At 39.2% G+C, this 144,179-nt stretch overlaps 3 protein-coding genes and 1 long non-coding RNA gene across 8 annotated transcripts; 1 reads left to right on the forward strand and 3 right to left on the reverse strand.

Annotated features, from left to right (window-relative positions):
- Positions 1-10,668: 10,668 nt before the first annotated feature.
- Positions 10,669-73,261, reverse strand: igdcc4 (immunoglobulin superfamily, DCC subclass, member 4). 3 transcript variants are annotated; one of them, XR_010928904.1, is made up of 21 exons: positions 72,929-73,261; positions 51,650-51,964; positions 45,509-45,650; positions 41,857-41,990; positions 37,606-37,740; positions 36,463-36,615; positions 32,931-33,341; positions 32,581-32,745; positions 32,013-32,150; positions 31,392-31,574; positions 30,296-30,508; positions 29,980-30,081; positions 29,645-29,831; positions 21,837-21,964; positions 20,448-20,618; positions 20,134-20,268; positions 17,976-18,078; positions 17,548-17,779; positions 17,294-17,422; positions 13,920-16,979; positions 10,669-13,093 (listed from the first exon to the last, which is right to left on the reverse strand). XR_010928904.1 is itself a non-coding variant. In XM_067594081.1 (20 exons), exons 1-20 carry the CDS (start codon positions 72,993-72,995, stop codon positions 16,452-16,454), a joined length of 3,771 nt encoding a protein of 1,256 aa, XP_067450182.1. In that variant the 5' UTR covers positions 72,996-73,261; the 3' UTR covers positions 10,669-16,451. The 3 variants fall into 3 exon arrangements, 2 of the variants coding, with proteins under 2 accessions (XP_067450182.1, XP_067450196.1); XM_067594081.1 differs by having other exon boundaries at positions 10,669-16,979; XM_067594095.1 differs by lacking the exon at positions 17,294-17,422 and having other exon boundaries at positions 10,669-16,979.
- On the reverse strand, positions 26,605-29,638 carry LOC137185758 (uncharacterized). Its single transcript, XR_010928906.1, has 2 exons — positions 27,179-29,638; positions 26,605-27,026 (listed from the first exon to the last, which is right to left on the reverse strand). It is a non-coding gene; the product is annotated as an uncharacterized lncRNA (long non-coding RNA).
- A 9,582-nt stretch (positions 73,262-82,843) lies between the features above and the next one.
- On the forward strand, positions 82,844-90,507 carry LOC137185762 (secretory carrier-associated membrane protein 5-like). Of its 2 annotated transcripts, none has more exons than XM_067594113.1 (7): positions 82,844-83,023; positions 83,522-83,584; positions 83,671-83,790; positions 85,854-86,010; positions 88,106-88,207; positions 89,200-89,317; positions 89,668-90,507. In XM_067594113.1, exons 2-7 carry the CDS (start codon positions 83,578-83,580, stop codon positions 89,845-89,847), a joined length of 684 nt encoding a protein of 227 aa, XP_067450214.1. In that variant the 5' UTR covers positions 82,844-83,023; positions 83,522-83,577; the 3' UTR covers positions 89,848-90,507. The 2 variants fall into 2 exon arrangements, with proteins under 2 accessions (XP_067450214.1, XP_067450223.1); XM_067594122.1 differs by lacking the exon at positions 82,844-83,023 and adding an exon at positions 83,285-83,371.
- Positions 90,508-101,113: 10,606 nt separating this feature from the next.
- loxl1 (lysyl oxidase-like 1) lies at positions 101,114-119,082 on the reverse strand. Of its 2 annotated transcripts, XR_010928911.1 has the most exons (8): positions 117,482-119,082; positions 113,281-113,389; positions 112,106-112,243; positions 105,079-105,235; positions 104,705-104,800; positions 104,266-104,381; positions 102,879-103,054; positions 101,114-102,141 (listed from the first exon to the last, which is right to left on the reverse strand). XR_010928911.1 is itself a non-coding variant. In XM_067594154.1 (7 exons), the coding sequence occupies exons 1-7, from the start codon at positions 118,590-118,592 to the stop codon at positions 103,048-103,050; spliced, it is 1,734 nt and encodes a 577-aa protein (XP_067450255.1). In that variant the 5' UTR covers positions 118,593-119,082; the 3' UTR covers positions 101,114-103,047. The 2 variants fall into 2 exon arrangements, 1 of the variants encoding a protein (XP_067450255.1); XM_067594154.1 differs by having other exon boundaries at positions 101,114-103,054.
- Positions 119,083-144,179: the final 25,097 nt, after the last annotated feature.

The raw sequence follows: 144,179 nt of genomic DNA on the forward strand, positions 1-144,179 counted from the left end.
CAGACTGGCCAAAATGGTAAGTACAGTAGTGTATTAATTGCCTCCTTATTTAATTGTATGGATCATGACTATATTTTAATACTTGTCTTTTCTACTTTGCTTTCATCTTAACATAAGCTACATTGGGGTCTTAGAGACCACACCAATGTTAATGTGGACCAACAAATTCTCGCATAGCTCTCTGTAATGGCACCTCGAGTCCTTCAAGTTTTGCGGAGTCCCCTGAAAGAGAAGTTCAGACGCATGATTGATGACTGTGAGGATGGCAGACTGAAAAAAGGCAGTTGCATCAATTAAATCTGCACTGCATAGATTTTCCATGGTGACTGACTGACAAACACCATAACTGTCTGACCGAGATCCTACCTGTCTTCCTTCTGCATGTCTCACACACACTAATGAATGTTAAAGGTCGTGTAAAGCAATAATAAATGTGTTTTGAGTTTGTCACATCACAGAAAAATGTGAAATAAACCACCCAGCCAAATTTGAATGATTAAAAAAATTATGTTTAAAAATCATTGATGAATAAGGAGTATTCTCTGCCCTGAACCGCTAGGGGCATGTCCGCTGAAGGCGCTGAAGGTGCTGAAAGCGCAGTCCAACTGAACAGCCTCTGAGTTAACAATGCTCATACCAAACTCTTGTATAAAAATACAGAATTTAAAATAGGCCTTAGGTAAGGTGTAAGGCAAGCATCATGGATGATATCATTGCTGCCGGCACAAAACTTCTATGTCCAAAAATGTTTCAGGAAATGAAAAAAACCCTGTGTTTTTTAAATAATTGAACACTGCATCCTCACAGTTGGTATTGTGTCTTTATATATGGTAAGATACTTAAATGTGTAATTATATTATTAATGTTTTACCAAAAGCAAGCTCAAATGGAGTTACCAGGACCAGTGAATGTGGAGATGCATGTTTTGTCCGTCATTGAATAGAACAGCTGCATCTCAGGCAGTAAGTGCATCACATTACGTTATCATCAACTTACTTGTTATAAAGTTTATTGTAGCTATGTGTGCGCTCAGTTTTTCCTGTTGTGGAATACAATTGGCCAAAATCTCTAGTTATAAAAGATTAAGTGCTATGAACAGGCTTTTGAAGACAGTATTGGCTATGACTAGACGGCAAATGCTAGACTAAACTGCATTCCAACCTACCGTGGTTTGCCTGCGTTCTTCTCTGCTCCCATGTCTTAAGCCTCAAATACATAAAACATTAGCCTTTACAGACTTGGTGTTTCTTGCATAAAGAAAACACTGTACTTCCTCAACCAGTTCTTTATTTAGCCGTGCATTGCCAGAGACTTTCTACTAATGCTGTGTACTCTTCTACAGTTGAATGAAGTTATTGGAGGGTGTACAAAACAGCAATAGGGCTAACTGAATGCAAGACTATTATGAATAATACTAGTTAGAGTATTCTCTAACACAACAGTTGATTACATGCATTAGACAGGCACAATCTTTTTTTTTTTTTGAAAATGTGCATTTAATATAACAATGGCACACCAACAATAAATAAATAAATAAATACATTAATTCATGTTCATTAGATATAAAAAACAGGTAGTCCATCATAAAATTAAGTGACGCTGCACTAACAATAACAAACACACAATGAACATTAACAGTGTATCTACAACTTCCTACAACAATTTATCTATCCACAACAGTGTATCAAAAATGTATCAACAATCATCAACAATTGATTAACAATGTTTCACTTTGTATGTTTGTGTGTATAGATAACTGCATGTGAGTGACTGAGTGTGTGTGTATTGTGTTTCCTAGTGTTTCAGGTTGTCATAAAAGCTGTGGAAGTCTTTCGGTATGACCTCCTTCAGGTCTTTGAGATGTTTGTATTTCATCTCCCTGATCTTCTGGCTCTCTGTGTAGAGTGGTGTGACTGCAAGTGTGTCTAAGGTGCTGTGTCGGAGCTGGTGCTTTGGAAATGGAGTCCAGTTGTTGGATCTTGAAGTCCATCGTCCCATTGAGGTTGTACCTAATAACATACAAAAAGAAAAAGTGACAGAGTTTGAACACCTCCGTTTACACAGCATCATCAGTTTATATACAGTACAATGTATAATATCACATAACAGATTGAACAGCAAGTAAATGTGCAACATCATGACTTTTGACCTGGACTGGTGAGAGAGACAGTGGTTTTAGTTTGACAGTTACCTGATGGCTCAGACATCACGGACAGTGGGGTCACCAGGTTTGATCCCTGGGCAGATAGACTTGCAGGGCCTCAGTTTGGTGAAGTCTTGGAAGTGGTTATGGTCTACATATCTGACTTGATATGGGCTGGGCTTGGACCACGCGCTCTCTATTAGGGCGACCTATTCAGCCGGGACACAGATTTACTGGTTTCTCAGACACCTCTCAATGACACTGTGCACTGAGTCCACTCCATCTGTGTGTGCCCCTACTCCAGGAACTTCTGGGTGACTACCTTCTTCATCTCTGTGGAAAACCTCTACAGAGCATTGCTGAGCACAGAATTGTGGTTTTGGTACCCATAACCATCACTCCACAAAATGTACTCCTCATGCTCCTTATGCTCAGAGAGACAGAGAGACAGAGCTCCCTCACCTTCATGCCAGACATAGCAAGTGGAATTGTGTGTAGACATGTCATAAATTGTGAAATTGTGGACAGCGAGTTTTGTCTTGTAGTACAGAGCTGACGCTTTCAATCTCGGGCAGACAAGAAGGGCTTTCAGATCCATGCAGACAACACGTTATATTAGCATCATGTTGAAGCAAAAAGTTTGTTATCTAGCAAACTAGACAACACATCTATAATCTGTATTATACAACACTGATGTTACATAATGTTACATCTACTGATGACAATCTTAAGTAGCAATTGATCAGTGAACAATAGGCTGTAACAGTAATCATAAAATATTAGCTTGCTATGTAGACTCAGCAAGCTAGTGGCTAACTTACTTCATTTATCATTGCCATTTCAACAGTGGACAGAGTTTACACTGAGTGTTCTAATAAGTGTTAAGAGCTAAATTTGATAAACAGGTACACTGCATAGTTTTAAATGAGTTTACAACAACCTAGGGCTAATTTGAGAACATTTTATTGAGCTATTTACCTCAGATGAAGAAAGACGAAATCGCCTCGTCACTCTGCCGCTCTTCTGTGTGCACCACTTCTTTCAAGATAGAGGCGGGGTGGAGCTATGAGGTTTTGCCAACAGTTGAAGATCCAATGGAGTAATGCGATTTAGTCACAAGCTCTTTTTAATACTATTCATTGGGCAAGTATTTGTAAAACCCATAGACAGATGTAAAGGTTGACCAATAGCAGTGATTTATGAAAAAAAAAAAAAAATATGGAGCTACAAGGTTTCCGCCCGATATCACGTTTTAGCAGTTATTTTCTTAACATGTATAATGTGTTTAGAAAGAAATCTCAGATTTTCCTTTACATAGACTTTTAAAAAGTATGTACTGTAATGCACTTTGGGTAAAAGCATCCACTATGTTATGTTAAATTAATTAAGTTATTTTGTATTAAGGCCTACAGTTGGAAGCGGCCATTCTGCTCTTGCCTGCACCGTTCAAAGAGGACCCAGGGTTGTTGTTTGAAGTTGAGGTGAGCCATGAACAGTTGACTATGGTGTGTGAAGCACAATGTAATCAAAGCACTACACTTCTTGCGCATTTTGTTATGCTATAAAATTATTTCACATGCAAGCATTAGTTTTTTTTTTGTTGGTCTACACAAACTACTCTATCAAAGTGGAAAGAAAATTACATTAATTTACATTTAATGGCAAAAGTATTTGAGCAGTTGTATGAAAGTAGTAAAATTTTAATGTTAACTCATAAGATTTGCCTTTCAAATAAATGTGAGAGAAGATGGTTAATGCTATTATTCCCTCTCCCCCAGGGCAATGCTCAGACTAGCACTCCTGGCATCTCAACACCGAAGATGGTGATTAAAGGCTGTAGGGAGGGTCACCCTATGCAGTATGACCACATTGTGCTCATATTAGATGGTCAGTTGATCACAGAAGAGAGTGACGACATCTCGATGGCACTGGGCGTCCTCCTGTGCGTATATTTCATGTTTGGAATCCAGTATCCTAAAGGACTGAAAAAGACTGACCTTTTTGGAGCGTGTTATTTTGAAATTGAAGGATGCAGCTGGACTTCCTGTCACAGTAAAAAGAGTGTACAACTCAATCTGTGAGTAGACTGTAGGAGAGTATACAACTCAGTTTGCGAGTGTATGTATTACTCACTTTCACTTACTCACTCACTCACCCTCATTCTAATATAAAAAGCTCTTGACTAGTTCTTTATTTTGCTCAGAAAATCTAATGTAGGACTAAGCCTGTAGGCCAAAAGGAGACCTGCTTACAGGGCTGCAGTAAATGGCTATTGGCCAGAATGTTTGTAAACCAGGACTCTCTCTTCCACAAAATTTAACATATTTTAAGCTTGTTGCAATATTTTGTATTTCTATATTTGTTACAATATTTTGTATTTCTATATTTGTTTCAATATTTTGTATTTCTATATTTGTTGCAATATTTTGTATTTCTATATTTGTTGCAATATTTTGTATTTCTATATTTGTTGCAATATTTTGTATTTCTATATTGTATTTTTTTAAGGGCAATATATTGTGGTGTGTGTGTGTGTGTGTGTGTGTGTGTGTGTGTGTGTGTGTGTGTGCGTGTGTGTGTGCGTGTTGTATGTGTGTTTTATATATTTATTTTTTCCCTGACTTGTTAGTATTGAATGTATTTGCTGAAAGAAAGAAATATAAAAGATTTGAAAGGATAATATATTGTTTCTTAGTAAGCATTTAGTAAAGGATTCTTAATCTTTTAAGTCACCATTTGGCAAGAAATGATTAATTATCATTCATGTTTTAAGTAAAAGTGTCATTTAGAAGCATACTGACTCATCTATGGTAGTATGATTTAATTAAAAAAATATGGTAAATGTAATTTAAGGGCCCTGCTGGCTTAAAAATGTAAAAACAACACAGTGCTATATGGCACCTCTAATAAACATAGCACAAAAAGTAAGGGAATTTGTGTTTGGTAGATTATTTCTTTGTTGTAACAATGCTTCTTGGCAATAAAACTTATACTGTTGGAACGCCTGTTTATTTCCCTTTTAAATGGTACCACATTTGTAAGGAACATGCATTTGTGGGATGAGCAGCAGAGCTGAGTATATGGCTTGTACCCATGAAAAATATGCCAAATCTTCTCTGCCAATGCCAAACAGCTTATTCTGCCATTGACATTGTTTGGTGTTTGGTGGATTGGATGATTGAAGTTTGAAGAAACAAGACATATTGGCAATTTAACAATTTATTCATTTAACAAACAGGAGCCTCAGTAGCGTGTGGAAGAACCATACACAGCCACAACAGCCTGGTACCTCCTCCTCTTGCTGGTCATCAGCGTGGTTACACACTGCTGTGGGATGGCATCCCATTCTTCAATCAGCATTTGTCGCAAGTCAGCCAACGTGGTTGTGTTGGTCTCTCTGGCATGAACAGCACTTCCAAGCTGATCCCACAAGTGTTCAATGGGGTTGAGATCAGGACTGCTGGCAGGCCATTCCATCCTCTCCACTCCCAAATTCTGGAGGTAGTCTCTGATAAACCCCGCTCTGTGGGGGCGAGCATTGTCAACTTGGAGGATAGAGTTTGGTCCCAGACTGTGGAGATATGGGATTGCCACTAGTTGCAGAATCTCATCTTGATATCTCTCTGCATTGAGATTGCCTCCGATGATGACAAGCCTCGTTTTTCCAGTGAGGGAGATGCCGCCCCACACCATCACACTGCCTCCACCAAAAGATGTTACTCTATCGGTGCAGCAATCAGCATACCATTCTCCGCATCTTCTCCACACTTTGACCCTATGATCCAACTGCCGTAGGCAGAATCTGGACTCATTGCTGAACATAACGTTCCTCCACATGTTCAGGTTCCAGTGAAGGTGTTGCCGACACCATCGCAAACAGGCCCGACGGTGAAGGGCAGTCATGGCACCCCCAGGAGGCGACCCCCCACCTGGGGGTACTAGAAGCTCAAAACAAGAGTCAATAGCAACAGCAAAATAAGCTGTTTGGCATTGGCAGAGAAGATTTGGCATATTTTTCATGGGCGCAAGACACATACTCAGCTCTGCTGCTCATCCCACAGATGCATGTTCCTTACAAATGTGGCACCATTTCAAGGGGAAATAAACAGACTTTCCAACAGTATAAGATTTATTGCCAAGAAGCATTGTTATAACAAAAAATTATCTACCAAACACAAATTTCCTTACTTTTTGTGCTATATTTAGTTCTACATAGCACCATTTGACAAATGTCCTATATAGCACCCTTAAAGATAGATGCTGTATACCACCAAAGGAGGTTCCCCTATGATTACGAGCCAAAGAACCAATGTTGGGTACTGTTTAGCACCATTTTTGGAGCAATAAAGTGCTATATAGCACCTCTAATGGATCTACATAGCACCATTTGACAAGGTGCTGTATGGCACCAAAAAGTGTTCCCCTATGATAACGAGACATGGAACCACTTTTGGGTACTATTTAGCACCATTTCTGTTAAAGCAATATGATGCTATTCATTATATCAAGTTTTCAGGAAAATCAGACAACCTTTTCATTTTACCCATTTTTGGAGTAACACTCCCCCATACTCACTTTACCCATTTTTCAATTAACATCCAATCTTACTAATTTTACCCATTTCTCGATTGACACCCACCCCATGTTCATTTTATCAAGTTTTCAGGAGAGTTGAATACCCTTTTCATTTTACCCATTTTTTGACTAACACGCCCCCCCCCCCCCCCCCCCCCCCACTCATTTTACCCATTTTTCGACTAACACTCAATTTTACTAATTTTACCCATTCATCGATTAACACCCACCCCATATTCATTTTATCGAGTTTTCGCGAAAATCGGAAGCCCTTTTCGTTTTACCTGTTTTTCAAGTAACACCCCCCCCCCTTACTCATTTTACCCATTTTATAACTGACACCCAATCTCACTAATTTTACCCATTTCTTGATTAACACCCACCCCCCCATATTCACTTTATCAAGTTTTTGGGAAAATCGGAAGCTCTTACCCATTTTTCGACTAACACCCATTCTTACTAATTTTACCAATTTCTCGATTAACCCCCACCCCATATTCACTTAATCAAATTCTGAACAAAATCAGATGCTCTTTACCTGTTGCCCGTTTTTCAAGTAATACTGCTCACCTTACTCACTTTTCCAATTTTTCGGGTAACACCCCCACCCCTTACTCATTTTACTCAATGTTAGACTGACACCAAATCTTACTAATTCAACCAATTTCTTTGAATAAAACTCACCCCATATTCACTTAGTCAAGTTTTGAACAAAATCGGATGCTCTTTCCATTTTACCTATTTTTCGAGTAACATACCTCCCCTTGCTCATTTTACTCATTTTTCAACTAACACCCAGTCTAACTAATTTTACACATTTCTCGATTAACACCCACCCCATATTCAATTTATCAAGTTTTGAACAAAATTGGACTCTCTTAAATTTTAACCATTTTTCAAGTAATAACCCCCCTTACTCATTTTACCCATTTTTCGACTAATACCGACCTCATATTCATTTTAACAGGTTTTCAGGAGAATTGGATGCTCGTTACATTTTACCCATTTTTTGAGTAATACCCCCCCTTACTCATTTTTCCCATATTTCGAGTAACAACCGCCCATTCGTCATTTTACCCATTTTTTTTACCCAACTAACACCCAATCTTACTAATTTTACCGATTTCTCGATTAACACCCACGCCATATTCACTTTATAAAGTTTTCATGAAAATCGGACGATCTTTGCATTTTAACCATTTACGAGTAGCAACCCCCCTTGCTCATTTTACCCATTTTTCAACTAACACCCAATCTTACTAATTTTACCCATGACTCGATTAACACCAACCCCATATAGTACCTCTAATGGTTCTTTGTAGCATCATTTGACAAAGCTGCTATATAGGTTAGATTACGAGGCATAGAACCAGTTTTGGGTGCTATTTAGCACCATTTTTGTTGAAGCAATATAGGGCTATATGGCACCACTAATGATTCTATGTAGCACCATTTGGCAAAAGTGCTTTATAGCACCTTTAAAGATAGGAGCTATATAGCACCAAAAACTGTTCCCCTATGATTACCAGCGAAAGAACCACTTTAAGTGCTATTCAGCACCATTTTTTTTTTGGTGTGTGCCAGAACCCCCAGTTTCCACAAGCACAAAGAACCATCTGTAAATACCTATCAACCCAGGAGATCTTCTACTGTATGCTTTGAAGAGAGAACACACAGTTCAGGGGGTTGTGCAGGGCTGATACTGAAGGTGGAGACTGTAGTAATGTAGTAGCAGAAGCAGGAAGAGGCAGAATGAATGGGCTGATTCAAGAGTTCCTCACAGTTATTTCCCCACAGGCAGTAAGCTATACCTCATTAATACAGCCCTCACCTGACTCTCTGTGCTCCACTCGCCTGCCTCTCAGATGAAATATGAGGCATGCTGAACTAGCCTAGAGACCACTCCGTTGTTGGATGGAAACACAATATACACACTAACAATTACACATTCAGACAGGTGCATTGGTGAGTACATTGAAGTGTATGAATGCATGCATGAGTGTTTGCATTTGACTCTATGCTTGTGTACAGGTGTGTAATATTGTGTGTTCATGTGTGGTCTTGTGCATATGTGTCCCCTCAAAGACCTCTGCACAGGAGCCTCGCCCTCTGATTAATGGTGATGAGTTGCTGAAGATAGTGAATCCAACCCCTCTGTAGCTCAGCACAAGCTTTTATCTAACTCTTCAGGGGATTCTGCCATGTGATGTCGCCTCAGTGCTCCTGTCTTAACTCTCTGCCCTCATCTCACCCTCTTATCTCCATCACCTCCCTCTCTTGTTTTTTTTTTCAGGCTGTCTGTGTCTCCCATCATGTACACGTACCCATACACACAAAGACACAAACAGACACACACACACAGTTCTCACACCATTTTGAAATGTGTATCTTTTTTAATGTGCTGCAATATTATATATTTTTGACCACCTGTGCATGTAAAAGCAATATAAATTTGCAAGCACAAACAGTTTTCTATAAATTTGCACAATTCAGTAGCCAAGCAGGTATGAGGTGAGCTCCGACACTCAAGCAGCACTCTCTCTTAATGGGAGTGGCACTGGGTTATGATGCCTCTTTTTTATAATTGTTAGGAAAGACCACACTGCCCCCCTGTGTTTCATATAAGAATGACATCTTTAAGTGTGAGTGATTACCCTCCTCAGGCTCTGCTGAAATGAAAAGGGTGGGGCACAAAGGAACTGAGGGCATGTTACCTGGCTAATATGTGCACCCAAAGGGATGATGGGAGGCCAGTTATTACAATGCAGGATTTATTTGACTGTATTCTAGGCTCTAGAGACATCATGGCTTATTATTTTTATAACCAATTATGCCTCTGTGGGGCTGGGCTGATGACTTTTAGAAAACAACCTCATTCAGTTTCTCCACTTTCTGTATTAATAGATCTAGCATGCAATTTAAACTGCAAACTATATTATTCTTGATTATTTGAAGTAATAAATGGCAATAATCAAATAGGACTAGATGCTGTAAATAATTGCTCTAAGCATGTATTTGTTGTACATTTTCCAACTTTTAGATGTGGAATAATGAGTTTTAGCATTTCAAAGAATAGTAATAGGATAGGAAATAGGAACATTTTACGTACCTTCTTACGCACCTTCTTGCTGAGAGTTAGCTTATTGTATCTGACCATAAAATATGAGGCTACAGCCAGGGGATAATTATCTTAGCGAAGCATAAAGACAGATAGCAATGGAAAACAGCTATCCTGGTCCTGGTCAGAGTTTTAGAGATACCAGCAGGTGGATTTTGTTACCTTTAGACAGAAATGTTTCCCCCTGTTTCACTCTTTATGCAAAGCTAAGTTAACCAGCTGCTATCTGAATCTATATATTTACCACAAATAAGTGAGAGAGGTGTTTCATCTAATCCAACAACAGCTGCAGAAAATGAAAGCAAAATACACTTAGCAAAAAGACTTGTTTAATTTTGTTACCGATCATGAAAATGGTTCCTACATATAACAAACCTGTTGACTGTTAACTGACTCAGAGTTTCATTATACACTGTATACAGTGTACATTATGTTTAAATACTGTGATATTTTGTAAATTACATTATTTTTTGCATAATTATACACTAACTCATCTGCAGGGCTCTTTTTTCTCCCTCCCTCCCCACAGTTAACAAGGTGAGATTAATTTTAATCTATGAATGCAAAACTGTACAGCACAATATATCATACACTAAGATATAACATCAAGGTCATAATGATTGCAATGTGACAAGAAATAACCCAAGTACGCAAGTTGCCAGGTATCTTAAATGTCATTTTTGGGAATGTAAATGCCAGGAAAAGTATTCAAACAGGGAGTTAAATTGACTGATAAATCTTTGGAGACCAAGGTGATAAAAAAGAAAATAACAGAGATTCTTGAGATTTAAGTTGGGCTGAAGAATGCACAGTTTGGTAGAGATCCAAAGAATTACACTGAGATTAACTTTCAAATTTCTTTGATGTTTATTTACAGAAGAGTAGTTTCCACAGACATCTTGAGAGTTGTTGTGAGTTTTGACATGTTCACATATGGTAACACAGTGGAAATATTTCTACAAACCACAAATACTACCTCTCCTGTGACTGATTCCTCTGAACAAGCAATGTTTCTATCACACATCATGGCTATGGTCGCCATGACTAACACTGAGTAATCCATCTGTCGTTTTACAGACTAACAAAATTGCACTTCTAGAAATGTAAAGATGACAGTCAAAAGTTTCTCATGGCCCAGGAAGAAGTGCTCATCTATTAAGTGCTCCTACAATTGCTCCTACAGTTGCTCCTACAGTAGCATCTTTGACATGAATGAGGTCTTGTTCGGCACACAATGATTACAGAGGTGTCTGAATAGCTGTAGAGCGTTGCTGGCGGTTCATGACCACAGAGTCTGTGCTTACACATTCTGAGAAGCACAACTGAGCGGGTACACACAAAACTAGAGAGGACGACGTACAAAAAAAAAAAAAAATCCACAACAATGTGACATCACTGGACAAAGCAGCTCACCACAAAGCACCAGAATGTACAGAGAGAAGACAGAATACACTGAGTGATTTGTACAAAACAAAATATCATCTGTGCATAAGAGTTTCCTTGATTTACTTTCCAAAAAGGACAAAATGAGGCTTTGTTTGACAACAAATGACATGTATCTGAGTTGGATATGCTGGCATGATCCTCTACAATTTTATGCAAAGATGGGGCACCTGAGTAGAGAAGAGACAATTATTTCTAAATGGCTGTCTGCATTGAGAGGTATGACCTGCCTGGGGAGGATGTCCCTTTAGCCCTTCTTCCTGCTTAGTACTTCAGTTGCCTGGGTTGTGTTAAAGTGGTATTTTACCAAAAACAGACTCTTACGCTGTTATTCAGCAGAAGCACAAATTTGGTAATAACTAGTATCGCAGAATAACAATGTAAAAGTCAGTTTAGATTATGTCCACTGACCCCTTACCCCTGTTATTTGTTTACCCCTTCACCACTAGACTAGACCATCCAGGCCACTGTAATGAGTAATAACTCACACTGAGGTAAAACTTAACAGTCGATCCTGTCCTCCATGAAAAACTTGGCTCACAAAACAACAGGATGCTTATGTTCTACTTGTTATAAAATGTGCAGTATCAAGAAACTGATCAGAATCAAATCAACAAGTTACCAACATGAGGTATACTGTTTAATACAACCCTTACAGAAAGAGGATGAAATGAAAATTAGCAAAGTAATTATCATCTCTACGAAATGAGAGCACCCACTCCCCCACCAAAAAAAAAAAAAATCTGATTGTTCCAGCCAACAAAAAGACAAACAAAAAGGAAAAAATTACATGTATTTCAAAGATAGTGGTTAAAAGAGTTAAATAGAGCTCATATAAGGAGAGCATACATCCTTTTTGCTGGAGGCAGGTTTTAGGCTAATCCCCATTACAGATCCTCTGTGTTGGCTCCACACACCACTACTGCATCAAGACTTAAAATACGAGCAAAACAGCCTGATTTAGCCGAAATATTTGTGGTAAAACATGAAAACATAAAACATGAAACTTCTAAACTTAAATACTGTATGTTACTATAGTCTATATTGAACCATTGCAATGTCCAACTAAGATTTTTATTATAGATTTTGGCAGCTACATTATGATAAAATCTGACTCCTGCATCACAGATGTGAAATCACTTAACTGAATAACTCTCAAATACTGCAACTCACTGACACAAACCATCTCATTTCAAAACATGTTAAATGTCCATCAGAACAAATTGCAGTGGTGTCGAGAGCATTCTCTGGGCAGAAGAGCATCAGCAAATAATTTGTATTTTACATAGCCTACACAAGTGCCAAATGGCTGTGGTTGGTCTGCAATGACAACAGAGGTTTTTCACAGAAGGCTCTTGAATATCTCCCATGTTGGAAGACACAACAGCTGCAATGGGCAAAGCGATGGTTTCTTTGTATTCAATTATGAGAAATATACATAAAATACAAAATCAAAACTTGGTATAATATTTGTTTGTACTATTTGAAAATGGGTAATGTTGGGTAAAAGACACAAACTTGATGTTCAGTGAAAGGACTCTACAGGCTGAGCGTCAAAAGGTTTAGACAATCATAAGTCATCTTTGTTACTGTTACTACTTACTCAAAACACTCTTATACTACTCTGATTCAGTCATCCCCATTCACTGGGTAGTCCAGACACTACAGATTTGGCTCAAGTATTTGCAAATACTGAAGTGAATGGATGAACTGAAGCCAGCTCGGGATGAAGCCAATCACAGCAGCAGGAACATAGTCTGGGGTTTTAGCACTCCTCTTCTTAAGGTAGCATGGCTAATCATGGCTGACCTGGACTGAGAGAGGTATGTCGAAGATATCAGACTGGAATGCTTTTAAGAATATGCTTCTTTATGGATTCAGGACATAGAAAAACAGTATCAGTAGAGAACCTGGGTCAAAAATACACACAAATAATTTTGGTGGTTCATTTTAGCATACATAAAGAGTATATGATCACTAGAACACAAAACTGGCTGCACTGCTCACTATGTATTAAAATAGTCACCCAAATTAATGATGTAACAGCAGATGTTTTATTTTAAAAGCAAGTGGAAACCTGCTCTGACATCACTGATTGGAGTGGCCACAAGTAAAAACATGCTTGACACTTTAGATCGATGAGTTGAGTGGTGCAGCAGCAGTTTCCTGCCACAGGTGAACTTGCTGTTGAATTACTCTTCATGTACCATTTAAGCGTGGTTTGCCAAATAGCACAATACAGTGAGTTTCGTACATTTTTAAGTCTTGAATTCTCCTGATATAGCAAACTCTGCACTAACCCCCAAAACATCCTCCAGCTAATATTTGACCCAGGTCTGCTGACAAACACATTCAATTCTTTCCCTACATGACTGCTACAGCAGTAAGAAACATGTTAATTATATTGCAAGGTTAAGTACATACATGGCAAGGCTAAAAAATAAAATTATAATAAAATAAGCCTCTTTGAGGTACCAACCATGCATTTTGATCAGAAAAGTTTTAGAGCAAACACAATTATGTTGAGAAAGAAACATGTTGAGTATGTTTCCTACATGTCATGAGAAACACTTTACATTTCAGTTGTTGGGGTGATTGAGTTGAGCTGGTTAGATTTAGACACTTGCATGGCATACATACAAAAAGAAGTGGTCTCCGGCTTGCACACTCCCTTTTCACTGCTGGATGACTAAAGACAGCCACCTGAGAGAAGAAGAGACATCATGTACAACAGAGCTTGACTCAATGGTCTGCTCATTCTGTCAGTTTTTGAAGTGTACTATTATTATTATTATTATTATTATTATTATTATTATTATTATTATTATTATTATCAGCATTATTATTATTATTATTGTTATTATTATTATGTTTCATATCACACTCACACAGAGAAACCCTTGCCCTTTGTTTCCACAAGTGAAACATGAGTTAAAGTATTGGGTTCACATCCTTACAGGTCTTAGTTTGGATGGGAAGCACCTATAAAACCATCTTACACACACTGAATATAGACATGTCAGTCATCACCTCCTGCATGAAAGAAAGTTACAGCTTCTGCAACTGTAACATTTCTGAAATAATAATTATAATAAAAATAATTTGACCTTCGTGCCACCTACAGGCAATGCAGGTTACAGCTTAGCTTTTTTCTTTTTTATAGCTACTGTTTTCTTTGTGTTTGTGTGTGTATGTGTGTGTGCGTGTTTTGTTTTTGTTTTAGGTTTCACATTTTGCATCACATGTAAGATACATAATTAAAAATGTGTACCTTTTAAAACGTCCACCACAGACAGACACTCAAACAGAACCCGTGAAATTTGAAAACTGCTGTAGTAACACTCATTGCCTGCAGGTGGCACAAAGGTCAAATTACTTTGCCTATAGATGATACTGGTTTGACTTGAACTTCACGTCCAGAACTGCAGGTCTGAAATTGCTGTGACTCTGCAATTAGATGAAACTGGCTGGACCTGGTTTCAGGTGCTTCCATCAAAGACACTGTGTGTTCTTGTTCTCTGTGGGCGTTTTACAATACTGAGTGACACAATCTAGCTGAGATCTGAGAGGAAGCCTGCAATGCACTAAAGCGACATAATTTGCTATTTGACTTATCACAAGAACATACAGTCAGTGTCGGACGATTATTTCTGCAAATACCAAAGGCTTTAAAATCAGACGAGTTAAGAAAAAGATCTTAAAAAGGTGCTAGTTACATAAAACTAATAAAACCACACTGGAAACCGTCCTGAAAAGAAATTGAGGTAGTGTTGTTGATAAGGAATAGGGATGCACCAGTTCTCCTTTTACACTGCAGAAACCAATAAGTATTGGTTAATTATGAAAACCAATCTAATCCAATACTTGAGTATCACAGATTTTATTGAACAGTTTGGGTCAATATAAAAATTGGAGTATATTTCTTTCTTTCTTCTCATCAAACTCCATTCCTACCTAATAAATGTAGAAATATCAATGGCATTGTGGAAAAAACATTTCCTTGAAAAATCATGGCAAGGATTTCACTTCGAACTATTTTTTTATTATATCAAATTAAAAATGACAAATTGCTCAAACTGATGGCACAAAATCTTGAGACCAGTGTGGACATTGGTGCATCCCTAATTGGGAGCCAAACCAGGAGAGCCATCTTCAGATGGGTGTTTGTTACATTTAACATGTAAATACTTTGATTCCAAAATGAGATATCCACCATCTGAAAAACAGCAAGACCACTTTTTTACTTCTCAACTGAGTGTCCCTGGTTCACAAGATCATTCCACCTGGATATATGGCATTTTGGAAAATAATACTTCACGTGTACCAAATCTGTATATCTGTATGTGTTTTTTTTCATCATATTGACATGTGTTTTGTACTTGTACTGAATATAATCATCTATAGAAATATACAGAGGTTATAAATGCACCTAGAATAATTAGGCACCTGAGACCCCCACACTCCAGTCAGGAAATGTGTGTGTAAATGTTTACGTGTGAACATGTGAGTTTATATGAGATACCATGGAATCAACACAGCTATGCTTTAGCTTTCTATGTGTGTGTGTGTGTGTGTGTGTGTGTGTCTGTGTGTGTGTGTGGACCCTGAGATAGCAGGAGGTTGGAGAGAGACACAGGTGTTCTGCACTCTAAGAGTGTGCAGGAACTCTTCAAGGCTAATTCCTCAGTGCCACAGTAAAGTAGCATCCACACAAAGAAGCCCATGGAGACCCATTGAGCCTGCGCTTCCACTCCTCCCGACCACAATGATGAGCCTTTCCAAGTGCTCACTCACTCAGGGAACGTTCCAGCCTCTCTCCTTCCTGAGTGGAACAGAGCCATGTGTGACACAGTGGGAATAGCCTCCTTCAATCCACTTTTATCTGCTTGGTTAAGTTAAATCTTTCTTTTCTTTCCTACGGACAGGACAATGCTAGAGAATGCATACCCATATACAGTACTCTACTACTAAAAATATACTGTATACTGTATATACACAAGTATGAAACAATGGATGCAAAGTATTTATAAAAACTTTGCAAGGAAGAGAAAGAAATCCAACAATGAGGTGCATAAAAATAATCCTTGGGGATCCTTCCTGGGTACATAGAGGAAACAAAATCAGTCTGATGTCTGTATGTGTGTGTAAGGGTCGATGCCCTACATGCAAAGGCTACGGGCACAGGTAACTGTGTGCTGCTGAGGTAGAGTGGACAAGGCCGGAGCTGACAAAGGGGGCGGGGGACAGCCCAGCAGAAATGGCCTTCCCTGGTGCCAAAGGGCACTGTCTGGAGTCCCCGTTCTCCAGATGCTCTGACCTCAGCACAGACCGCATTGTCTTAGGGGAGTGGAAGCCATTGGTTAGCCCCATGTCCTGCTGTGGTTCTATGTCTGCATTCGGATGGTCTGTCATGCCTTCTAGCTCCCTGTTGTGATTAGCCACCAACTTTATCGAGGGAAGACTCGAGGGGCTTTGGGCCAGTGACAGTTTTTCAAGAGGTTCCTCCTCTCGTGGCAGGCTTGGCTGGCTCAAAGGGGAATATCTGTCCTCTGATAATGAAGGTCCCCTGGTGGTGTTAGAATCCTTCGCCTTCTTGCTGCCCTCCTCCGCTTTCTCCCTTCCTGGATCTGACAGCTCTGAGTGAACGATAACCTCTGCCTCGACCTGGTTACTGCACAGAGATATACACAGACGATCTTCCTGCAACAAAATAATGTCACTGTTACTTCAGGTCATTCTATCAATTGATCTACCAAGGTAACACTCAATGTTTTCTTGTGTAAGTACACATACAGTCTGTAATAGCTGATCTTTAGTACACATCTAAGATAATGTAACCCATAATCCTGGAGCATGATGGGTAACATTTCACATAGATATCAGCAGGAATCACAGTTAGAAATGCCATTTGACTCGCTGATCCCAAAGCTGAGATAGCCTCTCGAATTTACCTGCTTGTTAGATGCAGATTGATAGCTGGATTGTAAGTAATTATATTTAGTTCATGCATTTACCGTGCCGTTATCATTAGTTAGCATGTTGAGAGCTCCATTAATGAGTTTCGGAGAGTCTTCTGTTATGGTGTCTCTGTATCTAGTGATTCTGTTGACCCAATTATGACTCACAGAACCGTTCCAAGCAGCCTGCAAGATTAACAACACAGTGGATGCACAAAAATTAGAGCTATTATCCCTCTATCAACATGTGAAAAAACATCAAAGTATCCCAAGGCCATCTGTAAAAGAACTCCCCGTTTGCAGGTTTTGACCTTGGTTTCAGGTGTAGGGGCATCCTCCCCTTCCTCTGGATTTGCACTTGCCATCAGGCTCTGCTCCTCTGGGGCCGCTGTTAGCAGCAGACCAGACTCTTGGCTGCCTGGGGGCATCAGTGTCTCCAACTCGTGGCCATCGCTGCACTCTGGCACATCAGGGGGAATGGGGCAGCCTCCTCTCCTGTACTGAGGGGTCACAGCTGTGGAGTCCAGGCCCCCAGATACCTCCCTATTTGGAGCAGAGATAGGGGGGGAGGCAGGGATAGAGTTGGACATTATAGAAGACTGTTACAGTAATACAGTTGTCTGAGTAAATATCTGACTTTATGTTTGTAACACAACATTTGTTCTGGGTAAGTGTAACAAGTAAGAGGTAAAGAGAGCAGGTAGATGAGTGCACAGGTACTGTATACAAGTTACCATACCTGGCCTTGCCGTTACGAAAGCTTAAACACATGCAGAGAAGGATGCATATCAGCCCCAGACACACACCAACTATGATGCCTGTCACTGCATGGATGTCCAGCTCTGTTAAAACAACAGACATGGAAAAGGAGGAAGAAGTGTATAGTAAGAATCAAGGTAAACCACAATCAGCAGCATTAGCTTTTATTTGCATTGAGCATCAGATTAGTAGGGTTACCACATCCAAATAACCTCAGGCAATTTATTCAATTGCATTTAAAAATGATGTATTTTGACATATTATATGGCTCAGATCTGTCGTGAAGAGACGCTGTTAGAATGTATTGATTCCTTCATTTAGGACAAAGTTACAGCACGGTACCAAAGAGGTACTAGGCAACATTAAACTAGGGAGAGCAGACCTTCATTGATATTCATTTATGCTCGTCATCTTTGGCAGTCTGGACATGGAGAGGAGAGGAAACAGATGGCGGGAGCTCTCACCCACCCACCAACCATCACAGTTCCATTCACACTACATACTGGCAACACTATAACAGCCCATATTCACAAAATAAATCTATTACTCTCTCGTATACAAAGGGTTTGGGTAAAAAGACACTTCATTCTCACAGCTTATTGTGCCGGGAAAGTTCAGTATTTAGAAACTTACAACACAAAATTACACTTGAATTATATTATCTTTTGACAATAAACTCCCACCCATGAAACACAACAGATAAAACATATTGAACATTTATGCACTGCTGTACATAGCAATATTCCTCTCACATGCACATGTGAAGAGAAATTCAATATTTAAATGTTTAAATGAAAGTTCATTGATTATTTTCCTAAACCCAGGAGCTTGCATGTCCCTGAATGAGTTGAAGGGGCTCGTGTTGAATAATTGTTTGGTGGGGAGTTAATGGTTCCATATTCATGACTCCCTCTGTTTAAAGACAAAAGGGGCATTTAATAACTACAGGTATTGCTAAAATGCTGACTAATGGGAAATTATAAAGTGCATAATGAAATTGCAAACTTAAACACAAAGTGACATGAGAGTAAAGAAAGTGCTTTTCATAGCAGTCCTGCATTGTACAGAGAGCAGTAATCTCCCCCAGGGGGTCACTGATGAGGCTGCCCCTTTGATATCCACACTTATTATCCTCAGAATGCACCAGAACAGGAAAAGTGAAATAAAAGTGTCCTGCAGGGCTACACTTTCTCTCCTGGCAGGGACAAATTACCCACTTTAATAGGAAAGTCTGTGCATGTATGTGTGTGTGCCTTAGTATGGATGTGAAAGTGAGTGTGTGTGTGTGTGTATGAGAAAATCCTATGCAATGAAAAAGCATTACAATAAGAAAAATACACAAAAAATACCTGGCAAGTTAATATTGTTTTCTCGCTCCCTCTGTTGTCAGTTCTCATTAAAAAATGCCCATCATTTCTTTCTTCCCACACTGTTAAAGCTCCTCTCATTAACAAATGGAAGTATCATTGTTAGTGTTTCAGCCTCTGTCTTTAAGACCACATAAATCCTAACACCTCTCTTTTTTTAAGTCTAAGTTCATTAAATTTTTTTGTTTTGTCTTTGAAATTGACCTCTTTAGAATCCAGTGCTCTGAAAGCACTGTTTGGAGTGGCTTCCCCACCACTGAATCCGACTGTCTTAGAGGTTGACTTATAGCATTTGTTGGTCTGCTGGCCAGATGCCTGATCTTACTTAGATGGAAGTCCGCCCTGTCATGGTCAATTGATAAAGGAAGTGTTGCATAATGCGAAGCTTGAGAAAATAGTATACACTGAAAGGCTCCACAAGGACATTTGTGGAAATACCTTTTATGCATATGTCAAAAAGCTTAACCTCCCATTTGGCCCAAAATGAAATCATATTTTTTTTTAATTTATTCATTTTTTTAAGCAATTTATTTTTTTAAATTTTCTCTGTATTTATGATTTGGGTTGGGGTGAGCTGGGTGGTGGGAAGGGTTTGTGTGTAGTGTTGTTTTATTTTTGGAGGCTCTTGTAATATAATATATGTAATAAAGAAATTGACCTCTCTGTACTGAACTAATGCTACTTCCACAACCATGATTACTGCTGCCAGCGCTCCTATTACTTACTTTCTTATTATTACTGTCACCTATAGGTATGCCACATGACACGTACCATATTGTTGAGGTGGGGTGTGAACATCCTTTACAGGTGAATAAGGCCCCGGTCCCACCTCTGTAGATGCGCCCAACTTAAAAAAGTAATGGTTGCCACTGGACAAACCCTGGACCTCCACACTGGTAATGCTCCCTGAGAAGGAGAGAAACAGACAGTGCCAATTTTCTTAAACATGTTGAAAAAACATATTACTGTGCCAACATTATGAAGATACATATGTAAGTTGCACTACTAAATAAAATTATGAGTCAGAAGTTCAATCTTAATTGTTTTGCGTGCAGAATAGTCATGTCATGTTAGCCAACACTCACCATCCTGAGAAAGGTTTTTCCACAAGTGGTCAGGCTGGCTGACGTTCCCACTGTACAAGATCCTGTAGCTGACGATGATACCATTAGGCTCCAGAGGAGGGCGCCAGCTCACCAGAACAGAGCTGGAGTCTAGCGCACTCAGCTGCAGCTCCTCCGGAGGTGTGGAGGGCCCTGGAGGAGAAAGGAGGACTGGGTCAGTAATTAGAGCCCAGAAATGAGGCCTCACAGTTGGGGAATGTATATTGTCTTGGTGGGGGATTTGACATGCTGTGTGACAACCATCTGCGTTCTCGTGTCCCTGCCACCTGGGTACAGGAGCGAGGGGATGAGCAGGGCAATGGGGGCATGGGCCACGGCTCAGGTGATGATACATGGTAGTGGAGAGTGTGACAGGGTGACTGGTGGTGATAATGTCATTAAAAGCAGCACACTCTCCACTCACCCATCCTTACTTGGCTGACAGACAGAGCTGCTGGCCAACATGAGTGCCACTGCTACTCCTGGGTTTTTTACAGCCAGTTATCAGCCATTGATGGCAACCGCTAATTCCCATGTCCACTGGCCACTGGCCAGCAAGCAGGCTGATCTGCACACGAGCACACACTCACTTGCATGCACAGGCATACTCAAGCACACCTTAACACACACATAAAGTATCTGCCGGCTTCAGAAAGCAAAATTATAAGACCTTTACTTAGGTTCTGAAAGAAAAAAACGAACTTCAAGAACAATGTTAAATTAACGATGTGACATGATGAAAAATGTTTTAATACAGCAGACACAATGAAAAAAAAGTGTGACATGCGGTCAGATCAACAATTCATGTGAATCTAAGAGCAGACATGGTGAAACTCTTCTCTAAGTCTCTAATAACTGTATTTTGAATTATATGGATTTTTAGGGGCAATACCCTGAAATTGAAGCTCTTGTTTTTTCGTTAATTTTCAAACAGACAAGGTTCACTGACCCTGTATCCACCTCTTCTAGACACTTATTATCACACATTAACACACATCCACACCCGGGAACTGCCCAGTATAAAATACTATAGTCTTCTACTGTTTCACAGTCTGTAATTCCCCTTGAGCAGTTTGAGGTTAAGTGACTTGCTCCAGCACACTGCCAATTTTGCAAGGGAAAGGAGCGTTTTCATTAATTAATATCAAGCGAATTGAAGTGTACACTTGAGAGAATTTTCTGATCGACTTAATGCAAAAAAAAGTGTTTTCCCCCTTTGCCACAGTTCTACATGAGTAAGAACACTACACCACCTACTGTAGGTAAACTGCTGATTAATCATTATTGAAAAAAATAAGGAAAATCTTAAGGGTATTTGATGGGTCTTTAAAAGCTAATTGAATAAATTGATAGAGCACAGCAGAGACTTACGGTCAGACAGAGTGGACTCCTCCACTGTGCCACTGAAGGGTCCCACAACGTCCACTCCATTAGATTGCACTGCCAGCTCATAGCGGGTGAAGGGCTTCAGTGCCCCGAGCAGTATCTCTTGAGCAGAGCTGCAACACACAAGGGTAGAGTCTGCAGTGTATGTTTTATATTCTGAACTGAAAGAAAAAAAACACTTAATTACATTTAGTCTTGTTAGTTTGAGCTGTTGGACCACTCTAGGCTACAATATGTATTACCTTTATATTGTTACCCCTTACTACCTGCTGGTTGCTTGACAACCATTATTTATTATGCCTAAAATTACTTGCAGTATACACCTACTTAGCCCATGAACTCCATATCCAATATCTATCTATCCTCATTATACCTGAATAAATATGTAAAGAATGATGAAAAGAGGAAGTAGTTGCAAAATAAGTGTTGAAGGTAAAATCAATGCAAACCACATTATGTGCTGTACTTTGTGTTATGAGACTTGATGTCTTGCTATTTGAAGATTCAAAATACAATAGAACTCTCACAAGAAAAAAATGCATTTGTTTGTTTGGTGCTGGACACAAAACTATTCTTATATGTAAAGAAATGGAGAATGCAAGATGTTCTCAAAAGTGATAAAGACTGGCCACTGAAAAGAAAATTCTCCTGTCACTCTTAGGCAGAACAAGCATGTAGGAGATCCAGTTGATCTCTGTTCTCCCTGCAATCTCCAAAAGAGCCCAAATAAGGTCTGGGCTCAATCAACAATAACCTCTAACCTCAAAAGGCATGGATGTATATTCAACTTCGTCTGGAAATGCCCTCAGGTAAACTGAGAACCCTTTCTTCACATTAAAGTGTCAATATAAGTTTTGACTCCTCACAGAACCATCTCTCTCCCCAAACTGTGTGGGACAACCCCAAGTGAAATTTATGACATCAAAGAACTGCTACATTCTTCATCAACCCAAGTTTCAGAAAATACTGGACCGTTTCCTTGGACAAATGCAGAGAGACTGTTTATCATAGTGAAACCTCATCAAGTTGTTTGATGAGTTTGGACAACTCTATCTACATTTTATGTTCTCTTTTCACCTTCTAATCTCATACATACACACACACCCACATTCCAAAGCACATCCTCTCCTGTTGCTTTCACCCTGGTGTGACTCCAGATAAAGATAGTCCAGACCTGTCGTAAATTCAGTTAAGCCTAGTTGAATTTCTGTGTTCCTTATAGCCAGAAGTTTAAGTATATAACCATCTATATATTATTGTTCACAAAGTAATTCTTGTCAAACCAGTCCAACTGTGATCTTTCTACGATCAAGTATAGCCGAGATAGAAATACCTAGTCTTAATTGTTACATAGTAATAGAACCACAGTGCCATCCAGTGGACAACTTTCAGTAAGGTTGAATGTTGAAGTAAGACCTCTGCCAGATATATTATGTAGAATGTTTTCTTATCGTGATCTATTAAATTATCATTAAACTCTATATAACTCAATAGGAATGTGATATGTATGAAGGATTACTTTGATAAGCAAAGAATTAACACTAGTAGTTATAATGTATGTTAGCTAGTAGGAAGAGTGAGTGCTAAATAACTATAGTATTTTTTAAGTAAGCTGCACTGATGATTGTTAACTTTGTGTGTTAATGGATGCATAGCCAACAAAGACTACATTTTTATGTTTAACCTAATCAAACGATTTAATTCAGGTATTGTGATGGTGATTATATTATAAATGTGTGTCTCCGAACATTTGAGTAAATGGTGAAATGTTCATGTTGAAATTTAATCAACTCAGAGAGGATCACGTGTTTTCTCTTAGACAAAAGATTTTCCGTTTTGCATGGGAGAACATCTATCTCCACCCACACATGCCTATCTTAGCACCAGCCTAATAAAAACAGCGTACTTTCTACGCTCATCCTGCTTTTTCCTTTAAAAGGAGACGCATGTTGCGTCCTGAAGACTTCTGCCATTTTACCTTTTGTATTACGTGATCTTCTAAGTTAACTCTCCTTTTTCTTTAAGCTACGTGCAGTCTTGTTACTTCAGTAAAACAAATTTTATTTTGAAATCCTTTCACGCTTAGTATCTTGAAGTATAGTTTTGTTCGGCCTGCAAGATTATTTTTGAGTAATATAGTAAGAAAGTCAGTCAGTCAGAGACTTCAATTAAAACAACCCGCTCTCTACAGATCAAGACCTCATCAAGGTTGTATTTCAGAAACAACCACAAAGATCAGCCTTTGTCCTTCTTTGTAACAGTGAACCCTGTGGTGATTCGGAGAATTGCCTGAAGAATCTGTAACACCAACACTGCTCCTTAAAGGCTCCCACAATGCTCACGAGCGGAAACTCCTCTGGGAAACCCTGCTGCAGAACAGCTGGTTTTCCGACCTGACGCTACAGACAACAGCTGATCTCCCTCAAGTCATCTAAAGATAATGCCACGCAAAGTAGGCTAAACAACGCTACTCCTGCTCTCCATCTACCTCATGATCAAGAGTTGGTGTCGTTTAAAGGTCCAGTGTGTAATATGTGTGGTATTTAGCGGCCTCTAACGGTGAGGTTCTAGATTGAAGCACTCCGCCGCTCACCCCTCCCCTCACTTTGAAGAGGTTCCAGAAGCTACGGTGGCCTTCAAGGAAAAGAAGCTATTTGCTGAAGCTGTCAGGGTCCACGACAACTTCGAGCATTTTTAACAAGTCAAGCGATGAGGTGAATATGTATTTAGTTATTTAGTCTATAGTACTATAGGTTATAGCTCACAAGTAAGATAGCAATTATGAGTGTTTTATTGTTTTGGTAATATAAGCTAACATTAGCAACGTCATGCTAAACAAAACTTACGTTATTTTATTCTAAAGTTACGCATTATTGATAGCGAGATAGCGTTGGCAGGATAACGTTACATATTTTATTATCCGTTTGCAGAGTCAAGTACTAGAGGTTAGAGGGAGAGGAAGGGGGCGAGCTAGCGGTGCTGCTGCAGGCAGGGCCAGGCGAGGGAGGAGAGCAATCACCGGCACCGCGGAAGCAGGGGAAGAAGCTGGAAACCCTCCAAAGGGACCAAAGCGACTGAGGACGTTATTTATACAATTATTTTATCATATTCCTACTCGTTCTGCACAATTTAAAAAATACAACATAAAGTTGTATTTACATAGCAGCTCTGTGCTTTACATTACTGTAGTCTGTATAGTTTGATGTATTATCAGTGTAATGTGAATCAGTAGCCCCTTTTACATAGCCCGTTCAAGGCGGGAATACTGCACCTGTAATCCGCCTCGCTGTTCTGTTTAGCCCGTATTCCGACCAAATCAGGCGGGGCAGTGTACAGCTGCAGGGTTGAAGAGGTGTGTGGGTGTGTTTGTGCTTTAGAAGCTAACCACTGTGAAACAATCAGAAAATAACCATTTATTGATCTGATTCACCGGCTTCCTCACTATCAGCGATCATCCTCTAGCTCACTCGACCACAGCTGCTCTCTTTCTCTCTTTCTCTCGTCTTTTTAAAATGAGTCGGGAAGCCGACAGAAAAGTCTAACTTTACTTTTAACGTTATCAAACGAAGAGACATGTCCTCCCCTTGGATCCTCTTTACGGCTATAATGCCAGTTCTCTGTATAAAAGAGGCTACTGAAAACATCTGCAACACTACTGAATGATTATACAAATACTATATAGGAACAGTATCGAGCAGCAATATTTTGACTTTTTTTAAAAATCATGTTATTGTTGTAGACATGTTTGGGAACACTGGACAGCCTACAATCCATATTCTACACTACCATTACCATATTTCCAACATATCATGAAACTTATAACCTATAAAGCCTTATCTGTGTTTTTCCTGTGTTTTATTTTTACAGAAACTTCTTGAAGAGATAACCTTGGAGGAGCATAGGCAGCTCACCAGTGAACTGCTTCAGAGGCAGCCAGGGTTCATTTTTGATGCTTTGATGATGCATCAGTGCAGGCATGGTGTCCCACCGTTTGCTGGAGTGCCAGGGGTACCATGGTGTACTTGTAGTAACTGTACAGACATGCCTATGGACCGGGAGAGGAAATGCTGTGGCCAGTACCCTGCAGATTGTGTGAGCCTAATACCGCAATTCCCCCAGTACTGTCTTGAAAATGCTTTTTATGCATTCACAGGCGGTACTGGGAAGACATTATTGTATTTGGCCAAACCAGGAAGCCTGGAGATGACAACCGGGAGTACCGTTATGCTGCCTATAGACATTTCATCTATTGACAGCATGGCTCTCTAGGCCAGGGAAACCAACTTGTCATCCTCTCATATTTATTTGTTACATTTCTGATATTTTATTTATTTTATACTTGTTCTATACATTTTCTATATTTATATATTTTCTGAATAATTATTAAACTTTTTGTTTATATATTCACATTTGTTCAACTTAAATGTGCAAGTTTACCAAATAAAAGATATTCATCAGATGTGCTGTGATAACTGCAATGACAAACATATTAATATATACTTATGCAATGACAGTATTTCCCTGCAGTCAGTATATTGTCATTACCACTTCCACCATTAATTTATATTGTCATTATTTATATTTAGAAAGCAACATAAAACAGTAGTGAAGGTGGAATACCACTGATCCTCAGAACAGGGCACTGTAGTACATGTTATGGATTAATTTTCAGTGCCACTTCAGGTTATGTTAACTGTAATTCACTAGTTTGAACCACAAAATAAAAAAATAAAAAACAACACTAAGAATAATGACATTTGTAATAAAAAATATATTTTATTTAACAGAAACATTTTTGGACATCCTTTTCAATCTGGACAATAAAAGGATAACATAAACATGCAGCTTTTACTCTACAAACACAAACATATTGACAGCTTATTCTGTGTTCTTCAGAGTTGACTGATAAAGACAGAATAATCTATCAAATCATTAGTCTGTTTGAACACTAAAAGCAGTGTGATTAAACTCATCTGATCACCTTCCAGCAGTCAAATTGCTGCACATATAATAGCTGACAAGGGTCAGACCAATACCACACCAAAGGTATTCAATTTACTGCTCTGGATGAAGATGCTCTCATGGCAGGAACAACACCCATGATTCACTGGCACTGCTGTTCCTCATCTGCTCCAGGAGCTGTGTGTAAAGCAGCAGCTGCATGGAAAACTGCTTCTGTGGAAGACATTACCATTACACATGAAGATAATTTACTATTTCATACATTTTATGCAGTTGTACATGTGAAAATAGTGCTATTTAACCAAGAGTAGGACTTACAGGGTAAGTTAATATGCTACATAGGCAAACAAATGTGTATCACTTACCTAGACCTCTCCTGACTTGGTCTGCAATACTTCTGATATGGTGGGTGTGAATGTCACAGACATGGTGAATAATGCCAACCCATAGTGCCTGAGAAAAATAAAACAGCACAAATGAATGAACTTATTATAAATCATCTATCTATCTATCTATCTATCTATCTATCTATCTATCTATCTATCTATCTATCTATCTATCTATCTAATGTGCTCACCAGAAACTGTTCAACCTTATTCCATGCAGATTTTCATCCCAACAACAGACTAGATCAGATTATTTAATTGATTAGCACACTTTCAGTCAGAGACGAGTAGCTATTCAGTGAAATCAACTTTTGTTGTCTTTGGTTGTAATGAAAACCAACGTACTCCCAGCCATCAATGGCACATGGTGAAATACCCCTGACCTATTACACAGTCACTTTAGGATGAAGATAAAGGCAATACCATGCATCGATGCTACAGGACCTCTCTCATAGCTGGAGAAACAACAGCAACATCAAGAAAATAAGTGCTGTATGACACAGTCACAAACCCTTGTAATACATTATGTTGCGTCCTAAGATACTGGGAGCCTTGGCTGGCCTGGATAAACACACCAAAATAAATAACAGAAAAATTCTACTTCTGACTGATGAATGTAAAATTAAAATTCTAGTCACAATTACATGTTTTTCAACATTGAAACGGGGAAAACGTTACTTGTGTTAGACTATAAGCTAACTTTGCCCCCCATATGTGTACATATGTTCCTAAATGACAAATTAGGAGCAAACAATGAAATCATGGAGCACTGTGAAAAATATAAATATAAATTCACAGGATGTATTAACTCGGTGATGAGCAGACTTCTTCTCAGTTTATCTTTCACACTAACTCATTACTCTGACTTAACGTCTTTACCACATTACCAGCACTAAATATCTTAGTTATCAGTCAATGTGTTGTCTTACTGCCACAGAAAATGAATAAATCGTTGGGTTATTAGCACGACGTTGCCTCCCTGTTGTCTCTTATCAGACCACCAGCTCTGTGAGAGGCACAAACTGAGGCTAAAGTGTGCTAATATTTAACGTTACGTGGCAGCGTTTCTTTTCAGGGAAACTAATGTACTGCTAATAAACATTGTACATCATCTAGGTTTTGAACCATTACCAGCGGGGCAAAATAAATATATAAATACATTACACTCTTACCTGTCCAGCAGTAAACAGGAAACTTCGGCGTCAGTCTGCAAACATTTCTCTCATCAGGGATTTCGATCTGGGTTTATCCTCGTTTTATGCCGTTGCTTGTCCTGATTTCGTTTAGCTTCTTCATGTTTTTTTTTTCTTTGACGACGACAATTCACGCTCCTGTGATTTTCTAAATAAGTATAATCCTCCATTTATTAGATTTTGGTTTCAAAAACGTCTCACAATACAAAATGTTTGGTCCACTCTTCTTCTTCGTTTTAAAACCGGTGCATTTCCAGTAGTCGCCCACTGAATCTAAAACGCGTAAGGCCCTCACTGGAGCCAGTGTTAGGTTTGTCCGTTCTGCGCTACTGTAGAAACATGGCGATGCAACATGGCGGTCACTGTGGAGGGGGACCCGCTCCCATGTAGATATAAAGGGCTTGTTTCTAAGGTAACGAAAACACAACAATTATTATTTTCAGCTGATTAGACACTAATTAAGGTATACTTATTAATAATCTATTCAATTTTTACCAAGTCTGTTCTTTTAGATGTTACTAAATACTACACACTGGACCTTTAAATTGAACTCTCTAGTTAATTTCTTACAGGAGTTGGTCAGTTAAATTACCTCAACCTTAATTAATTCTCCATAATTATGCTATCATTAACATTACACCATCACTCATTCATAACTGTTAATATGCCATTTAGAACATTTATTTTGGTTGATTATTAATTTTTCTGTTTGCATTGAAATCTCATTCATTTACTGTTCATCATTTAGTTCAATAAATATATCTTTACTAGCATGTCGTCCGTGGCTTCAATTTAGGCGGAGAATTAGATCACTGCATCGTAACACACTACATCAGACTTGAGATTTATAAAAGTTCTTTCTGTGTTTTTTCCTGACACAGTTAAATTAGACTAATAATGGGAAGTGATGCTCCTGATCAAACGAGGATTTTGTATTAACAAAGGTGATGTTCCTACAAGCAGAAAAGCTATACTAAAAGCATTTATATAGTGGAGCAACTGAATGGCCTCCAAATGGTTTTAACCATTCATCCTTTTCAAAAAAAGCTAAATAAAGGCTTTTGATATACAATTTCTCCTTTCTCTGCCTTAGAGTGGCTTAAGAATATGTCTTTTTGGTGACCACTTTTAATAAGTAATATGATGTTATACAGGAAACTTGACCGTGAATAGGTTTTTAGACCCCCAGGGCTAGTATACCTCACACATTATATACAGGATAAAGTTTCAGTCGTTCATCCTGGGTTCTGACCTGGTGTGGTAGGAGACCAGAGAGGCATTGGTGGTTCCTGCTGGGCTGCAGCGCACTGTGTAGTCGATGATGCGTACGTTGCTGAATCGCGGTTTCTCCCAGCGCAACCAGATGGAGGTGGAGCTGTTGGCCATGGCTTGGATGCTGCTTGGAGGTAATGGAGGGGGGCGCATGGGCAGTGTTGATGCTTTAACACAAACATGCACATTATTTGCCTTGAATCTTGGAAAATGTAATCATCAGTTGTTTTATTACCTCATTAAAGCGAGAACACATCCATATGTTTCATTCATTCATTTATTGTATACATGCACACATGCAAAAGGGATGCTTACTTCTATCATGAGCCTTGTCTGTCCTTCCCTTCCACACAGCAGCAGATCCATCTATCTGCTTGTTAAATGCCCAAACTCTCACCTCGTACTGACGGTCAGGGACTAACACACACAAAGACACAGGGAGACAGAGGCAGAGGGAGAGAGATAAGGGAAGGACAAAAATAACATTATGAGATAGAAACAATGATAGTCCTAGCCATCCTAGCTGTCAACCCATCTAACTGGATTTGGTGTTAGTGTGTATTTGGAAAAATGAAAGGAAAATAGGGTTGAAAGCAGGTTGACTTTGAAGTTGCTTCTGTCAATAACTTACCCAGCCCAGTGAGGAGATGATACCTGGCCTTCTTACGGAGCCTGATGGTGTGGGTCTGTGCTGTCTTTCCTCCATTCGCTGATTCGTCAGCCTCCACCTCTCGACAGGACAGCTTATACCCAGAGATTAGTGTGTGATTGGGTGAGGGATGCCATGTTACGTTGAGTGTGCTCACTCTAGCTCTAACTTTCATCTCAGTAGGGGCAAAGATCACTGAAAAAGATTGGAAAAGAAAAAAAAAGTGTGACCAACAAGTCTAGGTGATGGAACATTACAACTTAACAGGGCAGTTTCACTTTCACTCTCACTACTGCTACTAGATAGCGCATGTGTACATGCGCTATCTAGTAGCTACATGAATTCTAGTAGCTACATGAATTCAAATGAATTCAAATGAATTGTAAATGAATTTTGTTATAGTTGTTATTATTGCCCATTTTCAAGAAGCGGATGTTAGTCTGGTCTTTAATTTGCTGGTTGTTTGGTCATCATGTGTTGGGCAGGCATCTCTTTGAAAAGCATCTCTTACAGACCACAATTTTTAATGTATGTTATGAGCTGTTTAATAAATCTTAACATACATAATCCTCACACACTTTAGGAACAACCTGTATATTTCTATAGTAGCCATCAAGGTAAGACTAGTACCTGTGCACCAAATAATTTAATAACTTTGTTCCGCACAGCACCACTGTTCAAACAAGATGGTTACCTATTTTGAGAGCACTACACACTTTTAAAAAGTATTCTTTACATGGTCGCAATTTAAACCATGAGGTCCAGAATGTATTTAAAAGCCACCAGGAGTCAAATGAAGATACTTTCACATCAATTGTGTGTGCAGGCAGTTGGCCAGGCTCAGAAAGACATGAGGGTAAGTTCGGTCCCAGGCTAGTGAAACTCAACACTGATGTATGGCTTTCCTCCATAAAACCACACACATGATACAGACATATCTGACTTTCCTGTCAAAAACCTCAAAATTCCATGACAGTCCAAAAAATAATACTTTACAACCAGTGTGAACCCTGGGTGAGAAATAGGAATTTAAGGAATTCACAAATGCTAAGTGAGCCAGGTCTGGTGTCTTTCTTACCCATGCTGTGGTCACTGTGGTTATAGTGGGCAAGGGTTTGGTGCTGGGCCCACTCAGATGGAACCCCAAAGCCAACGCCTGTTCCAGCTGCTATCCTCAGTCTGTAGGACTGGTTGGGCTGCAGCTCTCTCAATGTGAACTGGGTCTCATTACCTGCCACTTCCACTGAGAACACAGTGTCCACTGTGGGAACACAAATACATATCTGATGTTCTGAATGTCTTATTTTGTGAAAATGCACAGCAATATTTCTTGAAATTAATGATTCAACAGATAACTTGTATCTCACAGTAAAAAATACAGGTTCTTTCCTGTGTTGTTTCAGCAATAATTCAAGTATGTTGCTGTCTCTCAAGGACAACATAGAATGAAAACTGCTCTATTCAGAATGAACTTTTGTCTTTTCTAAATACTATTAATCCTATAATACAAATTTCTGAGATTATGCACTCAAGCCATCATGAACTATTTTCAGAAACAGAATAAAAGAATAAATAATTTCATAAACTACAGTTATTTCTGTGAAGAAACTAAAAAGGGAATATCTTCTCCTGATAAGCGCTTTCACTGCCTACAGGCAGTTATGGTGAACTTGTTGTGAGTATTGGCCAGGTTACTCACCCTGATCCAGAGTGCTGTACTCAATGCGGTAACGGGTAACAGCTCCTCGACTGTGCTGCGAGGACAATGGATGCCACATCAACCTGATGTCTGTGGGGGAGGTGCTGGCTATTGACAGCTGAGGAGGTGCACTCGGCACTACAGGAAGGAATAATGATGTACATTCAAGGCACATCCTATATATCAGCACAATTCCTGGACCGTTGTAAAATACACTATCTATAACAAATCTCTACTTAGTAAACCTTTAAAAGTGTGCACCAAATCAAAATATGGAAAGGGGACTTTCAGTGGGGCATAAATGTAGTGAATCTATAATAAAATAAAACATAAAATGTCAGTAAGATTTAAAAACAGCTGTAAGAAAATGCTCTGTAGTGTCCACTACTGCTTTTGCAATGACTACATAAACTGACGCTTTATGAACTGATGATACTGATGATTCATGCACCTCTTAAAAATGCTGAGGACCTACAAGGTTGGCAAGCTAATATTATTTGCTCTGTGACTCAGTGAAGCATCCCAGGCCCGCCTTATTTTACCAGCATACACAGAGTTTGATACTCACCATCCTCCAGCATCTCAACAGTAACAGGCATGGACGGGCGACTGGCACCCATGGGAGAGTAAGCCACTACAAAGAATGTATAGGCAGTGTGAGGGTGAAGCTCTTTGACGTGATACTCTGTGGTGTCATTGTTCATTGCAAACTGGTACTCCACATTATCTGAGCCTGAAAGAAAGGAAAATGTAAATTAATATGTATATATATATATATATATATATATATATATATATATATATATATATATATATATATATATATATATATATATATATATTTTAATCTATTTATTTTTTTAGAAAAGGTGCACAAGCTTACTGTATGGCTACACACACTTGTAAATATACACACACCTGCGGCTCGCTGGCAGTGCAAAGAGTAGCCAATGATTTGGTCCGAGTTGTACTCAGGTTTCTCCCAGGTGAGCAGGGCAGTTGTGCTAGAGTAGGGCATGGCAGACAGGTGGCGAGGAGGGCTGGGCAGGCCCTCCCTCACAATGACCGTCAGCTTGGCAGTGGCACAGGCTGTGCCCAGACCGTTGTCTGCTATGCACTGGTAGTAGCCCGCATCCTCCAGTGCCAGCTGGTTGATGAGCAGGACTCCAGGGCTTTGGTACTTCACCCGTCTGAATGACTTGATTAACTGGCCGTTCTTCAGCCAGTGCAACACTGGAGGAGGTTCCCCAGAGCTGTTGCACACAAACCTGGCTGTGTTTCCTCGGGAGAGGGACACTGTCTCTGGGGGCTGGAGAATCACTGGAGGGGCTGGTGGAAGTAGGAAACAGAAAGCTCTGACTTAACAATTATCACTGATTATGCATTACAAAATTGAAAGAGGAGACATCTTGTATTTTGGATTGATCTCTTTAAAGGCACTGAAAACATACAATATTTTCTCCTTTGGTCCTACATGAACACACAATTTTCTGGTAAACTGTTTTTTTTGTGTGTCACACTGAGATTTCTGTATTTGTGTTTTTGTCTGTGCTCTTGTCGCTGATTTTGAGTAGGCAATGTTTGTGTGGAAAAAAGTGATGTTACGTCCACCAATCAGATTTTTCCAAAATTGAAAAAGACTGTGTGGTGTTTGCTTATGTTGTCAAGCTAATGTCAATCAAAACTGATTAAACAAATTAAACCAAAATTATTAATATTACACAATTTTGATGATGAATTATGATTATCATGATGTTGATCAGTATTATTATCATTACATAGATTATTCTTGATAGGCTGAGATGAGTGATGATGATAATATGATGATTACTATTATGCTTAAAAATTATAACACTGATTATCTCCAATAGTATGATGATGTTGATTTTTATACAGATGATTATTACTGTTATTGTTATTACATATGTTAATAGGATGATGACGATGATATTGATTTTTTTTGTTTGTTTTGTTTTGCTGTTTTGCTTTTTTGCTTTGCTTGTTTGTTTTCAATCATTATTATTGTTATTTGCTTATTATTATTATTATTATTGTTGTTGTTATTATTATTAGGAACATTATTATGATTGACATTAATCTGATATTAATTATTTTTATTTACTACCAGGCAACACACACAACAACACACCTTCACTTTCTGGCCACTAACTGCACCGAGCCTGCTGACTCAACAAACCATTTTTTAAGTATTTGTTTCCTCAATAATTTATTAGTTTTTTCCCCCCTCTCTCTCTACTTCTTTCTTTCTTTCTTTACTAACCGGTTTGCCATTTTTATCTATCTCCTATCATGTTTTCTAAAACTAAAAGACAGCTCTGCATGACGGGACCATCTGATACCAGGCCCAGGTGGCTGACAGGGCACAGGGGTCCTGATGGGTTTGGACAGCTTGATGTCTGAGGGCCGAATCCCCATTTCACCCCCTTCAAATAGAAAGAGATGCACCCCACCATCACTGTAGTCATCTTCTTCTTCTGTACTCTCTCCCTTCTTCTTCTTCTGCACTCTCTCCCTTCTTCTTCTGCCAAGTAGGTCTATCTGCCGACCCGCAGTATCTACATGACACACTCACCTTACTACATGACACATCCACTTGGTTAGATTTAGGCATGAGGAGGGGGAGTTAGGGGTGTGTAGTGTAGTAAAGTGGGTGTGTCATGTAGGTTTTTGCAAGACCTTCTTCTTCTACTTCTGCACACTCTCCCCTCTATATCCTTATACACACACACACACATCTACACACATGCATCTAGTATTAAGTCAAAATTTTATTTATTTATTTACTTATTCTTTTTGTTCATGTTGTTTTGTTTAGTTTACTCTCCCGTGTTATATATGTTTGTTTGTTTTTTGTTTATTTTTGTTTGTTTGTTTTTTTGTTAATCATTGATCTTGCAAAAAAAAGAAACAAGGAAAAAACTGATTAATCTCACAGTCCTGAGTTTAACTCTATTTTTCAATTTTTTCAAAACTGTAACTTAGATTGTTACTTTTTAGTCATGAATTTTTCATATTATTGAGACCAAAACTTAGTTTTAAAACTTTAAATCTCTACTTTTTCTAAAAAAAACATTAAAAGCCAGTGTCAGTTTTGAATGAAAAGCATTTAAAAAGAGAAAGAACTTACACTAACCTGTCCCTTGTCTGCTGAAATTGTATATATTATCACTGTCTGATTTTAATAATTGACAGCTTTCCCTTGTGACTTCTGTAATCTAAAAAGGTTACTTTATTTGCACTTCACTGAAAGATAGCTAGATCTAACAGCAGCTGAGTTGGACTTTGTGGATTCATGGAAAATGATGAATGAATAACAAAATATAAGATTTCTATTTTCATAGACTGTGAAAAAATGATGGATGTAGCCACTGTGATGTCACCCATTGGTTTGTGGACTCCAGTTTTAAACATGGATGTATAAAGAGAACTGGTTACAGCATTGGAGGCAGGGCCCTGTTCATTCCTATGAAGATTGCTCAGTGGTGCATGAAGCCAAAAAAGTTTGACTTCTGGTAAAATTACCCGGATTTTCTGCATCTGTGAGGCCCATAAAGCAGCGTATTAGCATTTCCTTTAACTCCACCTCACATGTTCACCAGAGTCTTCCGCTGGCTGAACCGGCTAACTTCCGGTTTAGCTCTCCATTAACTTGAATGGGGATGAAATGATTAAATTGTGCGGCTCTTCTAGACTTTCCAAATGTTATCAGACGGCATGGATCAAATTCTGATAGTGAATGAAGTCATTTTGCAGGGTTGTTATGCTCAAAAATATTTATCCACCGTTTACAGCCACTCCTTTTCCCATGGCCTCGGGAAGCCTCGAGTTTGGCATTTTGACTGTCGCCATCTTGGATTTTTGGCACCAGAATTGACCATATTCGGACAAGAGGGTGGAGCTAACCCTAACGCTAGGTGCTAGCTTGGTTAGCATGGCGCATTTACAGTCTATGGTTAAATGTAAAAATGCTAATTTGAATTTTTTTCTGGGGTTACACCATGGTTATATTATATAACCAATGTTGCCACACCCTAAAGCATACCCTACTTTATTTGTCTATTTTACTTTAAATGGGATCAAAATTTACAAAATGAACATCATGCTGTAATGAAGAAGACTTGAAGCGAGCAATTGAGACCATAAACTCATTAGGAAAGTGTTTACAGAGGTAATAAATGAAGTGAGAAGTAGGATCATTTTCTCATAGACCTCCATACAATTGGATTTTGTTTTTGGAGCCAGTGGAGTCGCACCCTGCTGGTCATTAGAGAGAATGCAGGTTTAAGTTACTTTCACATTGGCTTCACTTTTTGAATTATGAAGCTCTACTTTTTTCCACCACCACAGGAACTTCAATTACTTGGTGACTTAAGAGTAACTTGGCATCAGAGACTCTGTTGCCACATACAGTAAATAATATGACTCTTACCAGGCACATGCAGCTCAGCTGCAGCAATGACAAACTCTCTGGTTCTGGGCTTGTTGGCCCTGCAGACATATACACCAGCATGGTGACGCCTAGTGTCCCTAATCACCAGGTTTGTTGCGAGGACGACCACTTCAGTGGAAATGGGCTTTCCATCTGATCAAAGAAAAAAGCAACAAAGAACAACAGAGAATAGTCTCAGATGATACTGAAAAAAACGAGGAGGTGAGAGAAGAGACTGGCCTTAAGAAAATTTGAGATAATTTTTCTGGCTTTCAGTTGCCTGAGAAACAAGACAAAAGAGAGAGAGAAAAAGAGAGAGAAACAGCAGTTTGAGGAGCAAAGGTGATTTGACCTGTAATCCCACACTGTGACCAACAGGTGGCTCTGTGACTTTCTAGTCAGGGTTCACAGAGGCGTCTGCATTGGCACACTCCTAGGCTGCATGTAAAATTATTCACTATTCACTACTATTTGACCACTATTTAGTTTGACTGCCATTTTGTAGTATTGTCACGTTGTCTGCAGACAATGATAACCCCAAAAATTGTCAATTACTGTATCTCACTATAGTACTTTCTAAAATGCAGTGAACAAGATATGGTAACTAACCAAGCACCTTACACATGACTTGAATAGTGTTGTGCAGTTTATGAAAACTGACATAATGCATAGTCTTCTACAGAATTCCCTGTACAGAGAATTAGAGGTTAATTGTGAATGAAGGAAGAATTTCAGATGCAGCACTACACTCCATGAAAACTACAGTGATGTTGCCAAATCACAGCATGAAGATGACATTCCGAAGGTTTCACAACATAATTCCCCTCAAGACCTTACACACACGCATGTGTGTGTGTGTGCACGTGTGTCTGTGGAGGTGTGAATGAATTGCTGTGACATCATCTTATGTAAATCATGGCAAAATGCACAATAGAACAATAAAGGACTAGTTGAGAGGAGACAGCTATTATCAGTAAAACAACAACTTTACAGCCACAGGTATGTAAATCTGACGTGATGATGTTTGTTCTTTGTGCATGAGAGACAGATAGCTAGAAAGGGAGACAGATAATGAAAGATGCAGAAAAAAAGGATGAGAATTGGAGAGAGAGAAGATCAAGTGAGAACATTTGGGAGTATTACCTTGTCTGCTCCAGGACACCAGTGGTTTCGGCTGGCCTTGTGCCATGCACTCCATCACAGCGGGACGGCCGAGCACTACTGTTGCATTCTGAGGCGGTGCCACAATCACAACTTTGTTCAGAGCTTCAGTAGAGCCTATAACAAGAAAGAAGTATATACTTATTCATTGAATCCAGTGATTCAATGCTATTAGATCAGTCCTGGACTTGCAGTAAAATGTCAGTTCAGCTTCTCCAGAAATTTCCGGTTTAACTCCCAGCATGTGAACAAGGAGCTTGTCTTCTCTACAAAACACAGTCAATAATTCAAGGTTAATTTTAAGTTTTAAGATAAATGGAAGAAGGTGGTAGCCTTGCTATACCAGCCCAGAATTTTATTTTTCCTCACTGACTTGTTGGAAGGTATTGCACACAAGGTTAATATAATTGCCCTCTTCACACCTTTTCTGTGCATACACTTAAATCTTAAGTTACAACATGGGGTAGACCATTTTAAGACAGGGGATCAGATCATGCTCCTTAACCAGTGGATGGTGGTATACACAAATGGTATACCAAATGTTAAGACAGAGGAAGCTGGTGATGTTTCAAAGTGGCAAAACACACAAGATAGCACAAAGGAGTTTGGAGCAAAGAATGAGAGGGAGAAAACAGAATGCAAAAGAAAGAAGCCTTTTGTGAGAGAAAGGAATGCCACTGTCTTAGTCACCTCTCTTCTATTCACTGAATAATGATGCTATTCAAAGCATATTGCTCATACGTTGAAGGGACAGAACACTCATTTCTTGAGTATCAGTCCTAAAGGTACCACTGGTGTGAGAGGACCTTACTTTCCTGCTATTCTGCTCAACCCAGGCAGCCTCAGCAGCTCATAATGCTAATCACCACTGGAAAGAGACCTGGCATTCTGTAGACACATTATAAATTAATCATTGAGATTATATAGAGAATCCCTTGATTATGCATAAGGCTTTAAGTGGGTCAGTCTGCCTTTTCAAGGACTGCACAGCAGGGTGCGCCTTCAAAGGGGTCTGGTGTAGATATGATGGGTGTAGGTGCAGAGTAAAGTAGCCTACATAAAAAAGGGAGATAGTAAAGTAAGTAGAAGAAACACAGAAAGCAAGCAACCAGGGGTTGGAAGCAGCTGAATGTTTCATATTTTCTACATCTTCATGAGTTAAGGACGTTAACTTGAAGACTTCAACATCAAGCTCAAAGCTAGGCTATGGGTGTTGAGGTATTCTATTCATAGAACTCTGAAGCGCAAGCGAGTGAAATGATGGCATTTGATCTGACATCGGCGCATAAATGCGTTCTTTCCATTCAATCCACACCCACTCCAACCTGCATTCAGCGTCTCTGTGTTCATTTATAAATCAATACATTTCTGAGTAGAACATCTTGTTTTATATATTTTAAAGGCTTTTATTCTGAAATTCCACAGTGAATTGCTCCGGAAATTCAGAGCCAGTGAAATTGATTTGGTGTTTAGAAGGATAAATTGCATATTTTTTGAAAGCGATGGCAAACAGCATTTTGACAATGCATTTTTCAGTTGAGGTACAAGGAGTAGATGCCATGTTAAGAATTTCTGAATGTGAATGTGATTAATTGAACTTTTTTAATGGAAAAACCATACCAGACACAAATTATTATTCAAAGCAGAGTACTTTTATATGTCTTAAAACATGTCTGGAAGGGATCTTTAAAATATATATATTTCTGCAGTATATTTCCAAAATGCTGCTTGACTGTCCAAAGAGTAGAGCACCTGTTGTGCCAAAAAGACTTTGCCATCTATAGTGTATTTTGTATTCAAATGACTGCAGAAGCATGAGAACAGACACATCATTAAACTTGCTGATGGCAATGCCATATGGAGCTTATTGTTCAGTAATAAAAAATTACCAAGACAGAGCTGTTAATGATTTTCTAAGACGGATGTTAATCCCTGTTTCAAATTTGCCATTACATTTAATTGTAATTATTTAATCAAATGTGAAAAAGTGATACCCCACCCAAAATCTGTCTCTTCAGTAAGAAACACTCAGCCCCTGTGGATTTGAGGGTTTGAAAGTGTGTAAAATCATTAAAAGTCTAAATGCTGTATCTAACTCGTTTGCTTTAGCCTCATCTGTGTCCTCCCCCTCTCCTTTTTTCTTTTAAAGGGCACAAAAGCTGTGACTCAAAAAGCACACAATGGTTTCCACAGAGCAGCCAATTTAGGACTTTAGGACAATTTTAGACTGATCTGTAGTAAGCTAGTGACAGGGGCCATGACTTTAATGTGGGCTGCTTAATGGTGAAATCACACTTCACAGCAATATTTGCTGATTCACTGCACCATGTAATCCACTAATGCAAGTTCTTATAGTTTGCAGTCAAACTGGGATTTTAGTTAAAAGAAGGGTGTATGCTGATGTTAGAATAGTCAAATAATGCACATACTTGAAAGATATTCTGAAATTGTACTAGTTTAACTTAATTGCTAGCCTAGAGCTTAATTGATTGGAGCATAATCTACAGCGTAATGTATGTATCCTTGTTTATTGCTATGTTTTGTTGAGTAGACATACTTTGGAAAATAGTTTAGAAAAGAATTTGTATCAGAATTGTATAACTTGGTATTTATCATGCTCAAATTTAGTCACTGAAATGAAATATTGAACAATTTGCAAATCTTCTATCAGAGAGAATGAGCCTTGATAAGTGGCTGAACAGATGAACAAAGCACAGTACCACCCACTTATAAAAGGCTAAATTAAATGTGTAGGCTCAATGCCAGTAACCATATAAAAGGTGACTTTTCATTAACACACAATAAAAGTTTCTTTATGCATTGAAATCAGAAGGACAGTCCTTGAATTTAACACATGACAAAAGCTGAAAGTGTTTTACATAAAGAAGAAAATGCATTCTAATAAAAAGATGGAGAGGGTATAAGAAGAGAGAGAAATGGTATAGAAATAACATTACATAAAGGACATATGGCAAAGGTCACAGAATTTTTAGTAGGCTGAATTTTCATTAAAAAGGCAATTGAGTATATGCAAGTTTTCAACCACAACTAGTCAGAGTTGAGAAAAGTTTCAAAAGAAAAAAAAAAGTTTCAATTTTGTGTAGCAGAGAACTGAAATTTGCAGGTTTTGTTTTAATCATGGGAAGAATTAGCAGTGTGGCCCCAGATGACCTGAATGTCAGACATCAGACAGAATTCAGATATGCCCTTTGACTTGAAACCACTGAGCATTTTCCTAATTGTTTTTAATGAGTCGAGTTAAAAAAAAGTTTAATTAACTCTGAAAGATCACACTGTGTCAAAACATGTTTTTATCTGCTTAATGGAAACAATGAAATATTCAAATATCCAGTCCATTTTGCACCCCTCCAACAGTTCAATAGAAGAACAGTGGCTCTGTATTCATATTCCCAGGTCCTTAAGCCACATCATGCTACATAGTAACAGCGCTGACTGAGCTGTTCAATTAATTCCATGTGATTCTGCAGTATTTTGATCACATTATACCCATTGTTTTCCCCACGGTCTGTTTATATTATAAGGGAACAAATACAGAGATACAGTGTGTCTGGATATTGTGACATCCCCATTCACTGACAGTAGCTGCCCAGCACCAACTATTTCTGCAAATGAACTTACTACAGTCCTAAAATTATCAGAGTAACCACAATATTCACATATGAATTCTAAACAATAACTGATCCACTGTATTATGTTGTATTCCTTTATAATGTGTCATTTTTGAGCTCCAATCAAAAATGTGGATTTAAAATTGTAACTTCACTTGGATGTTTGATTTTCACCTTGCAGATTGATGTATATGCAGAGTTTGAAACCAGAAGGCTGTTTTCACATTCATCTGAGGGAAGGTTTCTGTGCACTCACATTAAATCTCAGTTTAAGACATGCATGTGAAGTAGGAGATATCTTGTGTCCAGAAGTTAATCATTTAAAACAAAAGATAAATACATTTACATATTTATAGATTCTAGATTTTTTAGTGGCAGAGAAGATTGCTAGTTATTCGCCATAAACAATATGTTTTTAGATTTAGATTACACTAGTCACAATAGTTTCAAACACACAATACAAACAGCGGGTTTCACACAATACAAGATGAGAGAGAGTGCTGGACATATTTCATAGTTCAAGATTTTTTGAGATTGGCATGGCAGCTCCCAGCAGGGCCTGGCTGCCTATTCAAACACTATAAAGCACTGCGACAGACCTCACCTGTGGTGACAGTGAGCCTGGCTTCATGACTGATGTCCTTCCTGGCAGAGTTGGATGCAACACAGCGGTAGGCACCCTCATTCTCCTTGGTAACCTCCAGAATCTGTAGCACCCCGTTAGGGAGGGAAATGAACCTGTTGCAAACAGAGGAGAGGTTACAGAGGGAGAGAGGGTAAGAGGACGAATGAGAGAGGGACAAACAACTGAATAAATGGTTTAGTGCTGTGTGGAATGAAACATCCAGCTGATCAACTCTGCAGGGGTCCTGCTGGGTCCTCACAGGGCTCCATCCTTTATTCAGGAGTGAGACTATTTTGTGCAACCACTTCAAGGAAGAAGGAAGAATAGGAAGGAAGAATTCAAGGAAGAACATAATTATAAGTCAATTCAAAAAGTGACTACAAGACAGGAACATCAAGGTGAAAGTTTTCTGGACAAATACAAGAGCTTCACAGCATCACAGATACAAGCAGTGATTAAGCTTGCATATTTAATGTTTTTGGGGTACATTGTCTACTTGTACTGTTGATATTTACTAAGACTGTTTATGTCCCACAGCTCTCTACTTCTCCCTCCCTTATGGAGGTCATGTTCCAGATGTATTACTCCAGGCCCCCAGGGCCCTGGCAGTGTAATACCATCCCACAACCTCTTATTGCTGTTATCATAGCCTATTAATCCTGCCAAAATGTGATCAGTTTGAGGGAGGGAGGAAGGGAAAGGGTGGGTTGATGGACAGTGGAGAGGAGGTGAGAAAAAAAAGAGAAACAGAGAGAGGGAGAATAAAGAGGGAGTGGATGGGAAAACAAAGAATAAAGAAAGAAAGAGACAATGGAAGACAGAAAGCCATGAATGTAAAGAAAATGGCAATAGTTGAGTGACAGGAAATAGAAATGGAAAGGGGATAATAGCAATGAGAAAGAGCAAGAGTGAGGCAGAGGGACCAACAGAGAGGAAAAGACACATTAGAGCAAGAGAAAACAGAGAAAAAGCCAGTGATGTATCAATCATCCTTTGGCTCATCTTTGTGAGAGGTCATTAACAGCACCTGAGGTGGGAAAACCACATCCCACCAATAAGACCTTATGAGCAGGGAGCTGTTTGCGGGTCATGCAGGGCTACAGCAGCCATTAGCACTTAGTTCTGTGCAATGAGGCTGGAAACAAATTCCAAGGTGCCAGAGCCAGCAGAGCCACAATGAAATGTCAATATCGTTAAATGGCTCAGCAAATGAGAATATTTGTGAAAGATAACTGAGAGAGAGACCTGTCATACACCAGTCGAGGATGTGGCAGAAGGTATTTTTTCTTAATCTTTAAGAGCACAGGGTTCATAGTCTGTAAAGTTTGTTTTAAACTCAAGGTAATTCTTCAAGGCCTGTAGTTGCTGAATACTGACTTCTATAATGGTTTTTTACTTCTAATCCACTTCCAAAGCCACATTATTACTGTAGAATGGAAATATAAAAAAGTGAACACAATTGTTATGACTGCAAGTTCTGTTCATTTAAACTATTTAGTTAGTACATTTTCCTTGCATTCAATTGTCAAGGTCAAATTAGAGTGCTTAACTAACTCTGCACTCTGACTCCTTCACTGAGGCTTGTAATTGCGTACACTATGTGCTCCAGAAGAATATACAAAGAGGATGAGGTAATGGTAAGGCTACAATTAAGTGGCACTACACAATTTGCATGTAAATGTATGTTTCATATATTTAATGAGCAAAATTTAAATGTCAAACTAGACAATTAAGAGATTTTATCATTTTCCAGGTTCTGTTTGTGTTGCGCTGACATTCACAGCTGGTTTCAGACAAAACCCACTATGGGTAATAAGCATGGGGGGCATGTAAAATTTCTTGGTCCAATTTCAATTGAAACTAAAAAAATCTGCAAAACTTTAATGTAATCAAGAGGTACAACCCTGAACCCCTGTTCCTCTACCTTTTTTCTTAGTACAAATGGGTGATTCTGAAATAATTTACAATGTTAGATGGATAAAGCTTTTGTAATGAACTGCAAACAGACAGTGACACAATATTTGTTATTGCTAAATTAAATGGATGATGGAAACAGTACTATCTTTTATCTGAACTAGGATTTAATCTTGATGGAACTTAACCCAGAAAACCAAGTTATAGTTCCTAATACTTAAACTTAATGAATACAGCTGCAGATCAGAGACCCAAATATGCAGATGGAGCCAGAAAATCTTTCATATCTCATTGTGTTTTTCTAACTGAACTACAATTTAGTTTATTTTCTATGAAAAGTTAAATTATAAAGTCATGATATGACTTATTTATATGACTTTTCTTTTGTTGCAAGACAAAGTGAGATTAGTGGGTTAGTGAGGTATGTTGAGCATAAAGCCAGGGTTTTCAATGTCACAAAGGTGGCTCTCTTTTAACCTGGCTAGATCACCATGGTAACTTATACTGCAAACTTAACCTGGTCCGAACAGCTTATGTTCCGAGTTTCGGCTTAAATCGGCAATAAAAAGCGCTGTCCTTTCAATAACCACCTGATTTGCTGCCAAATCTGTTTAACACTGCTGGTACTGCAGCTATTAGAACACCGATTAGAAAATTGATTAGTCTTTTATCATACTTACCATTGATTTGATATATCATATTATAATTTGTAATGGTGCAAGAGGTTAGGGTTACTTCCGGGATGGGATTTTGTTACAATATATCAAATTGTATTTCAAATTAAAAAATAAATAAATAAATAAACTAATGAAGAAATACTTTGAACAAAAAAAAAAGATTAATCTATAGGTATTTGTCACAGATAATATTCCATCTATAATATCAATTTCACTTTGATTTGGCCAGAATCTAAAGTGATTTCCACTTATCCTTCATTATGGGACAGAGTCAGACCTAAATGCACCCCTTGAGTATAATGTTTCAAACTGCTGCATCAAGTTTAAAGTTTAAGAGCTCTGGATGTGGGAGGCACGGAGAGTGCAATGAGTGGTAAAATAAGTATATAAACTAATTACTCAATTAATAAATAAATTATTTTTTTAATTAACAAATTTACACGATTAGCAATTTTCTGCCAGCATTCCTCTCTCACCTTATTTGCAGCAACAGTTTTGCTTTTTGCTGTGATAATGTATTTATATTCTCCATAGCTCTCCATTATGATGACCTGTTCCTCCTGACTGAGGCAGGCAGCACGCGATCGGTCCATTTTGTGCAGAAAAAGAGTCAAATGACACACCAAATGCCCCCTTTCATGGGGATGTGCACAGAGCCTGAAGCAGAAAGCCTGAGTTAACAAAGAAAGTTCATAACCACTGTCGTGATACCACTTATCACTGAGTGCGAGTTTAGGGTTTGTTGAGCCAGCTCACACAAAGAAAGCCTGAGTATGTTGAACTTGCTTCATAGTACACCCCTCAGGGCAGGGCTAACAAGGCTAGATGCAGGGCAAGTGTAGAGGGAAAAGCAGGCTGGAGAAGGAGCACAGAAGTGAAACACAGAGCAAACAGAAAACCAAAACCCGGAAAACACATTAAAGACAGGAGTAGGACCATGGCACTCACCACTACAAATAAAATACTTTTTTTTTTAAAAACCAGAAGAGAGGAGAAGATCTTAATAAGATGAAGGATAATAATAACACAAGCAGAGTCACCTTGCATTCTCAGGGACAGCCACTTTGTCCTTTTCCCAGGTAATAACAGGTGTGGGTACTCCCTCAATCTGGCACTCAAAGCGAGCAGCTCCCCCAGTGGGCACTGTTTGGGGTGATGGCTCCTGATGGAACTGAGACAGACCTGAGGGTATAGAGACCATAGAGATCAGGGGATAGCAAAGCAGAATTAGCAAGATACAGTAGCCACAAAACTTTGTAAAAACGTAGTTTACTTGTGTTAATATTAGGAGCAATTAGAACCTGAACTAATGCTTTAGCAATTTACCTTTTTTATTGAGTGAAAATCTGTAGAGGTCATGTCATCTACAGGTACCTTGGATATGATGCATACAGGCCTAATTTGTTTGATGTAGCTCACACATGATTTGACAGACGTATGCAATTATCTTGAATGTCTGTACCATTATTGGTCTCCAGCTCCCTTTTCCACCAGTGCCAACATGGACAACGTTTGAGTGCAATACAAGTAACATTGACTACATGGGCCGCAAAACCAATCTGGTTGAGGTGAAAAGGTTTCTGTACACTAATTGTGTACACCATTCAAGAATTGTGGTTTCACGCCTAAATATAACATTAGAAAATAAAACTGGCCATCCAATCCCATTCACAGCTTTTGTTTAAATATCCAATTTGTGAGATTTTTTTTTTCTTTTTTATTTCACTTGCTTTATTTTGAAAACTTAGTTTGAGTATCTGTGCATAACACTGCTACAGTCTATATTTCACAAGATCTGCTTATTGTATTCAAGCCATTTTAGGGCTTTTAAAGGTACCATTTCGAAATGTGTAATTTAATTAAAGACTTGTTCAGACTCTTTAAATACAATTGAATGTCCTGATTAGGGGAAATTTGGGGATTTAATCAGGCTTGGCTAGATTATTTCTCCTTTCCAGGTCTAATCTTGGCAGGGCTCCAGTTTTCACAGTCTCAACACATTCACACACAGGGGAATGCCTCCTACTGTAGATAATACTGAGCACCAGGGGGCAGCAGTGAACACTATCTGAGGGCCTCTAACCTCTGACCCTAACAGGCTGTCGGAGGAGAGAACAAAACTGGTTGGCTGTCCCAGCCACTTCGCCTGTAGCCCTGACTGAGGAGTAGAGAGTGGGGGGTGGATCAAAGGAGAGAGCAGAGAAAGAAGACATAGAAGGCAAACTAAGGCGGGGAGAAAGCTGGGAGGTAACATAAGAGAAGAATCCAAATCCCAACTGATATAACTGTGCAGAGAAAATGCAGTATATATGTAGTAATGGCATAAAACTAACATTAGCCACATACAATAACACATAGTGAATCATTATATCACATACATATTGTGTGCAGCAAAATGTAACATGACAATAAATTGATCAATTAATCAATTTTAACATGAAAATATTTGGTAATCAGTATTTTTTCTCTGGTTTCTGTATCCTGTCCTGTAACATGTTTACTCCATGTAGAGCTAATTGCAGAATTGATGCAGACCAGATTTGTAGAGTTGGTCATGTAAAAACATGTAAAGATTAACCAGCAGTAGCATGTACATAAATCTGCTTTGCAGGAAGGACAAAGCAGATTCACACATTTCAAAAAGCTGACAGTAGAAGAGATACTGTTTAATCAAAGAAGTGATTATGAGTGAACAACTGACGCAGCTATCACTTTTACAATAGATTAGATCTTATGGGTAATACAGTATGTAATTTGCTTTCAAAGACCACATTTTCACTTACTGTATTTACATTTCACATCAGTGTGATACTATTCTCCACATGTTATATTAACTGTCAGTTTCCTCCAATCATGTTCTGGTGGTACAGCAGAAACAACATGGTATAGTAACAGTTCCTAATTGTCACTAAACACAAAATACAGCTGAGGTTGTGGGAATGTCAACATAGTTTTTCAGGTATTTGGTCATTAAGTATTGAACAAAAAAAAATTGGACCTGATGATGGCGCTAGAAAGTTACCAAAGTTATCACAATTCATCCTGGGGGGGGGGGGGGGCAGTGTCTATACCAAATGTCATGGCAATACATCCAATAGTTGTCACAACATTTCACTCAGAACCAAAAATGTAAAAAACAAACAAAAAAAGAACCTACTGGTGTCCCTAGTAATTAAAGTAAAGTCAGTAAAGTCAAGGAATCAGAGTCAGTAGGCTTCATTCTCTGGGGATCATGGATGTCTGTACAAAACGTCATGGCAATCCATCCAGCCATAGTCAAGATATTTCAGTCAGGAACAAAACAGTGCACCGACCAACAGACAGACATTGTCATCCACAGAGCTAAAAAGCTGTACATGTGGAGACACAGTGGGATGTCATACGACTTTAAACAAACAAGAGCCTGGCACAACCGTAGCTCTCTGACTTGTTTCAGAGGTGGGTGTTATAAAACCTTCAGCTAATAACATGACTGTCTCAAGATTTCTAAAGTCTAGCTATCACAATTTTTGAACAAGCCAACAAACTGGCCATCTGTGTTTTTCGACTGAGCTGGATGATTTTCCCCCCCTGTGCTAAATGTGACATTGACATTGAAAACTGCATAAAAGGAACAAGAAAAAGAACAAAATTAAATAATTAATGTTGGACAACTGGGCTGAAGTAACAATGTTTCTCAATGAGTGTGTAGATGCTGCATGCTGACACACATGTTTGGCCATAGTAGCAGAAAGGATTTCAATCATTTCAGAAAAAACTTGTAATGGCTGTTGCTTAGCAAGGTTTGCAGGAGGAGTTGATGATTAACCCCTGCCACTTCCAGCCATTACAGCATGATGCCCTCATGTAAACACACCACCTGTAACACTACCAGAGTGCCAGATTCACTGTGTGTGAGTGTATGCATGTGTGTAAATTTGAGTGCATGTGTGCCAGGCTACTTGTACCTTAGTGTTAACTCTACTGTGTGCCTTAATGTTTGTGCACAGTCTACCTGTGATTACATTTCTGGATCACTGTGTGCATGTGTGTGCTTGTGTGTGCATGTGAGCAGTGAAAAACAGCTGATCAGCGAGAGTGCACATTAACGGACATTAATTCAAAGGGGGGTGGTGGGTGTTCGGAGAAGACATTTTACCCATGCTGTGATGGAACAATGGTGACTGGCTGGGCTTCCACCTCCACTCTGTCAAAGCATAATCATATTAGTCTTTTCCCAGGACTCCATGATTTCATTGCAGTCCTTAGGCCAGCAATGAAATTCCATGGCAGATCCGTTCGGCACCATGCAGAGCACACACTCAGATGTTGCAAAGTTGACACTCTTCTACTCAGGCATGTGGTGGTGATACACTGGGCAAATTTTCAGAGTAACACTCCCAGTAAAAGGTGGCATATCAAGCCACAGGGTCAAAATATGTCTAATTGCTTCCTAGCAACAAGGTCTTTCTATGTTTTAAAAGAACATTTTAAGGCAGCCCCTTGGGCACTGCTCTATGTAAAGTGTGTAACCTTTTGTTGCGCTACATAAAAATTCCCCGTCTTGTCTCTTTGCTCCCTCTCTTTTTCTTTTTTCATTGCTTATCTCTCTCTCTCTCTCTCTCTCTCTCTCTCTCTCTCTCTCTCTCTCTCTCTCTCTCTCTCTCTCTCTGTCCTGCCCTTGACTTTACCCCGACTTTTTCTCTGTCTTTGTCCATCCCTCTATCTATGCCCCACTCTTTGGCCCCACAGCTATCAGATTGCAGCTCTTTTCCCCTCCCCTTGTGCAAGCAGATAGTTCCACCCATGACCTCTTTGCTACCCAGCTTTCAGGCTGAGTAACACTGTGAAAACCCATTAAACATTCCCCCAGTCTCAACACATATTTGTAATAGCTACTGGAAAATGTGTGCAGTATAAATTTTTCATATTTACAGTACACTGCCCTTGTTAATAGCGGACAACAGGAATCCGCTTACATTTGTAAATTTGTCTTTTTTTTTTTTTTTAAGTAAAAGCCAGCCAATACGACAATAAATGTACTTGAGCTACCATTTCTAATCTCAAAAAGTGATTCTCCACATCCTCTTTTCATTGGGAATGGAATGAACATTTTAAGATAAAGAGACGTTTTGTATGCATTAATATACAGCTTCCTAAAGATAACTTACTAAAATCATGCAAGAAGCATAACAAGGCAAAGGAGGTTCACTGCAATGAAAGAAACAAATTAATTTAAAAAATGTGTGCACCCACAAACTACTAGTGCAAAAATAAAGTTCTTAACCTTAAATGAAGAGAACATGAATGTTTCTGTTTTAGTTCCATTTGAATATGATGCTGTTAACAATGCAAAGCACTACAATGAAGACAAAACTAAAACATTTAAACTAAGGCGACATGTTGCATGGAGGAGAGAGCATACTTTTCATGGTTATGACAGCAGCTCTGTGATTGAAATGCTGGCATGAATTAGGAAACATTGACATTCACCTCAGCAGTCTCATAATGAGAAAGGTTAATTGCTCTAATTAATGTCAAAAGCTGTTTTTTCCAGTATCATAATTTACCCACGGATGTATTTGGGAAAGGTAATGTGCATACTCTGTATGCTGCCTCTAGCATTTTGCTGAGAAAAAAGTGAGTGAGAGACTGAACAACTCTAAACCTAAATATATTTTTTATCTTTATTTAAAGAGCAAGCAGGTCTCTTTCATTGTCTCTCTCCCTCCCCGACTCATTCACATGCTTTTAGACAAGGCACATGCATCATACACTGTGACAGGGAAACTGGAGCAGGTGGCTTTCATAATGTGTTTTCACAGATGTGATCTCTGCTACATTCTCTCTTCAGTCTCATTTCTGGTAGTGAAGACACAGTAGGAAATGAGAATGTCCGCTCAATGTCAGTGTTGAAGCACTTCGGCTCCGACCTCTTGCACACTGGTCACATCTATCTCATAGCCTCTCACCACTGATTTAATTCAAAAAACACACACACAGGCATGCACTTATACACACACACATACAAACTGAAGGTCATTCCTAATGGTCTCTGAAGCCTTTTCTTTCACCATCACTAAAAACTCTCTTCAGCCTTTTCCACTTCCCACCATTCATCCAACATCCCCCTCCCTCCCTTTATTGTCCCTCAAACAAGAGGTTCTCATAAATAGGCATGTGACAGCTGACAAAAGAGGGGGCATCCGCAGAATATACTGTCTCATTTTACACAAAGCTAATGACTAAATAAAGACTACCACTTAAGAGTGTGAGAGAAAGAGGCCTCCTTGGAGGGGTGAATGAAAAGCTACAGTCTGGCCTTTCATCCCTCACACTCACATCCTCCTGATCATTCTCTCATTTTCACCAGCTCTTCCTCTGTCTTTCTGTGCCTTTTAACAGACTGTTGTTTAAGAGTGTACCTGTTCCCAGGACACTTGTTAGCGCTCCACCAGAGGATAAGTTTCCTATTTGAGGCAGGGGAGAACCGAGTTCATCTCCATCCATGCAAGGAAATTCCCTTGACAAATCTGACAAATCACATTGCTGTGTGTGTGAGTGTGTGTGTGTGTGTGCTTACCCAACTGAACGCTTTAAATGAATGAACGAATCAAACCAATATTCTGTCATTTATAATAGAAACTACATTTTTCTGCCTATTTCATGCTTTTTGACCACCCAAGTACATACCCACACATGAAGTAGCTTTGGTGAACTTATATACAGTATTGTCAGGTAAGAGTGCCTTAATTACATCTATTATATATATCCTTATGAACATAACAAACAGCAAATATCCACACCTGAGTAGCTCAAACCACACATTTCTTTGGAATTTTTACTTTAAAAATTGAGTTAAACAATTATACAATTATATAATTACAATTATATTTCTCCAAACAATTGATTGACTGACTAATAGTCAGCTCTACTAATGATGCGCTAATGACATAAATATCCATTCATCTGTCATGAACTTTCTACACTCTTCCTTTTCAGGAGATAGGAGCCTATTCAGCATGTACTGCTTGAAAGGCAGGGTACACTGAACAGATCACCAGTCTATCACAGGGCTTTCACCCACTCACATTGCACCATTTTTTAGCTTCCAGCTCACCCAACTAGCATGTGTTTTAACTGGTAGGAAACAGAAGCATCCAAAATAAACCAAGGTACTCCGGGTGTTACTGGGCACTTACTTGCCAGGAGCACGTTTACAGTCCGGCTAGTCAAGGCTCCTAGGGCGCTGGCACTCACGCAGCTGTAGCCGCCCTCCACTCCCCGGGGAGGCTGACCATCCTTAGCGGTGGGCAGCAAGAGGAGGGATCCATTGGCTAAATACTGCAGGAAGTCACCCCCCTCTAGAGGCAGGGGCTGTCCATCCTGAAGCCAGGTGACATTGAAAGGTGTGTCGCTGGACCCCAGGTGGCAGTTCAGCACGAGGGGCGATCCCGGCTCCAACACTACATGGCTGGGCCCAGCCCCGCAGCTCAGCTCCACCGAAACAGGCTTTTCTGTGAGGGGCAAAGAAATAAAAGATTGTTTAACAGTCTACGTTAAACTCATTTTACGTTCATCTTTATTTATATATATAATAATAATTTAATTCCTAAATTTTCTATTTCTGATTTATTTGTCAGTATTTGTGCACGATATGCTGTATGTGCAGCCTCTTTTATTGCTCTTTGAACACTATCACAGCTACTACAACACAACTTTATAAATTAAATATTGTACTTTTTCTTCATTTATTCAATTCATTCAATTATTGTTAAGTTCCTACATCTGCATCATTTTTCAATTTTGGCTATTTTTGTTTACTTCATCAGTCTCAGCATTTGGCAATTTGTCATTTTATAGCACAACTTCGATAGAGTCAATAGTGTTGGCAGGACAGATGGATAGGGGTAGTGCATTCCAGAGGCAGGGTGTTTTGGGGACAGAGAGGAAGCCAGAGTCAGAGGAGGAGGAGGAGCTCTGAAAATGAAATGGGTGCAGCGGCATGGAAGGATTTGTATGTCAGCAGCAGGACATTAAAGTCAGTGAGAGAGCGGGAAGTCAGAGGTTGATGAGTCCAGGAGTCAGAGGCTGATGAGCTGGTGTGAGAAGAGTGGCTGCTTTATATGCTGCAGTCACATGAGATTTTGTTGTTGATTGACCTTGATCATGTTGATTATTTATTCATTCTTTTAAACACAAGAACATCATCATGAGTAATTTTCATTAATTTCATTAGTCTTGTAAAATGATCAGTATTTCATTAAAGGTTCTATATGTAGGAATCAGAAATTCCTTCTCATTAGTGACATCTGTGGCCATTAAATGAGCTGCAGTCAACACGCTTGTACTCGCATGCTCACGAGCACGCTCACGGCACAAGACTGTTGCAGGTGATGTCTTTTCCTCGCTTACACTTCTCATAATTACATAAAAGATCTCTAACGTTGTGTTTTGCACCATGTTTCAGCAAAGCATCTCTCACTCCAGTAGCAGGGTGTTTCTAGTCGGATAGCACCACTTCTGTTGTGTGGTTTTGTCGTTATGCTGATCATTTGTTGATTTCTTGTTTTGTTTGTTGTTAGCGGGAGAGAGGCAAGGCACTCAGAAGTGCACAAAAACGTCACTTCCGTGTGATTTTCGCGGAAAATCCAGCCCAGGTTCTTCACATAGAAATCAGTCCACAAGCTGTTACAGACAACCAGGAATGTCAGGAAAGGTCTCATTTTTTACGTTACATTACTACTCATTCACTCATTGGCAATAAAAAATGACTTTCACAATTCTACAGATAGAACCTTTAAATACAACACAATTTTGAGGAGTCACAGTGGCTGATGCAGTTTTTTCTCACTTAAAGTGAGATAAAAGAAGCAAATCACCCTCTCACATGGTAGAATATTAGTAATAATGCCTAACCACCCTAAGTCATCCAGGTTTTCTACAACAAACTGCCCAAACACAGCAAAGTATGGGCTAACTAGCACTACTACCACTAGCCAAACGGTACAAGCTAACCAAGAAGGGGACGCCCTCTCTTTCCTACGCAATACCATCCCACAGCTTCTCCACCTCGACTATCTTGACAGACTTGACCTTGACAGAGCTAACATGTCCCTCAAACCAGCTACCACAAGCTATCCTTGTCTGATTCCTGTGCTTCTAGGACAGAAAGCGCATTGCTGAGACAGTGTGGAGGAGGAGGAGAGTGACATGGAGAGGCATCACATCATGGTCTTCCCGGACTACTCAAAACAAGTTGTTGAGAGGCAGGCTAAGTTCAACCAGTGCAAACAGCTTCTACATGAAAGACAGATAAGATTCATGCAACCTTCAGTCCACAGATGTCTAATTATCTGAGGGTCGACGCAAGTTCCATGACCCAAAAAAAGCATTGGACTTCATTTGCTCTTTTGCTGCTTCCACTCAGACTGACAGATGAACAACTATCACAGACATCTGCTGCTTTTAATTTACAAGGTTAAGGCTGGTATGATAGACACACAGAAAGATACAATCATTTTTTCTAACTTATATGTAAGTTGCCTGCTCTACATGTATATTTCATAATCTATTTTGTTTTATTTGTGTGTGTGCATGCAAGAGTGTGGTCATGTGTGCATGTGAGTGTGTGTGCGTATAAGTGTATGCATGTGTACAGGTGCATGCGTGTATGAGTGCATGTGTGTGGGTGTATGTTCGAATTCAAGTGTGTGTGTATGTGTGACTGCGGGTGTGTGCTAGGGCTGTGACGATAACTGCATTAGCGCAATACCGTGGTCATGTGATGCCTACCACAGGGTTGAGCTCATTACAGTCATCACCATTTTTTTTTTTTTGTATTTCTTTTTTTTTTTTGCTGATGAAAGTTACTGGAGTCGGCAAGGTCCGTGGATTGGATTGGGGACGCTTACCTCCCTCTCTGTCCAACGCCCTTATCTCACTTATTTTAAAAAAAGACAAGGATCCCATGGATTGCAAAAGCTACAGACCTATCAGCTTGATAGGGTGTGAAGGTAAAATACTCGCAAAGTTCCTTGCAAATAGACTCAATAAGGTTATTACTTCACTGATAAATCCAGATCAAGTAGGCTTCATCCACGGGTGTAGTTAAGATGATAATTTCAGACACCTGATAAATATAATGGATAAATATGAGGGCTCTGCGTAACGAAAAAGTCCCTGTGGCTGCTCTCTGTTTAGACCTGAGAAGGCTTTTGACAGGGTGGAGTGGCAGTATCTGTTTTCCACTATGGAGTCCTTCCGAATTGACACGAAGTTTACTGGCTGGATCAACCTCCTCTACAGTCACCTGAGGGCTTCAGTTGTGACTATCATTGTTCTTTCACCTTCATTTAAGCTTTGCAGAGGTACAAGACAAGGCTGTCCACTTAGCTCCTTGCTCTTTGTGCTAGCACTTCAATAGCGGTCATACTGGCAATTCCTCACATAAAGCAATGTTATATGCAGATGACAGATTAGTTTCCATATCAGAGCCTGAACGGTCTCTCCCATCCTAGTCTCGTATAGCCAGACCTATCTCCACAGCGCTGTGCCAGCACTGAAGAATCGTCTGGCTGCACCCCACTATCATTGTGCTATAGGGGAAAAAAAACGCTCACGCTTTTTTGTATTTCTTTAAACCAATGACAGCCGTCTTGAGCAGCGCTAAGCCCAGAATGCAGCGACTGTCCCCTTGCAAAATGGTGTCGGGGGGGGGGGGGATTTGTTTGAGCCCTGGCATAAAACATTAAAAGACATATGTTGACTATGTGATATGACTTTAAATGAACTGTGCACCAATATTCAACTATCTTTTATAGGCACTACCTATTGAAATTACCCTCAAGTATTTTAAACAATTTGACAGATTGTGCAACACATTTCTCTGGAGCGGCAAATGTCCCAACTGTGAAAATTACAGAGGCCAGTGGATGAAGGAGGGCTTTATATCCCAAACCTTGTATTATACATTATGCCTTTGGCCTCCAGCACATGGTCCACTGGTCCCTATCCCCTGAATGTGCACCTCCCTGGTATGCCATTGAGAGTTCTTTATGTAGATCTATGCATCCTATTCACTTTATCACAGCTAAGCTGACAGCAGATGAACAATCTCACCCAATACTGTCTCATATGGAGTGGTTATGGAGGAAGATTACAGCTATTTGTGAAGTGGATTTGCACCATCACTGCACCACGGTGCAGATGCGGTTTGACAAGGGGGTTGAGACTCTAGGAGATATGTATGAAGGGTGCTCCATGAAGTCTTTTGGCACTCTTAAAGAGACATTTAACTTGCTTCAAAATCAGTTCTAGAGGTATTTACAACTCAGACATCTGTTAGTCCAAACTTTTGGTTCCATTTCTATACCTCCCCCTAGTGCAGACACCCTATACACATACTAGAGTTCTTTGGTAAAGGGCATGAAGCTTCGCGCTATTACTTAATCCCTTTGAACTGCTCAAATAAATCAGCCTTTGCCATGAAAGTGGTGTGTGAAGCTGACATGGGATTTTGTTCATAGATGAGGCATGGAGCCTTATTCGGAGGAATTTTAGAAAAATGTCCAGAGAACTTATAACTAGACTTGTTCAATTTAAGATCCTGAATAGAGTATACTGGACTCCATCCAAACATCATAGGGTTAAGTTGAGAGACAGCCCTGAGCGTTAGAAATACCAGTAGGATGAGGGCACTCTGATGCACATGTTATGGGACTGCCCTTACATGCATGACTTTTGAAGAGGAGTGTACGATCACATTGAGCGAATTCTCAGACGTAAAATCCCCTTGTCCCATACTCTTGGTGTTCTGGGTGACCATTCTCTTCTTAGGGATTTATCACCATCAGATGCAGAGTGGGTTCAGATGGCCCTAATGATGGGCCGCAAGCTCATTATGTGTGAGTAGATATCCCCGTCTGCTCCCTTTGTGAACGTCTGGTTTAGTCAGCTCAGCAAGGTGGCAGCATTAGAGTCTATCCTTTAGGCTCATGAATAGGGTAGCCTGATATCTTCTAAAATGGGAGAAGTGGGAATCCCATATTTAAGACCCTAATTGAGTTTGTGGCCTAGCCTAGCTCCTCCTGTAACCAACTTACACCTGTATTCACTTTTCAAACACTTACTTGGTGTAGCTTGTGACATTCTACCATCGATGACAGTTTGAGTCATACACTGTGAATGTATATATATTTTTGCTTTTTTTGTTTTGTTTGGTTTTGTTGTCTTTTCTTTTGTACCATGTAGGTTCAAAAAAATGCCAATAAAACTTTAATCGTAAAAAAAAACCCAAAAAAACCATAATATTGAAAGAACGTTGAAAATGACGGCAAATTAACTAATTGTCATGGTATCATGAAACTAAAATACTCAATCAGTATGTTTTTCCTACTGCACTTTGCAGCCAGATGTTTTCTGCAGTTTCCATAGTCTTTGAATTACTGTATATGACCTTCACAGTATGGTATAATCGCGTTTTTTTCCCCTCTATCTTACAAAAGTAAATGCTGTGAGAGACATTTTTAATTAATTTCTGTGGAAAACATGATGGTGGGAGAAAAGGGTAAAAAATTGTAGATGATCATAGGAGAAAAGATAAGATAAGAAAAAAGAAGAAGGTAAAGATCAAGAGAGAGACATAGATCGGAGATAGAAAAAAAGTTGAAGACTGACTATCTTGAATGACGTACATGACAGCACTTAATTATCTTTTATGAGGAGGGTGGTAAGCATGAGAAACACAGGGAAAAACTTGAAATGAGTAAGGGTCAATAGTAGCTCTACATTTTGTTGCACTGCTTTCAGAGGACTACAGATATCAGCCCATGCATTTTCAATGATTACTGCTTTTAAAGCACACATTTTTCGTCATACATTATGCACTAACATCTGTTTCATAATCTGTGTGAGACCAGAGGCAATCCTTATCCTTGTAAATGGATATTAAAATTACACTCAATACTATATCATTGCAAACTTAACAAAAAATATCTATTGAACATACTTCCCTTAGGAGAGAAGTGGAAAGACTGCTAATCAAACCTCAGGGTCATGTGGATCTCTTCAAATTATGATCATTTAGGTTGAGTAAGTTGCAGTTGTAATAAAACATGTCTTTACAGTAAATGATGGTAATATAATTGCTTACTTTGTGCATCTCCATCTTAGTATAGGTAATTTCAGCTGTATGAAAAGGGAGGCACACACAATGTAAACATGTTGTAAGAAAGAAATTAAATTTGAAGAGAATAAATCACCACTGCAAACACCGCATCCCCGTATGTATCTATCATATCCCTGATGGTTACTTGTTTCTCTTATATCCTGCTTATATAAGTCTCTATATTTGACAAATGCAGTCATGATTTGCAAAACTGCGTCTCAACAATTTGGCATTTTTGAAGTTGTTAGCTGCCTCATGATAGTTTGAAAATCATCTGACCTGGCAAATACTGTCAATTGAGTTTAAGTCACTTCAAATGTCTTTTTCTTGAAGTCATTGTACAATTTTATGTGTACTTGTGTACATTTAAACTTCCTGTCCCTCTATAGTTCATTTGAGAAACCTAGTTGTGAATACAGCTTAGAAACAATATTTTCTCACATACATACATAAAGACTGAGGCACACGCACATACACGCGCATAGACAGGTTTCCTTCAGCTTCTCTTTCTCTGGCATTGGATTAATTAAGTTAATGGGAGATGGAATTTTTTCCTTGATTAAATGAGGCCTGACCCCCCACCATCACTTCCTGATGAAGAGGCTGGGTAATGCTGAGAAAGGCTGCACAGCGCTCTGGCACACACACGCACACACACACCTGCCATGGAGATAACATGCATGCACACACGTGCACCCAAAATCAAACACACATGCAGACATACAGGCAGACATGTTAATAACACTAAAACAGGCATACAATCTTGTAGGAACAGAAACACTCGCCTACATGCACACTAACACACACAGACACAGATCACCTCCACTGCTCCTCTCTTCCTCTCTACCATTTCAACTAATTAGGTCTCATTAAGTCATTAAAACGTTAGCAGCCATTTCCCAGCTCACTGCCAATGGTTTCACTTGGCGAGAGGTTGGGATCATTCTGTGTTGGATATGTAAGCCATTACACCTCATAAAACTGAAGTAGAGGTGTGATGAGTAACGTGCTAAAAAGAAAAAGAAAGCTGGAAAACAGTAATTTACTATTAGAAAGGTTTAGACACTTTAACCTCTGTAAAGCTAATTATAATAAAATAGATAAATAAAATGTCAGTGTCCAACCTAGAAAAGTTGCTGTAACATTTTCTGAACCAAAGACTAACATGACCTACTATATTTTTAAAAAGAAGGCATGGTACGCATATCACATATTTCAAGTAATGGCTATTTCATCTGGGAATAAAACACACACACACACACACACACACACACACACACACACACCAGAAACCTCAACATGCCCTAGATTTGTGGCCATGTACTGCTCACACACACATTTCTCTAACATGTACCCACGCACACACACCCATTATAGCACACACAGACACATACACACCCACACAGTAACTGTCAGTATCTCATGAGGAGACAATGTGGTGAAGAGGGGGGATCCGTGAAGTGGCCATTTTGCCATTTTACTGTACAAGTGGGAGCTGCTGGATAGGACAGGGTACACTGTGGGATATAGTAGCGGCTGTGCAGTCTCGCTGAGCTCTAGTGAATGGATTGTGATGGCACTGCGCCAAGAGGTTCATAGCTTACTCTAAGTAGAGAGAGGACAGTGGTTTACAAAAGGGAGAGAAGAGAACAGAGAGATGATGATGAAATAGAAACAGTCTGACAACAGAAGAAAATCAAAGATAGAGAAAAAGAAATAAAGAAGCAAATATATCACCCATGAATGATACTCAGTAACTATTATCATACTTTGTCTAGAGTAAGAGTGCAGTGGTGGTATGATACTCAAGATTTTGAAAAAAAATGATGTTTGGTGTACCTCCATACTACTTCCATATGGAGAAACTGATAGACTGAAGACTGATTTGTTGTCCCATTCACAATGAAAAACATGAAAAAGAGAGACAGAAACAAAACACACACAGAGGCAAAAAAACATAGTGTCTCTGTCTGTTATTCAGAGAGAGAAAAAGAGAGAAAAGCCTGGAGAGATGGAGAAGTTGGTAGGGCAGTGCTCTCAGTACCATCAACACTTATTCCGAAAGTCCATTTCTGTTAATGGATCACCTATTCACAAAACATTTGGGAGAACAGAAGGAGAAAGAGGAGGAGTAGGAGGAGGAGAGTGACCTGGCACAGCCAATATTTCACCCGGCCCAGCACACTGTCAACAGAGACCGGACACCCCATGACCCAGAGGCCACAGCTCAGGTTTCCACAGCCTCTAAAGTGAAGCTATACAATACACCAGGCCTTTCATGAACTACAGATACCCATAAAGAGGCTGAGCTAAAACAGCCCCCCAAAAATTCATGTTAAGAATGTTCTTTTTATCTAATGCCCCAGAATAACATATGTTGCTGTTGGTAGCTGTTTTTGTGGTGATGCTGCTTGCTATAAATTTCACAAGAGAAACAATTAAGTTTAGCCACTCCTGTCATACCCACCTGTGCATTCCTATTAGAACCATGTCTGTGTAAACTGTTTATGAATCTGACTTCTGTTTTCCACAGTTGTTACTTTGTCCTGATATGTACATTATATTGACTTTTATATATTTTCCTGGTTATATTATGAAGTGGAAATGAATGACTTTGTACAGGCATTAAAAACAAGGCAGAGTCTATGGCTGCACTAATAGCAATGCTTTCAGCTAAATGTTAACATCAGCATGCTGACATGCTTACCATGACAGTGTTAAGATGCTGATGTTTATCTTTAACATGTTCACTATCTTAGTTGAGCATGTTAGCATGCTAACATTAGCAAATTGCCACTAAACACCAAATGCAGCTGAGGCTGATGTGAATGTCTTTAGTTTTATGGGTATTGGATGGTGCTAAAAGAAAACTTAAAGGATCACCAAAGTGATTACAGAACATGGATATCTTTACCAAATTTCATTGCAATGAATCTAATAGCTGTCATGATATTTCACAAAAAAACTAAATTGTCAACTTCATGGTGTTGCTAGAGGAAAAGTTAGGGTATCACCAATATCAGTAGGTTTCATCCTCTTAGGGGCAAGAATGTCTGTACAAAATTTCCTGGCAATCAATGCAACAGTTGTTGAGATATTCCAGTCTGTGTCGTGGGCCAACCAACAGGCCAACACTGCCATGCATAATGTGGCTAAAAAACTGTAAAAGTACCACAGTGTTGCATGAATAAGACTTATGTGTCAAGCAGGCTGAAGGGTTTTTAAAAAAATTACTAAAGGTGGAGAGGATCGGGTAATGTAAAGAGAGAATACAGGACATAAAGAGAGATCCAGAAAGACAGAATGAAATAGAGGACTGAACAGCGCAGATAAGATTAGGACATCCTTGAGACTCAATTGAAAGAGAGCGGGAAAATGTGATTACAGACGCTTTTGTGAAGAGGGACCACTGAAGCACTCAAAAGCAGTGATAACCAGATTGCCATGCACATCTCATAAATTGACACAGAGGCAGTAGATAATTGCTATGAGCCTTTCCTGAATGATAGAAATATATTGTATCGTGCAAATAGGTGATATATGTCTCAGAAAAACAGGGTTACAGGACATCACTATACACTATAGTGTGATTGAAGGCACTAAGGAGTTTACAGAAACACCAGGAAAACTCTGTATGCCACAAACCAAACCTGAAACCAAACTCAACTAGTGCTTGTCTTATTGTTTCATTGTTTGTTTGCTAATACTATATCAATAACAACAAGGTAAAAAATAGCCCCAGCGCTTACATGTGCTTGCGGCTAAAAACTACCTGCCATCTGAATAAATCGATATTTTGAGGCTGCAGTTGTGATAATCTGGGCAGAGAAGCAGCACGCTGTTAAACCCTACAGGGAGAATGAGATTCTCAGGTTTTGGTATGCAGGTGGAAATGCCTGGGCAATAACAGGAGACAAAAAGTCTCAAACAGTGAAAAACAAACCTCACTACTATCTAAATATTTAGGCTTTTATCTCAAAGGCTTCATCTTGACTTTCCATGCAAAAAATGTTTGTGCAATGCTTTCTGTAAAGCACTGTCAGGAGTCTGAAGTGTACTACATATTTAACCTTCCTGAGCCTTAACTCGCTCTGATGGCAAATTAAAACTCTCTGTTTACTAGTTAAGCAATGCCGCATACAGAAGCCTCGACATTTCACTGAATCCACAGTGAGGCTATGAGTCACTCAACAATGTGAACAGCTGCCGTGTCAGGTGTTAACCGTTCCAGCTGTGTTTCCTCCCATGATGATACACCAGGGTTCTTCTCACACCCAGTCATCTAACCGCAAACACACACACACACTTTCTCTTTCACTGTCAGAGAGCTGATACAATCAAAGATTGTAATTGCTCCTTGAGCACAAACCTGACTTTGGGCTCTGGAGTTTATACAGACAGACAGCACTGAAAAATTAATAGGAAAAAAATGGTTATATTTACTTTGAGGGTTGCGCTTTTTTCACTTCCTTAATTAAGTATTCTGCTGCTGCTTAGGATCCCTGGCCTCCAGATTGAGTTGAATATTGTAAATCTGTATTAAAATCCAAATGATTACCTCCCAAAAGCACATTATTGACATCTTAGGACAAGAGAAAAATTGTTCCCAAACTTGCAAAGTCTTTCTGTATTTGTCAACCTGCCTTTGCACCTGTCAGGCTGTACTTACATGTACAACAGCTCTAGTGTCCAACTAATGTGAAAAGTTTCCACATTTAGTAGTTAAAGTAATGAATAGGGCTGGGTACCGAACTTCAATGCTTTTACGGCACTGATTGAATTGCTTCGATACTATCGAGTATTGAAAAATGCCTTATCATTCTGTACCAAATTTTGATACCTAAGGAGTGCACAGGCAGGCAGCGCCACTCATGCGGCGGTTGCCACTAATAGAGCTGCCAAGTCTCATGCTTTGACCATGAGACACACAATTGACACAGATCTCACAATCTTATGCCACACATGCCTTTTCTCACACTATTGAGAAAAGGCATTGTTGTAGAGATGTAGAGCCCAACCACAAGAGTGTGTACAGCAGACCTAAGCGGGAGCCTCTTCTAGCCCTGGAAGAAAATTTTCCCTGCCGTCTTCCATGACCAACTCACCGGGGGACAAAGCGAGGGATGCGGCGGCGTTCCTTGCTAGCATTAGCTGCTTTCAGGCCCTTTCTGCGCTACCCAGCCCTAGGGAAATAGTTTTTTTTATGTTATGAAACTGCTTTGAGTGTGTAAAAATGCCAAGGAGCTGAAAAATAAAACTCAAGATTTATGCCGTAATGTGTAATGTAATTTTAACTTTGTTAAAGTTAACATTTACGCTTACTATTACTTATCATTCAGTGACCTTCTCCTCACAGCCAGTGGAATGACAAATGGCATACAAGTGCACAATGAAAAGAAGAGGGGTAGTGGTGAGACAAACATGGCTCCCATGTCCCATTGAATGTGTGTGTGTGCGTGAGTGCATGCGTGTGTGTATAAGAGGGAGAACGGAGCAGAACAGAGAACGAGGGATAGAGAATGAGAGAGGGGGCGTACCAGTGCAGTCCCTCATGCCTCTCGCTCTATGTACAGTGCTCATTCATCCCAGTCTGGCTTTCTCCAATCACAGAGCAGCATTCCTGCAAGCAGGGCCTCCCAGCAGCATGGGGCCTCCACATGGCCATGTCAAGTGCCAGGCCCACTTGCATGAGTCAACAAAGCTGGCAATAAAACTAACATGCGAGTAACACAGGAGATCCGAATCAGAATCTGTTTATTCATGCAGCGGCGCAGTGAATGTACAGGAATTTGTGCTGGTGACATTGGTGCATGAGATGGTATACTGGCAATGTAAAGGTTCCCAGTATGTAGAGACAGTATGTGGGATATAGTGGTCAGCATAATAATGGACAACACAGATGTGAATAAAAGAGAAAACACAAAGGCAGACATTTGGAAAGTAGTCTAAAAACACTCCCCTCTTCCTCAACGCTCCCTGACGTTGCTCTTTGAAGTGAGGCACATGGACTATATAATGCTTGTGTGCAAGGATCAGGGTTGAGCATCTCACACAAGGTCAGAATGATGGATGGGACTGCTATATGACACTACTTGGTACATGCACTGAGGAAGGGCATACTGCACTGAGCAGGCCTCACATATTATGCTTGCACTATAGTTCTCAATAATGACATTTTCCATCACAGATTTGATGGAGAATTCCTCTCACTGAGTAATATACAGCATTTGAATGAGAACTGAAGGATGTATGTGTGCTCAGTATGAATGCAGAAATAATTATTCAGGCGTTTCATTAATGTGTGATCTTTATTGTGTGATGGTTATATGTGGTATTAGTGATCAAGAAGTTAAAGCACCATTTACTGCTGCACCTGCACTATATTTTACAAGCCTCATTTGACTTCTACTGTAAGCATGTGGATTTCCAGGACTACCTTTCCCTCTGCAGCATGTAGTGTCACTTTTGGAATACTGTAACTCCACAGCTAACCACAGCTTGAGGGTGCCATTGCAATATTTATCTATATTTATCCACACCTACATGGTCACCTCCAGTACTACTCCTCTGCTCTAATGTGACCAAGCAGACAGCGGGGAGGAATGGAAGGAATGTGGCGCAGGTTAGTTGAGCATCGCCAGACCAACTTCTCACCCACACACACACACACACACTGATAGTACTGAACTTAGAGCTGGGCGATATGGCAAAAAATACGATCACGATAATTTTTTCCATATTGATCAATATAGACATTTATAATGATATGTATTTTGATAATGCTGCCATTTGAAAAGTATCCTGATAATGACTGAAGTCTGAAGAAACAAGAGGGTTCGTCAGTTAAACTTTAGAATATAAAAAATAGAATAACATAATGTAAACATTTAACTGTGCAAACATGGCTTGGTTTAGAATATATTTTGTGATAAAAGAATATATTGAATGGCCGCATTGAACTTTGCAAACATGTTTTATCGGCCTTAAAATAAAACATGTTAGCTTGCTTTGTAACTTGAATATATACTTGGACTGAGGCTGGTGATGGCTCAAAGCTTGCTCAAATTATTTACTGTACCACTGTGACATTACTCGAAGCATCAGCTCAAAATCACATCATGTGAAGTTATCAATTACCCTATGTAGCAAACCTCAGTGACCTAGTAAGCCAGCAGGATGAAATATTGCACAACCTGTGAGTTGCATCATTTCAGTTGTAATATCTATTTGTGCTCCCGGGATCAAAGAATTAATAGATAGCAGCATTACCAAAGAGCAACTTTTCACAGCATGACACACCAACATTTGATCTCTATATGCAGTGGAGGTGCAACAACTCGCAAACCAAATAAATTCAGCACACTACTTTGAACATCCCAAGAGAGCAAATCATTTGAATTCACAGTAGGCAAAATCGAGCTCAAGACTTCCCTTCCTTTCATGCAAACACTTATGTGCTTAAACCTGCAGTGCGGAACTTTTGTCTCCCCCTCATGGCAATTAGGGTAATTACTAAAAGACTGTTGACGCATTCTTTATGATGTATGCCGACCGGCTGGTCTCACCCAGCCAGCAGCTCCTTACAGCTTCAAAACTTTCAAAAGAGGCGTTATTTAGATAAACTTACCACATAATGGAAATCTAAATGGTTACTTTCTCACCTGAAAAATATTAAAACTTAATAAGTGACATATTAACAGTCCTACAGCGAGAATTACAACAGCTTTTAGCCACGCATACCCAGTATGCCTCGTGGTCTGGCAAAAATACCCAAGCACTGGTTGGGATGGGTTGGGATGCCAAACATGACATAATGTCCCCAGCAATCTGAGGGGAAACCAGTCATTGCTGGTTGACGAAAAATGCATCATTACTGGTGCACCAGCACAGGAATGTCATACCAGACACCAGATTTTACAACTTGGTGAAATACAGAGAGATTTATCTGGAGATGAGAGGCTTAATCAGCATTGTGTGAACTCGTTTGGCAAGGTTTTGAATGTAACGGACATTCATTTACATGTAAAAGTCATGCACTCCAGCTTTAAGACTGCCTCCCTGGCAGCATGAATTGGCACACACAGAGCACCATAAAAATCAACATATTCACTGCACAAATATACCCAGCTGAAACTCGGCCCAGGGCATCTTTAAATAATATGCATCCTAATTTAGCATGGACTCTCTGGGGAGGGGATCAAGATGCACTCACAAATCGCAGCTGACACACCCACGCTTATACAAGCAAGCAGGCACACAGGGTGTATGTAGCTACCTCAGCAAACACACACACATGCAGATACTTAATTCACTGCTAATGTGTAATGAGCTATTCTCCACAGGTACTGCTGTCCGACATGCTCCGGTTTTAAGTCTCAAGAGATCTAGGTATGTATGTTTGCAGAAATACTGAATGAGAAAGTAGAGTGCAATAAGTTTGGGCCCACACAAACAACACTATCAACTAGAATATAGTCATTAAAAGTACAATTTACATAAACACGCCATTTACATGAAATTAGAAATGCATTTACATAAAGCCATTAAGGGTGTATGTTCACAAAGAGAAGATCACTCTACAGTGTAAAGGCCAATTCAACCCATACTGCAAACCGCATACATCCCTCTACAAATCCAGTGTTTAATATTCTGTAGCTGCCACTATACGGAAGACTGAACAGCTGGCCCTCTGCTGTAGACACAACAAACTGGAGCTGAACACACTCAAAACATTAAATATGATGGTAGAGTTCAGGAGGAGACATGGACAACAATTCTTAGGGGACCTAAAGGTGGATACCGACATTGACTCCAGCATATAAGGGAGCCAGCAAAGGATACATTTGCTGCAGTGGCTAAAGAGGTTCAACCTGCCACAAAAACTGTTTACTGAATTCTACATGATAATCGTTTATTCTATACCATTTTTGTTCTGTAAAGAATGTGTTTCTCTGTTAGTCTGTATGTGTTTTTATGCAGGAACACTGACATCAACAACTCCTTGTATGAGCGTGCAAACTTGGTTGATAGATGAACTTGATTCTAATTCCAGTTTTTAATGCCCCTTTGGTACCAAGTATGAAAAGGTAGAATGAAGGATTACAACTTAAAGCAACACAACAGTTGTTCGCTTCCTGCCTAGAGATGTTGTACATGAGAGGCTGGGGGGGGGGGGGGGTCTGAGTATTCGGCAAACTAAACCAAGGCCAATGCAAGAGAATATTGGAAAAGAAAACTCCAATGTGATGCCCATGCTGCTTTGTGTCTGCTGAATGTGTAAATTAATTGCCAACATTTTAGCCATACAGTATGAATTTTCTGATGGTAGATATCAAGGTTTAATGCTATTCACAGCTGCTGTTGCACAGTGCAGTTCCAGTTGCTTTGATGACACCGCTGTAAGAGTTTGTTATCTGGTTTGTTTTGGTAACTTGTTTATGTACCTTGAAATCTCCAACAATAAATTATTAACCAGCAAATTCAACATTTGGTCTCACGATGCTTTGCTTGATATTGCTCAGTTGTCTTGACAACCCGAGCTTGAAGGTAATATAATGCAAGTAAACAGAGAAATGAAGATGAATTAGAAGAATATAGAGAAATAGTTTATTTTAATTTTTGTGCAGTGAAAGTTTGTTGGTTTGTTGTGTTGGTCTATGAGTCAAGAAATCCCTGTTTTGTTCCGCACAATTCAGTGAAGCATACAGGAGGTGAAATGGTCATGCAGTATGTCATTAAACTTTATCGCAGTGAGGCAACTTTTGTGCCGGTGATACACGACTTCATTGTGCTGCATACCATAATTTGTGCCTTTTGTGGTTGACCTTGAACTGAACATTTCATGAGACATCAAAATTATGAAGACATTATACACTTGTTCAAAAGGTATTTTAATAACGGTACAGTGTTTGTGACATATCAACCTCACCAGATTCAAAATATCCTCCTCTGAAACTGTGCTGAGCCGAAAATGTAACCCCTTGTGTAACTTTACATCTCCATGATATTTAAGCTAGAGAATGGACTTTGCCCCAGAGTACTCTGGTTCAGTGTGTGGAATAAATGGTTGACTCAAAAAACATCTCCCTCCCACCACTATTCCTAACACTGCACAGGGTCACATAAGCAGTAGGATTCCTACAGGCTAATTTTCCTAGGGTGCTCAGTGGAAATATTAACTTTATATGAAACAGGCTGCTGAGATGACCCATAACAGTGTTGTTTTGCCTAGAACAGTAACTCACAGGGTAGATGTTGAGTTGTAGAGTTATCCATCTATTGTACACTAAGAGACTGTAATTTAATCCTTCCTAGAGCTGAAAGCATGCAGAGGTAGTCTAAGGTACTTTCAAAGCATGCTAAAATAAGACATCAGCAGTGTGGTGATGTTGATGGGCTCGCTCACAGCCTTCGCAGGCATGTCAGGCGCAAGTGAGCAAATGCTGCTCTTTTGGATACCTTTATTTTTAATGAAAATCATCGTAGTATTCACCTCAGTAGCTAAACTGGGAAGTAGAGTTACACTGTATCACATATTCAGCAGTCCACATTATTTCACTTTGTCTGTCTTCAGAAGGTAATGTAACACATTAAAACTAGCATAAGGAAGCTGTGATAAACACATAACCACAACCACGTGCCATTGAGGGCCAAGAATCTGCAGGTTTTCATTCTAAACTTAATTTACTTTTCTAGCTTCAGGGTCAACATTTCTCCTGAGTCATTAAGTCACCACCCACACAGGCTCTCTTTAATTTTCTTCAATTTAATTTCATAAAATGAAAATAAAACTAAAGTAAATGTAATTGGGGCTTAAAACCCAATGAAATTAAATGCACGGCAAGAAGAATTTGCCGCTGGGGCTTAAAAAAGTGTGAATGACTTTAAAGGCACTGAAACAGCAATTAGAACTAACTCATTTAAGCTTTTTCTGCCTTTTATTTCATTTATTGAATTATTTTTGCAGCATAACATGTTAATAACAAGGCAATGAAGCCATTTCTCTGCTGAAAAGGATAAAGAGTGGCCTGACACTTTGCTGCAAACAAGATACTGAGATTTTTGTCCATTTTATCTTTGATGCAAATATCTTTCATCTAATCACTGACACACGCATGAGAGTTTGAAGAGACCGCTACAATGTGCAAGGTGATGGTTACATGACCATCAGAGGTAGAAAAAGGCTGACTTACTATGCTTGCTTCAAGATAAAAGCCTTACACTCAGTTTTGTTTTTTTTCATGTGGGTTCACCTTTCTGTGGGTTGTTTGCGTGTTCTTGGGTGCTCTGATTTCCTCCAAGACATGCAGGATAAGCGGTTTAGAGAAAGGATGGTGCCTGATTGCAGAGAGAAAATTAATATGAAGTACCTTTCCCCTTAATGAAGGCACATCACACTATTGCTGCTCCAGTGGAATTGTGCAGTAACCAACAGCTGGAGACTGCTGGGCATCAACCAGGCAGTAATGTATATGTGAAAGAGTTAAACTGCACAGCGCAGAAAAGCATCATGAGCCCAATCAGCACTTGCTGGGGAAAAAAAGACTGCTGCGACATTTAATGACACTTAATGTGAACTGTTAGAATGTTACTTCATACAGACAGTATACACTCTTGATTGTATACACTCTTTCTAACACAGTACATCCAGTTTTTCACATAATCGGTGTTTCCAGGGTAAATCAACTCATGTGGCATTCTCAGTTAGTAGTGCCAATACTTCCTGATGCAACTGTTCCTGTGTTTACATTTTTCATGTGCACATAAAAAGGCCAAGGGCGTTACAATAATCAGATTCATTAGCTCATAAAGGCTTGCAGAACTGCAGATGTTTTTTTTATTATGTCCATTAATAAACTGTGCCATGCTGTAAGTCTGTGAATACACAGACACTTGGGGCTCTTTCCTTTCATTCATTTGGTTGTGATATGATAAGTCCAGCTGACATATTTTCATTTGATATTTAGAATGGACGAAACAAGCTCTTTGTTTGTGGATGTAGCAATGGCCCTTGCCCTCCAATTCGCCCTACCAGCACCCGCCAATTCATCCCTGTCCCAGAATCACCCCCCCATCCTCCCCCCCAACTCACCAGCTTCAGTTCCCACAAAAAGCCCACTACCACCAACACCCACCACACTCATGCTCCAATTTCTGAACCTAACAAAAAGCACATAAAGACAAACATGCACACACCAAGTCACCCTCAATGACTGTGTTGTTAACTGGTCTTGGTGATGACTAATAACAATGCAAAGTAATTATTTGGTAATCATACATGAAAAATACTAATCTGCTCATTTAATCACAATGCATGGTACTGCTGTCAGTGTTTTGCGGAGCTCATTAATACAAATGTGGCTTTTCATTTAAATTTAAACCCTTTTTGATGGCAATTCCTAAATATTGCTGTCCCATTCTGTGATTTAATGTTCTTTTAATCATTGTATAAATTCAAAAGCTTTCATGTCAAAACTGTTTGGTACCAACTTTCAGTGATAAATCTTACAGTGCAAATAAATCAATTTCCTCTTCGCTCTTATCACAGATAACCTCCATCAGAATCGCCATTTACCTCCACAAGATTTCATCACCTGGATGTGATCGCCCCTAGTGTGGCACTCACTCTTCTGTCAGTAGGATCCCAGGGGGAGTAATTCCTTATTCTGTCTCTGCAGGAGTCTGCAGGGCAGGGTAATCTAACTCTATATAAATTGTATCCTCTGACCTTCTACTACTATATCAGATGAAAGTCAAGGAGGTATACCTCTAGTTGCCTCCCTTTTAAAGCCCTTAAATGCATAATTGAACAATGAATAATGGAACTTATGTAATAAGATTACAGTATATCTCAAAGGGAGGTGGCGCCTCCCCAGATGCACTTAAGTACTTTAGAGCTTCTAATATTCATTCCGCCACGCTTGAATTTTCAGCGCCACACCAATCCTTGCACACAATAATGCTTTATTTCTCATCATCGTATCATCATACTGGCAGCAGTCACTGCAAAGTACATCATATTAGAGATCCAGCAGCATACGCATATGTTTTGAAAAACTTTAAACAGTACAGCTACTCTAAACACAAATCCACTGGCCGATGAGTAAGAGTGAAGTGATGGTAAGCCAAGATGTCTTCTATTTGTGATAAACTTTGTGTTTACATACAGTATGTGTTGTTTACAGTAAGACTAAGTAAATCTATAAGCAGAGATGTGATCTTCTTTAATCGATCAGAGCTTTTATAGTGAGGCCATGGGCTCAACAACCAATCGACCAGTACAACATATCAGCAGTACAAGTAGAAATTGTGGACACAGGTGTTACAGGTATTAGGCGCAGGAAGTTAAAGGTAGTCAGATGTTTTTGTGTACTCGTCCTCACATCTAGACATGTAACTGAAATCAAAGTTATGTTATGCAGCAGGACTTTTTTCAGAGGTGCTGTTCACATGGCACAAAACCTTTGTATTATGTCTGAATAAACATTACAAAAAAGGATGTGAGCCACTTCTCAATTCATATATTAATTTTGTCTATACTGTAAAAATCAGAAAATTGTGAAAAAAACACCCTTTATAATTTCCCAGAACCCAGTGTGGCATCTTCAAATTCCTTGTTTATCTGACCATCTGTCCATGACCCCAGAGATAACTAGTTTACTATCATATATGACAAATAAAAGCAGCAAATCCTCACATTTGAGAAGCTAGAACCAAACTGGCATTTGTGCTTGAAAAATGACTGAAATGACTACTCAATTATTTTATTTTCTCCCATGGACAAATCAACTAATCATCTGATTTAGCTCTAATTCAAGCTGTGAAACAATAAAGTAATATTCATTAGGAGTAAGATTAATTAACCATATCATTTGTCCAGCCTGAATATGAATACCAATTCTTGGAGTTCTAAGTCCAAAGAAGATAAATCTCAGAGTCCTCTCTCCCTCTCAAACACACTCACACAGTCCACTTGTCTGGCCCTTCAGCTCTTAACAGACAAGTGCCAACCTGTAAACATGTTGATGCTCAGAACGTCAAACTTTACGCAACTATGAACATTTTACTGTAAATGCAGTCAGGCAGCTGAAATTTGAAAGCAAAACACGTCTATGTAAGAGTTTGTTACATGTTCAAGTACACAGTCAATAAACTGATGAGACGGGGTTTCGTTTCATCCTAATTTCACTTCCTAAAGTCTGCACAAAGATAATGTGCATGTTAATGGGATTATTTTGCTTCACAACATGATCGTTACTATGTAACCTCAACACCTGTAGCTTGTTTCAGTGGTTTCATGCAGCCATGCATACAGAAATGTTCTCACATGTCCATGTTGCAAAACATCTGTAAATGCAGCCTATTTTAGTAAACTTGATGAAAAAAGTTTGAAGAAGAGAAATGCATGGCAAATATATATATATATATATATATATATATATATATATATATATATATATACTTTTCCTGGCCCTGAAGAGCAGTAACCTCCACTGACACTCAGGTCTTTGTCATGTAAATCCTGTGGCCAGGCTTTCACCCACTCGTCGCCTGGGTGGGCATAATTTCTTTCCTCTGCAATCAGCCGGCTTCCCCTCTCAGGAGTAACCACAATGTCTCTCTTATCAGCACTCAGACGTATTTTTCTTCAGATTTACTAAGATCATATATAGATTAAGATGATCGGTTTAATGACATTACTGCTCTCTCCACTAAATCCTCTCACTCAACTTTCTAAGCCATTGGCTAAAACCAGACGTCCTATACGCACAGTCTTTCTGGGTTATTAAGTGTGAGAAGGAAAAAAAAGTTGATATTTTATTGGCAAAGCAATCAGCACATTTAAGACTGAGCTGCTTCCAGGTCCAGGACGTTTTACTTCTGTTAAACCCCGAGACCGAGCCTACATGTCTTCATAATAAGTCACGTCCCCTGTTTGATCCGAAACTTCCCCGGTTGGTCCAAAGCCCGCTGGCAGCCCTGTGGCAACATTCAGGGCTGCTCCTTTGCTGGCAATGTGCAGCAACTCCGTAACGCCAAAGCCTATAGCGCGTCCTGAGAGACAGCCATGAAGTAACAATACACCCCTACTTCATAAGCACCGCACCGTAGAGGCCACATGAGGTGAACACAGAATACAGAGGGATATTTCACGGACCGTGCAAGGTGCAAATTCACCCAGTGACTCCCCTCTCTTTTATCATAGCCCACTTATGTCCTGAGTAACTGCACTTTAGGGTAATATTGAGTGGCCCACTGCCTCACACATGCACTCCCCTGAAAAACATGCACATGATTAAAGTGAGCTCTTTACCTTGCTTGGATGGACCACAAAACAGCGAAAGAAGACAGAACAGCCAAATTGTACTCTCCACCGCCATGTACAGCCTTTGATTTCCACCAGTGGGGTATAGCAGCGTGAGTCTATACAATCAGCTATACCGTTATAGCGACATGCATATGTTGGAATCCGCTATTGTCTCCGCCGGTGCGTAAGGGAGTCTCTGTGAATGTTTAGGTCTCTTTGGTTAACAGTCCCCTTGCTTTCCTAACAATAAGGTTGCACTAGTCGGGGGTGAGCCGTCGTGTCTCTCGGCGATTCAACGCCATGTTGCGAGCGAATGTTAAGTGTGTGGTTGCTGGTCCACACACGATACGCACACGCATGGACGCACACATGCGCGCGCACATATACGCGCACTGGCACGTTCACCAGACACTGGCTGGCTGGTCGATGCTGGAGTCCTGAAAAGCTGTCGGTGATTCTAACACACCCCTTCTTCCTCCTTTTTTTGTTCTACTCCATGCTTTCCACTAACACTTGCAAGATCCATTCAAAGCGGCTAAGCTGCTGAAAGATTTGCAATACCAAATTTGTCAAAACATATTTTACCCCAGGCGCCCTGTGTCTCTGTCTGGAATGATGAATTCGTTAGGGTAATGCTTCTTTCTGTGTCTGAGCAAAACGAAGTGTGGAGAGTGGTCTGGTTAAGCGGCTATCTATCTGTAATGACTGAATGAACCCAACATTGGAGACACCAGTGATGTTTATGAGCACTCACACATCCAAATACAAATGTGTCTGTGCAAACATCATCTTCTAATCACGCAAAATCAACACTCATTGATTCATATAGTTTAATATATCCTTACGTTTTTGGATTTTGCTCAGTGTGTATGATGCACCTTTGCACATGCACAATCGTGTATTCATGGCCGCATGAATGCTTGAGTGTGAGCAGGTCTGGGTAAAAAATGGAGAGCAGAGCAGGGAAGGCACATGTGCTCCCTTCGCAAGAACAGGCAAGAGGAGGAGGCAGAGGAGGTGGGGTGGTGTGGAGCACTGTGTGTGTGTGTGTGTGGGGGGGGGGGGTACATCCCAATCAAACAGCCAGCTCGCCTCCTGCACTGTGTGTGCTGAGGGACCCACTGACTTTTGCATGCAAACACATAGCAAGAACCAGCTGGAGCCCAGCCTTCCCAGAGCAGACAAAGACTCGCCTCGTGTAGCATTCTCAGCATCACTGATACCAGGAGCATCCCTACATTCACCAGCATATAAAGATAGTGCTGGAGAGAAAAACAAAGGATTTAATCAGTCAGATATGGCTGTACAGCAGTACACATGTAGGGAGGGTCTAAGGATAGATGGTGTTGTATTGCTGTACAGATTGTAAAGGTAAATTTGTGATTTTTGATATTGGGCTATACAAATAAAATTTGACTTGACATGTACATCAGTGCTGCAACTTGTTACACTGTAATGAACAAAGGATTGTTCTTTGAAGTTCTAAAGAGCAAAATCCACCTTTTCACGATGTGACGTCAACTTGTTGGTATAGCAAGAAAGACCTCAATGGATTACTGCAGAGTTTTTTTTTGCACAATTTGAATAGTGAATTTAGTGAAGGATTTGTGCTTTTAAATATAGCATTTTTTACTCAAAAGTGATCTACAGCATTTAAGAGTAGAATGCTTTATGTATTGCCTACAACATAGAGAAAAAAATACAGGCGAATCATAAAAGGCTATAATGAGGAGGGTCCCTTTGGTAATAATGTCTTGTCCAGCCAGATTTCTTGTCTTTGCGTATTCATTTAATGCTGATATGAGATTGATTTGAGCTGATGAAATGAAATTGGATGGATGAATTTCCCAGGTGTCTGATTAAAGCAAATGTCTGGGCCATCGGATTATGTGATTGCATTGGAAAACCAATAGCATTGCTGTGTCCTCTGTGATTGTGGTCAAGCTGTAATTTCCCTGCTTCTCCTTTTTCCTCCCCAGCTGCCGTAAAATAATGAACACCAACTACCAGCTGCTCACAAATCACTCTACAAAGCTCTATGATTTGAATGCACAAACTAACTATAAGAAATAGCTTAGGTTCAATTGTGTCATAAAATGGTGACACTTCCCTATTAGGCTCAGGGTTTTAGCTGTGCGCCTCTGTCCGTCTCACTGTGTGTGTGTGTGTGTACTGCTCTGCTGTGTAGTTATTGTATAGAGTGTGAACAAATAAAAGCAGTACAAATGTGCAATGAAGGACAACATTACACAACATAAATGTAAGCTTATGTTGCAGTGCCAACAGTCCAGACAGACAGAAATGAAAGACTTGTGTCCCTTCAGAACCTCCAAAGGTGATCCAGTGCAGGGCACAACCTGGTCTGTGTTATGTTCTTAATTATAAGTAACCTGAGTCCCTTAAACCACAATCCAACTGAACATGCTGCAGCAACAGTTGAAACCCCATCTGCAATTTGTTACCCCCAACCGACATGGCTGGCCGTGCACTCTGGCTGATATGTTTTATGAGATCGGTAGCACTGCGATTGAACATTGGTGTCTCATGACCTATTTAAAGCAGTTTAGTACAAGATGATAACAATGTGCTCCAAGAATTACAGAACATCCTTCCAAAAAAAGCCAGGAGAGACGAACAAAAAAAAATGCGGGGAAAATCATTTGCACATTTGATGCTCTGCCCACTGAGACCAATTAGGATAGTAAACTTGTCTGGCTTGAGTCAAACAGCAAGAGGGTTTAGTAGTTTCTCTTGGCAGTAAGTGGTAGGTTGGTGTTGCTGTTTTTCTTTGAAAAACAAATTAGATTTTTATAATACAGACAATATTGTAAATGGCTCGTGAGGAGCTGAGCAACTCTGCTGCACTCCAGGAAGTGTCCATCTTGGTAACTGTTGTATTTACAATTAGAGAAAACATTTTTCTTCAAATAACTGCATGGCATGAGATAAAAAAAAAAAATTGCTTTTAGTGCAACTACACTGTTTTGACAATATTCTTGAATTGGTTGACAAAGAAATCTGTTTTTTTATCAAAATACTGTCATGATCATTGAGTTGTTGTTTTTATGTCAACATTCATATTCAATTAGTATTGATTATAAAAAGTCACTTACATTTTCCACACAAAGATACAATATTATCCCATTTTGTTTTGCACATACTGTATGTTAAAGTAAAGGGTAAACCAACCACAAATAATATCAAGCTTTGGTATCTTTTTATGACTGTGCCACCTAATAGCATATTAGGTGTGCTGCCAAATGATGATATCATAGTGATTATATATGAACACCACCTTTGGAGAGCACATACTTTATGCTTATTGATAATCATAACACATGCATAAGGCGTTATAGATAAAGCAACATTAATTTAACCACAAGTATCTACTATGTAGTTATTATTACTTCTTTAATTAGAGATTTCATGAGTGTCTATTATTCTCTCAAGAACTAGTAAAGTGTAAAGAATATTAGTGATTTTATCATGAGGTCCGATAGCTTCTCTGTGCTGCAGGGGTATCTGAATTATTAAGTGCTCATATGGCAAAATATAGATACATGTACCATCATAATTACATATTCTTTTGATCATGTTAAAGGTGATTTAATACGTTCATTTTCATTATCCGCAGTAGAAGTGGCTCCTGATGTTTGAGATGCAGTACTGGCTACATAAAGCAATCACATGGCTGTGTGGCATTCAGTCAATGCTACAATTACAGCCCCAATAAAATGTGTTGGTTAGCTGCCATTTCTTTGGTTCCATTATAATTTGGCCTTTCAATTAGTGGCCTTTCCATTTAAGAGGTATTCAAAGGAGCAAGAAAACGACTTTTTTATGTATTGTTTTACTGAGCTTCATTTAAATGGATCCCTTTTTAGGGACAAGCGGGTTAAAAAAAAGCTAGAGTTAAGGCACATATGAAGTTAAATAGCATAGCATGTGATGTAAAATAAAGCCAAAGATAATGGGATAATCAAATCTGCAGTTCCAAAAGTAGCAACTTCAGTAAGTAGTCCAGAAAACATAGCAGTTATAGTGGTTAAAAATTTTAAAAAATATTCAGTTGTCATTAGAGGCACTGATTCTGTCACCTTGCTTTTTCCCCTGTTTGTGTGTCCTTGTCTCCAGGACATAAGCAATGCAATCTTGAGACGATGAGGTTTGTGTATTTGAATGCTTAGTACAGTTGCCTCTGTGGTGGCTTGGCTGTCTTTCATCTTCGTCAAGGTCAGAGACACCCAGTTTAGTCAGACAACAGAGTGTCTCCTGAATAGGTGAGGAAATACCACAGACTGACTGACAGACAGAGAGAACAGTGCCCCCAGCTGGAGGTGCCGAGGAGAGACATCAGGCCAGACACAGGCATGCATCATTCATGTCATCAGTACAAAGGGAGACACGATGATCAGAATGCTGAGTGATCACAGGGCACAAAGCAAGATATTTTCTAGCAATAACCTTCTGTGAGAAGAACATTATGTATTTCATTGATTTTCCTTCCATTAGTTTTCTTTAGATGCTTGCAGTCAGTATTTAAGATAAATATAAGTAAGTATTTAAGATTTAATCAACTAAACCTTGGTTTTGATTTAGAAATAATTATTTCTAAATAATTATACAAAATAATAATTATATATCTGTCCTTCATTTCCAGCTGGGTTAAATCAAATACTGTGAAATGTTTAGTGAACAAACACTGTACGCTACGGTCCATGGTTCATGTTTGGATATGTAAATGAGGTTGGTGTATGATTGCCTTGCCACAATGTTATTCCACCTCCTTCCGCTGGAGGGGTGCCCTCTGCATGCTTGGTCTGGAGGAAAGTGTCTCCATAGAAACTAAGACAACGGTGGCACATGGGCTTAAAGGGTGACTGGGCAAATGTTTTTTTCTTTTTGAGGACAATGACTCTGGGGTGCACTGGCACTGGGCCGGAATTGAGAGCATCAAGCAGGGATATTGAGTGTTGAACAACAGACACGTATTTTTATCCCATTTAAAGTGCATTTACACACCCAGTCATGAAGATAAATAAATGTATTCATGTACCCAATAAGAAACAAGTAGACTAGCATGTGTGTGTGTGTGTGTGTGTGTTTTGCCCACGTGTGTGTGTGTGGTGGTGTAGTACCTCTAAATTTAATTTATAAATCAAAAAACTGACAACATTTAATTAAAACATTTTAGCACAGACTTAAAACAAAATGTGAAGCTTTTTAAAGGACATCATCTAATTTCAAAAATGACAACACAAATCTGAAAGATGAATAAATGATCAACTCTTTACTTCATTTAGAAATTTGTGGATTATTTGTGGGTCAACTGAAGCAGAGAAGGAATAATGACTGATGCAAACAAAACTCCAAGAAACGAAGTGCACTATGTCTCTGCCTCTGGTGTTCAATAAACGTTGATGCTGTCAGGCCCATCTCCTCACCCTTCATTTCCTCTCTTCTTCTCTCTCTCTCTCTCTTTTCTCTTTTTCCCTCCTATCCCTCTCATTCGCCCACTGTCTTACTTGATACTTAATATCCTGCTTTCTATCCACACCCAGTCCAGGATGAGGACAAAGCATGCAGCAAAGAGCCAGAAAAGACTCATTGTGTTGCATCAGTGCCGTGTTGGCAAAGCTTATGGGGGAAATCTGACTTTCCCATTCTAATCTATGCAGAGTGAAGCACTGTTGGTGAGCTGGAGTGGGAGGGAGTAGGTGGGCTAGAGCCTCTGCTAATACAGAGTAGCATCACTACTCCCTGAAAGAAGCAGCTCTTGTCCTAATTAGCTTAAAAAGTAGATTCTGAATAACAATATCGGTTGAAGATTGCAAGGCACTACGAAGCGAGGAGCTAATCTCAATGGTCCTGTCAATGGAGCCTTGTGTGGTATAGAGACGAGATAGGTAGAATGAGGGACTGAGTGAAAAAGACAGACGCATACAAAGAAACAAGAGAGAGAGACCACTTAAAGCCAACTCTTCTGTAGTTTTCTGTACAAGGCCTATGGCTCGATGGCCCCAGAACAACCTGTCAAAAGCTTGTCTCGACTGAGACTACTTCTGCTAATATTAATGGAAAGATAAAAAGAGGAAAAAAAGAGAGTGGCGGGAGTGACAGTGAGAGATAAGGGGAGAGAGAAGTGTCAGCTTTACATCCCAGTGGCCTTGAATTGACAGAAAATAAAAAGGTTTTTTTTTTTTTTTTTTTTTTTTTTTAAATCAATCACTGATTTTCCAAGAGTTGTATGTGCTTTTCCTTTTTTGGAGCCTTGACTACACTGTAATACATTTTATGCTTGCATCTGGTGGGTCTCTCCACCGGTTTAGACTGCTACTGCACAGATTTTTTGCACCACTTTCAGTGTGTTACCCTGCACTGGCTTCCTGTTAGGTTGTGCACTGAATGTATTGAACATCTGAGCCAGGTCTACTTAATGTATCTGTCTCTTGCCTAATGTGAGTGTAGATTGTTCCCAGGACCCCAAACTAGATAAGCAGTTTAAGAAATGGATGGATGCTTCAAGCAACCTTGCATGTAGGTGTATGGCCTATGTGGCTCTTGTAAGGGACACATGGGATGATGATTCACCAATTAGTCAAACAATCGCAAACCTTTCTTCTTCTACTTGGTTAACTTTTCCAGCTTTCATTTAATTTTTGATCATTTTACTGCTTTTACATTTCAGCTTCCAGCTTTGGTAAAAAGACCTGCAGGCATATCATTGAGGAGCTCAATATATTGTAGAGAAGGACACAGTGCTACACTACTACATTCAACACATTTATAGAATAGTACATCAGAGTAACCTTTTGGTTGATGCAGACCTTCCTCTTAGAATTTCTTTGTTGAAACGACAGGTATGACACTATTACTCAAGCATCTCCCAGCACAGCTGAATTCACTCATAGATGTCACAGTGAAGATACTGATCCCATAGAGTCCATAGAGAATAGTTAAGGTAGGTACTTGTGATCTGCATGAAAACAAAGAGAACGAAAAAACATATACCCAATGAAGACGCATCACTCACTCACAATAAAAACTGTAAAATAGGATATTCAATATATTCTGAAAGATTTTTTTCTCCAAGAAATGCTTTTCTTGTTACTCATTGCTCATTTCAGAAGTAATATTACTGATTGCGTGGAGTAATGTGTCAGACTACTAATTTTGTGATTGCGCCTTTTACTTTGACAACATGCACTTATAAATGATCATGGTAAGTAAATATCAAAGTGCTATCATCCTTGTATAATAAAATTAAGGTTCCTTGAATACACACACTGACAAAGTAAACATTTCTGCCAATTTTTATTCATGTATTTCCATTTCAACTACAGCAATGACAATTCTTTTAAAGATGATCTAGTAATGAAGGTGCTGTGTAATGTCTGTTTACTGCAATTTGATGTTATAATTTAATGAATAACTGTAAGGATATTCCATGTCAATCTTAATAAACAGAAAGATTGCATGTTTGAGACTCACACACCAACATTATCTCTGAGTTTCTACCAATAAGATGCTGAGCAAGATGCTTAACCCGCTTTTGCTCAGATTTAGCTGCTCAGTGGCAACATACGACTGTGTATGAGTAAAAATCTAACATATATAAGTAGTTTGAATACACAGTCACAATTGATTTCATGGTCAGTTATTACCATTTGAATTACTTAATTAGTTCTTATCTATTAGTGAAGCAGAGGCTTCAGAAACCACATACGTACCTGATGGCTTTATGTGGGCAAAGTGAATCCTTCAGGTCTACACTTTTCTGTACATGGTGTTCATCTGTGGCAAAACTTTGACACACCAGTCAACTGCTACTTATACAATATGTGTAATCAAAAGCAGAGATTGTATTTCAAAAGCTGAAAGAACATTTTTTACACATACACATACCACAAGTCAGGCAGGGAGTATGGTGTATATATATATATATATATATATATATATATATATATATATATGTATGCCAACACGGTATATATATATATATATATATATATATACATACAGAGGGGAAGCCGGCTGATTGCAGAGGAAAGAAATTATGCCCACCCAGGCGACGAGTGGGTGAAAGCCTGGCCACAGGATTTACATGACAAAGACCTGAGTGTCAGTGGAGGTTACTGCTCTTCAGGGCCAGGAAAAGTATATATATATATATATATATATATATATAAAAGCCCAGAGAAAGCCCAGAGAAAAAATTAATTGAAATGGTCGATAACTGTCTTACCGAGGTTGAGTCTTCCAGGACAAGGAGACTGTATGAGATAAAGCTTCATATTAATACACCTGATTTATTACTCCTCACTATCCATGCCTTATGGGTTGATCAAGGTGCATCATGTCTGTTATGTAGGTGGATATTTGCAATGATAATGTGAATTATTCACAGAGAGGCAGGTGCACAGCAGCAGTAAAAGAAGCACAATGGTACAGTAGCTAGTAAAGGATCTTGCCCAAGGACACTTTAGTGGGAAGGATTCTTGGGGTCAGATGTGCTTGAATGACTTGAGAGTTAGTTTTTGTATCCACCATGCCTCACTCCTCCTCAAGGATAGAAATTTGTTGGATTGACATTTAAAAACAAAAAGGTACAGGGAACCATTGTGATTATCTACAGTATATGCCATATAATTTTGGGTTGCAGTGACACCTGCTGTACTACACTGGGTTTGTAACCATGTGCTATAGCAACACACCAAACACATGTGACTTGTTGATCAATGACCACAACTTCATTCATTTGCTAAATGAAAAAAGCTCACTCTTACAGTAGTTCGCCAAGTTTAAGTTGGCAAGCATGAGTGTTTACTGCCAAGAGATTGTGTCCTGTGGTATAAACCAAGTTACATTATCCCTCCAGAGTCACTCACCGCAGTGAAACAGCAACCCCAGCTGGAGAGCTGGAGTCAAGCTTCTATCTAGGTCAGCAACAACCTCAAGTCTCATATTCACATTCAGACTGATGACACTATACCATGTGGTGTGTTTTATAGCTGAAATTGTGCACTATAAAGGAAATCACTTTCAGGCTCTTCTTTCAGGGAACCATGGTTTATTCTCTGAAAACAGATAAGTTCTGAATATATAACCTACTATATAAGTTTAATATTTTATATGCAAATCTGTATGTTGCACAGTCTATACCACATATATTTGCTCTTCCTGACATCATTACTGTCATTTAATCCCTGCACTTGTCACTTTTATATATTTCATTAAATTGAACTTAACATTGTACATTGCATTCAACCTCCACTGTTACATAATTTAATTATTTATGCCCATGTAACATTTTAAATTTTGCTCTAGTCGACCTTCATATATTTTATACACTTTATTTCTTCGTCCATAGCACAGTCCATGTTTCCTTTGTACAGTCAGTATTTAATTTCAAGTTTTATATCCCATTTCAAAACTATTATTATCCCAGGCTAAGTAGATTTAAAATTTAAATTTTAAATTTTCATTTAATTTTAGCACCATTTTGTTTATTTCATCATTATAGTTAACTTACTCTTGTTCTATTTTTATCCTTCTGTGTTGTAGGAGCAAACGCCAAGACACAATTCTTTGCATGCTTGCATACTCATAGCTAATAATCAGATTCTAAAGAGAAATATTAAAACGTAAAACAACCAAGAACTGTTAATCTATCTGTGTGACTGCAACACACATGTCAGATTTACTGTAAATATTTGCTAGGTGGTTATCATATGTGATAGATGAGGCTGGTAGTTGGCAGTTTACCACTACACTGTCGGTAGACCAGGTTCAGCACCATGGACAGAGAGCTGAGCAGTGATTGGGTCATCAATACAACGTCTAGGATTAGGATAATCTGCCTATTGGTCTGGATCAAAGTGACAGCAGATTTTAAGGACGCTGATTGGTCGAAGGCTGGGATAGTTCGGATTTATCGCTCTGGTCATACCGTGTAGAAGAAAGTATATAATAGTAGTAATAGTCTGATAGTTTGCGTGCAGATATCGCCTGCTAGTCAGTTATACTCCATTCAACACGCAGTTGAAGCCTCCATTGGAAACTGTGGTCTGTAAAGAGAGAAGCTTCTGCTCTCTGGAGGAGGTAAGCAGATTATGTTTACTGTGAAATCCGTAATTCCTGACTATGATGGCCAGCTCTATGTCAAAATAACTGTCTACTGTCGCACATACAGCGAGTATGGCTGCCTCATTTTCCTCCAGTGGAGTGAAGCTTTTATGTGATTGCAGCCAGCATGCGTGTCTGGTCTCCCGGGGTGTGTTGTCATTTTCTTGTGGTTTCACTGAAACCGGAAGGATTCAGTCGTTAAAATCTTATCACCACCATTGAGACGTGGCTGGAGGGCTCACACATTAGCTAAATCCCCCGGCAGGACGTCATGATGGCGGCGCCTAGCTTAGCCCCCTCTGTTAAACGCATGTTGTCTATGAAGTATGTTGGTTTGGCAATAATCTAGTAAAAATCTGCCCCTATGAGCAATGATGCGGCTATCAAAACAGCTGCAAATTACTGCATATGCAAAGGCTATAGAATAAGTCAGCGTCAATAAATCCTAACTTGTAGTTTCTTCTTATTTGACAGGCTCAAGAGACCCAAGAAGGAGTAAATCTGAACAGCAAACTCAACATTATATCCATATGGCTGGTCAGTAATGATATAGGTTCATTCATATACTGGAAAAGCCTTATTCAGCATGCCATGTCTAACTGTTTTGCAATTTTTTGTTGCAGAGCCTAACTTCCCCCCACTGCCTGGATTCATTCCACTCAAGCCATGCTTCTATCAGGACTTTGATGAGATCCCTGAACAGCACCGCAGCATGTGCAAGAAAATGTACCACCTGTGGATGTGTGAGTGGCTAAACTTGATATTGTATTGTTAGGCTGTAAGAATGGCATGGGATAACCAACTCTTAAATGTACACATTTTGTTACTAAATGAGGTTAGCCCTACATTAGGCTATAAAGTTTGGAGCTTAAATTTAAATGATGAAACTTCAAACAGACTTTTTAATGCATAGACTACCTGACTCTGTGATAGAACGGCAGGCGCCCTTAAAGGAAATAGAAAAACAATGATCTGAATTTTCCTGGAGGTCCCATGAACTGTCATCTCCTCCATGGTTAGCTCATGATAAGAACTAACAGATGGGAAATAGTTTACAAGGGTCCTTTTGCAATGGGCCATCCAAAAGATTTTTTTTTATTGGCTGTGGCTGTGATATCCTGACTGGTTTATTTGCTAATGAGTCACAGCACTGACCAGATGGCCTTGGTTTGAGCTGAGCAGTTACCGTTGGAATTGTGTTAAACAATTTTGTGCCAGAAGCACTTTCATCTGAGTTTATTACACCATAAACAAGCAGTGCAATGATGTTTGTGATATTGTTCTGCTCTGAAAGCTCCCTGCTCGTCCATGACGGCGTACAAGGAAGCAGAGGGCAGGGAGAGCTGCAAGAACAAGCCCAAAGCTACTGCAGCATGGAAATAGGAGCTATGACATAATTAGTGTTTGGAAGAGGAATAGAACAATTATACAATTAAAAGTAAAACAATAACATAAAAAACAATAAAGACTAATTGGAAGGTTAAAGAAGATCAACTGATTTGACAGTGAACAATCAATTGTCAGTATTTTGTTGCATGTAGTCAATGGAGTGGTTATCTGATTTTGTAGTGCCATTAGCTGTGTAAAGTGAATATAAGTGGAAGATTTATACAATTTTAAAACTATGTTCAAATGGACTATTGAAGAGAAGTGATGTCTGCTCACTATCTCCAGTGATTTTAATGTATAACCGATGTTTCAACCACACTGTCTTCTCAAGGCAAGTTCCACATAGACAAATATATCAAAGCAAACCCACCATCAAGCACCATGCAGTTATTTTAACGATTTCAAACAAGTCCTGCAAGAAGGATGATTGCTCTGAAAGCGAATACCAACTGATTTTGGCCAAATGAAGCACATCCAGATGTGCATCTCCATCCCAATTTCCCTGCTGTAAAGCACAGCCTGATTTTGACTAGAATAGTGATGACACTTCATAGAGGACGCTGGAGTACTGTTGGTTTTGCTTTATTATGTTTGCAGTGGAAAGTCGTCAAAGCTGAAAGCTGTAACTGGAAGCTGGAATAATTATTTGTACACAGCAAGAGACAAGTATCTGTTACTCTGAACTATGTTTCGTTGCAGCTAACCTCTTTTCTTTCTGCAGACTTCTTCTTTTTTTGTAACGATAAACATAAGCAGGTATTGAATGTCCCAGTCTGCTTTGGGTGTGCTATTTTTGCATTTTATATAAAGCTTCTGGATTGTTTTTTTTCTTGCATTTGCCATTTTCCATATATTATAATGTTTGGTCATGGTATGCACATTGCTTTTTATTCTTCTTAGGTTGTTTTTTTAGGGGGTTGGGGGTAATTTTTTATGTGTAATTTGCTGTGGGGTAATTTTTTTTATATGTATCTCGTTGTGGGGTAATTTTTTTTATGTGTATTTGGTTGTGTATTGTGTATTACTGTGTTCCTTAATGGCTGTCATGTTCCAGCTGTTCTATTGCAAAGCAAGACCAAAATTTCAAACTTATTGGCCTTCTTTGCTAGTTTAGAGCAGAAAACAGGACCAAAACATATAGCTCCAATTAGAACCAAGTGAAACTTAGGCAGGGAACACTGTAGCTTCAAAACGTTACTGAAAATTAATAGAAAGAACACTTGCAAAAAGCTATTCAGGGAACACAGGCCCTTTTGTGATTCAAGTATATTGCATATTTCATGTTATGTTAACACTGGCTGTCTTCATATCCACTTTCCATTTTTTTCAAACTCTTCTCTGCATGTGCATGTGTGTGTACCAAGAGGACATTATTTTGTGCACCAATACCATAAATATGTTTGCTCTGGTCTTACAGTGAATAGTGTAACGCTTGCTGTGAATCTCATTGGCTGCTTTGCTTGGATGTTTGGAGGAGGTGGAGTGACCAATTTTGGACTGGCTATCATATGGCTCCTCATGTTCACTCCCTGCTCTTATGTCTGTTGGTTCAGGCCCATCTACAAGGCCTTCAAGTAAGTCAAATATGAAGTACTGACATTCAAAATAGTGTTTTTGTCAGAGATGTAGCAGTAACTCAAGTTGTGTTTTGGGTAGCTGTGTATTGAGGAATAAAGTTACATGCTATTTTTTTGTATAATATTTGCTCAACCAACACAAGAATTGTGTTTTATAAACTGTAATCTAGTATGTTAACAATACTGAGTGATGGAGAGAATATGTTTGGCTTATTGTAGCAGTACTTCTATGATCATTATGGTCTTTATAAATCTGTTCTTTTTAAAAATGTGCAAGTTTGAGTCAAATTTGGCAGATCAAGGGACAACTATACATCACAGGGTATTTCCCTCTAATGCTGTGTTGGAGATAATGTATGTGAAGATGACTGAAAAACAATTTTCTCCCCATACTCCTCATGACATGAGGTCATGTTGATAGAGGAATGCGACAGACTGTACTGTACCTTAGCTGCATGATAAGAAGTGCAATTGAGTCCTCCAATCCGGTGAAGATCTGGGCATCAGCTGGTAGAAACACATAACACCTCCTTGGAAAAGGTAGAAACATAACCCATCTACAGACGAGTGACAAATTAAAGGAAAAACTGGTACAGGTCTGAATGCTTGACCCCTACAGTGAGGGGATCTGGTGGCTCTGTTATGCTGTGGGGGGCATTTTGCTTACATGGTTTGGGTCCACTTGTCCCTTTAGAGGGAAGGGTCACCTCAAATCAATACAAAGTTGTTCTGAGTCATCAGCTTTATCCTATGATGAAACATTTCTATTCTGATGGGAGAGGTCTCTTCCAGGATGACAATGCCCCAATTCACAGGGCAGGAGGGGTCACTGAAAGGTTTGATGAGTATGAAAATGATTCTATGGCCTTCTCAGTCACCAGATCTCAACACAATTGAACACCTATGGGAGATTTTGGGCCGATGTGTTAGACAGTGCTCTCCACCACTACCATCAAAACACCAAATGAGGGAATATCGTTTTGAAGAATGGTGTTCATCCCTCCAGAAGAGTTCCAGAGACTTGTAGAATCAATTCCAATGCTGAAAAACACCATTCATTTGCAGTGACCCTTCCCTCTAAGGGGATAAGTGGACCCAAACCATGCCAGCAAAATGCCCCCCAAAGCATAACAGAGCCACCAGATTCCCTCACTGTAGGGGCCGAGCATTTAGACCTGTACCAGTTTTTCCTTTAATTTGTCACCCATCTGTATGTTTTAGAAGTCAATTGAGCCTTCACCACCTCACAGAGGGGCAGGTAGGAATGGCACAAGTACTGCTGACCAAAGAAGGCTTGTTGTTATCAAACACGAGTGGTGTAGTAGAGCACCGATAGAGGGTGAGCCCTGCATGAATACAATATGTCTCCTTATACATGGGTGAGGAGAGCCTTTATCATCCTGTGGGCTTGATTGGGCTAATAAAACGACACAATGTATAACATACAGATATAGTATTAAAGTGATAAAGGTAACACTTTACAATAAGGGTACCTTAATTAACATTAGTTAATGCAGTAATAACCATTATCTAACAGATAATTAACAGTTAACCAATGTGTCCAGTAATTCTTTACTACACTAGCTAAGTTATCTCATTAACTATCCCCAAAGTTTGAGCAATGGGGATAGGAAGAGTTTACCATCTCTTACAATATAGTGGACAATCATTACCCTTAAAAAACATTTCATCATATACATGTTAATTAACATCTTTATCAACCATTTACTAATATTAGTTAGGACCTTAATTAACATATAAACCCTCGATAAATGTTAACAAGAGATATTTGTTAACAGTTACTTAATGCTTATTATTGTATTAATTAACTGTTAGTTAATGCTTATTACTGTAATAACTAATGTTAATAGCATCTTTATAAACTATTAAATAATGTATAAATCAATACATTAGTTAACATGAACACCATTATGGTTACTAGACACATTAGTTAACTGTTAATTAACTGTTAGTTAATGCTTATTACTGCATTATTAATGTTAATTAATGTCCCTTATTGTAAAGTGTTACCATGATAAAGTCAGTATGCAAGTGTAAATATTTCTTGTTCTTTTTGTTTTGTTTTTTTCAGGAGTGACAGCTCTTTCAACTTCATGCTGTTCTTTTTTGTGTTCATGGCCCAAGTTGGCATCAGCATCATCCAAAGCATCGGCATCCCTGGATGGGGAGTATGGTAAGAGTCAGAGATTAAAAGTGCACTGGAAAAGTACTTTAAAAAAAAAAAAAAAAAATTGTTAAGTCTTAATATTCAGAATATAGAATATTTTATAATACATGAGATGTAATTGTATGTTCAACAGTCTTTTATCCAAATAATTTCTTCATTCTTTCTTTTTCTGTTGAATTCTTGCAAAAAATAATTAGTCTGCAGAATTCTTCACATAATTCACATAAACAAAGCTTTAGTGTCAATTATGTTAAGGGCAACTATCTGGTAAAGCTAAATCTCAATGAAATCACTCATATTCAAAAAAATGTACTAAAGTAACTGGAAATTAGGACAAGAAATTGTCAAGTAACCACCATCACACTAAAGTGCAGAGACTGTCATACATACAGCCAGTCTAGAATACTGTACCTGAGTCTTTGTTAAAGTACATAGATATTCTCCCAGAGTTGAGAAGTGATTCGTTCATTATTATGCAACAAAAGTTGCATAAAAGTGTTTTAATAAGACTACAAAATCTTCTTTTGAATGAAACATTTTGGGCTCAAGCAATAAGATAAGATTGTATTTTTTAAAGACCTCGTTCACTGCTTTCATTAACATGACAGTGATGGACCATCAGAAATTGCCGTCATATAACTTTTATGATAGTCCTGTTATTAGACTTTGAGAGGTCGTTAAAGGAACCCTCAAAATGTCACCTGACTCAGGCTGATGATCAGAAATTAATATTATGACAGCCTCCATAAAGTTTATAAATGTCACCATGTGCAATTGGATATCACTATGTATGAGCTATAAAACTTTTAAAATTTAATCTGCAGTACTTAAAGTCCGCAAAATTAGCAGCATTTAACATCCAGATGTTTGGCGGTAGTATCATTTTAAAGAATGCCGGATCAAATGCACATAATAATAAGTGATGCTGTGTTCAAAGTGATGACAAATGTTAGAATAGCCAGTTTTTGAGCAAATTGTGTAATTTCTGTCTTTTTCAGCGGTTGGCTGGCTACCATCTCCTTCTTCAGTTATAATATTTTCATAGCACTGATCATGCTGATCCCTACTATCATGTTCACTGCGGTGGCATCACTGTCCTTTATTGCCCTCACAAAGGTAAGAATTTGACTTGTGCATTTCTGCACTCAGTGTAAAGGCTTTGCAGAGTGAGGAGTTTTTGTTTTATTCCACAAGTGCAATTATTCTCATGACAATAATTATTATTTATTATTAGTTTGATGTTGTGGAGAATAATGTAATGGGCCTTTATAAGTTCAGAATTTGAGATGTTTATTACTGTAAATGCCCCAAATTCAGGTAATCATTAAAAGTACCTAAAAAACTGTTCAAATAAGTAAAATTATGCAGGGCTCCTTATTAAGGAACACAGTACAGTAACCTAATCCACATATTCCCCACATGTGATGGCTTATTGATAATACTTGTGAACCACACCTTGCCTGCAGATCCATAATTTCTACCGTGGCAGTGGGGCCAGCATGACCAAAGCTCAGGAGGAATGGACCACAGGAGCCTGGAAGAACCCTCATGTCCAGGCAGCAGCCCAGCAGGCCGCCATGGGGGCAGCTGCTGGAGCCATGCAGGATCAGTACTCCAGCCCACAATATAATGACAACCAGATGTAGCCTCTTCAACATAGAGGTGTCAAAGAAATTATGTGACAGTTATGCCAAAGTTTGAGCAATGGGGTTAGGAAGATCTTACCATCTCTCACGATACTGTTGAATATTCATTTTTAAAGTTGTCGTCTATATTAATAGAATAGTCTATTAATGAGTCAGAAAACCTACAGTTGCATATTTTAACAAGGTTTGACTTACGGAATCAGTCTGATTCAGTCAAATCTTCAGTTTCATATATTGGCAAACAAATATCTGAACACCTCTGGGATGCTGGTTTTAGCCCTCCTGTATTACTGTAAAGGGCATGCTAATTATTTGTGGTGTTTTATATTATTTCATACGTAAATTTCATTTTTTCTGTTTGGGAAAGTGAAATGAAACTAGTTTTGAATGTATATTGTTTTAGTGGCTCCATCATGGGAGCTGTGTGCTAATGTTATCTTGGTGTTATTAATGCGTTAAGTCTTAGCAATTTTTACAACAGAAAACAATTAATTTTGTTTTTCTTAAAGAATAGAAAAATAAATATGCAACAACTTTTACGGTAATGAAGACTAAATAATTAAGTGTTCACTTATGAACTGTTAAAATTGGTTAGAAGGTTTGGTAGGATGTAATGTTATTTTATTTTTTGTTGCATTTCTAATTCAAAGGTAAACCAAAGATCCAATGTAGATTTGTAACTTCATTTTAAACAAAGCTACTTTCTGTGACCTCAGCATAATTTCATCATATTTCTATGCAGTTTATCAGTGATTGCACTATAAAAGAAAGAATGTTGTCTATATTACAATATGAAACAGTATTATTGCAAGTCTTCTGCTGGATTTAAATAGAAGCAGAGAATATCAAATTTGAACTTACTTGAAGCTGCCTCTTTGATGTACTTGAAGCTTCCTGTTGACATGTCTACCTTACACTGAAAAGATGTGATTTACACAAATAGATTAAATCAGTTTTAATACTACTATGTAAATTCAGCAAAAAAATTATTGAAGTGTCTGACCCATGTGCTGTAGCCAGTTCCAGTTTATTAGAAATGTGACGGTTTTGTACATATATATATATATATATATTTAATGTGATCTTTTATAAAATGTTGTCAAATGCAGACTATGTAGGAGACAACTTGCCTCTTGCAGTATGGCTGTTTGACCACACAGAGGCGCTAATGGTTTTAGTATGAAATAAAGAGCTCCAACATGTACAGATTACCTTCATTCATCCTTCACAGATCATAGTCTGCATTTATGGCAGTCCATTCTATTTCCTGCTATTCTGTTTTTCACTCTCTCTTTCTCTGCATCAATCTTTCATCATCATCATGATGCATCAATATTTGCCTTTCTTTCTCAACATTACATTGAATGGGGGTCTATGGAAATCAAGGTAATCACTTAACACCCATTCATACTGTAGCAATAAATACCACGGGTATTGTGTTATTTTGTAGCTGCACCACATTTACAAAGATGGTCATTTGGAATGGCTTCCTAGTATGGAGACTTGTTGGGTGTTGAGCAGCTTTACTCTACTCAACTCTACTGCTCAAAGGCACTTCAAGGACAGTTGGTGGGAGAATGGCAGATCGTTGCTCAGTCACTCCTCCCACCAAGCTGGGGTTTTGAAACAGCTGACATCCAGTTTCTTTCTAATCTTTTGGCTACCAGCATCCATATTTTACTTCTGATTCTGTATTCATGGGAGAATATTTGTTAAAAGACAGAGACATAACATAATATCTCACTTATTTTTCCTCTGTTGTTGGGAGAATGATTGGTTTAACACAGCAGCTGTTCGCAACATTTCCTTTCACTTATTTTTGCCAAACCTACGGTGTAGTTGTTTTGTGTTATTCTCCAAAATGTATATATGGAGATACTTTACATATATTTTTACTATTTGACAGTTATGTCCTTCATGCTTAGAATGATATCGAGGATCTAAGTGCATTGAACACCCTTGTTGTTTAAAGAACCTTGACACAAGCTGCTAAATAGTTTATTATTATTCTGCAGTTATTCAGGGAGGTTGCTTTGCATAGAGCCTATTTGTTTCTTGTTTGAGTGGTTTGTTATATTTGCCCCATTTAATCAAGGCATTGTACTCAATCATTAAAATGTGATCTTAAATTGTTTCCAATACATTACACACAGCAAATGGTACTGCAGCTACATTTAAACACTGTTAATATGGGAAATTAACGACATTCTTTGCCTTCAGGTGGCAGTATTGGCCCTCTATAACTGTCTACCACTCATACTGACTGTCCATTGGGAGCGCTATATAACCTTTGTTTTTCCTCACAGTACTCTATCTATAAATTCTGTATTAAGTGGACAAAAAATATGAAATAGTTAAGGTGATTGATACTATTTGCCTGCTTAAACTATTATTCTTTTTTTAACTCACATGCAGCAAAAACATTTTTTCTCTCAACATCCTGTGAGCAGGTGACCATCACACATGTGGATTAGATTCCAAATACACTTTACATGGATTTATCTGAGGATGTTTGCCTCCCTTCTGTCTGCTTCTCGCTGTATGGAGAGAGTGTTAGAATTACTCTGTGGAGTTGGGGATGAAATTATACAGAGATGTAGATACACAGAGGACCCACCAGCAGCCACCGACAAACACTGTAATTGCCATATACATAGAAATCTCTTGTGATTTCATGTGAATGTGTGCACACAGAAATCTCTTATGACAAGTGGTGATAGGAAAGACAGAAAAGCAGGACTGGTTGTCAGCTCCAGAATATAGTCATTGATTTATAACAAATGAAGAATGTACACACACAGGTCTTTTTTCAATTATATTTTGTTGACTTGAAGAGCGTGGGTGGAAAAACATCCAACTGCATACCTCTAATCATTTCATTCAGACAAATAGACTCCAAAAAACACATCTGATCTAAATGCTAAGTGGGTCTTAGAGGGTGGACTTACAGTGGCCTATTGGTTAGTGAAGTTTTCTCATAACCACTGGGCCAGGGTTTAATTTGCTGTGCAATTTCCAAACTTGCCAAAGTAGGTGTCTTTAGCATGATCCTTAGCCCCCGCCTGCCTGTGTTGGGAGGACTGTAGTGGCACTCTGTTTTGGTAAAGGTAGAAGGTTAGGCAAAGTCTCACATACAGCTTTAATGAGTCTTAGACATTGGCATGAAAATATTAGGAACGAAAGTCCTCTATATGAGACAAATTAGTTTGACTTTAGATTATGTGAATTTATTTGAATTTGAGAACAGTTTGACATGTGAGAAGAGATGCACTGTGGTTGAGATATTACAGAGGACTTTAAGACTTGGTGTTTTGATCAGTGCAGACACTACAGTGGTTTACAATTTACAATTTATTTCTTGGGGGAATCCATAAAGTAAATGACAGTCAAGGCTGAAGTAATTACTGTCAGGAAGAGTTCTCTGATATGCAACACTCATGATCAGTCATGTCAACATGAGAAAACAGTGGGGTTGGAGGAAGGAAGGAGAAGGTGGGGTCCATATAAAGGGCACTGTATGACCTAAAGTTGACACAGAACAGAAGGCCTTTTTGTTTTATTTCTCAGGAGAGATGGAGATAGAGTGCCCTTTCATGATGTTAAACAAACACACACAGTACACACACACACACACACTCACACATATTACTGTCTGGACAAAGGTGTACAGACATGCGCTCACACAGGAATGCATTTATGCTTGTGTAACATGCACAAGCACATGGTACCACCATGCATGTCTCCTATAAAATTGTTCTCTGAGGGTCACAGACACAGTCAGGCATCCTATGAGTAAAATGTAAAAGAGCTACGATGAGGAAGAAGGCTCAATGGGAAGTGCTCTCTCCTAAACATGATCATTCACACTGGGTTGGAAATACAACTACCATCATTACCCATTTTTCTATTCACAATAGTTTAACAGTGACCTGAAAAATCTGCATCTGCAGTCATAGGCTTTCCAAATTGGGTAGTTAGTGATCAAGCTGGCTTAAAATAGAATAAAAAGGGGAAAAAAGGGATAAAATCATTATGTTCATAATTGTATGCAGAATTGTTTTGGATTTCTGTAAAGTGGTTACTGTTCATTAATAATTAACACAATATATCATATCTTAATTCTACTAAAAAACATAAAAATGACAAATCTTGTCAACCTCAAAGTGACAAGAAGACATCAGGAAGTCACTGCTCCCAGCCAAGATACTGTGGATTTTGTTACTTTTGGACAGAGCCATGCTAGCTGTTGTCCCGTTTCCACTCTTTATGCTAAGCTAACTGGCTGCTGGCGGTACTGTAGCTTCATATTTACCAGACAAATATGAGAGTGGTATCGATGTTCTCATCTAATTCTCGCAAGAAAGCAAATAAGCGTATTTCCCAAAATGTCAAACTATTCCTTTAACAGCAAAGTGACTTCTAGCATTGTCAAGCTTTTTATCATAACAAGAGGTTGGGTTGCAGTCCCAGCTGGACTTTGATATTTGTGTTGACACAAAGTCAAACAAATACACAAATCAGCAGCTCCCAAAAGCTATTGGCATCATACAGCAAAAATCCCCACCCTAGATCATCTTTACTTGTGCATGATGAGAGGAATCAAATCATCCAGCCAGCTACTAAGGAGGGGTCACCCAGCTGTCTGGAGCTTGGCCATGTTAGTCAGCTACAGCGAGGGAGTGCTGCTGCCACCAGCCTGTGAAATCACTGATCTTATGATGGGAGTCGTCCCCCTGACAGCACAGGAAACGGTGACAGTGGAGGATGGAGAATGAGTCTGGTGAAATATGGGCCTGTCAGAGGGGAGAGAGGCTGAGAACAGTGGCGCAGGGCCGTCGCTTCCCGTGGCTGACTTCATCATCGACACTCCCCACGGAGCCAGTGGAGGGATGGGTGAGTGGGGGAGCGTGGGTTTTGCGGGGACCCGATTAAGGCCTATCTTGCCTCCACAAGATCTCCTCATTTGTTCCAATTGTCTGGGACTATAAACACGAATATCCCAACTTCAATTTCTGCCTTTCAAGGAAGGAAGGCCTTAATGAGAATTTATTGCCTTGTTGTTGTAACCGTGTGGACTCCCAGGGATGCTAGAGGATTGTCCATTTGCATACTCCTTAAAATTGATGAGTGGGAAAAGTGAGGGAACTAAGTTGTAAGAAAGAGTGCTTATTTTTTGCAGCAGACACCAAAGACAAGCCAGATGTTTCAGTGATGAGGCAAGAGGTATTTAAACTGTCTGCCAGTGCACTCGAGTGTGTCCTGTGTCTATGACACAAGCTGCTTCTTTGTCTCGTATAACGCGCATCGCTTTCGATCAACACATTGTCATAATTAAACGACCAAATAGGTTGATTGTACCATGCATTCCAGAACAACCCATAGGAGCGTTTTTTAATATGCCGCCTCTATCAGCAGCTTTCCAAAACCGTTACAAATCACTAAAAAAATAAATAAATAAAATAAAAAAATAATGTTTTATAATGTGACAATGCTGTGGTTTGGTTAGGTTTAGGCACAAAGTCATTTGGTTAGGAAAAGATTATGGTTTAAGTTAAAATGATTACTTGAAACTTGGCGTGGGTTAAAGTTACTACTTCTTTAAATTAAGGCAACCTTCATTGTCAAGGCAACAGTAAACACCACAATAATCATAGTTACGTTTTAAAAAAAAACTGTCCCAATTCACTGTTGGTAATGTGACACTCACGGTTGGAAAGGTAAAGTGAACAGCGGTCTCCTGCAGTTATGTCTACTTTTTAACATCTATCTATTTATCTATCACGACTCACCACCCTACGAATATGGAGATTTGTCACCTAATATAGATGCATTTGAGCTCCGTCACTTCTCCTGGTCATAATTACTACATGGTGTCTGTCACTCAAACATAACTATAGGTCAGTTTTGGCTACTAAATTTACAACTTATACTGTTGTTTTTCCAAGGAGGACAGGCTGCTTTTGATGCAGAGTGTTAACATAAGAAGTGAAATGTTTGTTAACTCAGATGGTGGAGTCAGCTCTGCTTAAAGTGTGCGCAGGATGAGCTATTATCAAAACAAATGAGCCAGCAACTGCAGCTGCATGTAAATCAGAACACTGTTTCCCCCCACAATCCAAATGTCCTCAGCCATTCACTATCTCCCGGCCCAGTGGTTTCTCATCTGCCTCTATTCTTCCTTTACAAAGCCAACCTTTCCTCTTACCTTTCCCATGCAGCAATGTGTTTATCCCTACGGAAATGAAGATTTCTTCACATCTTTATTCGTTTAATTAGGTCGCAAAGCAGAGCTAGAGCCAGAAGATGAATTACCTGTGGCCTTGATATTGTGCCACAGAATCTCTACACAGTAGGCTCTGCAGAAATTAGACCTCAAGTCTGGAGGTGGGCTTTTTGGCGATGTCGACTCACAGACTAGTCCCTATTCTCTCTTTCCACTAAATTCAATTATCCTCACATAAACCTGCTGAAGTGAAGAATGGAGGTCTCAAGTCATGTCTCTTAGTCCTGTCTCATTGTAAGCCAGCTGATCAAATTAGGGCGGAGTAATTTGAGTCTTTGTCAACAGTTAGTCTTTTCATTATTATGGGGGAAAGTCTAAATCTGGACCAAGAGGGTGTTAGTAAGTTGAGCACTCTGCTCTACATTGATTTATGTTTTTAAGATAAATATATAAATCTTGCAAATTACCATAAAAAATACTACTTGAAAAAACTACTAGATAGTCTAGTCTTAACTATTAAAAGATGTATGCATTTAGAAGAAGCTTAATTGCACATGCTACATACAGATTGTGGAGGCAAAGTGTCCCAGACAAAAAGTCTGATTAAACACAAATGGTAATTATGATTTGAGAACACGTTGTGACGTGACCTCACCATGAACTATTACACACTCTGACTGCGGCTAAAAGGGGACGGGGGTGGAGAGGGGGAGCTGGAATGTGTCATTTACTGAAGCTAAATGTTGTCACCTTGTCGCCTACTTATGATTATGCGCTGCAGGAGTGAGATAACTGTCTAATAACACATCAGCTGAACTATCTGGTGCACATGCAAGGTAGGAAAAGTGGAAAGAAAAGAAGAAAGGAAGAAGAATGTCAGGTGGATATAAGAAGGATTTATTTTGTTCAAATAATTAATTTGACAACTTGCCAAGGACGACATGTAGGCTATTGGCCATTGTGATCATGGGTTAGCAAAGATGTGATGGATGTTGGAGGGGACAAAAATGTTTCAGTAGATCATGATAGGTCAAAGTTGTCATCACAGACATAGCAACCTCCACAATCTTACTGTATTCATGGCAGATCACTAGAATTGGATTTATTTCAGCTTCATCACTGCATAAACAATACTGTACAACTGTAATGGCCCATTATTATAGTGCTTCACTGGTAATGCCAGAAATTTAAGCCAATGGCCATTCACAATATCCAGCCTTCATTTGGCCATGAGTGACAACTTCAAACCTAGGAAAAGGTGTTTCCTTGTGTTTTTCCATTTTCAGCATCAGCAGCATTACACCCATGGCTTCCATTCCCGCAGGGGTTTTGTGTAGTCAATGACGTCTCGCCGCTGGAAGATCTAATCAGTCCTGCTTCACTTCACTTGATCTGTTTCCTCAATTATGCTGCAAGCTTGCAGCTGAAAATGCTTGTTGCTTTACATAGGTTTGCTGGTAAAGTAAATGTGGCTTGCTGTAAGAGGAAATATTTGTCTTGGGGGTTCTTATAGCTCTCCCTACAGATTTTCTGCTTATCTGTGATCAGACATAACGTTTGCTGCCCAAAGCAGAGTATTTACATATGTAACGGATTTGCTCTTATCATATTGCAACCTGATCTATGAGCAGTCTAGAATCTTTCCTTTTTCTCAGGATGCTAATACACTTTCTTGCCACATGTTCTTGATCAGGTGCCAGTATGTTTTACAGAGCTCACGCATTGAATGGGGCTGCAGCATTCAAGGAGAATTACAACATGCCTGTTGCTTCAGATATAATCAGAAAATGTATTATTAAGAAGGTAGTTTCAAAATCCCTTGGGATGGTGTGTGTTTTCTGCCACATACAGAGTTATATTCATTACGTCTTCTGATATAACCCTTGGTTCAAGCAGAAAAATTATCCTGCATATCCTGTCAGCTGATCTGTGTTAACTGACTTACAATCACCAAAGACCAAGTGGCAACTACCACGGCTTGAAGCTGAACCCAGTAGAAGTACCTTAAAGTGCAAAGTCACTGACGGCCACTAGATGCTGGCTCCAAAAAGTTCCTGGCTCCACTTTACTCTCATTTTAAAAAGTGTCACCTTCTCTCTAGAAAGACTAAGTCAATAGTTTTATTCAACAAGTTATTATGGTCTCATTCGCTAAGTCTTCTAATTAGTGTGCTGGTGGTTATTTTGGAAATTACTGCTCCATTAGTAAGATTTGAAGACTTAAAGTAGCTTTAATGTCTGCCGTGTGGGAGTTGATTGACAGCTATGATTGACAGTTTGCTCACCTGGCACTCTCCCCAACTTCAGTACTCCCACTGAGTTGGACAATTGATGCACTATCTCTGTACTTTTAATGTTACTTGATTATGATACCTGCCCTGTTAGCACAATATAGCTAAAGTAGCTAACATTAGCCCAAGTGTGCAGCACTTGGTGTTCCCAGTAAGCTAACAAGGTGTGTTTCCAGAGCGTGAAAGGCAACATCCTGCGCTCCTTATTTGGAAGGTTCAAACAAAAAAGATAGCCAACCATGAGCTGTACTGTGGGCTTCAAACCGGCTCCAATGCAACCCAATGGGTGACATCACACCACGCTACGTCCATCTTTATATACAGTCTATGCCAAACAAACCATTGAGGCAGTATGTATAATCTGACAAGCTGTTCTGACCATTCATACCAACACTTCTGTTGCTCTTTGCATGCTACTAGTTGATTTGTCCCTCCAGTCTGCTCCTGTTCTAGTTTCTTTCTCAGAACCATGCTTGCGTTGGCATCTCTGGCATTGTGCATCATGTATATTCCATTTCTCAGTGATACAGTATGTGTCTGTTTTGTTTTGTTGTGTACACCCCTTGGGGGATTTTTATGTGCTCCACTCAGAATCTCACACTGTTTGGATTCATTTGGGAAACACCCTCTAGCACATTTCTGATAAATACAATTGCATATTCATTTGTTGGAAGAAATTGTCCTAAATCATTTACATGTCCCTAACTCAAGCGTTTTGACAGCCATTGCAGACACTGTTGTTGGGAATGTGCTGCGGTATGTCCTTTTCATTACCAATAACAAGAATATGAAGCCAACACAGTAAAAAAGGCTCCTGGTGGACATTGTGCATTATTGCTCCCACCCCACTGAGGCTTCATTTAAGCTACTTAACTAGCAGCTGCATGAGAATATGTAGAAGCAAAAACAGGATGGTGTTTATGAAGAAAGAAAATATGACTTCAGTCTTTTTGGAAAAGAAGTACCTATGAGTAAATCAATTCAATTCATCATTTGGCTTCTCTGTTCCTCATTAGGAGTTTCCCATCTGTTTCTTTCGCTTTCTCTCTCTCTCTCTCACACACACACACACAAATATACACATACACATTATAACATAAACACATATGGTCAATCTCAAGTTCATGCTAGCACACACAGCACTGCAGCACTTTCACAAAATAACATAATGTGGCATAGAGAGCTGGAATGAGGTGATTTCATGTGAACAGCCTGAACAAACAGCCCATACCAAGAGGAAGTCCCATCACAGGGGTCGGGGTTTTGTTAGGACAGACCAAATATGAGAGTGAGAACTGCATATCAAAACAACCAGATAATGGATTTTCATTCTTCTGGGGACAGGAAATACCTCTACAAGGAATGCCTACATGTTTTCCAAATACCATATTTCACAACTGAAAGTAAGTAGTGAGTTACCAGTTTATTAAGGACACTGCAGTACTGTATATTTGAGGTCATACAGTTTGCTGCATAATACTGTGAGTTGTTTAAAAAACTTTTTCCACCCAAAATTTGGTGCAGATCATGTTATAAATACATTTAATAAAGGCCAACAGTTAGAGTGCAGTTGATCATCTGTACAGAGAAAACTGCCTCATCTCTGATTGACTGTGTGTCTGTGCCTGTGTGTTGCATTTTGTGTTTTATTAATGCTGTAAGGCCCTCTCCTCCGTTTTCCTCCATTCCATCCATTTGTTTCTTCAGAATCTTTTTTTTTTTTTTTTTTTTTTTTTATGATGTGAAGCTTAATATTTCTATTTGAAGTAGATTATATCTGTAGAGCTTGTAAGTTTTTGTTCACACTTGAATGATCTTCTGTTAAAAGCCACACAATTTATCTCCAATGTTACTGTGATGAGTGTGGTGAAGCCTGTAAGTACTCCACAAGAACTGTTCATTAGTCAACATTTTCATTTTCATGTGACAATATGGTGCATCTCCAACCAACTTTTTTCCAGGCAATGTTTCTGTTTGAATATTTGGAATGCACAACCATGTTGGAGGATTGAAAACAAAACAAAAATCTGATTGCCTCCTTTCCAGATAAAATAAAGAATATTACTTTTTATGCGTTTCTATATTTAGTTTTGGTAACATTATAAGCTCATCTCTCACTGTTGTGATGTGGTGTTATGCACCATGTAATGACTCTCAATGCATAATGTGATTGGTCTCTGTTTGCTGCTGAAAGAAGTAAAATTATGTTAAATGTTCATTTGCAATGAAAAACTTTTTGAAGAGTGTAACTAAACTTGTAGAAACAAAGGGATCTTTGGCTGTTTGGTGACAGTGTGTGACAATAATGGAAATACAACCCAATCAGATTTTTTCATGATGTATGCACTCTGCACACATCTAACCGTGTTTGTGGAAACTCAACTACAACATGAAAACTAGTGTGACTGATTATGCATAGCATCAGTTCAACGACACAGTTGTTGCATTCACTGTCTGGTGGTTATAGGCGTCTTACATGCAGTGTGTATTTTTCTGTATTTGTAAAGGTCAGATTTGCATCCCTGCGTGAATCAGTATTCGAGAAAATGCCTTAATGCATTAAACATATCGCACCTAATCTTTTATGAAGGGGATGATTTCAGTAACTTCTCACACCTGTCATTCAGCATTTCCTTTAAATCCACTCATATGTATTCGGTGTAAACCTGCAGATGTGTGTTCATATGCAGCATGGTGAACCAGTGCTATGAGAGTGGTACATGGCATTCATATTCAAGTCTGTGCACACAGCAAACGTGTAAATGTATTTATTGTATATGACATTTTTGACAGGTGTTCACTGTTAGAAAAATACAAATTTCATCACATGTCAAAGATGCTGTATAACTGTCACCTACTATTGTGCTGTCGTTCCACTGAATGTCAGAATCACATGTGGTTGCATCTTTCTCCATAACCATAAGATATAATCATGAGCTACTGGAGTAAGAGGACGTTGCAGATAAAAAAGAAAAGAAAAAAGTAGTATTTACATTACAATATGAAAGGCCTGTGTATGACCAATAAACTTGGTACTTAAGGCTGGGTTTGTTCTGCATTTACAGTATTTTGTTTCAAAAATTAATTTCCAACATTAGTAATTTAAAAATGAACAATAAATCAAATCAAAGTCAACCAAATTTAACACATTTTGGTGCTTTGTAATGGTTTGATTAATACAGACAGACTGGATTCAGACTGGATATCACTCTTTCTTTCTTTGAGTCCCAAATCATGTGTTCTGTAATAGATTCAGGGGTTTTACAGTAGGTGTGTGTTACACCAGAGTGGTAGGAGGCCACAGTCAGCAATCGCAGGAATTTCCAATGGAAACCAAACACTTAACAGGAAACAACAGCTCACTCAGTTGGAGAGGTAGGTCAAGACGGCTTTCTGGTACTCTGCATTACAATACTAAGTTTATAGCAGTGTTTTTTCTCCAATAACACATACAGTTTTAATAAAACTGAGAATAATTCAGATTATCAAGAAAAATAATATATAGAAGTTCACTGAATTTCACAAATTACAGTAACAGGTAAACTGGATAAACAAATATAATCAGTTACAACAAAATACTTTCCATCATTTAAGTCATGCATCAGTGGAATATTTGTATATACATTCTTCAAAAGGTATAGATGACCTATGTGCCATCTGACCAGTGTTGGTAGCTGAAGAAGAAACCCCAAAGCAGTGTAAACGTACAGCTTACATACTGTGAGTCTTGTATTCTGGAAAGTGCCCTTTTCTGCCAGTTGAGCTTCCTGTTCCTGTTGAACTGAATTAAGAAAGGACGAATGGGGGCACAATTTGAATATGCAAGGATTTAGAGGAGTACAGCACCCAGTGCTGACAGTTTGTCTTTATGTTGACTTACAATTTGACGAGAAGACAAATGCAAATATGACCTGCTGTCTTCCTCTTGCTGTTAACACAACATTAAACAAGACGTGCCCAGAGAATCGCAATATCTGAGTCAGACCCATTGCGGCAGTGAAGAGAGAGAGAGAGAGAGAGAGAAAGAAAGAAAGAGAGAGAGAGAGAGAAAGAGAGAGAGAAAGAGAGAGAGAGAAAGAGCGAGAAAACAACTAACACATTATACTGTGGTTCTTCTGAGTCACTGGGCCTTTCTGTCTGTCCCCGTGCTGCATGGATGAATGCACCTGGGAAGACTTTGTCCCCTAATTTTATTTGTTGGATTGCAGCTGAACACTGATGTGTCGGGAACCACTCGTTTCAGCACCAGCACCGTTTCTCACTTTAATAATTTAAACAGAGACACTCTGCAGGAGCTGTGGATAGATGTTTCTTGCTGTGTGTAGATACAGTAAACGCCTCTTTTGAAAGTCAATGATGTGTCAAAAGCATGTAAACAAACTGGGGTGGCTAGTTGCAATATAATATATGTTTTTGATAAGACAATATTATAACATAGATTGCAGGGATCTGAACTGTCATTAATGGGATATCAATGTGCAAAATGCATTATGCAATATGCAGTGTGTGTGTGCTTACTTTAAACCCCCACATTCTTATCAGTGCCAGTGGATCCCTCACTTGCCATGGGCCCAGGATACCAAAACAGCACGAAAAACAGTAAAGACGAACAACAAATGGATTCCATTCACATTTCAATGGAATAGCAATCAGGGTCACTCTAGCGTGGCAGCCTTCCAGTGCCTGATCATGACCTGCAAAAGAAACAGACCACACATAACACTTTTGTGAGAGTAACTGTAACACTCCGGACTCACTGAAGGATTTCAGTGCAGAGATATTGTACATAATGAATGAACAAAATGACTGCTGATATGAAGTTATTAACTATTCTGACCCTATGAATTACAAAATTATACGTGAATATCAAATTTAAAGTCATTCACATGCAGGATGTTTTCTTTTCACACGTATATAATCTCTTCTTTTTCCTCCTTGAGTTTTGGTGGTTGGTAAACAATCAAATATTGAATTATCATCACATATGGTAACGGATTTGGCTGAATAAATAGACCATTGTCACAAACATGGATGGATACCGGGTTCTCCTGTTGCTTCTAGCTCTTGCTGTTAGCGCTTATTTCAGAATTTCAGAATAGCCAATCACACAATACAGGTGATGTTATTGGCAACTGTTTCTCCTGTCAGAAACTGTTCAAACATCAGACTTAAATGTTGGAAGTCTGATGATGTAATTCTTTTATTGCCGTCAGTTCCTTAAATACCTGACTATTATATCCAGCTCCCATTAACTGTGGAAATGCTTTAGCAAACATATTTTTAAGTTTATGTTTGACTGTACCAGTGAAACTAAGGGAGACTGGCTAGAGCAATTGAGCCTAATGATGCTTTCGTCATGCATATCCACTCTCTATATAAAGTCTTTTCAAGAGCATATGATAGTACTTCTGAGTGCAATGATAAACTTTCTAATAGCGCTATTGAAAAGTTCAACACCCCTGCATCTCCATTTGAGGGAAAATATGAAAGTTTCAGAGCCCATTAATCTTAACTGGAGAATGAGAACATAATTCATTAAATCATCAAATATTTCAGCCAAGACCCCATTAAGTCCACTAAGTAATTCAAAACACTTTGAGGCTCTTCATAAAACTGCATTTAGCTGCCATCCTGTCATGTGGATCACTATAACTCAATGTTGGGAACATGACAAGAACGCTGATTTACAGTTTGCCTCTCAGATACCATTCTACAGCATATATGTACGCTCTTTTAGGTCAGAGTCCTACATTGTATAAAATGGCAAACTGTATCTTTCTAAAAAGCACAAGATCACCAAAGGAGCGGAGGATTTTGAGAACACTGAAATAAATCTGTCCCAGTGAATTATTAATGATCAGCAATCAAGTAAGTTTTTAAAATCTGTACATTCTGTCTTACTTACTGTGCGATCTTGCAGTTGGTTGTTGTAACAAACCGTCCTGTGTAGTGAATGTTACACCTGACCACATTGTTGGTAAAATCTGATTCCAGCACCAAGAATTTGGGATTGACCTGGAGCTGAGAGACAAAAGACAGATGGCACATTACAATTCACCATATACTCAAAGTTCAACAAACATGGGTGACATCCAATGGGACCAATATTGCTTTAAGAGAGAATGTGAGATTTGAGATAGATAACACTGTATAGATCATGTGTTTGCACATCTTGCAGCCATATTGATCAAATCAAATATGCATGAAAAATAGACAATGAGATGGATGGGAGACCAGTGCCACTGAGCCCTGTGCTGCCCCTCACTTCCGTCCATAAAATATGACCCTATGCTGTTCACAAATGTGCTATGACCATGCACACCAAAATCTCTCTTTACTCTTACTTTTAGTACGTAGTTTCCAGGCTGGATGTCTGTGATGTCAATCCACTGGCAGTCAATATCAGCATTGTATGTATCATAGCAGCCTGGGCTCAGACCCTGAAGAAACAGAAGGGAAGAAAGACATTCGTAAGGAATACTGATCTGAGGTGAAAACCTTGTATGTCAGCACAATGTCAGTGGTATGACATTGTGCAAGAAACATAGTCAGGCTGATGACTAAAAGCCAACTATTAATGCAACTGTAAAAAAAAAAAAAAAAAAAAGTGACCACCAAATGAAGGTTGAAAATTGATGCGGGAGCTTGAACTTAAAGTGAAATCGCTTTGTCATTCATTGTTGCTAAATTCCACTCATGCCCTTGTTTGCTGCATTACCTGAGTGTGAGCGGTGCAGGCATAACGCTTCAGGTGACCAAAGTCACAGGTTGTGTCTTCTAGACAGAAGCTAGCCTTGTGTCCCTCTGCGACTTTGCGGCCAGAGCTGGCCTCCAGTAAATCATAATGGCTGAACTCGTCCATACTGTGGTAGTGCCTGTAGGAACAAACAAATCATTGTGCATGTAGTAAAACAATGAAACAAACATCTTAGTTAATGTGATCAACCAAAATGTTTAAGCTCATTCTAGTGTTATTGTGTCATCTAAGCATAAATTATAGCTAGTTTATTAAGTTTGTTAGGCTGCTGTAATTACACTTGCATATTGTTTAAATTAAGCTTATCTGGGTTTAAATGCAATTTCAAGACAAACTGTGGGTTTATATACTGCATACTCAACCCATTGACCAAATCTATTAATGTTTATGTACGTGATGTTGCACCTTGACTGAACACATCATAAAGTATCAAAGGACAATGGATACTAATTGATGGAAACAATAAAGTATTGCAAGACATTAACACCCTAATGATGTATGAATGTTGTTAATTAGCTTGTATCAGTCGGTGAGATCAGAGGTGTTTGTGTGTGTGATCGCGTGTGTGCGTGTGCTAATGTTTTTTTTTATGTTTGTATGCTCATATCTTAGTGTGCATGTGTAAATGTGTGAGTGTAGCAGTGTCAGAGTGTATTTTTGTGCTGCTTGCGGTGTGTTTGTGTGTGTTTGCACAGCTTTAGCAGCTTAGGAAAGGCTGGATGCACATGGCCACTGATCATCTCAACTGAACCAGAATTTGAAACAAGTGACTCTCAGTGAGTGACTCTGTCAGTGAGCTGGTCCATTTGAAAGCATCTGCAATATTAACTGCTATATGGCTTGGACCTCTCCCAAATGTCAAAGTGACCTGTGATGCTACTCACTTTTTAAAAGCCTACTGTGCACATAATTGCATGACATGCCAACACGAATGTGTTTGCATGGAGTACCATGACAACAACCTTCCTACTTTTATCATTAGTTTGAAGTATTTATACAGAGCAGTGGAAACAAATTAGTGAAGCACACATACCAAAGTAGTTAAAGGAACATAGCCTGCTTACAACAACCTACAATCCCATTTCCACTTTTCTGTGATTGAATGTCACTTTTTAATTGTTTAACTGTCTTAATCTGGAATGTCAGTAAAAATATATTTCTAGTAAATCATAAAATGCCACAACTGCACATGTACAGTTGTATTTTGTCACATTAATATAAAACATTCTAGGTTTCTATAAATTTGTATGTACATGTCCGAATAGCCTTGTTTGCCTAAAAAAAGATCATTGTCCTGTTTGTGTGTCATATGGGCACAGCCAGCATTGAGCTATCTGTTATTAAGAGCGTTTAGCAAGAAAACACCCAACAACATCAGCAAAGTATAGTTTCCTATAATATCGAGGCTGCTTAATCCAAGTGGTGTGCTCTTAGTGTAGCACATAGATGCACAAATCTCATTCAGCCATGTGACTGTGGCAGAGGCCCATGTGGAACACTGCTGAGCATGAAGCATGACTGTCAGGTTTACAGACATGAAGTCATTTGTCACAGGCAAAACAGATACAATATGTTAGCAGATAGCATTCTGGTGGTTTTGACTGAGATGGTAAATTTCCTACAGCAGATATGAGATATACACTTTTGACAGTTTATAAGCCACACTGAATCGTTTGCAACCGAATACAACAGCCTAACAATAAATGTTATGAAACTCAACATATAAATGTTTTGTTGAGACTATGTCAGAGAGGCGTTCATTAAATTTTGTGGTCATTTTGAAGGATTTTGTTGTTGTGCTATTGAATTGTATTGCATTATATCATATAAATAATTTGTAACAGAGTCTTGCACGGGTCCAATTTTGCAAACCCGCACCCACCCGCACCCGCAAAGCTCAGTACCGAAACCAACCCGTTACCGCAATTATCTCCATGTCAAATCCGGACCCGCCTGGACCCGTAAATATAAGACCCGCAACACGACGCACGATTAAACACATAGGCTACACAGTCTCTCACTCAAAAGTGCTTTATTTTTACTTGTTGTGCAATCATAATCTGTGTCTATGGGCAGTACTGTACATTCACTGACAACCACACATACCAGTGCGCACACACAGATACGCAGTCGCAGATATCACAGCAGTTACTCTCTCACACACATTTAACAATGATTGCATACTAATGTTATAATGCATGCTCACTTGCATGACTTATAACAGGGTGCAACATACTCTGAAATGTAGTTCATTTTTACCTGTACCCGTGAATTTATATAATTATATTTTTTACCCATTACACAACTTTTTTGTGGGTACTCGACCCAGGGCAGGACTCTGATTTGTAATATTTTGTCCAACCCAAATAGACAACATATTTAATATTAGTGTCTTCAACACATTTAACTACTAACAACTATAATTTTATTGGGCACATTTCACAAAACTGCAGTAAAACCCCCAAAATCACCACAAAGTTGAATCAACTTTTGCCATCTCAACAAAAACTGAATACAAGCTTTATAAAGTGTACCTAATTAACTGGTAAGCTAGTGTAGAGAGCAATATACAGTATCTCAGTGGCATTAACTGCCAAATTCATTTCAGATATGCAAACATCTTTAGAGCAATGTTTTGATGAAACAACAACAAAGACACTACATTTTAAGTACTAAAAAACAAAAAAGGGTTTTAGATGTTTGTATGGACAAGAATACATGAATCACTCAACATGGGGCAATATGTTAGTTTAATTAGTTACCTACAGTACTGATATGCACTGTATCCACTGGCTGTACACACAAGACTTTTGGTTTCCGGTTAGGAAAAACTCTGGGAAAAATGATGTGCAACTAAGGGGGTTTACTTCATTTGAACAAATTCAAATTTTTATTTTGATAAAACTTCTGAGCTGTTGATAAGGTATAACTGTTCAATGCATCACATTAAAAAGTAGATTAGAAAGGAAAACCTTCCTAAACCTTTGATCCTGAAAGCCACATGTTTTAAATTTAAAAAGACCTATACCAATGTGATAAAGTTCCTCAAAGGTTTGATATGTAGAATTGTGAAGCAATTTACATGTATTGATCGTTTTTTTATTGCCAATGAGTTAACAGGTAGTAACGTAACGTAAAAAATTAGACCTTCCCCAACTTTCTCGGATGTCTGTCACAACCTGTGGACTGATTTCCATGTGAAGGACCCAGGCCGGATTTTCTGCAAAAATCCAACAGAAGTGATGTTTTGCATGCTCCCGAGTGCCTTGCCTCTCTCCCGCTAACATCAACAAACGACTGGCATAACAACACAACAAAAATGGTGCTATCTGACTAGAAACACCCTGCAGATATTAACTCTCCAGCTAATGAAACAGCTAGCTGCCTACATCAACCACTACACATTTCACAACAAAGGAAGAGGAAAAAGACATCACCTGCAATAGTCTCCATCACCTGCAATAGTCTCACATCGCAAGCACCACCTGTATGTTGACTGCAGCTCATTTAACAGCCACAGATGTCACTAATGAGAAGGAATTTTTGATTCCTACATATCAAACCTCTAGGAGAGCATCCTACCAAAATGAAACATTACATAATACACATTGAAGTAGCAATTGAAAGTATTTATCATATTCTCTGATTCTTCAGTTGCCCCATACAGTCATACAGTATACTTAAGTGGTGTTGACTTTAGTTGTTGTGGCAGGTGAGGTAAGCACTGGATCGTTTACAGTCAGACAAACTCAGACTATATAAATATTGCCCTTTCGCCTTACTTCATGGCCCATGTTTCAACATAGCAACAGCTTTTACTGGAACAGTCATTAAAGATTGAAGGATGACTTGGAAGCAAAAGTGGGTACTTTCCACTGATGGAGCAAGTGACCATTCAAGGACTCATTCTTTCCATAGCTGAGGCAACCAAATATGATTGCTCTCAGGTAGAAACCTGTCTGTTGTTATCTAAGTCTGAACACTATCTTGGTTCAAATTACTCTCCTGTCTCTGTTGAAATGCAAATGCATGTGACCTTGTCTATATGTAGGATTATTTGATGTGTGGCAGAAGGGAACATACAGCATGTATTTTATGTAAATATGTGTGTGTGTATAAATACATGTGTATAGAGTGGGGTGGGAAAAGAAAAGCCTGTAAGGTTGAAACACAGTCTTTGTTTGTGTTCCCGAAACTGGCATCCATTTCAGTGGCAGTCTTGAGATGATTATCTCCAATACGGTATGTGTGTATGTGTGTAAGTGTGTGTGAGAATGAGACAGAAAGAAAGACTGCGGGAAGCAGGGAAAAAGATAGAGAGGGGGAGGCACTGGACGATGAGGTGCCTGGAAGGGTCCTCTACCTCCTTGGATTCCTGGATCCCCTCACTGACTATGTCAACTACAGAGAATGTAGTGTTGGAAGAACACATAGAGGATTTAACAAGAATAGCTTGTAATCGTAATATACAAAACATTCCAATCCTTCTTCATAGTCATGACTCATTTTCCACTTGTGTTGCAACAAACAAGACTTTGAGGGTTTCTCACATCATAGCTTGGGTTGTAAAACATAGAGAACTACAGTAGGCTCTTTCAGAACTATTTAGCAGGGGCCTGACATTTGCCTTCCACAAAGTGCAACCAGGATATGAAGACATATGTCCAAGCACCTGCACAAATAGCAGCTATGATCTTTGACCATGAAGGTCACATAGCTTATTAAAGATGTACTGTAAGCGACTGACATAAATAAAGCATAAGTTGAAGAACTCTGTTATTAAGTTCTGTTCAATCAAAAATGAAAGTAAAACTAAAAAATCACTTTTAATGACTTTCACTTGCTTTCCATATTGACTGGCATGAAAAATAAACTCCACATGGTATTCTGTTTCTTAATCTGTTAAAAAAAAAAACAAAATATGCAGAATTCCGATATTTTCACAGTCCGTGTTACTCAAGAGGATGCTGTTCCTTTCCCTTTTTCTAATACTCAAGTGAGAAAGATAGGAGTGAGTGTAATGAAAAGCAAAACTGTCAACTACACAGCTTATTCAACAAAAATGTAGGGCAGGGAAGTTTATTGTGAGAATCTGGGCTAGAGGTTTTCTTCCCCTAAAGAGATTTCTTTGTAACCAAACACCCTGTCCCAGTAACCCATATCCATGCCATCATACTTTAGCAGCTATATGATCTGGTGTCACAGATTGACAGCAAAAATGGATTGATTTGTCAATCTGATCACACAGCCAGTGGAATGATTGCCTTGGCTTCCTGCCTTCTGGGACCCACTGTGTAAACGCAGACTGATGTCAGACAGCAACAACACTGCCAATCTTCTAACGGCCAGTCACATTCCTGTAAGATGAGGATAGTAAAGCAGAGCCCGGCACTAGCATTAGTGGGCGGACTTGCTGAAATTGAGATAAAAGCCAGTCTACATGGAATATAATGTCATGAAACAAAGGCGATACCCCCAGAATCACTTCATCAGAAATCCCCAAGAGATATTCAGTCTGAGCCACTACTGCCCTGCTAAACCAACTAAATTTGTCCACTTAGCAAGAAACAATGAGAAAGCTGCTTGCTAAATAAACTCACACAGCTAGATACCATTATGTTTCATGTGATGTGGAATTTAGAGTGTATTGTCCTGTTGCTCTATTTCACACAGGTTTGGCCCTATAAAGGACTCCATTAATCTGACTTCTCTTTAGACCAGGTCTATGAAATTTAGACTTACTCTCTGTGGAGCTTCTCTTCCTGCAGTGACTGTCTATATTGTAAAGGGGACCATGCTGCGTTCACTTTCATTCACTGACTGAAAGAAGAACACAACATTGAAGTGCACCAGATCAATCGAGACTGTTCATGAGCAGCGAGAATGTGCTCTATGTACCAATAACCACATTTACAACACAAAAGCCCAACTTGACCATACATTTAAAGTGTTGGTGCCAAGGTCATGTCCATTGGGTTAGCTATCACAGGATAAATCTCCACTACACAATGATTTTATAGTCCAGGATCTTGTTTCACCAAAGACATTTGTGAGCACTGATCGTAAATGGTACAAGCTTCCCATTTCTCAAATGATTACACTTGGAAAATTGTAGATACATTTGCAAGTCCTTTCTCCTGCTCATGCATAAGTCGCCAAATATGGTGTTTCTTTTGATTACTTAAACGCGTCAAAATTAATGCGAGAGGAAATGATCTCATGTTGCAAATTTGGAATCGGGTCCCAGGACAATATCACTCATGTTTTTTTTCCTCTTCTGGTTTCCTCCTAGATACTGTATACTGACGCCAACTGGGGTTATGTCGGGTAACATCCATATTCCCAGTAATGAAAAGGTGAGGTTGCTGAATAAGTTCCCTCTGCCGTGTTGTATACGGTTAATCAGGTTTCAACTGAAAGTGGGCTCACCAATCCCATGCAATACTTTGGAATAATGGGCCATGTTGGTGACCTGGCAGGGAATACAGTCATCTGGCCATTAAACCAATCTTATGTCTGTGTGTGAATTAGCACAATAGTCACATACCACAACCCTAATTCTATAAAATGTGGAGCTGTTGCTTTGCCAAACCCCTATTCCACTTAAGGAAGTAAATGCAAATCAAATCATCGATCATGGTTCAATATATTAATCAAAAGCTATTCATCCACCAGTCAACAAGCTGATTAGTAGTGAATTTAGTTTAGCCAGTTAATGTTCAAATTTACTGTTATGTGACCAGTCAGTTTTACAACAATTTGAACATGTCCTACAATCAAAACCAACCAGAACTGTCCATTTCTGGCAGTGCAAAAGTAGCTGTACAAAGCACAGAAATTAGTTAAATAAATAAATATATTCTGTAAGAATAAAAGCAGGATTGACATAAAAATGTTTGCTCACTAGTTCCATGGTCACAGCTGATACTGCAGCCAGTAAAGCATAATTCGCTGATTAGGTAAAATCTGGTTTGTATTAAGTACTTACTGATGACAGCTGTGCCACTCCCAGGTATGACGTGGCCTGTTAGGCATGAAGTCAGCAGTACCCTTGTTCTTCACCCTCTGTGGGAAACGTAGAAGGACTCTAACATCATAGTCGGTGGTCTCGGAGCCATAGGCAGAGCTGAATGGCGGACAAATACATGAAGACAAAAAACAGTGAGGTAACTGCACCAGTGACTGCAAAAAGGATGTCAGCATGTCTGTTTCTCATAACTAAGACAAGAGGGGGAAAAAGAGCAGGATGGGAAAGGCTTGGAGGCAGGAGAACATCTACTAAATAATTCATTCTACAGATTACAACCATCTCTCCAAACACATAGTTTCAACATGGGGAGAGGGAGCAGAGTGAGGTACACACTCTGTTGCATGATTCACTTTTTTGTGTGAAAGAGGAGGCACAACCTCGAGTTCACAATACCACTGAAGATCTAAGCCATTCGTCTTGTGGCTGTTGTTGACATTGGAGTGTATGGCAAATTACAACAGCCCATCTGTCGGTGATTGCTGCAAACTCAGACAGGATATGAAAGGGCTTTGAGGGATGGCTTCGCTTGTGATGGGGAGAGGGCAAATAGAGCAGCCATGGGGACAGCACACTTCCATCATTTCAATAGTGTCCTTAGTGCAGAGGCAGTCAAAGGCCCAGGCCCGGGGCTCAGGGGATGATATCCACCAACAAAGAGAAATGAAACTAATGGCAGCCTGTATCCCCAAAGGTGACCAGGATTTAGTTCATGTTGAGCTTTTGGTCAACTTTTTTCATTATTTCTTTCAGTTATTATTGCACAGGCATAATCCCAAAGGCTACGTTAGAATTGTGGACAGTTCACTTCCTGGTTAATACTGCCCAAAGGTGGAGCACATTACAAAAAAATTCAATCTCCCATTAAAATTAACATTTTGTTGTTAATGCATGATCCATTCATTTATTCCATTTATCCTAGGGTCATGGAGGGCTGGTACTTTCCAGCATTTACTGCGTACAAAGCAAGGTGCATTTTGGACATGTCGCCAGTGCTTAAAATGTTGCAGAAACCATTAAAATTAGCATTCATCACTGATATGAAAAATGAACTCATAGGGGAAAAACTTTTTTTTTTTAATAAGTAAATTAACGTATAATAAAAAAATGCAAACGCCATCCAGAATTTGGTTTACCTTGATAGGCATTTTTCCTCAGCAGCACAGCGGAGGGAGTACATGTGGGCTCTCTGGATGTATGTGGAAGCCTGGACATAGTTGGGATCAGGAACCAGGTCAGGCAAACCTAAAATGATATACATATTTTCATAATTTACAAAATACACAACCTGATGTGATAGTAATCTGCTCACAAATCAAATCTCACAAATCTGCTCAAAATACTGAAAAAAAATTATAGACGGATACATTTTTAGTCTCAAACATACCTTATAGAGAGAATTAATGTTAATGTTAATGATTGATAATCTGTGACAGGTCCCCTTTTGATCTCTCTGAATTCCAGCCCTCCCAACAATGGCAGTGAGGGCTCTTTCACATATTTGTCATCAATTTTTTATTAACTGGTATTTATTGCAGTGCTGGTGGAGGATATGAGGGGCATGAGTGACAAGGGCCGCAGTTCAAGACTGGGTCACAATAGAGAAAGCTATTGGCCACTAATTACTGTGCATTCCAGATTATTATCATGGTTTCCTAATGAGACACTTTTGCTCCATAGGCCTCTCAGACAGGGGTGAGTTTGAGGTGAGAGAACACAAGGGTTACATTTAGATCTCTTGTGTGAAAAATCCCAAGAAAACAAAGAAACATATAACATTAACACAACACTTTGGCCTCTAACTTAATGTATCTTATTATGAGGGAAATATTTTATACAAACAATGTATTGCCTTCTTGGCTAATGTGATGTGATCTTGTGTGACACTAATCTTAATATGAACCTGTCACTTGAGGTTAACCTTGAGCAAAGTAAACGTAGGATGACTAGTCATATCTGTTAAGGATAAGGCTCAACTTGGAAACATGAGCTACAGTATCATAGGAGGACTTAGTGTAGTACAGCCTACGTTTTTCATACTTCGGTTTATACAAACAAATGACAAAGATGGAGAGATGAAGAAGGAAAGGCATTGTACAGAGATACAAGAGAGCCAGACAGACACACAGAGAGGGAGAAGGTACGTGCGAGGGCAAAACATGACACCACTGCTGTTTTTAAAGTGGGACACTGCCCAAGTCTGTCAGAAAACCTGAGGAACAAGTTAAAAAAAGCAGGCCTGATTTTTCAGAGTGGATGTCTGTCCCATGCCCTGTAAAGGCCATGCCAGCAAGGGTCACTGGTGTAGCTTATCATCCTTCTCTGTTTAGCTCACAAAGGCCTGGTATGCTTGCTTGTTTAAGCTACAGATAGCAAAACCATTCGACCTCTAACTCTGGAGGCATTAATAATATCACAAAAATTATATTCAACCTTCAATTTCTGTTGTACCATGCTTTAACAATGGAAAAGAAAACAGATGATGAAACACATTGTTATCTGTCACATGAATTTCATTAGTTCTGGTCTGTTTATGGAAACCAGATAGGAAGTTTCCTATTTTATATCTGCCCAGCGTTTAACATCCAGATGAGTCTTGCCTTCCAAGCTGCAAGTTTAAAAAAAGGGCTTTGACTTTTCGGGCATTGTGTAAACATCTCATCTGACAGTTCTCTCTGAGGCAGACGTATAGGACAGGGGGAAGCTTCCATGTAAACATTGTAAGACCAGTGTGAAACGCAAAGGTTTTCCAACTGCACTCTCAGCCCCGTTTTTTCTCTTCACCCCAGGAAGGCTTTGTTCTCTGTGCCGTAATCTTTTGAAATGTGAAATTGGGTCTCTTTCAGAGGGATAAAGTGTTTTGAGAAGCCAAAGCTGATCAGCTCTCGACAGCATGTGACAAAGCCACACATTACACTCTAAGTGGGGCACGGAGAAAAAAAAAAGAATCTTGCCAGGCTTTTTATACCATCTAATATAGCATAATAAAAGGACATGAGGGCTCCCTCTCCTCATCAGATACTCCTGCTATAAGCTGAATGCTGTTAGCTGCACTGACAGATTAGCACACTTGAAATTCATTGAGGTCAAAATCAAGAATCATAACAGCATCTGATGATTATGCATCATTTTAGAAAACTCTACTTTCACTGCATACTCTATGCCCTCTTGCAATAAACATCATGATTATGATTAACCATTTTACTTTTGCTGATCACTTGTTATATTACTATAAATTTTAGCAATATCGAGGTGCTAAAACCTTTTCCCTTAATTTGAAGATGCTTGAGTAAAATAACTGTGATGCTGCCTTGCAGCTGCCTTAATGAATTAATCTATACCAGTTACGGTCTAATTATTCTCTCCTCTGACTGCTGGCACCTTTATCTGGGAACATGAGAGGAAGGAAGAGTGATATCAAATGACAATGTATTGCAAAGTGTATGTTTGGGACATTATGTATACTTTTTTAACCAATCTTTGCGATTTCACTTAATTAAATACAATTCCTTAATCACAAAGACACCCGCAAACTTGATAAATTGCACATATGATGTAAAGGTCTCTTTGCTTAACACTTTGAGTACAGAGTACATACAGTACAGTATGCTGTGCTCTCTTAATTGTTCCACTGTGGCTTTGGCTGTAGATCAAGCCCTATTTACTGTACATGGTTCTGGGAGTAACTTGCGCCATTTGACATCTATAAGCAACAATTAGGAAGTGTTTCTGCATTGAAACTTATTTCATGGCCTTAAACTTAATTGTACAGTAGTTGTCTATACACTTTGGTTGTTAATGGTAATGCTTGCCAGCTTGTTCATGCATAGCAACTTAACCCTATTTGTGCTTAGTTGAATTTCTTGCACTAACCTTAGTAGGCCACATGATGAAATAGATTGAATTTATTTGTATTATTTAATAAACAGCCTGGCCATTGATTGGTGTTTATCTTATATCAGCATAACTTATGTTTGCTTATGCATTTAAAAATGGCTGTACAAATATGCTTGTCTGCTTACTTCAATTTTAAGTAAATTTTAAATGTGTAGATCACCATTAGTATAATACTTTAACAGCTTAATGATGTTCCATGAAGCAGTGCAATAAAAATGTCAGCTTTTCAGCAGCTCCCAATGGCTGAAACTTTATCACAATGATTACCGGGTACACTAAGGCATCTGCACACATGTTGGCTTTTTGTGCTGTAGAAATGGCTCCCAGCTCTAGAGTGTCTAATGAATGATGGTTGCAAGGCTCACAGCACACTAGAGAGACTGCAGCACAGTAATGCAAATCACTGAGTAAAACCTACATTATTAAGAGTCTGAGATTCTTGCTAGAAGTCTTCCCTCACTGCCTGCTGCAGTCAGAACATAGGAAAATGTCACATGCATTTTTTTTTTCCTCAGCATTAACAATAAACTCAAGGAAAACTTCTTCCTCCCTTGCACACCCACAAATTATGAAAACAAGTGTGATCAATTGCTTATAGGTTAAAAGAAATTTTCTGCTCTGTTACAAAAAACTTTTTTTTTTTAGTTCGTGTACTGCATGTTTTGAAACACCGCATTCTTCCCCTAAGAACTCTAACTAAATATTTCTTTGATTTCATGTAACTGAAGCAACGGACCCCATGTGTAACAGGGACTTTCCACACTCTCCCTCCCCCTCAAGGAGTGGTGGATTACTGTATCCCCCTCCCTTATTTACCCTCTCCTGTCCTCAAGCTCAGGAGGCAGCCACTGCCCACCAACACCCCTTGTCACCAGACCCCGTATGAGGTCACCACCACCATTACCAAACTCTACACGCCTCATGAAACAGTCTGCTCTCTTGTAATACAGAACTCCCCACACGAAAACACAGTGGTTCTTGTGTGTGATCTCTGAACACTGGCAAGGCTTTCTCAACACCTGGTTTCAATAACCATACAAGTGGGAAAAGATGAACCTTGCATTCACTTTGCTTTGTTTGTAAACTGAAAAAGAGGCTGACTTTTAAACAGCTGTCTCATTCTGATTACTTCAGATATCTGACAAACAAGAATACTAGAAAAGCATGATTGTATACTTGAGGGGGTGGTGAGCTCTCTACTCCTCTGGGTTTTGCATATTTCAAATTCATATGTCTAGCTAAAAACATCACACTGCAAGCAATGCAAGAAATATTTTAAGTGCTTTAGAATTTTCTTGATGGCTCCCAATCTGTATCCACTCCCATCCCACTCATGCGTTATGTACTCTCTTAAGATCTGGTAAAACGTCCTGAACAAAGTGTGAAATAAAGCATACATTGTGTTAGTTTACAGGTGCCCAAACAAAAAGCTCACTGTACCTCTCTGTTCTGGTCGGTACACACTCCCGACATTGACACTGGGATTCTCAGGGGCAGAGTTTGGAGAATTTCTGCCTGGAGGAATGGGCTGCATGAAGGGAGGTTGGGGTCTTCCAAATGGAGGAAACTGCTCATACTGAGGGCTCCTGATTGGTGGTTGACCGGCTGCTCCTGTCCTGTCCACTACCACAGGAGTGGCGTGATTAGCGTCAGGGGCAGGGACAGCGGGGGCAGGGACAGCTGGAGCAGAGTCCTCGTTGTAGATACTGTGGGTGTATCTGTGGTCCAGACCATCTGAAAATGGTGGTTGGGCAGCACGTGCAGGAACCACAGGATTGGGCCCGTAGCCATAAGACTGGTAGAAGTGGTAACCATCTTCAGCAAAGTCAGAAGGAGAGCCTGGGAGCACAGGGGCCACACCACCTCCAAACCCTCCTCCAGTGTATCCCCGTCCAGCACCATACCCTCCACCGCCATATCCTCCACCGACGACAGGCTGAAAGGGTGGCTCGTAGTTCCTGACTTGTCCGTCCCCAAAACTAGGGTCATAAGGTACTGGTTGGAAGGGAGGCTGTTGAGGCAATGGGTACTGTTGGTAGGATGGTACGTTATAAGAAGATGAAGAAAAGGATGATGAGGATGATGAAAATGAAGAGCCTGTGGATGGCCTGAAGCGAGTGCTAGAGGATCCCTGAAAGTGGCTACCACCTGTGGTGCCTGCAGTTTGTCTCCAGTTATCAGGTACTTGCCCAAAGCCGAAAGGATGCCTGGCCTGCCCACGGACAGTCTCAGAGGACCCTCTTGATGGTGCCTGTCTGCGGACATTGCCTCTCTGAGGTCTTTGTGAAGAGCGTGAACGTGTATCTGCTACAACCACCCTAGGACCTCTGTCCTGGGCCCCCGCCCCAGCAGGGACATATTCAGCTCCACTGTTCAGCAAGCTATACATGCGGCCATTGTTCTCCCACTGAATCACCTGCCTCCAAGGGGTAGCAGAGCTGTCCTGCCCCTGGCCCCGACTCTGGCTCTGCCCCCGAGTCTGTGTGGCAACCTGCGCTTGCCCCGAGCCCAGCAGGATGAATACCAAACATGTCACAACCATAGGCAACATACTGGCTCCAAAGATGCCACAGCTCACCACACAGGAAAAGCCCTTCCAGTCCACCAACAGCTCAAACTCAAACCACCTGTGGCTCTGTCAATAAAACATGTGTATCCTCTTCTCGCGGGTGCAGTTTTGGTATGAATGCAGAGACAGATGCAAGGTTGAAAAGTAAGCCTGTAGTTGAGTGCATCTGCAGGTCTTCACTGACAGCAGTAGAAGAGGTTGAATGTGCATTCAGGAGCAGTCACACAGGAGAAGGAAAGTGGGCTTCAGAAGACCCACTGGTGTTGTTACCATCTGTTAGTGCTATGAGAACATGTCCTGACGTCTTGTCGGTCTGCTGGCTCGCCTGTCAGTAGACTGAGCATTGCTCTCTGCCTTCTGGAAAGGAGAAGTGCCTGTGCACTGCACGACTGCAAGCTTCTATTTGCCTGATTGCTTACAATGGGCTGTGAAAAAATCTCAAAGTTTTTTTTCTTTTTTAAGGAGAGGTCCCACATGGCCCTAGTGCTAGTGATGTTTCCTAGCCTGCAGCAGCCAGCACTCCATGAGGCTTCCAGAGTCAACATTACCATCTGCAAAGGCATTCAGACATTCTGTATAACACATCTGACTTTCAATGTCTTGAATTCTTTTCTCATCATGTACAAGCATAGATAGTACAATGTGACCCACAGGTGGTTCAAAGGTTTGTAATGTTGTTACTTTGTCTTTAAACCTCTAAAGATTACAATAATTATGTGCAGATGGGAAATTACTTAACTGGTAACAGGGGCACCCTGTCACAGAGAACCACTATACTGATGTAATTCACACAATTGACAACTGTTTTTTTTAACTGACTCAAACTGTAAAATATTCCATGGTGCAATGTGGAGGTACAGTAAGTCATTCCAAGTGACATTTGCACAAACAATGAGAAGTTAATAAGGACATACTGTTTGGTAATACGTAACCTTATATAAATAAAATGTGATGTCTCTGTTTATAGGGTGGGTATGTTAGGAAATGTGGTCTGTATCCCCCACCCTAAGAAATATCAAACTGAGGTCAATTATGAAAGTGTTCAGAACCCTCCTCCCACCAAATACACACATTCACAAACACATCACCTCCTCTCTCCACCCCTTATTCCCCTTGCTGCTTGTAGTACACTGAATGCACAAAAGACATGCATACATGCCGAGCAAGACAAGACTGTGTGTGCTGTTGTCTGTGAATACTATCAAAGCACTGTTGCACTCTGAGACCCTCATTTACACAAATGTTCTGAGAGACAAGTCATTAGTAAACACATTCACAGGGGATTTGAAACAGCTTGGTTACTGCTTGCCTTGATAGAGTACATGCAGACAGAATCAGATTTCCCCCTGTTATCAAAGTCAGCAGTTTGCAAGGTATTTTCCTTGGCACGGCTTGCATGGGCAATGGCCACAATGTGCCACAGACCAAAGAAAGGACAACATTCCTCAAGGGCTATAGCAGTCGACATTCACTTTGCCTCTCTCAAAAAGGACCCATAAAAACACAAATATGCTTCCAGTATATGCTTTATCTCACCCAACAAACATGTAAATGCACTGCAGAGAGGAGCTTTATCATGATTTTCTGCACAAGGAACTTACAGCATCAATATGGATATGATATCAGTTCTATATATATATATATATATATATATATATATCACATCTGGCTTTACAGACATGAGCTGTTCCCTCATACCGTTATACAGTGACTCAAAACACATTTGTTAAACGTTGACACATTCATGACTGAACATCAAACATTTTTGATAATTGTATCTTTCTTCTCCAACACAAACATTTTTATATTTGCCAGTGAACAGCTTATTAGACAGTTACATCACAGAAACAGTGTGATCATTTGTGTAAAATGTGTCAGACCTTTTTATGACAAATACACCCAACTTAAACAAAACATTAGACTTTTTTTTTCACTAGCACCTTACAATGTGTGTAGTCTTTTTGCAGTGATACCTTATGAGAATATTTTACTTTCATTAAAGTGATACAAAAAATAGAAATTCCTTGTTCTGAACTTACTCTGTCCCAGCTTGTTTAGTGCTTTTTAAAGCCAAGATTCTTTCTATCTTCTGGATCAGCCTTGTTTTCCTTTCTTAGTCCTGCATTTGTATTACATGACGTTAAACTTTTCTGTTGATATTAAGCTTGAGGGTTTTTTTCTTAATTACAGATTGATCCCATGGGATTTTCCTCTGAGACTGAAATTGCTGCTTTAAAGAGCCAGACCAGCAGTGAGCCCCAGAAATCCTGTCACTGAAACATTCCACAGAGATTAGTCTAAGTTGTGAGGCAAGGTTGGTTGTTTTTGTGTGACTGCTGTGTGTGTCCCCTGTCTGCTGGAAACACCATGTACCCAGTGAAGTATGGTGAAAGAACGCATTGATCTCAGTGACTATGCAGCACAGGAGGAAAGCCCAGGGAGTAGACATCCTGCTGAGAGCAACCTTTAGCTGTACAGAATCAGAGCTAGGGATGCTCTTATATACTTAGAACTACATTCATCCCCAAAGTCAGTGTAGAGAGTAGGTACAAGCTATCATGTGTGATGTCACAACAAACTTATCAGTGTTTTCAGTTCAAAATGCAATTGGAAAAAGTGACATAACTACAAACTAATACTGTATGTTTCAAACCAAATTGTATCCTGGTCATGTGTCTTATATAGGAAAACCAATCTTTGCCTGAAATCAAGGACCAAACAATCTTCTGATCGCTCTGGTTTTTAATAGATAAATGGTCTTTAATCAAGCTTGATACCACATTTTTTCTGTGATGACAGCTCTCCAAGGAGCGCAGATTTCATGCTAATTTTGACAGACAAGCTGACAACACAAAATAACATAAAGGGAGGAGATGTCATAATTATGGAAAAATCTCACCTTCTCATGGAAAAAAAGCTGTCAGATGTTGAAAAGAGTTGCACTTTTTCATGTAATTATTTGATCCTTCCTTATTCAAAAAGACAGCTGCTTGATATACAAACAAAAGATAGATGAACATACAGAAAAAAAAAATGTTGTACTGGCTCCCAATGTAAAACATCTGCTATCCTGCAAACACCAAATATATCCTGCATTTGTCTTAAAGGATTTGGCATGGAGCAATGCAGCCAGTTCAGCAAATGTGCCGGTAAAAAACTGAGACTTCTGTGATGGTTAAATTTGTGTATTCAATGTCAGACGATAAACCACTTCCTGAAGTCGGTTAAGAATTTGACACATTCAGCGTTTTGTTGTCCTACAGCTTCCCTTCCCATCTGTAATCTGCTGGAGAAACATTAAAAGATTGCTGTGGCTGCATTTTTCTGTGGAAGATTTCCAGCTATTTTGCAAATGATTTTTTAGGTCACGGTGGGGATTTTTGTTTTTTATCATTAAATTCAAACATTAAGAAATCCTGTGCCTTTGTTGTTTAGGAGCATTGATTTAATCTGTAACGTGGCTGTTAAAATAGGTCAGGCAAATTGTTCGAACACTGCTGAACTAAAATGAGTCTTATTAGTGCAGTGAAACCAGGTATTTAAGTGTACAACAACACAGTAGACATCAAGTTTACTGAATTTTAGTACTACTAAGTTATAAAAATACAAACATACAATAGTGTATACAAAGATGCCTAATTGTAGATTCCTACAGTAAAGACACATAGATCTTTTTCTATCATGTTGCAGGCCATGTAAGTTAGTAAAGCACTTTGTAATTATAACATACTGTGTACAAAGAGAGACTGGTGACAATGCCGAACCACAAACTGTATCTGTTGTATGACCCTGTTATAACTGTCGACTCCTGAGGAAGACAACATATCCCATCTCTTTCATCTGCTTTACTCACTGTGTCTCTAATATTAAGTAATTATTTCCATTCACAATTCTAACTTCCACTTCACCATGGCAGAGATACAACAGCTGAGGTTGGCGATTGCAAGCACATTTGGTCATACTGTTGGAGCAGTCAGCCTTTGAAGTACCCACCTGCTTTCCATTAATTTCATTTTCATGCAAGGAGAGTCATCAGGCACCTGCACTCTGTTATTGGCTCAGTTTCAGATACCAGGAGACAGAAACGATAAAAATGCCTTCAATCATAGGATAATTTAAATATTTTTTTTCTTCTTAGCACAACATCAAAATGAACCTTGTGATCTTCCTTTAGAAAGACACAAAGAGAGGACTTATTTGTTTCACCCTGTAACATACAAAGTAGCATTTTTTGTTGAAAATAATTTACATTCAGGTGTAACTGCAGTCCGGGCATATTTGTAATGTCATAAATGTGATTATGCAACAACAAGACTTTGTAATGAGATCCTAAATGCATGCTGTGGATATGTGTAATGACTTAAGTTCAACTTTACAAGATACAGTAAAAGCTAATAAGCCTGCAACTAAGAAAATTAGGATCTTGTTAGACAAAACCACCTGCTTCATAGTACAGATTACTTTGATAGATTTTGCATTTGTCAGGCTGAAATCCCCCAATGTTTTTTTATGGTATTCTAATGTTTAAATTAATTAAATTAGGCTTCCGACTCCCTCCCTATTAAGATTTAAGTGCCAAGATTGTCTCGATTGTTCCTAATGAGATTGTTTTGGACTCAACTGTGTTGCTTAGGTCATTTTGATTCTTCTGGAGAGCAAGTGGATCATCAAGGAGGAGCAATAACACAGGAAGGTGTGGCATATGAAGAATGTGGTGTGTGTTTTTTTTCACCCCATTTATACCTTTTATTAGCAAAAAACTTAATGGAAAGGGATTTATCATGCTTTTCCTTATTTTCGGTCATACACAGTATATAATGTTACAATGTCAGATGTTCATATTAAATGTGGCCAAAGCGTCAAATAAGAAGGTAAATGTATGTAGAATTAATCTGTGAGCAAAAAGCTCAGGCTTCAGACTGCTCTGAATGCTTGGTTTCCAACAGCTTTTTCTACTTTCAGCCCGAGCTGACATTCGCTTGTGAAGGACTTCTTTATATGGTCATCTACTCTACACACAGCGTGTGAGTAGACTGCTCCGCTCTGCTAACATTATGGTATTTTTTCATTGTTCTGGGGGCAGTCACATTGAGCTATGACTCGAGTCGAGCTGGCACGCTGTGAGTGTTTTTCCATTACACAGCAGGCAAAGTAAAAGAAGTTGTTTACCTGTTGGAGGTATGCTGTGTCGTCTGGAGCTCTTCATCAAACATCATCATCACTGTGGCTGTTTCTGTTTGTACTACTCCTCCCTGCATTATTTCTTACTGATCTGCTTAACAAAGTTGAGTTCCAAATATCTCCATATGTTGGTGTGTCGACTAGTTTTTAACGCCACTAACGAAGCTCTGCTAATTCAGTGAGGAACATGTTTAATTTCCTGTAAATTCTTCACAATAAAAGCCTCTCATTATTCTTCTTCACACTAGCTTCAAATAAACTTTTAAACACATTTTTGCACAGAAGGAGAGCTGTGGATTATGTCCCCCATCATCTACATTGAAAGTGCATTATGAAGGGATCTCTTAAAGGCCAGTATAAACAGGAGGAATGATAATATCAAAAACAACATGTGTTAGTGTTCATTTGGGCACCTGACTGTTGTTTTAGGACAGATTTGAAAAATTGTGAACCTATCCTGTAAGCAGCCAAATTCACAAAAGTTTCAAAAGACACTATACCAAAGGGGTGCGATTATAAAATTATGAGATTATTCAGTCCCTTCAGTCCCTGGATGCCGTTAACCTAATGCAGTGTAAATAAGGGGGGGTAAGGAGGGAGGAGGGAGGACACAGAGAGATAATTGCCTAACACATTGCTTTGACAATGGCTGCCCTCCCCATAGTGCTGTGACGTTAGGGGGCTAGTACTGTGATTGATGTTAAACTCTGTTTAAGATTAGCCAAAGGAAGAAAGAGCTGTGAGGGATATCTGTGTCTTTTTGGTGCTAATGAGTATCTGACAGTGATGCAAAATCAAATGGAGTGTATAGTAGCAGTATGATGACAAAAACATTAACACACACATATGCCTGGTCCATGCATTCCTATACAGATAATACTGTAGATGTATGGCAAGTGTGAGTTTGAGGATCCTGAGATTTTATCATTCCTCTCATGCTCCATCCATAAATGAGCCAGATTTGATGAGTTACGAGCACTTTCACTTCCCTCGTTACCATACAAATGTCCAGATGGACCTAGATGGTGGTGTTCACTCCATTGTGACAGAACTCGGGGGGATTAATCTGCTCATCTGATTTGTCTGTCTGAGTGTGAGTTCATGACATGTAACCAGACTTGGAACAACTGTTTCCAAATCCAGTTTTATAGACCCATTCAGGCCAAGCATTGGCATGCATATACTCAATATGATTATTAAGCACAAAAGGTCAAGTCAGTTATTTTAAAACACAGTGAAAAAAATTCTTTTAAATTAGACTGTGACAGTTATACAGTATTCCTCCTTTTACCATAAAACAAAATAGTGGACCTGCTTTGTCTCTTGCTCAGTGTCTGATAGAGGGTGATATCACAGGAACAGCCTGATTATATTTTCTTGCTTACTTAAGGCCTAAATATTTGCTAATTGCAAGCATTAGTAATACCAGCAGGTTGCAATATCCTTACAAGGGAGGGCAGCAGAACTTTTTTTTAAAAATCTAGTTAAGTGATCGTGTTAAGCTAGCAAACTTTTTATTTGCTAGTCTGCCTAACTCCTCCACCTTCAGCTTCGCCTGTCATACCTGATGCCTCTTCACACCTTTTTTAGCCAGAAATTTGTCCATTGCCTCTCTTTCTCTTTAATTTTCTTGTTCTCTCTATACCCTGGCTTTTCTTTTTTGAGCTCCTAATTTTTGGTGAGGCATTTTGACTTAGCTAGTCAGGCAGCAGTTTGCTTTACATCACATCTGACTGGCCAAGTGTTTCGACCACACCATTTTCACAATAAAAGCGGGGGCTGAGGTATCAGATGACAAGTTGAAATGTATTTTAATGATAACAATAAATTTATTTATCATGTAAATACATATAAATTGTATTGCCAGTGCTATGAGTCAATAAATAGGTAAAGGTAGGTAAATAAGTAAAGTAAATTGTTGTACTTCATCCCATTTAAGGGTCAATCATAGACCTCTGCATGGGCCCCCCTGGGCCTTGGGTCATCTGTACCCTTTGACCCCCCCCAATGGCAGGGCTGCATGTAACCCTCCTCTGAGGTGCAGACTTCAGAAGCAGGGGCTAATTTGAGCTCCGATCCCCTCCGACAGTGGCCTTTTGCACACACAGCTCAACCTCGAGGGAAGGACACGGAGGCAACACACAATCTAAATCAGAGATTATAATGCAAACAGCCCTGTGGGGCTCACTAATGACTAAGGTGAGCCTGAGATGCAGCTCCAACTCTGCTTTAGAATATCAATTAGGTCTCTCAGGGACATGGAGATGGAAGGAAGTGACTGGCATAGTAAGCGCCTACCGCTTGTCTGTGGGCACCTCTAGCACACGGTATGCACCTCAGTGACTGCCGAGAGATATCGAGCAAAAAGGAAAAGAGGGAAAACAAAGTGAAGACGGGTAAGGATGGTGTGGGTGGGGGCAAGTGATGCAAGAGGGAGAATTCCATTGTCATGTGTTTCCCAAAGAAAGAGGAGCCTGTAAATTTGTTGGAGCAGCCTATTCAATTAGCTCCAGAAATCCACAGCTGGTCCCCAGAGACACATATCCACAGATGTGTTGTGTGCTGTTGTCTCTACACACCCCAGAGAACTACCCTTCCTCTGTTCTCTATCTCTTTCTCTCAACTCTCTCCTCCCCTCTTTGTTACAGTACATTCTCTAGACAACACAACAAGGTCCTGGTAATCAGATGCTGGCTGAACTGGGATACAGAGCACAGAGACAGACAACAGGCTGCATCTGAAATCATCTCACACCTCCGCTTGATATTGTTCAAGGAAAAAGAGTCATCTAAGGCCCTCCTCTGTACAGACACAAAGGCAGCAACACTCAAACACACCCACATTCAGAATAATGTACAAAAATAATGGAAAAGCTAGCAAGGATTCATGGAGGTGTGGAGTAAACTCTCTCTCTTGGGCAGCGTAATGCTATGCCATTAGTGTCGCTTCCTGTGCTGAGAGAGCTAGAAAATAATTATAACTCTAATCTGGTGATCATGTGATCACAAAACTCAGGGTCTTCCAGGTAATTTGGTATTACTTTCAAGGAAAAAGCAAAAGCTGATTATACATTAAGAATTATCATAATGTCTTTCAAATCACTAGGTGATCGGGTGATATTAATTCACAATCATTTTATATTAGTAGTCTTTATATTAGTAGGTGTGCTAATTTAAATTAGAACAAACACACAAAGAGATTAACAGCAAGTTGAAGAGAAAATACGCTAACAAATGTGGAGGTGAAAATGTACTTTTGCTTTGCTTTCTTTGAAGAAATTTTAGAGTTAATGTGGATTTATGCACTAAGGAATTGTTTCCTTTGATTGTCTGTTGATAAAGTTTATGAATTTTTTTAATATTTAATATTTATGGGGCATTTTATGTCTTTATTATAGGGACAGAGGAGAGATGATGGGAATTGAAAGGAGAGCGTGATGGTGACATGTAACAAGGGTCTGCAGCTGGATTCGAAACACAGACGTGGCGCTTATATGTCTTAACCGGTAGGGCTACTGGTTTGGGTTTTTGTATGAGAATTGTTGTCATGCTAACTACCAAAGTGTATTAATTCCATACAAACAACTGTTTGTGCACCACTGGTGTGAGTGTTAGTGTTTGTGACAGGAAATATAAAAGCTTCCATTCATTAGGCATAAATTCAATCTCTGTTGCATTATATCATATGGCAATAGGAAGAAAGACAAATCTTTTTCACAGATTATTCCTCTCTGCTTAACTATATTTAGTATTTTTTTTTTCTAAATCAGTAAGTCTTCCCTTTCTCTCTCTCCCCCTCCCTCCTTACGCAGACAGAGTGATTGATCTGATACGCCATTGAGTCAGATTACATTATGCAGTTCTCACTGATAAGAGAATAGCGAAACAACTATTTTCTTTCCCCTTATCTCCTCTACAAGGCTGTGTTTCTAAAAGGAGAACTGGCCTCCCTGGCCAGATTTCATTATTCATTTTGATCCGAGGCCTTCAGTACTGATTATATTTTATAGGCTCAGAAATTTCACACCAATGGTCCGTCACTAGCACCATGGTTTTCTTTTTTTCTGAAGCTCATACAATCCAAACTATCACATGAAACCAAGTTACACAAGAAGGGAATTTGCTCGGAAATTTGAGGCATCTTAATCATTTCGGTCAGGTGTTGAATGTGGAGCATCTTCCTGAAATTCCCCCCTTTAAAGCCATGTCTTGTTTAAAGTCAGGGATTGAGTGTGGGAATTTAAGCTTCACCACACCCCTCTCACCATTTGGGACAAACCCAAATCCTTCTCCTGCCACTCCCAAGAGGGACTGAAGGCATCTTGTATTCATTATTGTGAATGATTATAACAAAGAAATAAAACTCCCCCACAATTATGGGACATTACTGAGAGTTTCAATGCAGAGAAATTACTACACAATATGAAAATCAAATTTCACATTGATTTAAGAACAAATGAGAACATGTGGAATCAATCTTAAACTAATAGATGCTGGATAGTCCCAACAGGATGACAGAATATCTCTGTTACATATACTGCAGTCAGAGGCCAATGCTTAAATGTGTTTTTTTAAACCTTTATTTATCCTGGGAGGGTTGTGCTAAGAACATGTGCTCTTTTGCAATAACGCCCTGCTTCACAGTCACATACAGTCATACCTAGAAGCTGCCCAGTCCAAACACAGTCTTCCACTGTTGGCCCCGTGAGCAGCTGTACTGCAAACGGAGGGTTCATCACCTTGCTCAAAAGCACTTTGGCAGTAAAGTTAAGGGAAAGGAGTGTATCTCATTGTAGAATGTAATAAATATTTCACAAATGCATGCTGCCTTGGCCCGGTGGAATGGCGGAGTATTTCTGTAATGTATGCTGCTATGCGGGGTCAATGCCAAAGTGCTTCAGAGGAAGAAAGAGAGCGAGAGTGCTGTGCAAACCCACTGCAGAGTCCAAGCCAAAAAGTGACTGGAATATTTGCTCTGGGCTGCCTGATTTAGTGCTCTGGCATTTTGGATTAAGATGGGCAGGTTAAAACACTTCCCAGGCATTTCCTGATGATTACATTGTAGGCAGAAACATTTTGGCTGCCAGACAAACCTATGCACATGACCTGATACGGATGAAGACGTGAGGTCATGCTCGCTCTTTCTCTGTCTTCCACTGTGTAGAATCCTGAGAAATAACTCCTTTTTCCTTGCTGAAACTGAAACATGGATCATATACAAATGAATCAATCTCCTGTATGAAAGGTTGAGGTGTATAAAAGTTTATTGATGGAGAAGGAGGATGTGAATAACATGCTTGACCCTAATGGCCAGTGTTTAATGGTCTTACATGCCTTCTTGTTTCTATCCATTACTGGTGCAGTGGAATGCACCTCAGCATTAACTTTTCCCTTACAGCTACATCTAAACTGACAAGGACATCAACAAATTACTGCCCCCTTGTGGGTCTCTTTATGGGCAAATGAATACTAAGACACTAATGTTCCCTTCATGTCTTCCATAAATGTTTGACAAAGCAAAGTTGTCTGAATAAAATTGATTTCAAGCATTTCAACAGAGCAGATTGGGTTCTAGCACCTTTTATTGGTATCAGGAATTGTTACCTGAGACCTGTCAACACACATACCCCCATAATCCTTTCACGCATTTAGTTATCTTGTTTTTGTCAACAAACAAGCCATGGATAGGAAAATCCTCTTTATCATCAAGATAATCTCAAATAAGTGATAGAATTACTTCCATTATTCTCACTTTAAAACTAAGATAATGCAAAAGTCTTCTGTAGCATGATATTATAAATTGCATTATATGTTTGAGGACAAAAAGCCCATATTTTGTTTTTGTTTATGACAAGTAAGCACATAGTTCTGATGAGGTGATAGCATGCTGCCAAATATGGGGTTCTGTAGAGGTGAGGGTGATAGTACAGTACACACTTTTTAATGCCACTGCATCTTGTGTTTTTATGTGGTAGCTACTAAATATACTTTATTGTGTACTCCTGTATGTAAACACCTTAGCATGGGGATGGACTACTACTTTAGCACCTCTCAACACCTTTATATTTTAAGTTTTATTGTGTATGAGCTTCCCTTGGCAGACATAACAGCCCTGGAATGCTGACTTGGGATCTGCTTTGCCAGACCTTTCTTCTCTTGTTAACTATTTTGAGTCCAGGTCAGAATTAAAAAAAGAAGTTTCAGTACTTTTTAAAAGCATAGGCACAATTCTGTCAAACGTACACTAACAGTAACTGTGACTCACATCAGGGTAAATTATCTGGGGTTTCTGTAATTTGCATGTTTTATCGAAGGACAAAGTGTTCATGAACAACTAGACACGGCCCAAAGGTTAGATGATACATGTTGTTACAAATTTGATGATCCATGATGTGAGTTTCTCAAAGGGAGGAAGAGGTTAAAACTTCAGTGTAAAAATCTCAAGTAGGAGTAATAAAGAGCAAGAATAATGTTTGGTTCAAAATCAGGATTCCTTTTGCATTTTCAGCATGCCCTTTGCAGGAGGTGTGAATCCGTAATAAAAAATAAATATACATACAAAGGAATCAATGACAGGAACAACTTATTATTCATGTCATGGTGCACTTCTGAGGTCTTTATCAAGCTGCAACCTCCCACCCCTATTTTCCAATACCATACCTTTCACCCCTTTGAGGCCAAGCAGCTGCATTCTCCACTTCTTGCGAGATAAGCAGACTGCTCTTTCTTCACTGGGAAAATGAAATAATAAGAATGCAAGATTTGTCCTCTGCATTCTTATTCTCAAAACAAAAAAAACAAAAAAACAAGAAACAAACAAACAAAAAAAAAGCCTCAGGACTCTGGCTCCTTGTCCCGCAGCTGAAAATGTCATCCTGGCACTGCAATAAATCACATGAGGTTGTGATGTGTTTACTTATTACAGTGGGGTGCATCGCTGTCATCACGCTCTTATTTACTCCTCTTGACCTCTGCACGTCCCCCAAACACACTCCCATTTCTGCTTTTCTGCTATATAACTCTCCCACTCCTCTACCTCGCCTTTCCTTTCTTACCATTTAGTGTGTCTCATTCACACTAAATGGTATGATATGTGTTTATTAATCTTTACATACATTAAATCTTTTACCTTGAATGCCCCGACGAGAATTCCCTGCCATTAAGAATGGTGCAGTCACTGTGTAAGTGTCTGTACAAATTGGTACCAGACACCGAAAACAATTCACTGGAGATAGAGAATAAGGCAGACAGAGAATCTCTTTATCTGAAGAAAGAAGCTCTTGTCAGAACACAAAACAAAATTGGTAGTAATAAACACAAAGCCACATTTCCAAAAGAGCAAAATCTACTGAAACTTCTCTTTGTTTCACAGATCAGTGTTAGTTAGAAGTGATGTCATTGAATATCAAACACCATCAGTGGCAAACACCGTTTCCTCAGTCTCCCATTAGTCTAAGTGCACTGGTTATACTGCATAATGAAAGAAGGGAAAAATAATAACACTCTCTCCTGTTGAGCTGTCTTTAAGCAAAACACCGTCTTTTTGTGTCTTTGGAGGTTCTTAGTAGTCAATACTAATATATGAGACGTGAGTGTTTGTCGTTTTCTGAATGTAAGACATGGCCTGAAGTGGTGCTTCACAAAATCTTTTCCAGAGAGTAGGAAAGTAGGTATGAAAAGACAAATAGCCGGAATTGTTCATGTAATTTCTGTTTACTCTGAAGAGGTTCCCAGAGATTACAGTAGGGCAGTGAAAGGAAGCACGACATGAAAGTGGCAGGAGTTTGATAAGAGCAACAGCAGGCAATTACAGTTCAGCAGCTCACCAGAGAATTGGAGGCTGTAACCTGTTGTTGGGACAAAGCCATCACTAAATCTGTGGAGATGGTCAATGCAATTCCTGCTTCGAAGTTTGAATTTTGAGTCTGGTTTTCTCCAGTACCCACAAACAGTACCAGTAATCAAGTTTAGCTTGGACACACTCTCTGCCTGGCTTCTGTATCTGTAATTTATTTCATCAAAATATTCTTAGATAAATCTGGAAGTGTAATCAGCATACTTTTTTTCCTCTTTTTTAACTGCAACAGCAGGTAATGTAATGGGATTTAATATCCTTCACTCTGAGCCTCATGGAGGGATTTCTGTGTAAACGTTATAGTGACTATTTGTGTGTCTGTGTGTATGTGTATGAACACTATCTTCCCTCTCCATTTGAAGTTACTATAGCCCTCGTGCCCTCCCACCAGCTCATTTCATCTTGGATTAGTCATGGCTGCTGTAGCTGAATGATGCAGCAATACTGGGAGAACAGAACATGTGATTCTTTTTTTTCTTCTTCCATAAATCATTTTCTTCTTGTGCGTCAAAAATGCAAACTAACTTCAGAGACTGCATATAGTGAATTATTCACAAAAAGGGCAGATATTTATGTCCCTTTTCGCACAAAAGGTGTAAAAAAAAAAGAGCTCAGTTTTAAAACTTATATCCATGGAAACATAGTCTTCATGTGCATGAGATTATAACCCTCATTTTGATGCAAAGTTTTTTAAAAAGTGTTGTTGGTCTGTGACATTGATATAATATCAGGAGGAGGAAGGGGAATCAAATATATGAGCAAGCTGGTCATCAAACCTCTGCCTGCTGATGATTTGGTTCAAGAAAGAGGCAAATTCTGAATGAATTTTACTTCTATTGCCTTTGTTGTTTTCACCTACTGTATGGGTATCTTCAATAATCATGTTTGTGGTCAAAATGGTCTGCAAAGGTTAAGACCTGCAGGAGCAGCTAATGGCTCCTGGGTATCTGAAGAGCAGTGACGGACCAGTCTATGGGGTCAAAATAGATCCATTGGCATCCTAGTGAATAACCTGCATTAGTGTCTGGGGTCCATCTACCAGGGGATGCTCTGCCCTCTCCAATTACTGAAACAGTTTTCCTTTGGGGAGTTTTGTTCTGTCTGATAAGCAAGAACAAAATTAGGAAATAGAGAACTCTGTGCAAACATAAAACAAAATACTAGTTCACAGAATGACTTGTGCATTTTAGGGCACTGCAGTGCAGTCTAAGTTTAATTCCCTTGATGATAAATAATAAGAAAAGAATTTACTCAGTTTGTTGATATAGCTAAATGCAACACTGCAGTGATGCCTACTTACCCTTTAAGTGTTAGATATAAATGTGGACCACATGCTCGTCAGCGTAGGTAGATGAACCTATATATTGTATGGTTACTGCAGTTACTTACTCTGAAAGCCACTGGAATCCTAAAAACAATAATACACAGTCTCTTTGTTTGCAGGTTTATTTTTTAGCAGAATGTGAGTGTACTCATGAAATAATGTGATACTTTACTCAGTGAGGCGCAAAAATTTCAATATGTGCAATTAAAATAAGGCAACACTATATTTTTCACTCCAGTCATGCCTATCAAATTGATCAAGCCTTTTTCAGTTTTGTATATATTTCATAATTCATGGCTTTTTACACATATTTAGGACAGATGGGTCAGCAGTTTCTATTTGTGTACCTTTCCTGTCTTGTGCTCGGTGTTTCCAGATGATGATGTAGTGCTGCCAGCAGATGAGAGATTGGAGAAGCGGAACAGGGATTTCAGCACTGCTCGATTGTTACATTTTGTGTGTCAGCAAGATACCGCAAATGCCCAGTGCACACAAACCTGCCTTTTATACGATGCCTTGTCAAGAGGAAGGTCAGATGCATGCGGAAGGTAGACAAATTACACATCACCACTGACAAAGGAGCAGGAGAGCAGGAGAACAGCACAGTGGCTCCCTGAGCCTGGATTTGTCTCACATGACTAATGATACTGGCCGATGGTGGATCATACATGTCATCATTGTTCAAAAGCCTCAAATCCAGTCCCTGAAAGCACTGTTTTCCTCGGCCTCTGGCCCTTTCCCCTGGGTGGTCATTAGTGATGGTTAAAATTCCTCCTCCTATTCACCAGTAGATGGCGTGGGCGATCTGACTGTTCTGCCAGAGCTAGTGGCTAAAGATGGAGGCTCTCTGCCTTCTCTGACTGTCTTCATAATGATGTTGCTGAGTTACATAAGAGTGCAGTATCTCTCAGCAGGCTCTCCATAAGAAATTATGCGTTAGATCTCAACCCAAACCCCCTGCTTTTATTTCTTTTTGTTACTGCGCAGAGCTGCAGCAGAGAGCCACCAAAATGTATTTTTCCTCCCCTCCCGAGTGATAGAGAAATCCTGCTTTGATCACTGACCTAATTAATGAAGCAATTGATGAATGTAAATACCAGATTAGTTATGCAAATGATCACACCACAGAAAAAAAGAAAAAATACATTGCCCCCGTTAGGAAGTTCTGAGGGCGCAGAAATTATGAATGCATGAGACAAGATCTTGTTCATGATAAATGTAAAAAATACAGATAAACAAAAAATAAAGCTGTGGATTAGAGAGTGTGGCGAAGGGGTTTTAGGGTAGGAGTGATCTGAATGAGGATGCAGGATGAGGGGTTTTGCCCTCGCCCTAGCTATGTAATGAATCCACTTTGTTAAAGCAATCTCTGACATTTTCAACCCTGTATTAGGCAAAAGAGTGCTACTGTAGATGAGCACTCGTGATAGCAAGGATTGTACAGCCACTATATAAAAGACAGCACAGAACACAGGAGAAGAGCTGTAGTTTAAATATTAATATATGTTAACAATATGACTAGAATAACCTGAGGTATTCTGTTTCTGCGCATATATGTACATACTTTATTTCATATATGTATGTGAGGGTATGTCAGCATCTGTGTGGATAAAGTGTAAATGAATAACTGGGCTGATTGGGCCAAAATTGAACTAAAAATCCAAACAAGCATGCCCACTTCTCTCAGCAATTGGTTGGCAGGGTTGGAACCAGCTAATTTTTTTGCATTTTTCACACAATTACTTGTGTCAGTTTTTGTACATACAAACAAGTGCAACACCATATAAGCCTTTGAGGAAAGACTGAAAATTTGCACTGTGTGGCCTTCAGAACAGCTGTAGCCTCTTAACATCCACCCTTTTTTGGAGTTTTCACCTATTTGGCATACCGAAATAGAAAAGCTTATAACAGAATTGTGATGCCAAAATGCATGTATTAGCCTTCATTTGAAAGGTAACATCTTGTTTAGCATGTGGCTAAAACAAAACCAAAACTACATCAGTTCAAATGTGGCTCAAAAAGTGCCTTTGGTCCTCATCTATAATCAGTCATATTCAATTAACATTAACTAGAACATGCTTTATGCCAGAACTATGCAAATCACCACATAGGCTACCTTCTACATCTTGTCAACCACACCTGTATAAAATTCCAGACGTCTAGACCTCACCTTATTGGATCTAGGGAGTTTTTAGTTTGTGGTGTCACTGGTGTCCCCAAACCTCTCCAAAATGTCTCCAAGTGGCCAAATTGTGCCAATTGCTCTTACTCTTTACTGCATGATGCTAAGCTGCTTACAACTGGCTTAAGCGGGTTGCTGGCAACCCAGTGGATGTTAAGAGGTTAAACACTTTTGCCCTCAGATGTGGTCCGGTGACATGCTCTTCTTCTTTTTAAGCATACTGACACCTTTAGGTTGACCAATCAACTCTTCGTATGTGCGGTATATTGACCTCACACACCCCCAGACTGAGATGATCAAACTGCAGCCATATCACCACAAAATGAAAGAATGAAATGAAGGTGTTATTGAGGAAGATATGTATGACAGTGTTTGGTGAAATATTATGAAATTGGCTCTAAACACTCATAGATGTTGCTGTTTTTAAGTGAAACGAGTGGTTTTTGATAGCTTATGAAAGGGAAGGTCGGCAATCTGAATGTTTTGAATAATGGTTGTTTTACGTCTATCCAGAAGATGTCTGACTCATTTTGATGGATTCACTTAATTATATACTGGGAATAAATCTGGGGCTTCAAGTGTTTTGAATTTTTCAAGAGTTCTGACATGTTGGAGTCTAGGGATTTGAAACAGGTAGTGTTTTTTGTTGGGATCATTGCACACAGATTTACACTTTATTTCTGGTAATGTTGCCTTATTGTAGATATTCTCTCTATGATTGGGAGAGGTACATTCATCCAACACAGTAAATCATAGTTTATTGTTTTGAGCAGTGGGGTGAAGTTAAGGTTGAACAACTCGGACAGCTTGGGACAAATGTTAATAGCTAAATATGCAATGTTGCCAGTACATGCAGAGATAGGTGGTGTATGGGCTGCTGCATCCCATCCACTCAGACAGAGTGGAAGGATTTATTCCAGAAGATGGAGTAATTTGTGATTTGGGAGAATGCCTCACTAAGCTGGATGGTCTCTTGTTTCGGATTTTTACAGCTATGTCATTATATACCCAGGGAAGTCAAATCATCCACCAAACTGGAAATGGGTGGCAGGAAGTGTGTGACTAGAAGGTTGCTGGGTCAAAAATCTGCACCGGCACTAAAATCTTGCCTTTGAAAGTGAATGAATAATCCCCTTTTCCTAACCCCAACAGCTTAAGTGGAGCTATTTAGAGACCTGCAGTCGAAGACTGTGGTCTTAGTGGGCAGCTCTAACACATGAATGAGCACTGTGAGTAAAGTAGGGCATTTCTGCAGAAGAGAACACACACACAGAGAAATTCTCTGGAAGAAGAGAGTTTAATTGCCACAGCTTTACTTAAGAAAATGTGAGACAAATATATAATTTATTTCCCCTTTAACCCCTTTGTTAAATCTGAACAAATTGTTTACTTAAGTGTTTACAATTAGAGTAAAGGAAGTTTCGCACCCATTGCTGATGTTCCATGATGTGTGGAGAAATAATGAACACCAGAAAGGCTTAAAAGAAAGCTCAGCTCTCTGAAATTACCTGAATTTCCCCGGCTGTCTGTGCCATGTACTAATAAGGATCAGAGGCCCTCCATATGCTCCTCATGTCCCTTTCTACACTGGAGACTCCAGGGATTAAGAGGCTTGTGCTGCAAATGAAGCCAAACTGGCCTCAGCTTTATCAGGGCATATAGACAGAATGAGATTGAGAGAGCATGAGAGAGGCAGAATGATTCTCGTTTTCACCACTGTACTCACACCTCTTGTTTGAAAGCACACAGACTTATGGCTGCCAAATCGCTTCCTTCACCAAATACATGTGTGTTTTTAACCATTTCTAACTACTGTATAGAAGATACCTACATATTTAGACTGTATTTAGATGTTATTGCCCCCAGAGTATAAAGTGATGGCTTCTTCATGGGTTATGGTTGTTTATTAAGCAGTATGTAATCCTTTCAACATCTGTATAAACATGTTCATCTTAAAACTTTTAGTAAAGATCTCCTCACTCCTCCCCTGATAGTGTACAGAATTAAGGTAGTATAAACTGTTGTGCCTGTAGATACAGCCATTGTTCTATTATATGGACAGATTTGCATGGTTTAATTACATAATATCCTGTGTAATGACAAGTGTGCATATACTCATTATCCATTCAGTGTTCAAAAAAGATAAAGAAATAAAGATAAAGAAAACAGATTGTAAAAACTCACAAATCCTATCATAAAGATGATTTTCTCTTTTACTGCACATTACACTTGGTACAGTTACATATTGACACCATGCAGGTTAAATTTTGAAACGTGGGCTAGGATCCATCATCTAGTAATCCAATGGATTTACTCAGCCTGGCATGGATAATTGTCTTTGTGGGATGTAGTTTGAATTGGTTGCACCATTTCCTTAACTTCTCCAGGGTCCTGATCCTTTAATGACTAAAAACAATCAAAGCAACAACACGAATGTGCTTCACTCAGCCATTCCAAAGTCAACAGGGGCTCATGACTTTAACTAACTCCATCAAGAGTGGCTGTGACTTAATTAAACCTCTCAAACAATGTCACGGACAGCAGGGGCTGGCAATGCTGCCTTGCCACAACTCAAAATGTGAGGGAAATGCCATTACTTCAAGTTGCCTTTACAAAGAAAACATTTGCTCAGAGGAAATCACACTGCTTCTGGCTATAATCCATCAGACAATCATCATATTTATTGTCCACTAAGGTATTTTTTTTCATTTAGTATCCTAAATCTAATACAATAGAGCTCAAACTCTTCACAGCTTATTTATTTCCCTTATCTATCATAGCAGCAGCATAAAAATATATTGTATGTCTTATTGATTGCACACTTTATCATTATAACTTTTCAAGTCATAGAATAAAGTTTGGCAACACAACTTGGATTAAACCTGTTGAGACTTACTCTCACCACCTCAGGACTTAGCTATATGGTTATAGGCCATTATCATCTCATCATTAGAACCAGTTCAGCAACGTGGAAAATGGGATGTTCAGCGTTTCTAGTTACAGGTTTGTGAAGCACACTGCATTACCACTCGTTGAGAAGTAACAAAAGCCAAAGGTTGCTTAATTAAAAGAAGCTAGCATCTGTTCCGTGAGCGATTAAACATGAGAGGCATTAACATGTGGTATTTAAAAATAAATTCTGGCAATATGGTTTTTAACAGATGATTTAGCAAACAGCTGATGGTTTTTGTGAAATGAGCGAGAGTTTCCATCACTCTGCCAAGCCACTTTGTTAAGATGCTATTTTCTACGCTTCAGGTGCTTGTAGCCCATAAGTCTTGCTTGGCAGTGATGGGTAGTTAAGGAGTTGCTTCTCAGGTCAGGTTGGCCGATCTGAGAAGCAATTGTCAGGCTGTAGACTGCAGCATAACTTTATAATCTGTCTTCACCTCATAGTGCTGTGCACTGCAAATCGGTTTTACTGTTTGCCAGATTTTAAGTACACAAAAAAAGATTAAGCAGCCCACATACACTTCTATGACAGAGTATTAGTAGTAAAAAACTGTTGAAATATTTCGAGAAAAAGTTGTAATATTTTGAAAACAAAGCAGAAAAATTATGATAATAAAGTCATAACATTATGAGGTTTTATTACCCTGTTATAGTAAAGAAGTGAGAACAGTCTATCTGCATTTACATTTCAAACAAGGGATGTGGATTACTTTAAGTTCAAAAGGTTTCATCAAGAAGTCATAGAAGTCAAAGATTTTAGGATACTGAAACGAAAATGAAACCAGTAAGGAACATACAAACAACTATAACACAACTATAATATCCTCTAAATATTATGGGGTTTTTTTTCTAAAAGTATTACAACTTTCATTTCAAAATATATCAACTTGTTTCTTGAAATGTAACAAATTTTATAGTGAAATATAACAACTTTTTTCTTTAAATGTTACAACTTTTTTTCTCCAAATAGTAAGACTATATCCACAGAATCTCCAAACAGTGGCCCTAATACTCTGTCGTACACATGAGGGCAAACAAAAAAATCCAGCCTATCCACTTCCTAATTGGCTCGGTAATTTGAAGGTTAAGAAATCAACACTGACCTTTGACTGCTCATTCTTTTTCAGATACAGTAGCCAAACTCTTAACTCATAGCAGCACAAAAGACAAAAGGACCAACATTCATGTATTAATGTAACCAATGTGGAAGAAGAAAGAGGGAGTCAGAGGTGGAAAAGTGACAGAGGAAAGGGCAAAGGATTGCAGAAGTAAAGGAGGAGAGACAGTCAGACATGAAGAAAAAGAGAGGGCAGTGGCATAAGTTTTCCAAGGCCACGTGAGTGCACCATCATGACCTGCCTGACTGGCATCTGAACTTGATTTCCACATACACTGCAGAAAACACAGTGGTTACAGTTATCCAAGCAGGTCATTTATTCTGCAGTTATTACCAATACAATAGTCTGTGTTCCATATCCCAATATATGTATGTAAATAGTATTTGCATATTCCATCCTCAACTAGACCCCAGGGTGTGAGCCTTTGGAGCAGAGCAGCTTTGCTGATATACCATGATTTTCTTATGACCATAGAAAAGGAAAGTCATCTCAGAGCCTGCTGGCTATGCTCCAGAGATGGCAGGGAGAACGAGGAGGGAATGAATAGAGGGGATGCTGTGACAGATGGAGACTGGGGGTCAGAAGCGGGGCAGCAGTGGTGTGCTTCACTGAGTCTCACAGATATGATACAGCAATCACAGTAAAAGAACCACACATGGAGAAAACAAGTGCTGTAGCATGACAAGGAATTAAATGGAAGGCTTAGGTCAAAGCATGATTTTACTCCGCTCTTATTAACAATGTTTAAACTGATCAAATTACTCTGAACAGCATGATGTAACATAATCCAAGTTTTAAAAGCCCAGTTTGTCTTTTGGTGCAAAAATGTAATATTTACTTTGTGGTACCAAATTTTAATCACCAACACATCTTAACATTGATGGGGAGGGGTCTTGCTTCGTGTGCTTTTCATAATCTTATAATTTCCTACATCTAAATTTAAAAGCCATAAATACAACTCATCACTACTTTTTTTTTTATCAGAGATAACACACGACCCCGAAACAAAAGTGGGTTTTACAGAGCAAATGGGATTTAATTAGCTAATCATTCCTGTGTATGTATGTGACAGAATGTCCTCAGCAGTCATTTAGAGTCATGTTTCTGCCTGATGAGAAACTGTGAGTCAGTCCAATCAATGTTCACTCCACCAACTCTTGAGAAGTATATCTGGCTCTTTACATCATTGACTTTCTTCACCAGCTAGTCACTAACTTTCTCTGTGTGTGATTTGGTGCAGGGAATTATAGCGTACAGTAGGTTTATCTGAGCTTTTTCATTGAAAACAGTTGCTGCTGGAAACAGAGTTAATGATAGAGACTGACTGAATGAGATTGAACCACGCAGTAAATGTGCGAGCAGTACAACTGAAATAATGAACTATAAGAGGCTAAAAAGCTCTGCTGAGCTGCAGGGTTGGCTGATAATTCTTTATGGATTCCTTACTAAGCGAAATTTAAACATCATTCAGTATTAGATTTATGAAAGCAAACTGTTTCTTAACCATGGAAATCGAACAGGGGACAGCATTACAAATGTGACCAAGAACTTATTCATTTCAAAATAAAAATCAATAATAGTCCCCTTCCCATTAACTAAGCATTTTGAGCAGAAAAAACAGTGTGAGTGGAAAGCAAAAGACAGCAATTTTATGTGGTTTCTGTGTGTGTGTTCATGTAGCATCCACCTGTGCTGAAGCACCTCTCAGTAAGTGGCTGTCTGCTGTGGCATCCAGATTCCTGCTTTGAGGGATTTTCATTAATTCTCTCTGTCAGCCCGGCTCATCCTGCCTGCTATTCACATGCAGGCCAACAATGTAGAGAGTCTTGTCACCGGTGTCACCTGCCCCTTTCCAGGGACTGAGACGCCTGTTTGGTTCACAAGATTGTCCTTAATTATTTTAAACCAAACAATAGAATAGCATTATTTTCATGTGCTTCACCACAAGGAGAAGAAGACAAAGAGGCTGATCTGTTTTCTCTAGTTTCATTTCATACGATGTGAGTAACTGATGTCTTCCTAAACAGTGTCTTTTTAAGTTTTAATTCTATAGGTGTCCTTTCTATAATTAGTTGACTTCGCCTCTCCAGGTCAATCAGAGTATGAATAGAATATCAATAACTACCTTTTCCTCTACACTTTTTCTCTAAAGCCCCAGGTGTCAACTTGAATACACCATCCATTACTCGTAATTAGCGCAAAATCAAATCCTCACATATATAACAATAACAACAAAAAAGGCAACGTCAGACTAAATAATGTAGTGCTAACATCATGGCAATTTAGTCTTAATATTTTTTAATCCAGGAAAATGGGACAGTATTCTTTGTGAAGCTGAAAAATATCAACTGAATCTTCAACCAAATCTTCAATTCTCATGGGAGAGGAGCACAGTAGAATTAAACTGTTTCTCTCACTTTAAGAAAACAAGGAAGCTGCATTTAGATACAAAGTGATGTGAATTTTCATCTCGCTTTGAGTGTATTTTTGAGTGCTTTTTCATTGTCTTTTAGCCATGAGCAGACAGTGGACAAGTTTCCAGGACTGACATACAGTATGCCGTGACAACAAGTGTGTGACGACTCAAACAAATTGATTTCCAAATTTACCGAGAACTTCAGTTTTTCTCATTTTCCTCCAGAGCCTCTCCTGTGTTTGCGTGTGTGTGTGTGTGTGTGTGTGTGTGTGTGTGTGTGTGAGTGTGTGTGTGTGTGTGTGTGCATTCATGAAGTCACACAGCTCCAAATAACGAAAAATTCACTCAAGTTGAAACCTTTTCAACTCTTCACCTCAATTTGTGATGCCCAGAGCGAATCTGCTGTTGTTCATCTTTGCAGGCATTACACTTGTAAATATGGCTTCACATTGTAAAATGTGACTGAATAGTAGCATTCACCTTATTTGCTTTGGAAATTTGAATTCATGTGACCGACTAAGGTGTTTGCAGAATGTCATCGTAATGTTAATGCATGCAAGTTCCTACATGATCTTCATTCTCATGAGGTCATTCTTATCTACAGATTATTTTTGTTTTTCAGTCTAGTTAATGTAGATAAGAATCATGTTGTTGTATAATCAGAGGTTGCATTATGTGCAGAAATCTGTAACCCCCCCCACAAATATTCATATAAATTATGAATGATGTATAATAAAACACTGTTTTTGCACACTGTATGTATAAGGAGAAATAATGAGGAATTTTCAACTGTGAGTCTGTGTATCAGACTGAGAGTTTGATTAATGAACTGACTTAAACCTAGTTGCCAGTCTTTCTATCAGTTGCCACAATGACAATACAATGCCGGTCTAACTTTCAGTTTGTCCAAGTACAGATATACATAATAACAGTCCACAAAGTAAAGTGTTGAAAAAGTGTGTTGAAACACAGCAAACATATTAAACATTTGTCAAATTTGCCTCAATAAATGGACAACATCGACAAGGTACACTGTTCAACAAATAGCGCATGTGGAGAAATGTGCAAATAAGTACATTGCGTATTTTAACATTATGTATCTACTAAACATTCACAAATTACTCCAAACATAAAATATTAAAACACTGGACATCCTTGCTACTGCTTAGGCAGAGTAAATCAATCTAAATCCCATGTATTGTACCAGTAATTGTTTTTAAGGCACTTTGTATGCTATAAAACATTGCACATGCATTGCAACTTTTAAAGGTTAATGTTACTACCGCTTCCTATGTGCATCGGTGCACAGACCACCTAAAACAGTAATTTCATTCAAGAGTTTTAATGGCCTCTCGCTCCGTTGATTGTAGGGGATTTTAACATTGATATCTGTTGCCCATGAAAACCTATGGTCAACAAGTTTTTATGCCTTGTGGATTCTTTTAATCTCATTCAATTAGTGTCAGTTAGTGTCGGATCCAACACATCAGAAGGGTCACACACTATATCTTGTGTTATCTTGTTTTCCTCGTCTCCAACCTTGAAATTGTTGATACTAGTGTCTCTGATCATCTTATGATTGTATTTGAATCCACATTGTCTTGTCCCCTTCCCACCCCCTCCCAGCCCCACTCCCTTGTCCAATCTATAAACTCACAGCCACCCATTTCTCCAACACATTCATGCTCACTCACTTACCTCGTATCTCAGATGTCCTTCCCTCCTGCACCGACAATGAGAAGCTAGTCACTCTCTTCAACTCATCCTGCTCTGACACTCTGACTGTGTAGCTTCTTTAAAACTAAACAGACCCAAGGCTAACACTGTTGGTACCCCCTGGCTGAATGACCCGTGCACTTAGACGAGCTTGTAGGAGGGCAGAGCACAAATGGGACAAAAGACAAACTCCAGGTCTCGTACGAAATTTTAAGAGATTATTTAAAGCTGTACCAAAGCTCTAATAAGACATCTTAGGCGCAATATTATGCTGAACTTATAAATAAAAATGCCCACAGACCTAAAATACTGTTCAACACAATTAACTGTGTCATAAATCCTGCTGCTGCTGCTGCTACCCCTGCTTCCACTACTGAAACCTGTGAGAAGTTTCTGAATTTCTTCATCGACAAAATTGACAACGTAAGATCTCACATCTCACCCCCAGACTCTGATCGCTCAGAGCCACATCATCCAGTTTGTCGCCTCCAGCAGTTTCAACCAGGGTCATCCTTCCAGCTGTCTGAGGTGGTCTCATATATGAATCCCACCTATTGTCCCTTTATACTGTCACACCTTTTCAAGGAAATTTTTGCCCCCTTATTTTGGCTATAATTAATAGCTGTTAAACATATGGAGCCAATCCTTCCAGTTTTAAACATGTCATTGTGCAACCCCTATTAAAGAAACCTAGCCTAGACCCCAATGACCATAAAAACTACAGGCCCATCTCTAACCATTTATTTCTAAGATTTTGAAAAAAGTTGTCTTCTCCCAGGTCTCCTCCTACTTGAACACATTCAACAAAATTGACAAATTCAAGTCT

This window comes from Thunnus thynnus, chromosome 1 (assembly GCF_963924715.1).
Source record: "Thunnus thynnus chromosome 1, fThuThy2.1, whole genome shotgun sequence".
Lineage (NCBI taxonomy): Eukaryota > Metazoa > Chordata > Actinopteri > Scombriformes > Scombridae > Thunnus > Thunnus thynnus.

Bases quoted from the DNA above. Each gene is read 5' to 3' on its own strand.
- LOC137185762 (XM_067594113.1), top strand. The intron at 86,011-88,105 runs GTAAGTCAAATA...TGTTTTTTTCAG, and splicing joins CCCATCTACAAGGCCTTCAA to GAGTGACAGCTCTTTCAACT. The intron at 89,318-89,667 runs GTAAGAATTTGA...CCTTGCCTGCAG, and splicing joins CCTTTATTGCCCTCACAAAG to ATCCATAATTTCTACCGTGG.
- igdcc4 (XM_067594081.1), bottom strand. From the start codon at position 72,995: ATGGCGGTGGAGAGTACAATTTGGCTGTTCTGTCTTCTTTCGCTGTTT. The intron at 36,616-37,605 runs GTAATACTCCCA...TTCTTTGATCAG, and splicing joins GGTGTCCTGGAGCAGACAAG to ATGGAAAGCCCATTTCCACT. The intron at 18,079-20,133 runs GTACGTGTCATG...TTGTTTTAACAG, and splicing joins CACCCCACCTCAACAATATG to AGCTGGACATCCATGCAGTG.
- loxl1 (XM_067594154.1), bottom strand. From the start codon at position 118,592: ATGTTGCCTATGGTTGTGACATGTTTGGTATTCATCCTGCTGGGCTCG. The intron at 113,390-117,481 runs GTACAGTGAGCT...ATATCATTTTAG, and splicing joins GTACCGACCAGAACAGAGAG to GTTTGCCTGACCTGGTTCCT. The intron at 104,801-105,078 runs GTAATGCAGCAA...CTGTTTCTTCAG, and splicing joins CCTGCACCGCTCACACTCAG to GGTCTGAGCCCAGGCTGCTA.